This window comes from Rhyacophila brunnea, unplaced genomic scaffold (genome assembly GCF_057557595.1).
Source record: "Rhyacophila brunnea isolate RB1 unplaced genomic scaffold, BYU_Rbru_1.0 scaffold_5, whole genome shotgun sequence".
NCBI lineage: Eukaryota > Metazoa > Arthropoda > Insecta > Trichoptera > Rhyacophilidae > Rhyacophila > Rhyacophila brunnea.
Window position 1 is genome coordinate 23794388 of NW_028233170.1, and position 144179 is coordinate 23938566.

Sequence of the window (144179 nt, forward strand, 5' to 3'; positions counted from 1 at the left end):
TGAATTCAATTCTACTTAAAGATGGCTAAAAGTATTAAAAGAATGCATTGGCATCGTGTTCTGATATATTATAAAAGTTTCAAATGTCTAACTAGTCGGGAAGTTAGTTAAAAATCGATTGCAAGATTTGTACTGGATAAACAACCACCGAACACACAAGAATACGAGCTAAGAAAAACGTGGTAAAATCGTCTAACCTAGGAAGAAAAAATGCTCATTAGAAATATGAATATTAAGTTGAATATATGAAAAATACAATTTTGAAAAACCTCAAAAACATCGCTACATATCTCCTAGAAAATTTTCTAGAAAAAAAGTTCAAGAACGCCGATAATTAAATTTGTCTAGTGTCAGACGTCTGTTACGATTAAGTTAATAATGTAATTTATCATAAAGCAGATTACCTCATGATTAGTGAATTTGAAATACCGTACCTCAGGTTAAACGTAAATGTTAAAAAAAATTCACACGAATCATAGACGGATCGATGGCTTAGAGGCGAAATCACTCATCCGGAAAGTGAAAGACGTGAATTCGAGTCGCATTAAGTCCAACTATTATGTATGTTTTTAAGGTTTTTAAAAATTGTGTTTTTTTCTATAATAAAGAATATAACATTCTTAAGCCTTATGTAAGTATATTCACTATTGAATAATAAACAAAACAAGTTAAATATATATTTAGTTATGTTTAATATGTTAACTAATGAATAATGGTTTACAAATAATTTACTGCAAACGATAAGTATATTTCAATACCAGGATAGAGGAAAGATTTCTTTGTTTACTTTGTTATTGCTGCATTATTCAGGAATGGATAAATTAATAGTAAAATGCACTGATATACTTAACTCATTTTTTCAATATGACATAAATTCAAATTACTTATTCAAAATTATGAATGACACACTCCAATACATATTGTTACATACTGCAAACATTATTCGCGATAAAAAGATAGGTGTCGACACACAATTCATTTTTATTTTATAATGTCAAGGCGATTATAAATTGTCTTCAATACCGTAGAAAATTTGTTAAGTATAATTTTTTTTAATAAGTTTAGGAAACTAGAGATTTGCTCGCGCAGTCAATTTTCCGACTGCGATGATAAATTAATTGTACCTAAATACTTTAATGTCAGGGAACAGTGGTAAATTAATAGATCAGGGTTGATTGTTTGAGGAGGTAAGACATTTCTATTACATTTCAAAGTTATCAAAAAATCTCTTTGCACGCGGGGCGGGGCATGAGAGAAAAAGCTGTTAATAGTTTAATGGAAAGACGTATGAGTATATAATTCCCCAACTGACATTAAAATACGGTTGGTAAATATCAGATATACTTGAAGGGGGTATAATGTGTGTATAGAGAATAGTCGTAGTGCGTGGCAGTTTCGAGGAGAGAGTTTATTTATCGATAAGTTAATAATAAATGCAATGATACAGATGACGTTATGACCGTTACTATCGCGGGTTGCTATCGAAGGTACTGATGAGATTGATGTTATTGAGACATTAATAGGACCGTGAGACGGGCCTCGAGTGGAATAACGATTGACTGTGTCGAGTGACCGGACTCGAGATGAGTGAAGAGTTATGTCTCACCTTTGCAAGTACATACGTCATTATAATGCCGTGTCTACATTGGCAACCTCATTAAATTTCACGATAATTATCATAATCTATATAACCATAAATTATTTTAATCGAAATTGAATGAGGTTGCCAGCAACTTGTTGCCAATGTGAACACCGCTTTAGAGTTATTGTTCCAACTAAATCATAATGAGCGCTGTTGATCTAGGTCCTAGGACGTTATGATTATCTATGTTATTCGGTTACGAGGAAGTGCTGGCCAAGTGCTTCCGCAACTCCGATTTGTTTTAAAACCTGAATATCGATGTGTATCATATTTGTAATGCTGAATAATGTGCCCATCATATACTTAATACCTTAAAGGAAGCAGAATGAATAGATAGGTCATTTTTGTAGGTATAATATTCGCAGTTCGAAAGTTCTATTTGTGGGAATATCAACAAGCTTGTGTGCGTTGTAATCTCAAACGAAAATCAAGTTATTAGTTAATTGACTAATTTTCTAATTGATTGACGTTTTTATAAATGAGATTGTTTTGCTGTGATGAGGCAACCGACCGATTTAGAGGAAAACTGTAGTAATTTTTATATAAAGCTCCTAAAAAGTAAAAAATAGGTAACCTTAAAATATATTTATAAAGGTAGATACTTTAATATTTGAATAAATTATTCGGTAAGATACCTATGAGATTATGTATACCTTATAATTTTATTAAAAATCTGCAGTAAATCTTCAGGTAAATGAATAAAATAATGTGTCGAATGAAATATGACGAAGACATTGTATTCTATATATTTTAATACTATACTGTTGTACTCGTGTAAATCTTTACTCAATTTACTAATAATAAATATCTATAGATTTTTGATAGACTTGGGTACAGAAGGTATCTTCAAATAAAATATTTCTCAATTATTATTTTCTCAATATAACTTGGCACCACGGGTAACTACTTCAGATTGTTAGAATGACAATTTTTATGGAATCAATCGTTCAATAGGGCGAGGCGAGGAAGAAGAAGAAATTAGATTGAGTGCGACACTTTAACCCTCATATCGTCACAGCAATTATATTTTTCAAGGGCGATTTATTGGTTTTAAGAAATTCTAGATTCAAGTTTGAAATCAAATAGGTATATATATTTGATATTGGTTCATATAGCAGGGTAGATTTTCAGATAGGTAGTAACAAGATTTAAACTACATACTGCGATAACTGATAACCATTTACAATACGTCATATGAAATATAAATTGGGTAGATAATGGATGAAATTATAATATTATCTAAATATCGACTACCAGGAAAACAAGTTTTACTTTTATAAAAACCCTTTAGATCAACACTCCTCTCAAAGACTAAAACAGAGCTCTACAAATGCTTATTTTTAAATATATGAAAATGAGACATTAAGAATAGTCTTTGGCAACGGAAATGGCACGTAGCACACCTGGAAGTATGATGACTCTGTGGGTAGGCAATTCCTTAAGGATAGAAGACACTTTATATAATGATATGTCACAAGATATAATGAGGGTTGGGATGCATAGATTGTGGTGATTGGACTATGTAGAAAAAGACACTGCAACCATAACGGAGAACTTACGGTAGACACAGGAAAATTGAGATTTCCTATAGGTTACTAATACATACCTGTAGTTGTCCGTCATTTTTCGTCTGGATTACCATTTGTAGTTGTTCTTTATTTTAATTTGTCTGAACGTATAAACATCTAACTATTTAGTTAGGTTTTTTGATATGGATGCATAGTTGATTAAAAAACACAGAAGTGTTTTTATGGTATGAACTTGAGCACCGTATTTTACATTTGCAGGATGTATATATTTAGATAATGTTAAATTCTCGGATAAACACAGTATGCGAGGAACGATTATTCAATTGAGAGATTATTTGTGAACTGCTTGATTGAAAGATTTGATTTCGACTAATGTGTCGCTAAATTTCAAAATCAGCCAAATCCATAATAGATGAATAGGAGAAAAACAGATTTTGGTTTTCTCATATACACAGTCACAAGGGTGAAAGTTTATATTATTTCGAGTATAGAATATTTAAAATTAATAAATTCCACATTTTGATAATGCAGAAATGTTAAAAAGAAATAGTTCTTCAGCAATTCACAAAAAAGTAAAAAATACCTAAAGGTGGACTTGGCTGATTTTGAAATGTAGCGACACTAATTATTATATCTAATACACTGCAATATGATAAGTTCAAGTGAAGACTACTTAATTATCGTCTGAGATCGTCAGTTCTATTTTATCTTGATATATGTATGTTACTATATACCAATGATGGTAAATAAAACGATAGCTATTACCAAATATGCTGTAGGCCTGACTCGAGTATTATTTTGTGGTTGACTATAATCTTTCTCCGGTACTACAGCTGTAAATGTTGGTTAATTTAAATCCACATACGATACTGTTGTAGTGGATTTGGCTCGCAGCAATATTGGATTACAGAAGTTGGGCGCACCTTTGTGTGATGTAGAGGCAGGTAGGTATTGCCCGCCAGTCAATATCCCGAAACACCATGATGTCAGCAACGAGAAGCCGCTCGGAACACCGGCCACTCATTTTCCTGACTAATTTCCGAGAGGACTTGCAAGTATCGAGTTCCGACTGAAAAATACCACTAACGCTAATGGCTGGCGTGTTGTTTGATTGGGGAAATGCGATTTTTTACATTTGATCAACATTCTTGTTTTGGGGTCCTGCCGATTTTCTTTTCCCATTTCCGTAACAAATCGAGCGTAATTAACCTCTCCGTCTCCCTGCAATATGCCATTTTTTAAAGGATTATAATACGCATAACTAGATCAGAAGTGGTAAACCTTTTCATATTGTTGAGTCAAAAACTTATTTAAAATTAATAGCAGGGAAATGGAAATTAATAAACAAATATTTAACACCTACCTAGCACGTAACACACAAATTCATTCAGTTTTAAGGTTGAAAGCTTTTTTTAGATTTTCCTGTCAGAGAAACTCCCTTCACTCCAATCACCTTTTTAAAATTTCGCATAAAATCTACATTTGAACTAACTATATATAGGAACAACAAGTAAGTAGGTTCCTTTATTCTAACATATAAATTTAAAAAAAAAATGTACAAAATTAGCGCTAGCTAGCAAAAGCTGTTATGCACGATGGTTGTGGATTATAGTTCCATTAAATAAATGTTTTTCTAGGATCTAGACGGGGGCATTTTTTTGACACAGATTACGCAATCAATTCATCAGAAGATTTAAAAAGGGCCTCGAAACAGTTCAAAGCAGTCACATAATTACTTAATTACTCATATCAAAATCTCTAAAAGATACGTACCTACCTATTTATTTCTCACAAATTGAATATAAGATGTGGTCCAAATCATAACTAAAGCCCTTCAACTGATATTAAACGGGCCCATAATATAACCACTCAAACAGATAATTATGTACCTACTTGGACACAAACAATTAAACTACTAATAATATTATATCGTCACTGTTCTGGCAGAAGACACTAATTCGAAAAAATGACATTGAGTTAGTTATACCAAAATGTTCCTCATTTTTACGATTCGACATCTTTTTAGATTACGACATCTTTTTTACGATTACTTAATAAACTCACATGATAGACCATTTCAAACATTTTAACAACTTCAAAGTCAAATTACTAAAAACTAGTATTCTCCAGTTATTGTGTTCTGCCAGAACAGAGACGATATATTACTATCATCCTCAATAACAATTAATTTTGATTAAAAGATGTGATTTCTGGTGTTTATTGTATTTTTTCATCATGGGAGGTCTTCAAATCAGTCAGTGCGTTAATTCTCCACGTTTTTAAACCCACTATGGGAACTAGAACTACCTAAATAAAATAATAGGTACCAATATTATTACTCTGAGGGTTAACATGTTCGATCCTAAGCGGAGTATATGGGTCTCTATAAGGTGGAGGTTATATAAATATAAGTTTTTATGAGAAATGGATGTAGCCACTTACTTAACGTACTGGGTCTAAACATAGGTACATATTTAAAAAAAATATATAAATTTTCCAGGGCCGGGATTCAAACCAGAAAACCATGACTTTATAAGCCGACACATTACCGCTCGGATATCGTGGGTACAAAGCAAGTACTAAAGTAATCAATTTAATGCATTAAAAAATATCACAGTAACATATCTTAGATGAAATCAGGCATAAATCATTATAATAATATAAGCAAACGCGTCTAAAACCTTCATGAATTATTTCATAATTCACTGACGACAAATGCTTTACAAGAAATGTTATTACCGTATAGTGTAGTTATGTAGTAGGTACTGTGTACATCGCTCTTGGTTCGAAGGATTAGAAGTGATGCAGAGGGAATTCCCCCGACTCTGCTTGCTCGTCTCTCCGAGGTGGAAGTAAATAATCTCGCTCAGGACACTTGATACGGTAGCTCTTGCTTTTCTTACACTTTCCGTTAATTATTTTACGAGGTTCCTTTTGAAAGTTGGCAAAGATATTACAATGAAAAGGGTGTAATAGAAAAACGCTTAATTTATTGCTTTACAACTAAATATATTGAATAATTATAATCATTCTTCTGTGCAGATGGAAATTTTTAAATTAGTAACTTTGCATTTGAGGTTTTATAATATAATGATGAGAATTTCAATTTCAATTTTAATTTATTTTACATATTGTGGACATTACAAATTATAAGTTTAAGACGTTCACAACATGACATTTAGAAACAAATAAATATTATTAAAAAAGTATTATGTAATATTGTAATTATGCAATATTAAGTTATTCTATAGTATAAATGTGTAAATACAAAAAATATGAAGTATATAGGTACAAGGAAGTACACCGGATGAGTTAAGCAGACCCTATTTTAAGAATTTATAAAATAACGTCCACCTATACTCATTCTCACGTATATGGAATATATCAACATCCGAAGCAATTTGGTTGAACAGAGTAATTGCTCTCCCAATTGGCATCACCAATGGCAGGTTAGTTCTGCTCCTCGGGAGAACAAACAACTGATGCTCCCGATTTCTAAGATAGTTATCAGGGACACACAAGTCAATATTACCAAGAATGGCAGAGTTCTCATTCACACCACGTATTAGTCGAAAAAAATACGTGGCCAAATATTGATATCTTCTAGCACTTAAACTACAGTATGTTAGCATACCTAAGAGAAAGTCAGTTGGATAAAGCCACGGATAGTATCCATATAACCTCAAATAAAGGAGTCTCAAAAATTTCTTTTGAACTCGCTCCACCATAAGGTCATATTTCAACTGATGCGGGGCCCAAACAATCGACCCACTCTCAAGCCGGCTTCTCACTAAGGAATTATAAAGAATTTTTAATACAGTAACATCCGAAAAGACCCGGGAAGTACGCAAGACGAAGCCCAACATTTGTAGCGCCTTTTTACAAATGATAGCTATATGACCACTAAATGACAGCTTACTGTCAAACGTAATGCCAAGATCCCTTACAGATGGTATTCGCGAAAGAACTCTGCCATTCATCGAATACTGAAAAAATAATACTCGCGAGGCTCTGGTAAATGATAAAATATTGCATTTTTCAATATTGAAGTCCAGTTTGTTACGCCTGCCCCAATCTAATATATTGTCTATATCAAGTTGGAGTTGACGACAATCGTCCAAGGTGACAACTTCCATGAAGAGTTTCAGGTCATCAGCGAACAACAAAAACATAGCATTTTTAATGACCATTGCTATGTCATTTATAAAAATCGTAAACAGCAATGCCCCCAAGTTTGAGCCCTGAGGGACACCAGAAAATGTATTGAACATCTGTGACTGATAGACGCCATACGATACGTATTGTTGACGATTCCTAAAATAGCTCCCGAATAACTTCAGAAAACGATCGGACAATCCAATTAGTTGGAGTTTTTCCAACAGGATGTCGTGATCGACTCTGTCAAACGCTTTTGAGAAGTCATTGTAGGAACAGTCAACCTGATGGCCTCTATCTAGTGCTGACGACACATAATCTACAAATACCATCAGGTTAGTTTCCGTTGATCGGCCAACTCTAAATCCATGCTGCTCATTCATTATAAATGACTCAATTTTTGGATAAATCATGTTATGCATGATCATCTCAAGAACTTTTGCGGGTGCCGAGAGAACAGCCACCGGCCTGTAGTTCTCCACTGATGACTCAGCACCACTCTTATGGATTGGAGTAACCTTTGACATCTTCCACAATTCGGGAAAGATACCCGTCTCCATCACAAGATTAAATATATATGAAAGCGGGCCTTTGACAAAGTCAATACACCCCTTTAAAAAAAATGTTGGGAGATTATCCGGCCCTAAAGATCGTGTGTTCTTTAGCTTTTTAATGAACCTAAACACAATAGCAACATCAATCGGAAGGATATCAATAGATTGGGCACCGCGTGATGGTTTTCTTGACGTTGAGGCAACATCCAGATTCGGACTACTACTTGCGTAGACAGACCTGAAGTGACCGGCAAATGCCTCTGCCACTCCAGATCCGGTCACCTCTTCGCCTTTCCAACTCATTGAATTGGCAAACCCACCATCCCTTCTTAAAGATTTAACATAGTCCCAAAACGATTTAGAATTTTCGCGGATGCAATTTTCTACCGTTTCTATATGCGCTCGATAGGCCAGTCGAACAGCTTGCCGCACTCTTGAGCGATAAAGACTAAACATTTCATAGTCTTGCTGAATATGCTTAGTCTTCCAAGTTCTATGGTAATAATGTTTGACCCTAATGTCCCCGACAATTTCCCGAGAAAACCACCTCGGGTATCGCCTTCCACCACGACATGGCGACTTCCTTGTAAAACACTGGTCAAAAATATTATAAATAATGTTGTAAAAGTGCTGTACCGCGTCATTTACGTCACAAATTTCATACAACTCACTCCAATCTACCTCACCCATTAATGAGTAAAGTAAATCGAAGTTTCCCCCTTCAAACTTCCACCCCCTCTGCAGATTTATTCTGTGTGAGGGAATGTTAGTCCTCTGAATGAGAGTTGGACGAAAATCGTGTAAAAAAGATAAAGAATGTTTATATAATGCTACAAAGGGAAAAGAAGTTAACAAATTATGCTACAATGAAGATATCACGGCTGTGATGTTATATTGTTGTAAGTATTGTAAAAGACAGAAGTTATAGTCAACTCATGGTTGAGAATATGTAAGTATACCTAGATATTATTATGTACTTCGCTAATACGTCTGTTGCCATTGTATAATGGTGAAAATAACTGTAGCATTTGTCAATTTTATGATAAATAAAAAATCAATAATTTAGATATATGGTTTTAAGTTTTATGAGGTATTTCGTTTAATTTATTAATATATTAGTATTTGATGATTATTTATTTACCATGTTAATAAATTCACTAAAGCCCATATATATATATATATATATATATATGGGCCAAATCTGTAGAGAGGCTGGGAATCAAAAACTGTTTTATATTGTCGTGAGTAAATGAAATTTTATACAGTTATTACCACGTAAACTTTTGAAAAGATACCACTTAATTAAAATAAATTACAATAAATATAATAAGTATTTATTTTCCTTAATTTAATAAAACTCATGACCGGTTACAAAATATAATAGGATCTTACAGCTTTTAAAGAAAAATATATTTATTAAAAATAACATGGACAATAATTTATTACAAAATTTAAAGAGTTTCTTTTCTCAAATAAAAATCAAACAAATAAGAATACTTTTTTCTAAAAAATATTAGTGAAATCGTATTTAGATCCATAAAGTGGCATAACATGAATATTAATAATTTAATCAATCATTATTCATTACATGTACTATAATTATACAAATTGTGTTTCATTTTTATTAATACAATGTCTTTCGATCAAGAATTGATGGTTAACACCATTCAAGAAAAAAATGTTTTCAGATGAAATTAAATAAAACGGTTACCAATTATTAATAGTCTTGTCTCCATACTTTAGCAAATGGCTGCAGCAAAAGACAGAGTATCCGCATGTAGCATTCATTCGATATTTATTCAACCCCTGCCGAGGGGGTAGGTTTTTCCTACTCCTGTACAGCGACTCCTCTGCCTCCCGTCGCGGGACGTGTTCTCCAAATCCCCTGACGCGCTCCAAACACTTTCAGTATCTCAGATCATGAATCTTGTCTCCGTAAGGGCGAACATAATAACAATACTTCTGAGTTGATATTATTTAGTCACATGGGTTTGATTGTGACGCAGCTCGTCGGCAGATTGTGCGTTGATATATTGTCAATGTTATTAAATTTGATAAAATGCATCGATAAATTATACATTTATAGTTTATGCAAGTATCTAATTTTTCTTCTCTGTAATTTCCTCGTGGGAATGAACGGAATGAAGAAAATGCAATAATCTTCTGAATGAGGAAGATTTTTCATCTCTCACGGTTCTATGTTTCTCTAGATCAGAGTGCCCACTATAATAGTACTCATAACATAGTATGTCATATCGCGAACACGAATATCATTGTCGCTTTTCCTCCATGGATTTTTCAACATAAATTGTATGTACGTAAAAATTGGATAAGTACTACATTATTTGAAAGCACCTATAGTATTTTATCATACACAGATGCTCTCATCGTGAGCTGGAGACTATTCAATTAATTAACAACGTCATTCACAAAAAAATAGTTAATTTCAAATTATATCTAAAAATATACTTCAGTAATTATACTATGTAAATCCAGCTCGATTTGTTGTTTTATTAATTTATTCTGGTATTAAAAATGCTGTATTTTCATTTTAAAAATTTATTGTTGTGTTAATATTTTATACACGAGATGTCAATAATTTTACACAATAAATAACATTGTTAAGTTTACATATTATTATTATCGTAAATATTAATCTTCTTTATAATATCTTAATAACAGGGATTATAGCATAACGCATAAACAAGAGTAGGTACGCGATGTGATAGAGGTTGCTGAGCAGATAAAGTGGCAATGGGCTGGATATGTTGCTCGGAGAGTGGACAACCGTTGGACAAATACCATCATAAAGTGGTACCCAATGGTCACTAAATGTCCACAGGGACGCCCTAAAACCCGCTGGATAGACGAACTCATAATGTTCGGTGGATGTGTGTGGCACAAAAAGCTAGGGACTGAGAAGAGTGCAGGGAGCTAGGGGAGGCTTCATCTAGTGGATCGACCCCGGCTGATGATGATGGTAGCATAAAGATTACATTAAAAGAGTCTCATTAATTGGTAATAACAGTTGGTATAGTGATTTGTGATTGTGGAATCAAAAATAATAAGTATATTTTTAAATATATGTTATCTGTTAAATCATAATAAAAATGTCACTAATCCTGAAAAAAAATTGTTTTTTGTGGAAAATTTAATATTACTTAGGTATCTATATAATAAATATTATCAGTATCACCAATCCCAGGATCCTATAAACGCGATCGGAATAGAAAATTGTTTTCTGGATTTCAACCCTTAGTTCGGTTTCATATAACGCAATTGGAAGTAAAGGTCACATAGTCTCAAGAGACTACTGCAATATTAAAAAAAACAAATTCTTATTTATCACAGTACTATTTTTTTTATTCCTAACGGTTTTACTGTAAACCGAATACAGTAAGGAACAAAAATTAATAAATCAAATTAATATCTTAAATAAATTCAATATTTAATTTTAATAGGTTCATTGCGACTCTGGTTTACGTTCCTTTTTATTTTTTAAGATTTAAAAAAATATATACTTGTGGTATCTGATAATAATATAGAGTTACAGTAGGTAGATATAATTAATGGTTTTGATTTATTCATTTATTTTATTTGTTGTATTATTTATACTGAAGTAATATAGAAGGATTACGTATATTGAAGTTACCTCTAAAATGTCTCATCTCTCGGTATCATATTGTTCTTGTACATAACAAAAATGATTAATTGCGCATATTTAAGAATGATTTAATTAAACACCTGACACAATTAAGCAAAGAGAGCGATCGACTGACAAGTTGCTTAATAAATAGTGCCCGTATGTCTTAATTATTCCCAAGTCAAAGAAGGGCGGGAGGCAGAGGCAGAGGCGGTCCGTCCGCCATGCCACTTAATATAGAGCACCTGCGTATCAAACTTCCACTCGGCCAACTTAAACGTGATGATATTAATTTAATTTTCAAATTACTCAGGAGTTGGATACTTCAGATGGGTGGTGGTGAACCTTTTTTTTAGACGTCTTCCTATTACTCGCAATAATGATGGCAACAATTATTCATTGTTCATGTTGGTTTGGCGGAACATAGTTTGAATACTTATTACACGGAGCCTTATCGTTAGATGTGCTTCTTAACTTTTACCATGTCATGTCAGCATCCTGTAACTCTACCGTATGATACTTTGTGGGTAGTAGTGATGTTAAGTAGGTACGTAAAATACTATTTTAAACACTATACCTTTCCATCCATTCCGTCACTTGATGTTAAAATGCAGGAATAGTAGTTATGTTGCCAAGATTTTTAATTTGTTTTTTTTTAACCATACAAATACGTATAATAAAATTATTAGAATTTGGTACATTCTGACATGCTCCGACTTATTTTCTTCATGAAAAACTGTTACAGTCATTACGTCTTACCTATTTAGTGGCTTTTTAGAAACCCTGAATCCGGATAGGATGGTGACAATATAGGCAAGTTTGAAGCTTTTTTGATACATTCTTAGCACATGACCGAGCTAGTTGCGACGTCACATTTTAAAGTTATATACCAGGGATGAGCATACATGAGGTCAACGAGAGCCAAATTCTGGATTTTCATATATATAAAGAGCCACACCATAGTCACGTTCTCACATGGTATTATAGTATTAAAAATACATATATAAGAAAATAAAAAATGAGAAAGAAAACACAAAATAATTAGTTCAATATTTATTTTATAAAAATAAAATATGGGAAAACTCGCGAAAATACAAGGATAATGGGGAAAGAAAATACCTATATTTTTATCAAGAGATATTGGGAGTATTTGCCCACATCTGTTATAATAAGCTCAATTTGTTTATATCCTAATTGCGATTAAATATTACTGATTGGTTGAATATCTTTCAATATCACTTTTGCAGAAAAACGGTGACTTCTGATCAGAGAAGTTTCGAATATTTTTCAGTCACGAGATTCCCTTTCCGCTTGAGATATAAAAAATATTTATCAAAAATCAGGCGCTTAATATTAATGTAGTTACGATTGCTTGCAAGAATTACAAGTTTCTTTTATAAATGTAAATAATTTGCACATTGAAATTTTTAATTAAGACTTAGTTATATGCAATGACATATTAAATGGACGACTCACTTCATACCCGGCGCGCACGAGAAATTGTGCATGAAAGTCATTCACAGATGTATAGGTAGATGTCACGTGACCATTGACGTATCCATTTCCATTATGCGATACAAGCTTCGAGAATTTATAGTAATATAACCTTTATTGTAATGGCGTATTAGTGTCATGACTCATTGCGTTAGAAACAGATTCTCGGTTACTTACGACTTCTCGGAGATTAGACGCCAGTGAGCTCAGCGAATCACAGGCGACTGACTGTCCAATGGTTTCTGTCATTCAATTGCATTGAATAAACATTCATTAATATCTTAAAATGGCATTTTATAAATAATAAATAATACTACGAGTAACACATGCAAAGTGATATCCCATCTTTCTTGGAGTGTTTAGTAGATTTTTTTTACAATTTTTAACTAGGCACATTGGCATTTTGTAACACAATAATAACGGTGGAGTCGAAACCTGACAGTCAGAAATTTTGTATGGGCAGACCCAGCGGTGTCGCCAGACCGCTTGCAAGCAGAATGTTCATTTGAGCGTAGGATACCGATATTAAAATATGAATTTCGCCATCCGGCAGACCCGACACAAATTGAGTGTCATTTTATTTTCTAGATGCTTCGTCCATATTAATGTCATTGGTTATATGTTAAAAACATATCGTTGATTACTGCTCAAATGCCATGAGTAATCTTTAACTGCCGCAGTCACTGTGCACAGTGTAAGGAGACAGACTGTAGGGTAGGCGGAAGCGAGGGTTTGAGAAGGTTGATGGTTACAAATGAAGTAGGCGGGGGATGGGGGAGAGAAGACGCCGCCCAGGGGGTCCACCGCTGCCTGGAGGTGTCGCTTTCACTTTGCGAGTTCACCTCGCGGAACTAATGCTGTGAAATCTACGCTCCACACACCGACAGCCGGTGTAATCTTAGTCTTCTTTGTGATTGTGTTGGGTGTTTTCATATTTTCTTCCATTATTTTATTCTTTATAAGAAATAACATCTTTTCATGAAAATATGATTTCAAAAACATACCTTTTTAGCTATAGTAAAGCGAATTAAAATATGTCATATAAAAAGCATCCAGCTTTAGATGACAAATATGCTCATTGAATCAACATGTACGATTATGGTTACCGATTAAATAAAATACAGATTATGATACATTTTAAATAAAAACAAATGTTTACCTTTTCTGAAATACGTCAAAATATTTTTCTTATAAATTGTATCAATGAAATTTTAATTCAATTCTAAATATAAGAAGATAATGCTATGTATATTGCATTTTTCAAGTGTGGCATAGGTATACGACACAGGTGCGGAATTTATGATAAATTTGATGAAGCCAATAATATAATCCAAAACACCAGAATGTCCCGTTAAGAATTGATGGTCATGTCAATTGAGTTGACTTTGGTCTATCAGTTGGGAGAGTTTGTAATCTGAAGGATAAGTCGAATGGATGTTGAGAGACTTAAGTTCTGATAGTTGGTCTGATAGGATTGTGAAACCCAAGATATGCAGTACCTGATACGGTGAATAAAAACTATGATAAATTTGACAATATATTAATGGCGTTAAGATGAAATTTTAATCAACAATTAACCATGTAATATAAATAAGATGATACCATTCAACGAATGCATATTTTATTTTCTATCGTTGAATTTATAATATTATCTATTATAGTTTGGTTTAAGCATAGCTTGATGAATTAAAAAAATGAACCAACAATATGTATAATACGTATTTTTAATCTAACGAAAACAAATAAATAAGAATCAAAAAATGTGCACAATTTTGTCATATCGCTTAAAATATACCAATACTATTATGGTTTGGTTTTGACAGGGTTTAATTGATTTTTAAAACCCAACCAATACCATCTGTAAATTGTAGTCTTATTTCAATAAAAATATATACATTTGACTGAAAAAGGTTAATGTGCACTATGTATGGCGGATCTTAACAGCCTACATCCACCCTTTGCCACTGCTGTATTCTATCGTTAGCATTAAACTCCCCCTTTTCATTAAATTCTTAGTAAAGAGACGTTATTATTAACTAAAATGTAGAACTTAATCCATAAAGTATCACGTACTTAACGAATGAAACTGGTTCTGATTGTTATTCAATTACGTAGTTTAAATACCTAGGTACTACTCATTTTCACCTTTTTGAAAAATTACGATTAGTAGATAGGTATGTATTATTGATTTCATACTTGAACATTTTCATTCTTCACGCTACAGTGATCAATCTATGCTAAATCAATATGGTGAAATAAATCTAGGAAGTGCTTTCGTATCCTTTCACACTTATTTAATAAATCAATGGAGTACTTTGCATGTTGATTAAATTATTATTTTTAGATTGTTTTATAATAGGTTTCATATTCATATGTCAGCACAATTCAAATAATTAATTTAAAAAAATAGGCTCGTTAACCCATCACAATAAGGTGTAGAAGATTTTCTAATATGTTGTTTTATTTATGAAATATGTTAGTTAGAACGTTGTATTAGATACTATTGAAATTAATCTCAGAGAGAATTTTAGTTCTCGAATTTTTTAAGCCCTTAGAATGAATTTGGCCATAAAACATGGTGTTTTTTTTTTTTTTTTTTTAAATATGAATATGAATTTTAGTGAATGAATAGACACAGATTGTCATCAGTCATGAAATAATCTTGCTAGTATTCAACTAAACGTGCGTAAAGGACAATTTTCAATAGCAGTAGCGAAAGTGATTTGATTGGTTTTTCATGTATAATATAACGGAGTAACGGGGTAACGGAGATAAAAGATTTGGGTGTATTGTATGATGCAAAGTTTACTTTCAATCAGCATATTCTTGACATCAGTACTAGATCTAGCAAAATGCTTGGTTTTGTTATGAGGGTTTCAAGATCATTTGAAAACGTCCGAGTGCTACGTACATTATACGTATTATTTGTGTTGAGTATTCTTGAATAAAACGGCATTATTTGGACTCCTAATAGGTCTATCTATACAATTAAGTTGGATCTTGTCCACAAAAAATTCCAAAATTTCTCTACTTAAAGACATACCGATTCTTTCCTTATGATAAAGATAATAAAATAAAATTTCCGACTCTTTTTCTTCTGGGTATGCTATTAATGAAATCCTTGTCCACCCGAAGAATGATTTCTCATTCTTCGTGGGTTCATTTACAATCCGTTTATACTGGCAAATATTAATTTTTATGTTCCCACCAATATCACCCGTAACACTACGGTCTTCAATCTTCATGATACCTCGTCGCAGAACAGATGTGATGTTTCATGACGCTGTGTATCGTGCGGTTAACTTATTTGATGGCACCATTAAGATTGTTTTGGTTATTATTATCTATATCATGTTTGTGAACGTATTACATAGGTTAAATTTATAATTTTATTTTTCATTTGACTCTAATATCTACATAAGCATATTGTCTTTTCTACTTTCTTGTTATACTGGTTGTTATTTTGTAATTAAGTCATTTTTATAATTTTCTATTAATTATATATTATAGCGCAATAAACAATCGCTGTAATGCCGTAATACTCTCTTCTAAATAAATATGTAAATAAATAAAAAAATATATTTTTCAATAAAAGTTTTTCACCAAATATCTCTTGCTGACGATCTAACTGCCCTTAAAAATATAATCTTTAAAACATAATTACCAATATTATATCAAAAGATAATAATGTTACGATATTTAAAAGATCTTCTTCTTCTTTGGCCATGCCCGCTCCTTAGCTGGAGCATATGAACACCACACGGTGACTCCAAGAATCCCTGTCGCTAGCCAGTCACCCCATGTTGTTCCAGGTAATACCAGAACCTCGTAGCATCGCCGAATAAACTGTATAGATAGTATTTAGCGGCCTTCCAGGAGTTTAAAGATATGCGTACGTATAATTTATTAAATAATCAAAAATTATTAATAATAAGAAATGTCATTTTTGACTCTTTTTATTAAATGAATTTTATTAAAAGTAAATGTCTTTTGTACGCAAAATATATGAGCTTTCTGATGGTTATTATAGTATAAAAGCTAATCCAGATGACATTATCTCATTATGATTCCGGGATTCAGGAGTTTCAGATTGTTGACGACACTATGTATGTTTCTTATAAAATGGTTGGTAGTTGTACAATAAAAGCCATGGTTATTTTTTATCGACTCGTGTAATATATTGAGTATTCGCATCAGAGAAAATTTCAACAAAACATAAAACATATTTTAAAACATTTTTGACGATATAATTACATAACATCAATAATTACAGCGCTTTACAGAATTAATTCTCACAAAGACGATGCAGTAATTATTAAAGGAAACTTATTTTCGTGTTTTTTTGTTACATTCTTAATTTGACTTAAACGAAATTGCACATTTAGACATCAAAGAAAAACAAAATATAAACATTTGAAATATCAAAAGAGAATAGAAGATTTATTACTTTGTATAAACTGTACATATTTGACAATTATTAAATTTAAGTGAGATTTTTCACAATATACACTGATCACTTATTTGTAAATAAATATGACACTATGAAACATTATGACTGGAATGGATCTTTGGCATTAATATATTTTATATTGAATTACTTTCAGTAATAAGAAATTAAATATACTTTTTAAAATAACTAACATAATTTTACTTGATTATTATATACAATACGACGACTAGGAAAAATATATTTTTTGGAGAAATGCATTTATTTCAAGCATTGGTGAACCATTCTTTAAAATATAAATTGAAAGTTTAATATTATAATAGTACTCGTTGTAGATATAGTTGGTAACTAAATATTTAACTTAAAATAATCTACAGTCGGTCTATGTACTTAAATTAAAATAAATATGCTATTTACAGGTTTTATTTACAAGATATTCAAGATGTACATAAGTATAATGATATGTTTGCATATCCATGTAACTAAGAAGGATTTATATAAACACATACTTACGTTAGACAGCTAATTAATGTAAATGGAAAGATTTAACAAAAGCTTATTTTATAGCACAAAAGATATTACTATTCATTGAAATATATGTAGGTATTTACCAAAGAATTAAGACTATAAATAGAATGAGTTTTATACTTTATTTCTGTTATTAAATTATTTTGAAAGCGCATTAAGTATGGCAAAGTTTGTAAACTCCACAATTATTAGAATCGCTCAGTTTTCATTCCAATTTTCTTATATTCGCAACGGCGACTATTTTTATGTTCATTGTAATTAGTTACTTACGGTTTTACACAAATTTAAAATGATTTTTCAACTAAATAATAGTCCCGTCATGCGGTATTATTTGTGGCATATCTACTTAGCGTGACAGATTGTCTTTTTATACTCCATGTAAATTGGCAAATACATGTCGTAGCAGTAATGTGAAGTTATTTGCAAATGGCGTCATTTGTAGCTAATTTCATAATATGTGGATCAGTGGTCATTTTTTTGCTTCAATTTTATACATTTAAGCTCTATCTCTATAAAGTATGTTTCAACATCTTTGGTATGTACCCTTTTTATATATTTCATTTTAATATAGATAAAACATATTTATTAGGAATTATTAAATCTTTGTAGAACTTGGTATTGCATTTAATGAAAAAATATAGTGATGTCAATGTGTAGGTACTTGTTTGTTAAGAGATTAAACGTACGAGTATCATACTTATTACAATCTTGTTTATTTAATACAATTAAAAAGTATCGATTTAAAATTTCACTAAGGAAATTTTAATGTACGGATATGGCTATATATTTGGCACTATTTCCATGTAAGTAAATAGTATTCAATCAAATACATTTTATTAGGCGAAAAATTTACATAATAAACTATATTAATAGTAAATTACACCATGTAAATGATTTGATTTGGAATGATTCTATTTGGAATATTTTTGAATTTGAACATGATTATAATAATATTCTTAAGGTCATTGATCCATTTATAGTAAATATATTACGGATATCTGTAGTTTTTAATACATAATTTATGAACATTAGAAATAATGTTAAATGTCATTTCATACTGGCATACAATAATTGTCATCAACTGTATTTGACAACTAATAATATATCAGTGCTTTTAAGGTAATTTAGTTGAATATTATACGTCATTCAAATGATTTAATGAGGCTAACAAAAGAGAATAAATTACATTCACATAAGTATTTATTAGCATTCAAACTTGACACTAGTTGTAAGTAATATAAGTTTGGCCTAACTTTTTAAGACCAAACCTGAATGTTCACAATTCACTCCTAATAGTTGATCGTCTGTGGGTAGGGGCGCGGTCCTAGAGTGGATGGCGCCAGAGCTGAGTCTCAAGCAGGCTGTAAAGAGCCCAGTGGCCTCAGCTCCGTGTGCTGTGTCTCTTTGTGTCGTCGGAGGTCAACCTTCCGCTGGAAGGCCCTCCCGCAGAGATCGCAGGCGAAGGGTTTGAAGCCAGTGTGCTTGCGGGAGTGGGTGATCAGGTTCGAACTCTGACTGAATGCTTTGCCGCATACCTGGCATTTGTGAGGTTTTTCACCTGTAAATAAAAGAAAAATAGCAGTTAGTAAAAAAATAATATTAAAAAAATGTGTATTGCCTAAAGAACATTTGGATCCATTTTGACAGTAAACACGAGGCAGAAGAAAGAAAATCAGCGTTTATGGATGTGGTTGCGGCAAACAGCCACACTTTCTGGTGGCCGAAGACCAGTCGACAGTGCGTAAGAAGCATTACTTATATTTTGATAGCTATATGACAATGTTATATATTTATTGGTGATATAATTGTTAATTTTATTTATATTTTGATTTTATAATGTTTTTCTTATAATACGAGGGTAATAATTGGTCTCAAAATTCTACAAATTAATAATTTAAATTTAATCAACATTTATAATACGAGGGTGGGTCAATAATTCCTTAGAAAAAAGCATTAAAACAGTTTTTATTTTTGTATTTTTTTTTTTATTTCTCAACATAATCTCCTTGGAGCTCAATACACTTGGTTAGACGTTTCTCAATTTTTTTTAAACCGTCAGAAAAATAAGTTTTCCGAAGGTCCTCAAAATAAGCATTTGTCCGATCGATGACTTCTTCATTTGAAAAAAAAACGTTGTCCACTTAGCCATTTTTTTAAGTTTGGGAAAAGGAAAAAGTCACTGGGGGCTAAATCTGGCGAATACGGTGGGTGGTCGACCAATTCGAACTTCAATTCTTCAATTTTAGCCATTGATCGTAAACATGTGTGAACACGGGCATTGTCCTGATGAAAGAGGATTTTTTTCCTGTTTAAATGAGGCCGTTTTTCTTCAATTTCGTTTTTTAGCTGGTCCAATAAAAATGCATAATAATCCCCTGTTATTGTTTTTCCTTTTTCCAAATAGTCAACGAAAATAATTCCACGTGCATCCCAAAATACAGTAGCCATAACCTTACCAGCTGATTTTACGGTTTTCGCCTTCTTTGGACATGGTTCGCCTTTCGCAATCCACTGCTTTGACTGTTCTTTCATCTCGGGAGTATAGTGGTGTATCCATGTTTCATCTACAGTCACAAAGCGACGAAAAAATTCATCCCGATTGCGTTGCATGAGCGACAACAGGGCTTTAGAGGCCACCACCCTATTGCGTTTATTGTCGACTGTGAGCAAACGCGGCACCCATCTTGCAGAAATTTTTTTCATGCCCAATTTGTCATGTAAAATAGAAATGACGCTACCTTTTGAGATCCCTGTAACCTCAATTATCTCACTCAACTTTAATCTTCGGTCACTTAACACCATATCGTGGATTTTATTGATCATTTCTGGTGTAGTCACCTCTACAGGACGTCCTGAGCGTGGTTCATCCTTTGTTGATGTACGACCACGTTTAAATTCATTTAACCAGTTATAAATAGTTGCAAGTGAAGGAGCAGATATGCCGTGAACTAAATCCAACTCATTTTTTATTTCCTTTGCTGTTAACCCTTTTATATTAAAATGTTTAATAACAGCTCTAAACTCAATTTTCTCCATTTTTTGTAAAGAAGCAAATTTTTTTTTAAATGTACGAGAAACACACAACAACCCGACCAATCTGATTGAAACTTCGCAGCATACTGAATCGGTAGTGCCGCTGCATGAAAACAAACCGCGTACAGTACTAGTCGCGCCACCTGTCGGTTTTTCTAAGGACTTATTGACCCACCCTCGTAGTTAGGTACTTGATTTTTTAAATATATAAATGCTGAAGCATTACGTCATGATTAGACAAATGTTAATTTTTTTTCTTGATAATATAAGAAGTATATCTGGCAAGTAGCAAATTGTTAAATAACTTAAATATATTTTATTTTCATTGTACATATTATGTAAAAGAAAGACACCTCGACAAAATCACTTTAGAACAGTGTTACTGTTATTTGAAAGTACCAAGACAAACACCTAAATCAATCGTCTGCACTGCCATAGGAATCTGACACCGATTTACCTATTTAATATTAAAATTGAAACAAAAAATATTTTCAGAGTTGTTTATCGGTATAGTACTCCTATTTTAGATAATAAATTTATATTTAATATAGAGGTGATGAAAATTTTAATTTAAACTTATAAGTTATCTTATTTTCAAGCAGCCTCTTTTTTATAATTATTCATTATCAATATTGAGCAAAAAAAATCTCCTGAGAATATTTCCATATTGTGTTGAATAATAACAAATTCAAATTTTATTATTTGGTATTATATAAGTAAGTCACTTCTTTCGAACTGTCTTTTATTAGATATCAGTGCCGAATCCTCGGAGTTAGTATTCATAGCTCGTTGCTGTAATTCCCGATGGGCAAATAAAATTTATGGCTGATTTGACATTTCTTACTGCCGACCAGGCACTGATATTAAACTGTTGCATCACGATAAATGCCCAGCGGCAGACTTCGTACATAATATTACGTATAAAATAAAAATATTTATTCATAAAAATACTGCATATGATATTTTAGATTAGGTCTATTCTCATCTCGTCTCGATCGAAGTAAAAATTATTTAAGACAATATGAAAATAATACACACTCTAGTCACTAGTGCACGCTATTCATAACAAGGGCCATGGGACTTTTTTTCTTGATTATGCCACCAATATACACTCGTATGGATGGAAGTAGGGAACACAAAAACGATGGACAGTGGGTTGAATTCTGGTTGAGGCTGTAAGAAGGTTTATGTGTGGAGAAATACGGGATAAAGACTATGATATTTTCAATAGTTAACATATGTATCATAAACCGCGCATTGGAAATATTTGAAAACATTTAGGCAGTGTTTGTAGTCTTCTATTTTATTGCATGGCCGTCATTAAGTAACTAACGGAAGCTGGCTTCAACGCCATGGTCCAAGTGGTGTATTTCTAATGCGAACGATACAAAAATAACAGTAGGTAATTATTTACAGATGATAATATTACTGACCGTCATTGTGTAATAAACTGAAGCTGGCTTGCAATCCGTGGTCCATGTGGTTTATTTCCAATGCAAACGATACAAAAATAGCGGTAATTATTGAAAAGGTGCGAATATTCCCTATTAATAATAAATAGTACAAAAATAATTGGGCAACTTGAGCGAGAAACGACGTAACTTTTTCGCGAGATGGCGCGTCCATAAGGTCCCTGGTGTGCCCTACATAATATCGCGGACCTGCAATCTGGACTATCGCTGTCAAATTGAAAATCTGGAGACGTACAGAATAGATGATCATTCAGGTATAACTAGATATAATATCAGCTGATAGTGATCTTTTGGGGAGTCTGTTGTTCATAATATAATAATTATTTAATCGATATATTGTATTGATTAATACCAAATTCGTACACATTTTTATATTTATATAATTCATTAGTAAGAAGCTGGCTTAAGAGTGGGTCGATTGTTTGGGCCCCGCATCAGTTGAAATTAATATGACCTTATGATGGAGCGAGTTCAAAATAATTTTTTGAGACTCCTTTATTTATGGTTACTATCCGTGGCTTTATCTAACTGACTTTCTCTTAGGTATACTTACATAATGTAGTTTAAATTTTAGAAGATATCAATATTTGGTCACGTATTTTTTTCGACTTATACGTGGTGTAAATGAAAACTCTGCCATTCTTGGTAGTATTGAGTTGTTTGTTCTCCAGAGGTGCAAACTAACCTGCCATTGGTGATGCCAATTGGGAGGGCAATAACTCTGTTCAACGAACTTGCTTCGGATGTTGATATATTCCATCTACGTCAAGATGAGTATAGGTGGACATTGTTTTATAAATTCATAAAATAGGGTCCACTTAGCTCATTCGGTGTGCTTCCATGCTTTATAATTTATAATTTTTACATATTTTTTTTACAATTTTGTACCTTTTACTTTACTTTCTATACTGTTTTTGTGATACGGCATATATTTATTTCTTTTTTACACTGTTTCTTTGTTTTTAAATGTCATGTTGTGAACGTCTTAAATTTAATTTGTAATGTTCACGGTATGTAAAAAAAAAATGAATTTGAATATGAGTCTTCATTGGTAACATTATTCAATAATATATGGGTTTATAGGAATAATTAATAATATTACATAATATTGTGCTTTTAATATAGGTACTTAAGCCATTACCTATTTTTAATAAAATGTCTACGATCACCATGAAATTAATATAGTATTAGGTATATGTAATAATGAGGTAATAAAGAAATATAGTATTTTTATAAAAGCAAGAAGTCTGACATTGTATTGATCTTCCAGTCATTCACGGTAGGTATCTACGTAGTTGATTTTACCTATACAATTAAATGATATTTTTTTAAGTGAGAATATACCTATTTACGTATAGAGTAATATAAGAAATAAAAAAGTACATAATACATAGTGTTTTAGCTAAACGTTGTAGGTCTACAATTTATTCCGTAGAGTAGCGTTGCTTCTACGCCGTAGAAAACCTAACCGTAGATAGACACACTAGTGTATTTATTATATTATTAAAAGTTTTTTTAAATTCAGTATCAATGGTCAACCATTTAATTTCATTGTGGTTATAAAAAAAAGTGAGATGAAACATTACGTCATTATAATTATGTTAGGTGGTCATTTATAAACTTTGGCTGATAATACTATAGGACATGTATGTAGTGATAGGCAGAAAACATATTTAATTTCAATTGTATTTATATGCGTAAACATAATCTTATTCATTTTTTATACCAATTAACTTTTGAAAAGCGAATACTGATTCAAAAAAACAATTCAAGGTATGTCATTCATCAAATTATTTTCCACACCTCATAACAACGAATGTAGGTATCTGGACATTTTGGTGAGTTTGTTTACCCCAGCTTATAGAATTGTACTTATGTAGTTGGCCGTATTACACTTCAAATTTAAATGTTATATACGAAAAATATGGCCGTATAGCACTGAGATAAAATTCATTCATTAAAGATTCATAATATAAACCACCGGAAAACAAGGTAAAGACAGCAGAAAATATGTTGTTAAGTAAATTGGAAGTACAATCATATCGTATAGGTATAAGTACTATAATATATTATTTATATAAAATTTTGATGATTCAAAAGTAGATTCACAAGTAAGTGCTCGTAAATATCAAGTCGTACCTATTAAATGTATGATAATATGATAGCGTTATTATCGGATATTTGATACCAATCAATTTTAAATCAATGAACTTGAATCTTATGAAATATATATTATTGTGCATTGCTCAACGACCAACGCAAATTTTTTTTTAAATCTCAATGCTATACGATCATATTTTACCGCCATCACAGCTTACTGTAATACAAACAGTTTACATAACTAGTCACAGGTAGGTATCTCAAGCTGACCAATAATAATAATGGAGTTATTTTAGGCACCTGATTTTTATCTTCAAAAGTGATCACTCATCGCACAAACCGACTATAGTGAAGGTATAAAATGCGCTGGATCGAAGAAATAAATTGGTGAGTGTACGTGGCAGAGAAAATATAAGGACTCAGAAGAGTGGAGTAAGCTAGGGGAGGCCTTCATCCAGCTGTGGATCTACCACGGCTGATGATGATAATAATGAAATAAACAATGTATTTTAATTATTATTGGGGATGGTGATTACTGAAATTAATGCCAGATAAGAAGAAATATAATCTTGTACTAGTGAGTGCATGACAAAATAATAATATGAATCTAGATTCTAAAAGACACGTCTTATGTACAAACATTGAATGCATGTTCATGGTGTAAGTGCGTATCTCTTGTACAGTATCTCTTGCTGAATTTAATCAAGGACCTCTCAGATAGATTGAGCTGCACATATGAAATAAAAACCCAAGTCGCATATCCGAGATTCTCGTGGGGCGCGAGGCGTGCGAAAAATCTATATCGAATACCTACCTGAGTGACTAGTCCACTCCGCATCAACGGGGGGAGGTCAGGAATCTGTCTTTGCGTTTTCATAGATTTATTATTATTTACTTTATGTGACAAAGAATATAATAAGAATTATTTTATTAACTAAGTAAGTACTTATTATATTTATAAAAAAAATCAGGATTACTGAAAATCATACTTGTAAATTTTGACATCGTTATTACAGTTGATCGTCACTTTCCGTCGGGATCACCATTTATAGTTGTTTGTTATTTTAATTTGTTATGACAACGTTGATATGGCAACGTTAATAATAAATACTCTACTGTTGTATGGTTGTTTATTGTTTCATATATAATATTAATATCACATCATAGTATGGCTTTATTATTTTGATAGTTTATTGTATATTGCGGACAAACACAGTATGCGAGGAACGATTATTCAATTTATGAACTGCTTGATTGAAAGGTTTGATATCGACTACTCACTATAATCTAATACAATATAATATATGATAGGTTCGAGTGGTGATTACCTACTTCATTATCGGCTGAGATTGATAGTTCTATTTTATGTCGATAGATGTTACTATGTTATATAAACAATAAATAATTATGGTTTACTGTAGGTACTTAAATGTCTATATTTTGTAATATATCTACTGTGAATGATTTATTCCCGGTATTAAGTCGAAGATTTTTCGTATTTGAAATGGCCACTGTATGTAGTACCTAAGTAGTTAACAAAATAATATTATGAATATTGCAGGATTTATATTGACAATATAATTATGTTAATTTCATTAGGTGTTTATGAAATTACGGTTTTTCACAAATACGACCGGTCACAGTGTCAACTTTGCCACGTATTAATGAATCTACAATCAGCGCTCGAAATGGAAAAGTTCACGAACCGGAGTGCTCGACAGTTTTCTAAAGATATTTCCATAGATAGTTATCAAATTTTATGTGTATTTCATAAAAATATGTGTGTTAGATTTTTTAGTTCAGTTATTTTTTCTACGAGACGGAGTGATAATTTTACCGATTTCACGAACAGGAACGGCGCTCCGGTGCGCTCCTGTCCATTTCGAGCCCTGCTACAATACGACATGAGTTGCAGCTAATTGAATCATTCGTCTTATAACCCTACTTAAGCTCCGTCTATATAGAGAAGATCTTTTTATAACGTCATTGGTAATAATAATGTTTTAACTACCTATCTAAGTCATTGCTAGGTTAATATAGTTATTAATTACAGGTTAAATGTCTATGTAATATATTATTTATTATGCTTTAAGTTAAGCTTCTTTATGTTGACGAATAACAACTTGATATTAATTACCTATGGCGCTCTTAATAACGCAAGTATTTCCAATTGCGGAATCCATGTACCTACATATAAGATGTAGGTAACGTAAACATTGAACGTGGTCACGATCCTAGACAGAGAGAAACACGAAATATGAAAATATTAATATCTGAAACATTAAATAAATAACTTAGATTTGTAATATCATGAAAGTACCATACACAACATTACAATTATTAATCTATGATAATTTATGTTGTAAACTAGTAGGTATACATCCTCTTATGGGATCGTGGTTTTTGAAAAACGTATGCCTGTAAAAGGTTTAAAGTATAATGATTTACGGCTAAGTTTGTGTTTTGAATTCAACACGAATCTTAAAGTTGCTTTGAAGTTAAAGAAAAATCAAAATGAAGTCCATGAATCCAAAATGAAGTACCGTCCCGGTTTCGGGTACCATCAATCGGCTGCAGTCCATTAGACTGCCTCCCTCCGCCCACCCCCAGGTCCTTTCCACCCCGCTCGGAGAGAGCCAGCTCTTGGCCTGGCAGACCAAGTCACCGGGGCCGGAGCGAGACAGCCGCATACAATTGCAACAGGGAAAACTGAGAGACGACGTCCGGAACCAATTTATTTCTGTCATGCTATTGGCGCACTGATTTAGTCTTCGCCCCGCCCGCAGGGGGGTGCACGGTCGCCATGGTTACCGGCTACATAATACACGCGGATTGGTGTGTGAGGGATGAGATTCGCGGGTGTGTGAGTAGAGAGAGGCAGAGGTTAGTTATGGATAGCAATTTCGCTTTGAATTGGAAATCAAAGCGTACGCCTTGGGCGGCAGCGTCTCGAATGCTGGGGCCAAAGGCGGGAGGTGAAGGAGGGCGGCGGCTGGGCGGACACTCGATCAAAGCTTCGGCTCGAATCTAAGGCGGCGGTTGTGTTCCAAATTTATGTAAATTGTGATTCAAATTTATTATAGCAATGTTTTAATAAGCTAGATTGGTACCCAAATTATTTCGAGCAGTCGACAATCTGCTTCACAACACAGTTGCTATTATTATAAATACATAGTACAATTTTAAATTAGGTGCTGCAATATTTACAGTTTATTAGCATATTACTTAATCAAATATGCATTTTAAATCTAAATAATTACAAGATAAAAAGAATATTTTATATACAACGTTTTCATATTTTCTGTTTAATTATTATGCTCAATATGCTCAAACTTGTACTTGATATGAAGTAAATAAAAAACAAACAAACAAACAAACAAATATAGAATACTGAAACGTCATTTACACACGTATATATTAATAATTTAGTTGCTAGGACCACCCACTTAGCAACCAATAATAGTGGATTGGATTACGGATTTCTTCCGAAATGACTTTTCATACAAAACAGAATTAACTGAAAATGAATTCAATTCTACTAAAAAATGGCTAAAAGTTCTGCATCTGGCATCGTGTTCTGATACTATATTCAAAAAGTTTCAAATGTCTAGCTAGTCGGGAAGTTAGTTAAAAATCGATTGCAAGATTTGTACTGGATAAACAACTATCTGACAAATAAGGATATGAGCTAATAAAAACGTTGTAAAATGATAATAAGTAAGATTAAACATATCTAAAAAAAGTATTCGTATTTATTAATAACGAAACAATTACTAATAATTAATATAATTTGAACAATAGTATAGAATTAATAGAATCAAAAAATATACAAAGCACACTCGGTAAATTACTGTCCTAAAACTGAAACTAGTTATTTTAGAGTTATCGATTTTATGGTTCGATTAGTTTTTTTGTTGTTATTCAAATAATAGATATAAATTTTCTTATCTCGTTTTCAAATAATGTCAGCTAAAAAGTTATTAAGTACTTGATAAATTATTATAATCTATCACTCTTCGAGCACCGTTCAATCGATAATAAAGTACAGTTATCTTACCATACGTCTTCCAAACAACAAAAGCGATATTTAATCGATCCTAATACAATAGGTACTGTCGTAACTCAAAAATATTAAGTTATCTCTATTTTTTCATATTTTAATGGACAATGAGAAATATAATTGAAACGAGATCATATTTTTGCTAAAAATAAGTTAATCAAGACTTTTTCTGTATTGATAAAGAATACTTAAACTGTAGATGGCTCTCATATAAAATGACATGATTTTTTCTAATGAAAAACATCCATTTAATATAGGTATAATATCCGTGAACAATGGAGGAGAAAAGCTGTTACGATTTGAGTTAAATAGTGCACATTAAACTTCGTCAGTTAAAAGTATTTGTTTTCATTAAACTACGATTGTGATTCTTATTCTGAATTCAACGAAAATGAATAACTATGACAGAAAAGTGTGCACTATTTTTATCGGATAACCCATAGTATATCAAAACCATTATGGTTTTAATTATGCAGGGTATTAATTGAATTTTAAAAACTAACCAGCACCATCTGCAAATTGTATTCTTAATTCAATGAAAACAAATAAGTATGCCTGACACAGTTTAATGTGCACTATTTATGTCGAATCTTTATAACCTACCTCCACCTTTCACCACTGATATAACTGTAATGTACCTAAGTATATTGTTGTTGTATATCCCGTACGATTTACTATCAATGAGTCTGTTTACAGTGACAATCTAGAAAATCTACAAATCATCTTTACTTTTCTTATGGGAGATTGGAAAAATGTAAAAAGGGAGAATTCAATTTCAATTTTGTATAGTTTACTGATTTATTCAGAAACTAGTCATTATCGATAATTTATAGGTTGTATGATTCGTTTTTTGATTGCAGATACTAGTTAGAAGTAACTTCAAGGTGATAGTTACATTATTACTGTAAGTAAATAATATTATTTAATCCAGTAAGTATAAATAGTTCCACAATTAAAGAACTTTTGTACACTTTCGTCTGGGTTAAAATAAAGTTTAGCTGGAATTTAGTTTTTAATTATCTGGTCAAAGATTAAAAGCAAGAAAGGGTTGCGCCGTTAAATGCATGGGCAGAGACGCCGCAGTTGCCATTCGTATTTGATGACACACATTACACAAATAATATCAAGGCATATACTTTTGTACGCTAATGACAGAGTGTGGAAGGAAGATTCAGGCTTTACTTTGACTTTGAAGTAGGTAGCTACTGTTACCCTCATTCTGCACCCTTTTCTGACTAAGTTAAAATATTTTTTAGATGTACTCAAAGAATCTAACATGATTATGTTGTCTTTGATAAAAAGTCGGTATTGATATGAATGATTCATCTAAGTATATTTGAAAACCCCTATAAGTAGGTACCTACAATTTGTTTTGTAGTCAGATTTACTTGCATATTTTATAGAGATATATAGAGATAGATTAATGTATATACCGATGTCCTTCGATTTATATTTGTTATTTCTTTCATTATCAATCAAGGTTTTCGGAAAAATATATTATTTTAAAAATAGTTTATCAAGTTGCATAAAAAGATAATTCGTCTTTTCATAATGTTTGATTTTTCATTAAATACAAACTATATCATTTTTTTAGTATTTATTAGAATAAAGGCCTCAATAGGTTTAATCAATTATTATAAATTGAAATTTGAGACAGTGTATTGTATGTCTAAAAAGAATATTGTCAGTAATGTCAATATTGCATTCACACAATTTTGCATGAATTGCGGGTTTCAATTACGAATAGACTAAAAAAATCAATTATTGGCTTGAATGATATGATAATTTAGGTAAAAGTATTTATTTAACATATTGTTGTCACAATCGAACCGACAGACAGACTGGCATTTAAATAAAAAAAATCTTGATAGCCGAAAATTATCACTAATATTTATAAATAATTGTTGTAGTTATTTCATTTTATTTGAATGGTATTGTTTTTTAAATGAGTCATTACTATTTTTATATCACGTAAATTTAACATCAGTTCAACAAATATATTTTTTCTAATTACTTACATACCATAGCTGTTATTACTCGTATACAATTTTAAAATTATCTCCACTATGAAATCAAGGCATTTTTCATCATTTAGCAAACGCAAAGAAGGAATGTGGGGTCAAATGCAAGGATGAAAATATGTCGAGGGTGGAGAGATAACGATTGGGGGTGAGGTACGTAAACGCTTCGATGATTGCACGTCTCGACAGCAAAAAGCTGGGGATGAGGGGGGTGCATGGGGAAGGAAAACGCTTTTAACACATCTGCAAGATTTTCCTTTATACCGAGATCCCGAGCTTTTCTAAAGCACAATATTATCGAGTAGGTAGGTATACGTAATATACAAATACATTTAATTTATTTTTGAAGCTGCCATAAAATTTTTGTATACTTAGTTATTGCTGCATAAAATTACGAAAATAACATTAAATATTATTATTACACGATATAGAAATATACTTCGTAGTTTTGTTGTTTAATTTAATAAAACGCATTTTTTTTTTTGTAGTACTTATTCCACTCTTTTTTTTACTTCATATTTGTTGTAAGAATCTGAATAACATTGGTGCCTAGCCGGGTAAGAGGGGCTAAATAAATATCAGCCTAATGTTTGTATTAAATAAATAAAACTATTAGTAGTCACCTACATAATATTTTAATTTAAAAAAATAAATATTTATTACAAATCGAATAAATAATTATGCCATAATATGTAATAATAATTCTTGATGAATAATTTTAATAATATGATAATTTATATCTATTAAATCAAGTTCTTTTGAAAATAAATGAAAATTAAGACATTTGAAAATCATTATTAATTTGATTTTTGCGTATTGGGTCATCTCTAGCTACGGCACTAATCTAGATATTTTGCATGGATTTTCACAAAGTGCTATGTCGAGGATTCAATATTGTGTTTCAGGCGATTTTACCGTTAGTTTACTTTCTACATTTTATTGTATTTTAAAATTAGAACAATCTGCCTATTTTATTTTTATTAGCCAACAAATCTGGTATTGCCATAAATATAATGAAAATTGCGTATCGAAATTTATTTATACAATTTTAATTAATACATCTCTATAAGAGATTACTTTTTTAACATTTTTCGTATCATTTTCGTAGGCATAGAATTTGTACGTATATTTTGTTCGATTTTGACCATATTATGTATATTAATTATTTTGTTAATATCTTATGGCCTTGTATATAAGAAATAATGTTGCTGGCTTGATAACACATTTGTACGATTATTTCATTTTGACTACTCAGTAATAATAAGTTCATTACTCCTATTCTGGTATTCAATAACTACTGCAAAATATTATTTATTACCTACCTATATAGAAATAAATATATTTAGTATAAAAAGAATATTTTTTGTTTGTCTATTCCTTCCAATTTTGAATTTGTACCACAATTTGATGTTCTTTTGTTTGACTTTTACTACTGTCAGAATTATTATTTTCATTTGAAATATTGTAGGTATACAGTTATTTTGATGTTAAAAAAACCAATTATTAAATACCTAATATTGTTAAGTGCGTCAGATACATATATATATATTATATATATATATATATATATATATATATATATCAATCGCCGAAGCGACCTCGCGAGAAGCCGGGTACTTTTCTAGTTTTACATAAAATCATATCGGCAAGATAATGGAGACCAATCAAAAATCTATTAAAAAATAATAGTAAAACTAAAAGCTTTCAAAAGTTCTTTGTTTCAACACTTACCGGGTGTTTAGAGGAGCTTTCGATGCTTTTGTCCAACAAAGGATTGGGATTTCATAAGAAAAGAGGTAGGTAAAATATAAATAAAAATAGATTGCTTTTACGATATGTAAGGTATAGAAACTTTTATAATTACAATAAATTATGTATTTCTATGGAATCGATTAAATCATTATAGCTGGATTATAAATATTTTAAATAGTAGTAGGTGTAACTAAATTTGTATGGCATTTTTAGAGTAAGTAGCATTTATGTATGTATTTAATAAATAAAATTTATCTCGTCGCTTTCCAGGAATCAAAGCTGTTTTAAATTTAAAAAAAGATGGCCGCCAATATAAACAGACTTTGAAATAACACCTCCGGTAAATATTATCAATTGTATTAGTAGCTTAATTGGTACAGATCGCCATTCGGATTGCGATGATTGTGGGTTTAAATTCCATTCGGTAGGTACATTTTTTCCTTACGTTAATATTAATTATCTCCAAATAATATGCTTAATAAAATCCTAATTCTAATAATATCCTAAATAGAATCATAAATTGAAAAAGCCCCAGAAACATGCGTAGTAAAAACTAGAAGAAATTTTGGACCGATTGTGATTTGAACATGCATCTTTAACTTACTGGGCGAGTACTCTACTATTAAACTATTGACCCAATTATATTTTTTACCGATGATTTCCATTGTTTACGTAGGTACGTCGTACACGAGGATGGATGAATTACCCTTGATTAATTGAGAAGAGGATCTGTTAAAAAATACAAAATACGTAATGCGCATATAAAATATATATACGTATATAATTAGTAAGTACTTTTAAATTTAAATTAGTAGCTTGAAAATATTATGGTAAATTTATTTAGAATAAATTCATAAGCTCTTTAATATTACGCTTATGTAAATATGTTGAATCTTACCTAGAAAAACGAGAAGATTGGCGGCAAATTATTCCTTTTTTTTAGCTAAGGTGTTCTGTGTAAAATTGAGATTTCAAATCAGAAAAAAATCCCAAAGCGGCATAACGAAGATGAATCGAAAAAGCTAAAAGTGTGGAAGAGGAGAGGAGTTCCAATCAGTTGAGGAACCCATCCGCGGAATGAAATAATGCACCCCTTTAAAGTAGGCTTCCTTTGAACCGCTGAGACAGGTTGGCAAGGCAATTCAACTGTGGCTCGAGATATTATAGGTATTATAAGATTAAAGATATACAAATGATTAAAATTATACCTAGCTACATTATAACTTTCATTTGCAAATATGTGCTTTATTATTATTTTAGAGTGGTTATGTACCCGAAATAATTTACCAATATATACTGTACCTATTATTTTTGTGTACTGTCATAGAAATAATATATATATATATACACGTGAGCAAATTATTCTTCTTATATCATCACCGCTCCATATGTAGCGGAGGCGAAGGGTGGAAATAGGCTTTTGAGATCCGATATAAATAGTGCACACTAAACTTCGTCAGTCATACTTATATGTTTTCACTTAATTAAGAATAGGTACAAATTACAGATAGAATTAGTCAGTTTTTAAAATTCAATTAAATCCTGCCTAGACTTTCAAACCATAATAGAAGAGGTAGGCTGTGGATATCCGACAAATTCGATTGAACGGTTCACAGTTTGTTAGACACATTTATTTGTAAGTTTTTTTTTTTTAATTTAATTAAACCTGCCTCAGCCAAACTATAAAAATTAAAAATATTCTTCTATCCATTAAATATTTAAAATTATGTCTGATTTAATGGCATAATTTTAGATATTGGTTCACACCAGGTGACTCGAAGAAAATTTAGGCTAGGCTGAGACTCCTGAAGACAAATGAAGGGTAAAAAATTCTATATAAATCGAAAATTATTTTGAGATATAATAATGTCATATTACCTAAATGTAATTATATTTGTTCACATTCTTTCAATAATAGGTGATTATTGATACAATCTGGTATGTATTGAATGGTAATAAGAATTAATTTATTTTTTAAAATATGTATTATTTCTACCTATACGGAATTGAACTGTTTCATTGGTTGTATTTTCAATTAAAATTTGATTTATGAAAAGATCGGGAATCTCAACGAAAGGTGAAGTTGCGAGGAAAGCGGGTTAGGTGAAGGGGGTGGGATAATTACGAGGCAATGGGTGAATTGGTGGGCGGATGAGAAAAAGTCCCTTTCGTAAGAAGTAACCGCCATTTATATTATAGTAAGTATATTAAAAATAATTTCAGTATAATTCTGTATCATATTATTTGTCTGTGTGAAATTATAGGTATGTAGGTACATCCTGAATAATAATATTATTAGGTAAAGATCACTTTTGTTTTTATAAAAAAACTAAATAAATCACGCTAAATGGATGTATCTTCCATTGTACTATCTATTGCAATATTTATATTTGTCTCGAATCCATAAAAGATTATGACCAAGATGATCCTTACATTGATGTACGTCAGTATGTATTCAGTAATGTGAATAACGTAGTATCTTGAATATCTAAAAAACGATTTTATTTTATTTTTGGGATGTCCACGTGCAATCATCACTTTGCTTATTTTGTAGAGACAATTATGAAAAAATAAAGAATACAGTTATGTGTATGAATACAAACGCTACTCTAAGAGATTTATCAAAGAAACGAGTAAGAGGCATACATGGTCATATCCGAAAAAACAAGCTACGATAATAAATAACCGTAACAGACACATACATAAACATTAAAATAGTAACTTGTGCAGATAATCTATTTCATTATAATCAAAATCGGAATAGAAGGGTAGATATCAGAGTCTATCGAGACTACGTAAGAAAGATTGTGATATAAACTGTTCAATTACAGTATTCTAATATAAACAAAAATATACAAAAAGCATGTATGTAGCAGAATAATAATTTTACTATATGAAATCCTACTAAATACTTACGACTTAAGTATTAAGGGCAAGTATGCATAGATGGGTAGTATTATAGGAGTACCTACCTAGGTATCAACGAGTAAAAAGTTTAATGACTATGGTTGATTTATTCTTGGCTTGATTGTAATAAAATTGTTCGTGAAAATAAAAAAAGGCTTTTAGAAACCTACTTAGTTAATTATTCGAACAGAATCATTACTCTCTAGTGGTTAGGATTTAGCATTTTGTTGATATGCACGTAGTATTGTTTTTGATTTATATCATATTATTTTTTACACCATTAAAAATATTTTTAGTGGTGTAGATAAAAATTAAACAATTTATTAATTAATCAAATAATTAACGGTGAGTGGTATTTTAAGTAAAATATTTTTCTAATGTAGCTAAGAGTTGTGACAACAGTTTTTGTGAAAATACTGCAGTTTTAATTAATGTCAGGTGTCACAGTTTAATGGCAAGGATTCCAGATGCTTGTGGAGTCTTTGACATGCAAGTTTCGTGGGTGACACAAATATATTGAAAGACTGTTATAAATATGCGACGTCCGTTTGCTTGTGTTTTGTGGAGTTTTTTGTTGTTGCAAATTTTGAATATTATCCTATACTCCAAATAAGTATTTTTGAAGGTTATTTGTATTCAAAGAGGTCTAAAACGTCGTCCATATAATATAAGTAAACTACGCTACATATTTCGGTTGCCGTTTACAGGGAAGCTGATGGACCACGACATCAAGATTAAAATTGAGATTGTAATAAGAACGTTTAAAAAAAGCTTCTCATCTACAATATAGAAAATATTATAGATCCTCGATGAAGGCCTATCAATTGCTAAATTGTATATATTGTGTATTTGTCTACGGAGTCAAATCCTAGACGTTAAAAGAACAGACCACATGAAGACCGGAGGCTTTAGAGATGTGACTATATCGACGTACAATAAAGTTTTAATGGGATAATCACACCAGCGATGGGAATATATTAATTAATATGCGTCAATAAGTTAAGATAAATAATAGCAACCATCAATCGCAGAAAGGCTGTATACTTGTCTTCACAACCTCCTTAACTGGGTCAATATCCAAGGTATCCGTGGTATGATGGCCCAGGTTGGGGAGATGTATGTATTGGAATTTGGTTGCCAACGTTTGATAGAAAACGACACCAAAAGCCGAAGTATATAATATTTTTGTAATATTTATAAGATTCTACCAAAAAATTCTATCCCTCTAATTAAACCAGAAGTTCAGTAATTCTGTATAATCGGCGTAAATTCGGCGCCGCTCGTCCTTAGTATTTTTTTTTTAATTTTTAGATATTTATTCGAACCAAACAAGTTAAGCCTAAAAAAACCAATATAATTTTAAATATTTCAATAAATACATGATTTTAAAAGAAATCTTGTAATTAAACATAACATAATAAAAAAAAGTTAGCAGCAGTAACAGCTAAAGTAGCAGTTTGGTAAAGCTCTGGTGAAATAATTTAGGTACAACGAAATAAATCTGGCTTTTAATAAAAGAGCCTTTTTATCATTTTAAATCTATCTTCAATGAGTTATCACAGTTGTTATATGAATGCAAAATATAAATACTATATTAATTAATACGGTATACATAATATGTTTTAAGAGGATAGTGATTATTATATATCGATTGTTTCAATTCCAATAATTTTAAAACATGATCGATAAGACTGTAATATTTTTATTCGATTGTATCGAAAAAAGAAAATGGGTCGTTAAAATGCGATGCAATCTCATATCTCTGGTCTTCACTCACTTCTAATGGGTTGAATCGCGGAAGGGATGGGGGTGGGTCGTGCGGGCTGGCTTCGCCGGTCTGAGGTGAAGTTTGTAATCTGGAAGCAGCTGTGGCGCAAAATCACCACGTAGTCTCGGAAAGCACGAAGCTCTCTCGGCAAGAGTTCAGCCCGAGCTCGGTCGATTTGTGCGAAATTTACGATAACCACTTTGCACTGAATGGCGCGCGAGCGAATGCGGATATTCAAGATTCAGGTGGATTCAAAGCAACCTGAAATCCACGTGTGCGTGTATGTGTATTATGTGAATATGTGCAAAGCTGTGAGTATATGCAATCGTTCCATTCAACAGGCTCGCGAACAGCATTTATTAAAATATGTCCACACGTTAGAACCAGTTGTTATTATTAAAAAAAAAACCTAAACAGGGAATGTGTCATGAATAACTATAAAATTAAGCTTGGAAAATTTGAAAAAAATGTAAGAAAAGTATATTTATTCCATTATGATACTCTATTTTCCAACAGAGGAATCAAAATTAATTGATGGTTATTTAGGATATTTTTATTTTACTATTTAACATAGAAAAATGTATTTGTCATTATTATACTTTCTTTTATAAGTATACAAATCAATGTTTATTCTACGTCAATTTGACTCGGAACGTTGACAAATTCCACCAATTTCCTATTATTATTTTAGGAAGGTGTTCACTATCATTATCTGACAGTCTATTCTTTATTATTCAATAATATGTAAGCGTAAGTATGTAATTTAAATAAAGTTATCGATGTGCATGACAGTGTCATTATTTGTCAACGTTCTTCTTGATGGGCTCAATAATACTATTTACCTAGTCACTTAACAATAATTAAGTATATTATACCATAAGCAAAGCAATATCGGGTAACAATATTTGTAGCTAAAGAACGCGCCGATTTGAAGACCAATGCGTGTAAGCAAATTGCATACCTATACGTGACTAAGCGATTGAGTGCAACGCGCGTGGGATGAAACTGACGTGGTCATTTTCTTTATGCTATCGCGCAACAAAGATGCGTGGAGTGAGATAACTTATGCGTTACTGATGATTACTGAACTAAAACCATGCGTGAGAAGTCTTATTATTACCATGCGAGTAAAATTTGGTTTCTGATGATGTTTTTATATGCCTACCTAAAGCAGCACCTAATTATGTGAAATGTCTAAAAATGTCTTTATTTTCTATAATAAAAAATATCAGCAAATTAGAAACAGTATATCACCAAATTACCTCATATTACCAAGTAAGCTCGATTTAGCACCAAAATTTCGAACATCCTAAAATCGTAGTTTGTCAAGTTTTTTTAATGAGCTATCTTGATGTCTAGAAAGAAAAGTTTATTAGAATTAGGAAAAAGCTTAAAGATGAAAGAAATTAAGCTTAGTGCTTAGTATTACCATGTTAGCTCAGTTTACTCTACTATTGCCACCAGAATGTGTATAAAAATTAACTGCGACCTGGTTGTTGGAAAATTTGAATGACAGTACAGTATAGCTATATGTGCGCGTATACGTATTTCAGTATATTGCCTGTGTGTGTGTGAATGTAGTTATACACAATATGTGCCAATATTCGTATGCGAAGAGTATGTGCGTGTGTGTGTGGGTACACTCTATTAACGTGCGCGATAAAGGCAAATTGCCGGAGATAACGTAAGAGATTTTTTGGGCCCATGGATGACGGTGCCTACTAAATATTGCAAAAGTTTTCGGGTCCAAAATATACCCGAATAAATTTTTCGCAGAAGTTTTGCGGGGCCAACTTGGCACAGCTTGCAAGTAAATACTAACTTATAAAAAAATTTGGAAGTAGCTTCCAAATGTTTTAGATAATGCACTGGCGCGTAGCAAGATTGCTAAGCCAAAAGATCGTAAGTGACAATTAATCGAAATAAGAATTAGATTAGTTTTGGCATATATTATGTTCTTCACAAATTAATTACTCTTCTCACATTTTTTTATGAGGGTAAAGATGTTATTTCAAACAATACAGCCCATAAATAACTCATTATGGCAACATACGTAGGTATATTTTATTACCAAGTACAATAGCATAATATATAATAAAAAAAAACGTTTCAGAAAACCTTATAGAAGAAGCCTTAGTAGGTATATATTGTATTCGAAATTTAAAAAAATGTTACGAAGACTATAGTTTTTTTATAATATATTATTTACCGAAACAACTTCATTATGAGAGCATATTTTATAACCAATTAAAAACTATAATCGGTACTTAAATTATATAGGTACTTACCTACTATCATATTTTTATGTACATAAATGTTATGTTGAACAATTCGTGGATAGAAAGCAACAATTATATTTGTGTTTGCGAAGTGGTAAGCTATGTTGTGGGTACTATAGTGATTAGACTATTGACAGGTCATTTTGCATTACAGATTGATATGTAAAATATTTCTCTTTATTATTGCCTGCATTGCCTAAAAACGACAATCATTTTAATACAATTCTAAATTTACTCACACAGTCGTCAGACAATTATTATTACAATATTCATAATATTTTTGTTTCTACTTTAAATAATTTCCCCAGGCCTTCCTCATCTGTTGAACTGACCTCGTAAATATCACGACTAAATGTAGCAACTGTACAAGTAGCTACATATTTAAATGTTGAACAAATTAATATTTTTTGACAAGGTTAAGGTTAGGGATTGCAATACCGGTATTTCAAAACCGGCATTCCAGTATTTTTCAATACCAAAATACTGGTTTTAAAAATCGGACAAAACCAATATATTTGGTATTGAAAGTAGAGAGATGTCACTTTGAAAAAATGATTATACACTATAATAATATACTTGCGTAAGAATCTAATTTTTTTTATTTTTTCTACTGAAGAAGTAGCTTATGCTTATACAATAATGGAGTAATATATTTTTTTTAATAAAGCAGTGGGCAATATTGTGTTTTATTTTACTTCTTACGGAATAAAATAAAGAATTTTTTAAGTGTAAAAAGTGCACTAAATTAATAAAACGTTACGTGGGATTACCAGTGGGGTACATAATTTACATCTAAGAACACTTCATAATATAAGTTTATTGAAAAATCATTTAAATAATAAAGTGCCAATAGTTCAACTAATAGGTATTTGTAAACATCAGCATTTTTTACCCATTCTTAAAGGTTTATATATGTACATATTTAGATATTTTTGCTATAAAATATTAATCATTTTTAAAGAGATCTTTATATCTCGGTATATTTATTGGTAGATATATTTTTCCATATATTTCACGAATACCGGTATTCAATAGGAAATATCGAAATACCGGTATTGATATTTTCATTCGATATTGCAATCCCTAGTTAAGGTAATCGCCGAGTTTTTATCACTGCAATAGTCATTCACCAATCAAATTATTAATTACTGTGATAAATATGACGATTTAGTTATGTTACTCGTCAACAAAGTTCATCTGTAAAATCGATCCCAAAATCTCGCAAGAAGCCAACACAAATAACAGCTGGAGCATTCGCGAATCTCGTCCGAGCCCGCGAGCGAGCCTTGATTGACAATAAAAAATCAGTAAAAATTCCCCGCCGGTCGACCGCCATTACTTTCGGTTTGATTTCACAAAGCGGGTCTTCCCCGGCGGTGTGTAGGCGGGGGCGTGTCTCACCCCCGCCCACTCAAAATACACCCTCCGCCGCCCTCGCCCCCCGGCCGCCCTTCAACCGGTCGCGGCAATAATCGTAAATCGTATTAAATGGAAAGCAACGCCGCGCACAATCCGGCTTGAGAATCGAGGCGCGGATTTGGACCCAGACCTTAGCTCGAATAAAAGTTGCCCCTAACTTGCTTTCGAGTGATATTTACAGGCTCCGTGGTGCGACAACACTTTGTAATTTAGTAGAAGCACTCCTGCAAGTTATCCAAATAAATCTTTGGGAATATTATTAGTAACGTATCGCATCAATTATAAGACGTCCCTAATTATAAGATGCACTCTTACTTTTAAATAGGTTCCAATAATTTTTATAATATAACAAAGATGAAGGTCATACAACGACAATGAAAATATTATTTAATTACTTGTGCCTTATTATTGCCTTATTATCTACCTATATCACCACCAGAGTTTGAAACTTCTTCAGATTCAGTTTAAGATTTTTCTGATCACATTTTGACTCAGGGTCGTTGATCTATGCATTCTCCCATACATTATCATCAGACGCACACCGAGTCTAGAGATAATCGATGCAAAATGGTAATATCTATTTTTTGTTTCTTTTCTTGTCCCTGACTACCTTAGTGTAATGCCTCAATGGCAGCGTTTTGCAGAGAGGGGCGTGCGGCGTGCACGTTAAACAAGTTTACACAATATGTACGATGCGCGCTTCGCACTGCAAAATACTGCCACTGAGTCCTTACGCTAATAGTTCCCTTCAAACCAGCCCAAACACACTCGGTACTAATCAAGAGTATCACGAAGCCCTACGTTTGGATGTGCAGTACCAGCAGTTTTTTACAACTAGGAAATTATCAGGAGCACAATTCCAAGATTTAGGTCACCACGCACTCAAGTGTGATTTGACAAAAGGTGCCAATGAATGAGAGGAGTCTGGAGAATTAACAAAAAAAAAAAATCCAATTAATTTACATGCCCAGGTTCGTGTTTCCTTAAAAGTGTCTTAGTTATGTATCTCTGTACTTATTCCTAAATCCAAATAGCTGAAGGCAGCGTGTAGGTGAGCATTGATCCTCGATTTTTCAATGTATTATTTTCCTTTCAAATCGTATGGCCAAATAACTGCAGAACTCTTTTAGCACATATTTTATAAACCCAGTCATTCATATGTATATATTTCAAAGTGGAATGTTCGTGTTACGTGAACCTATTGGTGTAGTAGTAAAGTTGTTGAAGTTGTTGTGTATGATGTTCATAATTAACAAGTTATTTGAATATATTTAAAATTTTCAAATAAGTATATTATTATTTTTATATAAAAAAAATAATTTTATATATAATATTTTTATACATAAAAAAATGCGTCTACTTATATATTTTCATCTTTCACCATATAAATGATTTATTAAAATTTCACTACATTTCCGATCGCCTACAAAACTGACATCATACAACTATCAGTATATTAGAGATTGTAACTACAAAAGCTTTCATACACGTAAAGCAATTCATTTACCGTTTTATTATTTTACTCCATTTACATAAGGTACCTAATTACTACTTACTTTGTTACGAAATCTCGATCCTTTATTGAACGAAAGGATCAAAAGTCTAGCACATAAAATGTGTTGAAACACAAATTTGTGAAAAAAATTGTTTTACTTTATTATTTAAAAAAAATTGTTTAGTAGGTATGTACCTAATTATTAACACGAATAATGCAGCATTTATTAATATATAAATTCAGATTTAAATAAAAAAATATTTTAAACTAGAATTATATCAGTATACCTACCACGAATTAAAAAAAATACAAAAGGCCAATAAAAATGAGCAAAAGAAAATATATTTAATTTACTAGGAGAATACAACAACAAAATAAAAACCTGAAATTACTGAGTTAAAAGACATCAAAGTACAAAATTAAGTCGCAAGATTCCCCAATCCGTTCAATGGGAAATCTTGTAGCTTTTGGTAGTGTCTGTTTAATATCAAACGGGTCTGGGTGTTTTCATAATGGGAAACCCCCGCGCGGTTATTACACTTTGAGTACTTAAAAATCACACTCACAACCCTTATTGCCTTAAGTTGCGAGGGGGCGTAAGATTTTACACTTAAAAATGTTATAAGCATTATGTTAAGTGGTTGTAACCGTAATGACATTAATGGCGTCATAATTTTCCGCCGAAAAATGTTGAAAATTTAAGAATATTTTGTGCAATAAATAATATACATATAGGTATCTACCGACGTATGGATATAAATAAGTATCCATAGCCCTTCTTTATATAATTATTAATGCTTTAATTAGGCTGATATATTTCCATGATTATATTCAATTCGTGTGACATTTTTTCAAACAGTGACAAATGTGAGGTTCAGATGTGGTATTGTTGCCATCTATAGAATTAAATTCATAATGTTCAATATTTTTTCAACAACAATACTTGATTTAAATATATCAGCAGAAACTATATTGCATTTTAAGTGGATATGAAAAACTAATTAATATGCATTATAAAACAAATAATATTATCATAATTTTACCAAAATATCCAATATTAATAAAAACAGAATAGGTAGGTACATCATTCATTCAGATAATTTTAATTTATATTTTAAGTATTCTCTTATTGGATTAGGTATCAACAGTAAAAACAATGTGCATTTCTACATATCATTATGTATGTAAAACACGGGGTATTCGTACGAGAGAAGTTCATAAACATAGTATATAGCTCGGTAAGAAATGGATAGGTGTATGATAATGCTGGTCAGATACCTACTATTTGAATAGGGAAAATAACCAAGGTTTTAATAAATAATAAAAAATGGACAGGACAGATAGATTGAAGAAGAGACAAATTTTGGACAAATCAAAACGTCTCCGAAAGGTAATATTCGTCCAAAAATTAGATCTAGAAGTCACTGAAATGACGCAATAGTTAAATTATGTGGAGGTACATATAAAAAAAAAATTTCAAAATCGAGAGGAATAGAATCGGCTTTGGGAGGCTTTCGTTTAGCAGTGAGTTGATTGAAGTTGATGATGAAATATTTTTTTCTATTTTGTATCATACATTTGTATGGAGAAACATGTATTATCCTGCGAATCAAACAAGTTTGGAAGCTTAGTTAGTTAGTTCGTAATGCAGTCAGTAACATTAATAAATCTGTGATACCTGTACGTAGTCACATATCTGAGAAAAACAAGTTATTGATTTTTCATGATGAAATGGCGAATAAAAATAATGTTGATATTTATTTAAAAAAATATTACGAATGTAGAAAGTATGTACCTACTATCATATTATTTATATTCGAAAAAAGTTTCAAACATTCTACCGATAGCAGTGCTTGCAAAAGTTTTTGAAGAAATCAATCGCAGAGCGAGTTCAAAAGTGAAATCAAAAGGAGTTCAATAAATATTACGAAGTGAGTTCCACGCACCGAGTGCTCTCGTAAGATTTCGAATAAACCTACCTACGTAGCTGTGAATTGCTATCCAGGAGTGTATTAAGTAAATACATATTAAACATTAAGATACTATTATAGTATTTTCAATAATTAGAAATTATCTTATTATTCGAATGGTCACAAATTGAAATAAAAATTTTAGGAATATTTTTAACTGACAAACCTACGCAAAGTGTATAGAAAGGATTAGTGGACACTGACTTAATTGATCGACATCTTTGAAACGAAGATTCTACGGTGGATATACGGACTTACGATTGAGTATAGGGTGTGATAATTATACCACAGGAAGCAGGATTGAACACTCTCAACTAGTACAAAACTTGTGAAGCTGAATTGAAAAAATCTTATATAGACAGGTACCAATAATAGTTTTAGTAGGTACCCAAAAAGAAGAATATCTATTAGTTGGCCGAAGAGCTTTCTGAACATTAATGACTTATAAGGGGTTTGAACGAATCGCATTGGCTTAATGAAAGCGGAAAGAGAAGAAATCCATACAGATAATTAAAGTACCATTTTACTGCTACAAGATCATTATTTGTTTAATTTAGTACTACCAGATTTAATATTTTATTAAAAAAACTTCTAAATTAATGTAAAATTGTTACTTACCATAAAATTATATACAATATAGGATTAAGAAAGATAGTGTAAGTATTTGCATACTTAATGATAATTTCATTATAAGGAAGCTCGTATTAAAAAAATAGTTACCTACATAATAAGTATAATATATATTATCAATTAAAAAAAACTATATCGATTTATTATGATGTGAATATTATATGTGGTTACGTTTACCTACAAGAATGCTTTCAGTTTTTGGTAATACAAACAGGATTTCTTAAAAGTTAATTTTATTTAGTACATATTTATTACCAATTTTTGCGGCGTTTTCATTTAATGTTATGACTCATTCCACTATTTATTTTTGCTACAGATGCATAAAATATATAACTACTGTTTTCACATTTTTTGTTTTTTATATAAAAAGATAGGTTGATGTTATTATTGAAAACAAACAGTTACATATTATATTACATTGAGAATTATATAGAGAATTAAAAAAAATATGTAGAGAAACAATAATACCAATAAAAAAGATTAACAAAATAAGTGATAAAAGCTGTAAAATTAAACGATATAAGTACATATTATATATAATCCAATAAAATAATAATTATAAAACTATTGATATACCTACTAGGTTTCCCTAAGTATTTTAAATACCTCGTCCAGTCACCTAGATAACTCAATAGTACCTAAAACAGTGACTGCATTACATCTTTGGATTTCGGTGCTTATTCGCTATTTCAGGTACTCATTTGAACGGCACTCGCCTATTTTATCAGTCAAGCGACCATCTTCAAAGCAGATGGTCCCCAGGGTCCAAATATTTCGAAACCCAGAGGACGGACGATATAATTAGGTGACAGATGAACGTATTTTTTGGCTTTGTTCTACTCAGCTAAAAGAGTTGCTAAACATGGCGACTGAACTGATTTATTCATTTGAGATGAAGTGAGTGTGTCCACCACAGTAGTGTCCCGAACTATACATTTTTATTATTATATTTTAGGGCAAAAATTTAAAATATACTATGATATATGATATATGATAAATTATACTATGGGTAGGAAATACTGAAAATAAGATGAAAGTATCTACCTAGTTTTTTTAAATTTATTAAATGACCCAATTTAATGGCTGAAATTTAATATAAGGTCACTATATAAATCTTGACTAAGGATCGGGGCGGCCCTGTAAAAAATCCTCTCTTCGGTATATATCTGGCGCCATTTCCCTCCACTTTTACCGCTTTCATATTGAATTATTAAAATTTATCGCTTGGAGTTTTTTTTACACAGCAGCCGAACGCGAGTCGAAAAATTATTGTTATTGCGGATTTTTTGATTTCTGAGCAGTTACCGCCGCCCGTAAAAAGGTTCTTCCCCCCGGGACTTAGTTATTTCCTCCCAAGAAATCTATCTGCAGGCCAGCCCGCTTGGTGGAGAGAAAGCGTCTCTTATCTAAACTGGTTTTAGGAGAGTGCCGCGCTCTGAATATTCTATATCCATTATGGTATGTTGCAATAATCTTGCATTTTTAAAAGGCTTTTTAGGGAGCAGGCGCTGGGGAGAGATCAACGATTTTATAGCAATGTGGGTGATTTACATTACTTATATCAGAACACAAATGAGGAAATGCATATTGTATGAACAGTTGAAATACTAGCAGGTAAACCAACTTTAGAATAGGTATTTGAAACAAATCTATCAATGCTACGTAAATTTATATCACTTATTAGATATCCATTGATACCATTGTAATAATACATCGATAATATGTACGTGTGAACCGATGTACTATTATAATTATTGACTAAAGCATAGGCAGTTTGATTTTTTTAAATTTCGCACCGTTTTAACAAGACGTACCACGCTGCCATACGATGAAAGCAAATAATATTAAGCTTTTCGAATTCATATATCTGAAGATTTTTTGTTCAATATTCTACCAATTAAGATGGAAACATTAACGACTTGATTAATAAATGGCATTATGATACTCCTAACTAAGTTTGACGTTCATATAGGCTATATATACTATACCTACATAATTTCATGGAATAATGCTACATTCTTAAATCTGATGTATATTTGACATTGAAAACAGAATAATTAATTAGTTATAAGTAACATACGAATAATTAATCTTACCAATTAACTCAAGTAATAATTGCTATTTAATGAATATATGTATATCATTTAATAGTCTTTATTCAAATTAAAATTTATATATTTTATATGACACATTGCACATTACAAGTATTCACGCCAGGACATAAAAAATAAGTGTTAACAATACAGAATTACAAATACAAAGTAATATAAGTAAAAAAAAGTACATGGAAGGACACCGAGTGAACACAGTGAACCCTCTCATAAAAACTTTTAAAACAATCCACGCTCACGTAAGTGGAATATATCAATATTTTATTGGACAAAGTTATTGCCCTCCAATTGGCATTACCAATGAGAGGTTAATTCTTCACTTTGGGAGAACAAGCATTGGATGCTCCCAATTTCTAAGACGATTATTTGGACACGAAAGTTAATACTGTCAAGAATAGCAGAGTTTTCATTTACGACGCATATAAGTTAGAAAAGAATATGTGGCTAAATATATATATCTTCTAAACTTTAAACTACAGTATAACTAAGAGAAAGTTAGTTGGATATTATCCATATAGCCTAAAGTAAAGGAGTATCATTTTTTTCTTTTGAACCCTCTCCACGATAAGGCCGTACTTCAACTGATGCATGGTCCAGACAAGAGACTTAAAATTTATATAAAAAAAAATTTCACTAGTTTAAAAGTATATTTTATAATATACTTAAGGCTATACTTCAGCTGAGGCATGGTCTAAAAAGATCGTGACTACGCGACGCGCAGATTGTGCAAACGACGCGTGACGAACAAAACATAATTTGTCATAAAAATTCAACATGCGTCCATTTAATGCTATGTTTATTGTTATATTAGTAATACTAATAATAATAATATATTCATTGACATGTTTTATTTTTCGAGTAAATACGTAACGTTTTTTAGTCATCTTTACACGATTTAAGAATAGGTATATTCTTCCAACGCCGTCACAAAACAAATTGACGTCCTCACAGCTCAACTGTCGCTCTCCGATTTGCAACGGGTGCGTAATTATGTCCCAATTATTGTTGAAAATTATTTTCCGTTTCACTAAAGTATGCTCTTAATACTGACATAAGACATTTTTGTAAATAATATTTAGTTGACGTAGAACCAATATTAATAATAAATTATCAACCTAAAATAACAGAATGTAATTATTATTTTATAGAAATACTATTTGATTCAAAAATAAATACAGCTGTGCACATTATTGGAGAGGTCAAAATAGGTGTCGTAGCACTGCCGTAGCACCGTAGCTGCTCGTAGCTCTACGCTATTATTGGTGCCGCTTAGATAAGTGTTTTCATAAAAGGGATTGTGATTATTTTGCACTTGTTCTGCCGGCAGAGACGGGTCGCCACTTAAAGTACCGCTTGTGTGCTCTTCAATAACTAACGCCGCGCTCTATTGCCCCTACTATAAAATCTAGATACGTGGGTACATGCCTACCTCTACCAACAAATAGTTAAAAACGTGCAAATAATAACAAAACAATGCATTCATTCACTTAAAATGTTGGTACTTGAAATTGTATTAGTATTTATTTTTAAATAGTTATAATAAGGGTTTAAATTGATTTAATATTAAGTTAAGTTATTTACCAGAATTTATGAATAAAAAAATAATTATTAAAATAATTAAGGTGCTAAGGATTAAATTAAACGTGTAGGTACATATTTGATACACGTTGATAAACGAGTAAAGAGATGTTTTTACATTTCACATATATAATAATTGTATCCAAAACACGATTCAAATGTTTAACTACGTTTTATGTGCAGTTATAATTATTAGTTATTGTATTTCTAGCATTGGATTATATCCAATAGTCTTGGATAAAAATGTTGGGATTATTTTCATAAAATGTATATGTTTTTATATTTGGGTCTGATATATAAATATAAATAACATATTATAAATAAATACCGATATTTTACATTGGAATATAAATAATGGATCATTTGAAAATATTAACTCATACACTGACTATTGAATACATACAGGCACCTATGTAGAATTTTCAATCGCATGTTTAATTTTGAAGTTGATTTCCTAAACTCCATTACCAGTGCTCTTGTATTAATGTAATCCTCAATACCTCAGGTGTGGTACAGTGTATAAGTAATGGAAAATTGTTATATTTGACTAGAGCACTATAGAAGAGCAAAAAAAAAACAATGTTTTGAAAATACTCAGGTGTGGCATTAAATTTATATTAAAATTCAAGAGTGCCCTGAGCTAAAAAAGTTTTGTGACCCCTGGATTAATAAAAAAACACTATCTTATTCTATGAATAAAATCAATACTATGATTTTGATTATATTATAAGAGAAATGCAGTATATTTCAATATAAACCTAGTTTTGTGTGATTTAAAAAAATACAAATCGATTGGATTATTGTATTATATAATATATTAATTAGTATATTCAGAGAGATACAATATTATTAATATCAAATACCATGACGTTGGAAGATGATCTTATATTATTATATGAATTTCAATTAGATTTACATTTTTTACGATGTGACCAAACTGCAATTTCGCAGTGCGGAGACAAAATCTTTAAATTTAATCAGGAAAGCGTTCTGCTTTTCTCAGTGTTCTTTCATTTTGTTTACGCTCGGGAAAATCAAGATGATGCTTTTCTGCTCTCACTCAAGTTTCTACAATCTAAAACGAGATTATCTAGTTTAAATAAGATGAGTTCTACTAGAGTTATAGTGAAGTGTAATATTAATGTCTGTAATTTTAACATGATAAATGTGATTATTGTAAAATACAAATACATTGTAAATTACTTGTACGTCTATCACATACGATATAGCTAATAATAATAAAATTTAAGTCGTTTTATGTCTGTCATATTTAAGTATATCTAAAAAACTACAGGGCCGATATTCATGAAACATCCATATCTTATAGATATTATCTGTACCGTACAAGTCCAATTTTATATACTTTCGTATTGATTTTGAAAAGAAACTTTTCGAAAGTAATAATCCTGTGACAATATGAGGTGAAAAGCGCGCGTCATTTCTTCTCTTGTTTCACCCGGATAACGTCGTTGAACAAATAATTTCAAATTATCTCCTATATATTATTATCCTAAGAGATTTTGGAAAATACGTCAACTTTTTTATTTAAATACCACTTTGTTGATTATTAAAGGAATTCACTTCAATTTTTAGAGTCCCGAATCTACTTCCATTTGAATCGGACACAATCTGATAAAACTCGACACAATCACAGATAAAATCATTTTTAAATCGCGTTTTATATCCGTCACCATACATTTTCGCATCTTGCCTTTCGTCTACCGCAAATCGATTATAATGTCGCTTAATTCTTTCTATATAATCAATATTGCAAAATATCTAAATTAATATTCCATAAAACTATTCAAATCTATAAGCGGCACATTGGCGTACGAACAAGAAATAAATACATATTTCCTCACTAATTACTACGAAAATATAATCTAAAACCATGTCACTGCTATTTATCTGTCAAACTGAAATAATAGATGATTGATTTTCAATTGTTTTCTTTTGTGATATAAACAAGTTCATTTGACGTATCAGAATTCAAATTTAGAATTTGCAGAAATAATCGAAAAAATGTGACATTTCTATTAGCATATTAAATAATCAATTTCAATCAAGACATTTTTATTGTAAGATGAGTTTTCTATTAATTAATAATCATAGAGAATTTTATTGATTATATGGTATGATGATATGCAATTATTCCATAGATAACGTTATTGTATTCCAAATTTGTTTTTTTTTAATACTTCTTTGTGGCTGTTCATGCACTCTTTTTAATTGAATAATTACGTAGGCTACTAATTTCCATAGATTGTAATATAGTCATATTAAGTAGCCATTGCAAACAATGAAATAAATTAATACGAATTGTTATAGTTAACAAAATTTGTGATATTGTATAATATCTACCTATTTTTATCATCCTTAGCATCATCAATCTGGACCTATCCATGGCTGGATGAAGGCCTCCTTAGCCTTATTCTACTCCTTACTTACACATGAATTATTATATTTATCAAAACCAGTAATATTATATTATCTACCTATCTATATTATTATAATGCCATTATTATCTCGAGCCTCAATAAATCCACTGCTGGATAATGGCTTCTCTACGTTGATTGTATTCTTGACAGTCTTGAATTTCATCATCATCATCAATCCACTGCTGGATGAAAGGTTCCGTAACGTGATTCTACTACTATCGGTTTAACGAATTTGTGATATTATACCTATTTCTATCATCCTTATCATCATCGACTTGAACCAATCCACTGCTGGATAAAGGCCTCCCATAGCCTGACTATACTCCTTTCTGTCATATGAATTGCTGTATTTATCAAAATCGGTGATATTATATTTATCGACATATTCATATCGTCACCATCATCAACCACAATCAATCCACTGCTGGATGAAGGGTTCCGCTACCTGATTCTACTACTATAGGTTTAACGAATTTGTGATATTATACATATTTCTATCGTCCTTATCATCATCGACCTGAACCAATCCACTGCTGGATAAAGGCCTCCCTAGCCTGATTCTACTCCTTTATGTCATTTGAATTGCCGTATGTATCAAAATTGGTGATATTATATATATTAATATTGCAATTAGCATCATGAGCCTGAATCAATCCACTGATGGATGAAGGCCTAGAACTAATTTGTTTGTATTTCTGTCGATCATATGAATTGCTATATTTATCAAAATTGCTGATATTATATTTACCCATTCATAATATCGTCATTATCATCATCAACCAAGATCAATCCACTGCTGGATGAAGGTTATCCCAACCTAATTCTACTCTTCTTAGTCACATAAACTGCCATATTTTTTTTAAATTTGTGATTTTACGAGTATATACCTACCTATTTATATCGTCATCAACCTGTATCAATCCACTGCTGAATGAAGGCCTCTTTAAGCTGATTCCACATTTTTAGGTTTTATAAATTCCTGTTTTTATCAGAATTGGTCTATTCCTCTCAGATATAATATGTATTGCTTTATTATTTATTAACATTTGTCTCAATATGAATGTCCCGCACCGGGAAACTATATTGGCTAAGGTTAATTTTGAATTCAAAATTTGATTTGTAAATATTATTCTATTTTTTACATACATTTATTTTTTATAGACAATGAAACAAAACAAAAATTTGTTTTTTATGCTGCTAATCTTTTTCTATTATGTAAATAGGACCCGAAAGAGATTAATATTTGGATATAATGGGTCGCTTTTTATGATAATCACATAATATTGCTGTATATTGGAATGAATGAGATGTATAATTATTTATCATATTTAAATGCACATACCTACACATATATTGTATTAAAATTAATATGTCATTGGTAGAAATCGGCGATTGTTAGCTGTTCTGCTAGGCCTAGCAGCCTGAAGTGGTGTCAGGTGATATTGTGAAGGCCTGACTTCAGAATAGACTACGCATATGACTCCAACTTTGTATTGGCAGTGACGAGATGCAAATCGTAAAACTGACAAATCAGATACATTTTCAATTGTCTGACGTGAATGAAAATCCATCCAGCAAATAATTACCTAGGCTACTAATTTACATACTAAAAAAGTTGCCATTGCAAACAATGAAAGAAATTAATACGAATTGTTATAGTTATCAAAATGTGTGATATTGTATAATATCTACCTATTTTTTTCGTCCCTATCATCATCAATCTTGACCTATACACTGCTGGAGAATTGTTATATTTATCAAAATCAGTGATATAATATTATTATCTACCTATCTATATATAATGCCATTATTATCACGAGCCTCAATAAATCCACTGCTGGATGAAGGCCTCTCTACGTTGATTGTATTCTTGACAGTATTGAATTTCTAATGTTATTTATCTACATATTCATATCGTCATCATAATCATCATCATCATCATCAACTAGGATCAATCCACTACTGGATGAAGGGTTCCGCAACCTGATTCTACTACTATCGGTTTAACGAATTTGTGATATTATACCTATTTCTATCATTCTTATATCATCGACCTGAACCAATCCACTGCTGGATAATGGCCTCCCTAGCCCGGTTCTACTCCTTTCTGTCATATGAATTGCTGTATTTATCAAAATCGGTGATATTATATTTAAAAACATATTCATATCGTCATCATCATCATCAACCAGGATCCATCCACTGCTTAATAAAAACCTCCCTAGCCTGGTTCTACTCCTTTTGTCATATGAATGTATGTATTTATCAAAATCTGTGATATTATATGTATCTACACATTCATATCGTCATCATCATCATTATCATATACCTGAACCAATCCACTGCTTAATAAAGACCTCCCTAGCCAGATTCTACTCCTTTCTGTCATATGAATTTCTGTATTTATCAAAATCGGTGATATTATATTTATTTACATATTCATATCGTCATCATCATCATCAACCAGGATCCATCCACTGCTTAATAAAGACCTCCGTAGCTTGATTCTACTCCTTTTGTCTTATGAATGTATGTATTTATCAAAATCTGTGATATTATATGTATCTACACATTCATATCGTCATCATCATCATCATCATTATCATATACCTGAACCAATCCACTGCTTAATAAAGACCCCCTTAGCCTAATTCTCCTCCTTTCTGTCATATGAATTTCTGTATTTATCAAAATCGGTGATATTATATTTATCTACATATTCATATCGTCATCATCATCATCATCATCGACCTGAACCAATCCACTGCTTAATAATGACCTCCCTAGCCAGATTCTACTCCTTTCTGTCATATGAATTTCTGCATTTATCAAAATCGGTGATATTATATTTATTTACATATTCATATCGTCATCATCATCATCATTGACCTGAACCAATCCACTACTTAAAGACCTCCTTAGCCTGATTCTACTCCTTTCTGTCATATGCATTGCTGTATTTATCAAAATCGGTGATATTATATTTATCTACATATTCATATGGTCATTATCATTATCATCATCATTGACCTGAACCAATCCACTGCTTAATAAAGACCTCCCTAGCCAGATTCTACTCCTTTCTGTCATATGAATTGCTGTATTTATCAAAATCGGTGATATTATATTTATCTACATATTCATATCGTCATCATCATCATCATCGACCTAAACCAATCCACTGCTTAATAAAGACCTCCCTAGCTTTATTCTACTCCTTTCTGTCATATGAATTGCTGTATTTATCAAAATCGGTGATATTATATTTATTTACATATTCATATCGTCATTATCATCATTATCATCATCATCATCATTGACCTGAAATAATCCACTGCTTAATAAAGACCTCGCTAGCCTGATTCTACTCTTTTCTGTCATATGAATTTCTGTATTTATCAAAATCGGTGATATTGTATTTATTTACATATTCATATCGTCATCATCATCATCATCGACCTAAACCAATCCACTACTTAAAGACCTCCTTAGCCTGATTCTACTCCTTTCTGTGATATGAATTTCTGTATTTATCAAAATCGGTGATATTACATTTATCTACATATTCATATCGTCATCATCATCAACCAGGATCAATTCACTGCTGGATGAAGAGTTTCGCAACCTGATTCTACTACTATATTATACCTATTTCTATCGTCCTTATCATCATTGACCTGAACCCATCTATTGCTGGATAAAGGCCTCCCATGCCTGATTCTACTCCTTTCTGTCATTTGAATTGCTGTATTTATCAAAATCGGTGATAATATATTATATCTATTTATATTTCCATTTTCATTATGAACCTGAATCAATCCACCGGTGGATGAAGGCCTCTCTAAGTTGTTTGAATTTCTGTCGGTCATATTATGAATTACTATATTTATCAAAATTGCTGATATTATATTTTCCCATTCATAATATCGTCATTATCATCATCAACCAAGATTAATCCACTGCTGGATGAAGGTTATCCCAACCCAATTCTACTCTTCTTGGTCATATAAACTGCAATATTTTTTTAAATTTGTGATTTTATATACCTACCCATTTATATCGTCATTATCGTCATCAACCTGTATCAATCCACTGCTGGATGAAGGCCTTTTTAAGCTGATTCCACATCTTTAGGTCTTATAAATTCCTATTCTTATCAGATATAATATGTGTTACTTCATTATTTATCAATATTTGTCTCGATATGAATGTCCCGCACCGGGAAACTATATTGTTCAAGGTTAATTTTTAAAACAAAATATGATTTTTAAAATATTATTCTGTGGCTCCAAGCATTTATTTTTTATAGACAATGAAACAAAATAATGTTTAAATTTATTTTTTATGCTGCTAACCTTTTTCTATTATGTAAATGGGACCCGAAAGAGATTAATATTCGCGTTATATTGGATCGCTATTTATGATAATCACGATTGAGATGTATAACTATTTATCATATTTAAATGCACATACCTACACATATATTGTATTAAAATTAAAATGACAGTGGTAGCAATCGGCGATTGCCAGCTGTTTTGCTAGGCTTAGCAGCCTGAAATGGTGTCAGATGATATTGAGAAGGCCAGACTCCAGAATAGACTACGCACATGACTCCAAATTTGTATTTGCAGTGACGACATGCATATCGTAAAACTGACAAATCAGATACATTTTCAATTGTCTGACGTGAATGAAAATCCATCCCGAAGGGAAAACTATGGCGCCGTCTATACACACTTTACAATTATTATATTAAAATCCAACACCAAGTCACTATGATGAAAAGCTGTCTGCAAGACCTAGCGAGACAGACTGGCGAGAGCCAGCTGGCTCAGCTAGTTCTTATAATTGAAGTATAATATTATATTAACAGCATTTGTTAAAGAAGAATGGTTGTCCGATTCGGCCCTTGTATCAATAATTACAAACTGATTATATGTGTATAGATTACATGTGTATAACATAATACATATATATGTATTAAAATATCATTTAACTTGATATTGTGTCGTAGCATCGTTCACATTTCTCGGAAAGCTCTCTTCTAAACTTGTGACTGACGAAATTTAGATTGCCTGTAGGTTAAATATTTTCTTAGGTAACATTGCGGGATTGAATTTACGCTTTCCTTTGGGATGTTAAAGCAACAACAAAGATTTGACAAGTTGTTACAAGCTTTATGATTTATTAAAAAAACCTACTAGGAACATATTATAATATATATATAAAAGCAGAACACTAAAGATGACGAGAAATACTTATGTTATAAATATAATCCTCATATTATTATAAATTTTACTGCAAAAATTTTAAATTGATATTCAATCAAAACTGGTTATTAAAAAGTTGTTTTGCACTAAATACCTATTTTCTAATTTACTTTTTAAATTCACACTATTACTGCAAGAATCCACATGTAAATGATATGTAAAAATTAGTATTCTACTTGCAGGTAACTCACGTTTTACAAGCAGTCGATGCGATAATTATTAAGAGGGTAATTTAAAATAAAGTGAGTGTCATTCTTCTCTGGCCTTATCTATCTGTTGGACAGTTCCAAACAAATTTATTATTGATTTTTAGCATAATAATCATTTTGAGATGATAACATAGAAAGTTATGGTATGTTAGTATGGTAATTGTAGGTATCAAATTTAACAACGAATTTAAAAAAAAATAGTATTTAATTTAATCACTATTTAACACATATTATAATGTGTACTATTGTGATACGTGTTTCGATTGCGTTGTAGAAATTATTGAAGTATGATTTGGTAGGTACCCACAGTAGTTTTATGAAATATTACTACAGCTGAGAGGTAGAAAGATTTTATAGTAATCATCGTAAACCCAGTCAGAAATTAATTGTAGTAAGTAATACTGATTTGCTTTAAATTATAAAGGTAAAATTGTAATTAGTAAGGTGGTACATAATATATCTAATAAAATATGGTAATTAACGCCTCCTGAAAAGAAACGCAAACCATACACATGTGTGATAACTGATTGCAATTAATAAAATCAATTTTATTTTAAATTGATAGAGTGTCAACTTTGAGATATTCAGGCATTTGGCCTAGTGTGTATACCAGCAACCATTTATCTACAAATAATATGATGCCTGGGGCGCAAGTTCAATCCAGCGGCTGGCCAAAAAATGTGCGTTGTTTTTTCATTGTATATTTGATCCAAAGTAAGGACCCAGTGCTCGAAATGGAAAATTTCACGAACAGGAACGCTCTATAATTTTCCGAAAAAACGGTATGCTTAATTTTTTTCTTTACATACGTACGTACGTTGGATGTATAAATGCAACAATAAACTTTGAACTTCTTACGCGGATGTATATTGAGCAAGTGGGCAAGGATTGTCAGCGCCGCAGGCGAAAGAACCTCGTCTCAACAAAGTATACCGTCAAGAATTGTATTATTTTTTACTCTTACTTTATCTACCACCCATAATCAGCAGGCATGTTACTTCTACCACCACTCGTCACTGCTTATAACTTATATTACTGTCTCATTTGGGATAGTTCAGTTTGTTAATTAATTAAACTTAAAAAACAACATATCCACATACCTACCATAAAGATTCAAATTAAAAATTAATTTACATATAACAAATTTTACAGATTATAGATTCAAGACGAGCACAGAATATTTTTAAAAAAATTAAAGAAATAGTATTAAAATAGTGTTTAAAAATAAAGAAATAGATGCAGCAACTATTAGAAAAAATAGTAAGTACCTATACAGAGACGAGTAAATACAAAATTTATACAGTACATATCTGTATACCGATAGAGCTAACTACGCCATTTAATTATTTAAGAAGTTATCAAACTAAGAATTTATAAATCGTTCACATAAACTCGTTCTCACGCAGGAGGAATATACCAATATCCGAAGCGATTTGGTTGAACACAGTGTGTAAGCGTTCTTAAGATAAATCAATCGGATAAAGCCATGGATGGCATCCACACAGCTTCAAACAAAGGATCCTCAAAGATTTCTTTTGGACCTTCTCCACCATAAGGGCCATTAGGCCATACCTACTTCTAAGAAAAGCTTCAAGCCATCATCACCAAACTACGTAATTATAGCATTTTAAATTACCAATGGTGTATCATTAATTATCGGCTTTTGAGCTTAGAGAATCGATGTCTCCGCCGAATCTTATGGGTACATTGGTACGACCGCGTTACAAATACCCGAGTTCGTGAGCACAGCAGCCTTCGGTGATTGAAGTTATCACGAAGAGACGATTTACGTGGCTGGGACACGTATTCCGGATGCCGCCAAAGAGTGCGGCACTTCGTACCCTTGTGGCACAGCCTCAAGGGTTCCATCGCCGTGGCCGCCTCTCCCTCACCGTGCAGCGGTGCTACAAAAGCGACCTATTTGCTGCAGGTCTGACATGGCGGGAGGCGCTTGGCGATGGACCGAGGGAAGTGGCGCCAATGCTTGCCCTATGCCCCAATATTAGGACATGACAGGGTAGAAGAAGAAGTATCATTAATTATATAAGATAAAACATGACGGAAGGTGCAACTCGAATTGCTAAACACGATTCCTATAGAATAATATAAAATTGTCATTAATCAGTAGGTACCTACCTATATTCAACATTAAAAGGACTAATATTGTAGTGTATGTATATACCTATACCATAGGCCCCACATCGTGAAGCTGGCCCCCAGGCTAGGATCTTTGGTGGGGCCCCCTTCTTATCGCTAAGAATAAAGGCAGTATGTACGGGGTAACAATAATCTGTATATTTAGTGTTTTATTGTATATTTTAAAACATCCATACGAATTATGGAGATGTCGAGTATTGATAAACAATTAAGAATTGTTTCGTATAACCACATAACTATAAATAATAGTATTGTAAGAAAATTCTTTTTTTTTACTATTAAAGCAAATTTGTGATGTGTGTTTATCTCACTTATCTGGTCGATTCGCCTCGCCGGGCTCCTCCTGAGCACGGGCTCCCAGGCTAGAGCCCTTTCAGCCCCTCGTTGTGGAGACCATGACCTATATGTTACAATGATGATGCTTTGGTTACCATTATTGTAATATACGTACACTTACCACCTCAGATTAAAGAACTTACCACCGTATTTATTTAATCTATGACTACCATCTAAAATTATTTGTTGTCCGCACTGAACACGTACCTACCTAATTTGTGAGTGTATTTTAAACTAAACGATTCAATTTGTGATGTTTGTCCTTACCTAGTCTCATTATAGTCATTATTATTGCTACGGTTATGAATAATGATAATACAGAACAATAATTTATTATTATGATAGTAATAAAATTTTATTGGACGATATTCCTTTTTTTTTTAAACAAATTTACAAACAAAAATTAACTAAAAGTTCTCTACATAGTAGTTATTTATTATTTCTATTATTTTTAAATGAGCAAGTTACAACGTATGTAATTATAACACAATAGAAACGTCCCTTAAAAATAAACTAATTACGGTAGGCTATTCAATAGTTTCATACCAAAAACATTTTTGTAGGAAAATGGCATAATGGTGCATTTATTTATTACTCATTGTAAAAATAAGGGTTTACGACACGTCATAAATATTTTTAACACGTCGAGTCAATTGTCGAAATGACATTGAATCAGAAAACCCTGTTTCAACTGTATTGTCGATCTTAAATGCTTATCGGAGTGAATTCTTAATTTTTTAGCAGATTTACACGAAGTACCTACTACTTAATTAAACCTTCATAAAATTTATAAATATCCACTCATATTTATCATTTTCAAAACGAAAAAATTCTGCTTGTGGCCACGACAAAAAATATACTTATATGTAATATACAGAAAGGTATCGCCTGCTGAGATGTTTAACCAAATTTCAAGAGAACAAATTTAAATAATACAAAATGTTTTAAAAAACAAGCGATTATCACTAATAAGTAGATTTTAGCGGAATTGTACGATTTAAATTACCAAACTTTATCATATTAATTTTACCACCGAAAATTTTGCCCGCAAAAATAGACGTGGGTATAAAATTAACACGGCGATTAGATGGCGATGAAAATAAATAAGTTTTATCACTCACAATAAAATATAAGTAATAAATTAGTAGGTAAGTAAATTCGCAATGCATACCAGTCAAAGGTAAAAGCGAGACTGTACTGAGATATTTCATACTTTAGAAATTATTATACAAATATGTAGGTGCCATCTTTATTTTTTATTGAATTTAAGTTATTTAAGTACAAAAGGTTTTCAAACAATGTCAGCAAAGGCACAATTCTTTTGTAGCTTGCAGCTGTAGTTACTTTTTTTATGTAAGTATGCAATTATTTGGAGTGTTTAGACAATGCATTTAGACACGGATGTATCGACACAAAAAAGAAAATTGAAAGAAATTTAGGGATGTCATAAATTTTATTTTTAACCCTTGCACGCCCGGCATGACATAACTTCGTTAATTTTTAATTTTGAGAAAAACTTTAAAAGATACATTCACACATAAATACCTCAATCTAACGAACCGCAACGCAATTTTAAATGCATCCACGAGCCGGAACGGTATATTTTGGAATTCCACGAACCACAACGGCGCTCCGGTGCGTTCCTGTCCATTTCGAGCGCTGTAAGGACCCAATAGGTTGGGCTGATGGCTAACAATTATTATGCATCGTAAATAGTCTGCTAATAAAACGTCCACTCTGTAGCATCTAACATCTAAATAGGCGGCTCTCGTGGTGCCTTCCACCAGAGAGTTCTGGGTTCGATCTCGGTGAGGATACATATGTATGTGTTTTTCTCAAAGCCTGGGTGTTTGTGACTGTTTAAAATTACTAACAACCACCTTGTTCAAAAAAGCAAGGACAAGGTTATTAATAATATTAAAAAAAAACGTAAAAATACTGAGTGAGTGATTCTCTAGTATTATGTTGAAAACGGGGTAACAAAATATTTATTACTCTTGTTTTTAACTGCATGAAATCTTCCAAGTAAATAAATGTTTAATTTAAATTTATATAAAATATTACCACCTTCTATAAACTGTACTTTACACGAAGATTTTGTGTTCACGTTCCTATCTCGTTATATGGAAGATATTGCAGCCAGTTTTATGAGGAAGAAATGCGTAAAAATATGGGTAGGTGCGGGCAGTGGTCGCAATAGGATTGCGGGGCAGTGAGTTGTTCGAGGAATGCAGACAATTCCCCTCGTCACTGCGATTATTGCTTTGCCACCCCGTCTCCTTTCGTGCCCATGCGTACTCCACGACTTGCCTATTTACAGTAAAGGGCATACGAAATAAATATATTAACCACAAAAAACTGTAATTTCACCGAAGCGAAAATTAAAAAAAAATTAAAAACTTAAATGAATGTATTAAATTTAATGGTTACACGTTTAATTGTTTAAATAGTTACTTGGTACTATTCTCTATTGGTAGTGAATTTAATATTACAAATAAGAGGAATATATTTATTATCATATATCACTATTATTAATTAATTTTCCAACTAGGCAAGTTAATTAAATTTAGCTTGTGTTCACTTGTTTTTAAAACATTCTATCTTCGGTGTTCAGTAGAAATATTAATAAAATTAGAATTTGACGTGACATTTTTTTATATAAACAAATATACCAAAATAACACTTATAGTTTTAATAATAATTTATATTATGATGGTTTATTAATAATATACTTAATTATTATGGAACTATTATTAAGATCAAGTTAATGAAAAGTTTTCTTTAAAAAACATCGGAACAGGATTGTCTTCTAGAAAAGAGTACTCACTAAATCTGGATGAAGCCAACAGAAGAATATTCCCCGGAATATGAAGTATCTTTCGATTGGAAGGCATTAGTTTGTGTCGCAAGATAAGACAAACACGAAAATGTGGGGTACATTAACCAGTGACGGTGTCTCATGATGAGTATGGTAACGTGCAGGATTTCATATTCTGATATGCCATCATATTCGGGTCATATACAATGAAAAAAATCTGCTACATGCGCCTAACTATATTTTATCGAGAAGAGATATGATTGTGGACACGCGCAATAAGTATGCAATACAAAAACAATGTAAATACACTCCACTCCATATTTTAAAATATGTTCTCGTAGTTATGCAGTACAAAAAAAATAACAATTACACCATCACAAAAAAGACCGAAAATGTACAATACAATTGTATCTATTCGTAATGAATGTTGTATTTTAAAAATATATAGTTGAACATTTATAATTATATTTTCACGCGAACATGAATGCTGGTGAAATGGAAGTTTTTAAATGGCAATCACCATTAACAAAATACATCAGTGATTACACACAGTTGAAAAAACCTTTATAATTTACACATGTAAAAGTCAAATTTTACACCATTTATAAGGTCGTAATATTGTATAATAAAACATACCTACTAAAGATTCATATTAAATTTAAATTAAACCATATTTTTTCAACAAATAATTTAAAAGAGTTAAGAATAAAACATTCTTCATAATAATTTTATTAAGTACTTAATACATATTTATATTACCATATTTATAAGAATTTTTGATTGTGATGTGTTTTTAGGTTATCCGAATTTTGTATTTTCAGTATTTACTATTATTTATTCTCAGACAAAAATCGATGATATAAAAATATTAATATAAAGTTATCTGCATAATCAAGTTTTAGTTTTAACATAATATTTTATGTATAAGTATAACGATAAATCATTGTGCAATATTTAATCTTAAGAAGACAATTTTTGTAATTGAAAAATATGTGTAAATAAAGCCTGCGATCAAAATAGTTAAGAATCAGAAAAGGGTAGGTTTACAGAAAAAAATCATACGGTCGGAGTGTGTCTGGTGTCACTCTATGCGTGACGCAGAGATATTGGGAAATATTTGCAGTGGTAAGTGGGCGACCCGGCAAGTATATGAAGACGAGGGATTTGTAAAGAAGGAATTCGGAAAGCTTTGCCTTCGACCGCCAATCCATTCCTGCCCCCACCTCCTCACACACCAAGGCAAACTCCCAAGTTCAGTGGGAAATGGGTTAAATCGCAAGGTATATTTTTTTACATGTCACTCGTGACATAAAATTCATAGCTTATTTGGATTATTATTATTGCTAACAAGACCAAAATGATTGTCATATAAGATAAGATGGTAAGTGAAATGAATGAAGCAGTTTTTTCAATACTTTATATTACTACCTAGATTATTTATTTTTGAGTAACCAAGAGTTCAAGTCTTGAATAGAACAATGTAAGATTTACTGTATTGAAATAAATTACAACATTCGTTCCATTATGGAGCATTGTATACCCATAATATAAAGTTATAATGTTAATCTTATATTTATCAATATGAACGGTGAAACTAATGTACATCTTATATGGATTGTGTATTTGGAAAGACTTTGTATAAGTATAATATTTTTTTCAATAATAAAAATATATAACCATTCTATCATGAATAAAAAAATAATTCCATTAATAGTTACTATTAGCAAGTGCAATGTTATTGTAACTAAAATACCAGATATACATCATGTTAATTATATCATTATTTTGATTTGAATTATAAATCTGATACTTGGTTATTTTTGAATTTAAAGCACTGATATACAGTTCTTATCAATATTGAGTAAGAAAAATAGTTCGATTTGAAAAAATGGATTGTCACCCATATCATATATCTTTAGGTTATGTTTCTGGTGATTTTCAAAATGATGCATTTTAAAAATATTTTCATATATAATACCTTATTTTTAGTGTAGTTTGATTTCTTTGACATGTCAAAAACGTTTTGTATTCAAAGCTATTTGCTATAGAATTAGCGGTGTTCCCCATTTTCACCAAACAAACAGTGTTGCTATTTACATCGGACGGTGCATTATTGTCGCCTCATTACTCTACGGTGGCAAATGCACCAGTAAATCCTATAAAGTATAATGTAACCCATCTGAATAATAATAATTCCAAAAGTTGGGATCGCGTGTGTCCACAAAGCATCGCCACCCTATCGCAGAAAATCATATTTAAAAACTAATATCAATTTACATAATTGTGTTGATTGTGCAGTAGGGGATGAAGGGGAAGAGCTGAGCGCCATTTGGCAGTCGGCGGGTACTTATGTTGTAATATAGGGGTTTAATAATGTTTTTTTTTCATTGAAAAATATTTTTTGTGAATTAAAATAATAAAATACGGCGAATATAAGTAAGTATACCATAGTATGACTTTCATTGCAAATAATAATGCAAATTATAGTCATAAATAATCAAAAATTAGAATAGAATTAGTATATTTTGTATGCCATCAAGTAAATTGAATAAAATATAGCATAATATTTTCATAAATATTCGTTTTGATATAGGTAACAAAAAAATATATAAATTATATTAAACTTTACAGGTTGACTCATTAGTAGATAAGTATTTCGGTTGTTATACCATTATCAAGACTAAAAAACGAAACGATTTGTCTTTGTTTATATTTTTAACTCACATATAGGATCCCCATTCCTCACTACAACAACTATTTAGTCATACTAATTTAATAACATTATTTTAAAAGAGGTTATTTTAAACATGGTTTTAAGAGAATGACTTCTAATCTCAATAATTTCTGTGGCATTTCAGATATCAACATTATTAATTATATTTTATAACTGGCGTGGTTTTAAATATATTGAAGGATAGTGGTGAATTGCGCAAACTGAAAATACATTTTTCATATTATTGTAAACTAATTTGATACCATCGTATAAAAGTAGCTATCTATCCAGTTAGCAGTATGATTTTGGTAACTAAGTCTTCAATAAACTATATTGTTTTCATATTGACCATAAATAATACAAGTAAAATCTTATATTTAAATATATAGACTATTAAATACCTACTAAATAGTTATGTATTAATATATAATAGATGCTACTGTTTTGACAATTGTTTTTATTTATTAATGTCGCTAGTTAGGTGGGTAATTAAATATTTAATCATATAATTCTAGAAAATAATTGTTTATTTAAATGTCCTCTATTTATTCTAGAACTATACAATATACACGAGCAATTATTTTTAACTATCTCATACAATAGGTTGTTGGACGAACCTTTAACTTGCAAGGGTCCGAATACGACTGGCTGCATTGCTTATAGCAATAACAACAAAACATGAGAGATATCTAACAAAAATGATTTATTTAATCGGGTTTAAAAACAGTAAATATCTCAATAACAAGACGGGAATAATTTTATATTGTAATTTTTTGTAGTAAGTAATTATAATATTATATTTAATAACACAATCACTGCTGACCTTGTAATTACTTTTTAATTACCACATTTAAATAACACGTTAATTACATCTAATGGACAATTACTCCAAACGCGCCAGTCGCGGTGTTATCACTACATAAGTTAATGTATATTATGAGTATTTACCATATAAAGTACCTACGCTAGGTACATACCGAAATTGAAATACAATTTATTATTATACAAGAGTTAACTTGCAACTTATTGTAAATGTGATGTATATTATTTTACTGTCTGCTTAGTGTCTAAACATATTCATAACAACTCAAGAAATATATTGATTAGGTCAGTTTTTAGATTTGTTTATAATTCTTTGTGTAATACTAGCTAAAGTACCCGGATTCGCACGTAGTGGATTCGTAAATCAATATATATTTATCTTACTTAACACAATGTTACTTTACCATTAAATGCAAAATGGCAACCCTTAAATATAGATATCTATTACTTTTATAATCGATCACACTAAATGTTTAATATCATTATAAATGAACAGTGGCAGTAGTGGCACCCGTGAATAAAAACTATAACTATTTTATCATAACACTTTTTCCACTGTAGAGAACTGTAAATTTAAGTAAAATTTGATTCACACAAAAAATATAAAGAATAATTGTATTACTGAATGTCAACACTATGTAATAAAGGGTTAATTAGATTTTACAACGTTTTTATTAGCTCGTATTCTTGTTTCTCCGGTGGTTGTTTGTCCAGTACAAATCTTGCAATCGATGTTTAACTAACTTCCCGACTACCTAGACATTTGAAACTTTTAGAATATATCAGAACACGATGCCAATGCATTATTTTAATACTTTTAGCCATCTTCAATCAGAATTGAATTCATTTTCAGTTAATTCTGTTTTGTATGGAAAGATATTTCAGAAAAATCCGTAAAAAGTAAAATACTATTATTGGTTGCTATGGAGGTGGTCCTAGCAACTAAATTATTAATATATACGTGCGTTACTGTGGAAATCAAAATGAAATGTCAAAATGACATTTCAGTATTCTATATTTATTTGATTGTTTGTTTTTTATTTACTTCATATCAAGTACAAGTTTGAACATATTGAGCATAATAGTTCAACAGAAAATTTAAAAACGTTGTAAATAAAAAGTTCTTTTTATCTTGTAATTATTTCAATACAAAGTTAAAAATAATATTGAATATAACAAATATAAATAATTATTCTGACAGCAGTAAAAGCCAAACAAAAGAACATCAAATTAAAATCGAATCCAAAATATGCAAACAGTATTTGTATATGTGGTAAAAATTCAAAATTGGAAGGAACAATCAAGCAAATATTATTTTATATAATAATATTGTATAGTTATATATATATTTTTTAATTGTTTTATTTTATTCCATAAACTACACAATGTTCAATAATTGCAGTTTTTTTCATGAAAAACGACATCTGAAAGTATATTATGATGGCACAAAATACGGTCTGGACTCTGGAGAGGTTATGGTGATTAACCAGTTTTAAGCTATCTGCAATCTGTTGTGAACTTGACTACGCCAGGCGAATGATATCAGTGGAGTCGGACTCTTATTACTCCGACTATATTGTGCGGGCTACTCTGGTATTTTGACAATAAGCGCGCTAATGGCACTTGCATTCAGCTGCATGACGCTACGAATTGTTTTAGTAATGGACAAATTGTTAAGAATTTTATTTGAAATTCCGACCACTCTTTTTTAATATCAACACAAAAGCACGGCGTGGCGTAATTAACAGCCCGACGGAGAAGACGTTGCATGTAATCGCTCTTTCTTGGCATTTTAATTAAATTAATATAAAAACGACATGAATACAATGAAATATGCTCATATTTATGCTGACTCTTGAAACCATTCAATCATATTCAATCATATCATAAAATTACCTATTAAAACAATATATAAATTACCAGTTTTATTGCTATACGTACTATCAATGTAATATAAAACACTTTTAAGTAAGTAAACTGGCTGTATACGCCGATGATCACCGAGTGGCTTGCACGTCGGCTTATAATATCGTGGGTCACAGGTTAGAATCCTGGGTCTGGCAAAAATACACACTTTGTTTGTCAATTTGTGTTTGGAGTCCGAGTATTGACCTAAAGGTACTTGCTAACATCCATTTCTCATAAAAAAAACAAAATCTGTTGATACAAACCTCCACTATGTGGAGGCCCATATGATCCTACTAGAATTGAACATGGTCAAAATAACTGAGCCGCATTCTAACTAAATTTTTTGATAAGTTTTGATATGTTTTGATGATTATGTATAAATAAACCGTAAAATATGGTTTTCAAGCCACTGATTTTTTTTTAAATGTTCGTAATTCTTTACCTAAATATAGTAATTAAAATAAGTTGTTCATCTACCTATCACATATGACTATATACTAATTAATTATCTACTGCAATTACTGATGAGTCCGATTCCGCTGAACTATTCCTGTAGCAGATGATAAAACAAAGATTGCCCTGATTTTGGCCAACCTTCATAAGGGGATGACACGATTAGAAAAAGAAATGTTCATATTAATGCGTACTGATTATTAGCTTATCTGCCTTTATTAATATGTGTAGAATCTGTGTAATTTTTGAATCCACTGATAACTTAATTCATAAAACATAAGGCTTAGTTCAGTAGAGCTTTACACATATGGCTTATAACAATAAACATTTATCATAGAATTGACGTAATCTACATAGTAACATATACGTCATAATGCTTAATAAACACTCCAAATCTGACACATAATTAGATATATAGGTACTTAAAAAAACATATAATTACGATGAAAAGGGTTTGCGGGGATCATGAGAAAATAATTAATGGTTTATGTAATGTAACAATGACATGACAAGTGACGAGTTGAAGAGTTGTCGGGTTAGATACGTCAGCCATCACCATGGACATAACTTACCCAGCGTGGCGTCGAAAATGGCGAGCTTTGGGGTGAGTCGCTAATTATGAACACATTATTTAATGTAAATGACTCATTTACTGGACATGCTTTTTAATTTTATAATGTATCGAGGTAGTTTATATGAGGTGATTGCACCTAATATTATCATCGTCACCAGCTGTGACTGAGCTTACAAAAATTTATTACGAATAAGGTTATAATAATAGTAATATTTTACTTTGGCAATAATATAGTTTGGACGACCTTTCTGTATTAAATACACCATTTAATGACAATTTCAAAATGATTTTGGTATTGTTAATTTGCTAGTCATAGAAAATGTGAAAATTTATTATATTTAATTTCAATTTTTTGTGTTTGTTCAATTAAATATTCTAAATAATAATCATTGGCTAAATAAAAAAATATTTTATGCTTGTAAAAAACTAATGTAAAGCGTTTGTATTACAGTAAAGCAATGGTTAATGTACATTCATCAAAGTATAAACGCATGGAATTGATACAAATAAATACAGACAGATGCAGCTATTTTAATCATATCTGTATTATCAGATACAGCTAACTATTATATTTAGGTTTCGTCTCTATAAAACTGGGTTTTCTTCAATCTTCAACGTCTTTGAGATTTGCAGCGAAATTACATCAATACATTTGAAATTATATCTACAGTTTGTACATACTCGTGCAATTACGAACATAACTGACTTTCTTATGATACTCGTACCATTGAACTGGGTCGGTAGGATAAATTTATTATGTTATATGCATTAAAAGTAAATGTTATTTTTCACCTTAAAAAATAAAATAAAATATGTAGGTACTTACCAACATATTTATTACTTTTTTTTGGGAATTAATAAAAATAAAATAAATATTCAATTATACTGAGTATTGGCAACACTTGTGTAATCTGTCACTACGTAATATTGTATTAATCGATGCCTCATTGTTATATTGTCATCGACATAAATTGTTCACAACAAGATTTACTTATCAATGGCTGTATATTGTAAAAAGCTTTGCATTAAACGCCCACATAGATAGGACACTTACGTTGAAAGTTGCACATTGGAAATACATAGCGAAAAGCTATGAACCAGAAATAAGTAAGGAGAGGCCTTCCTTCATTGCCAGATCACTTCTAACCGGTGATGACGATATATACCATATTTGTATTTAATTATCTAATTAAAGATATAGATAGCAACGAGATAAGAGTATTTTTTAGTTTTAAAATTTCCGGTTTTCATTAACATAGGTAAGGTTGATTTATCGTTGTTAAGTTATATCGTCACCCTCTTTATTGTTAGTGAGATTTATTAGCTTTGAGTCAGGTTGAAGATTCAATCCAAATGTATGCCATTTTGGTATATACGTATAAAATTCTGGGTATCAAAGATATATTAAGCCTATTAAAATGCCCACGATGGCCGAGCGGCTTAAGCATATCGGCCTATAATGTCGTGGGTCGAATCCTGGATCTGGAAAATGCACATATTTTTTTTCAATTTATATTTGAGTCAGATAATGGACCTAATAGGTTGGGCAAATGGCTAACGTTCATTTCTCGTAAAAAGAAATCTGTTAACACAAACCTCCACTCTGTGGAAGCCCATATGATCTTATTAGGATCGGACATGGTTTAAAAAATATGGGAATGCTTACCAAAGAGAATCAAACTCTTCAGAAGTTTTTTCATACAACAACTTAGAATGGTAACGATACGTAGGTAATATAATATTAGCTGTTCGGTACTACTACTCATGGGAGTAAGTGTGACGTCGTATGTGAAATTATTTTGTAAATATGGTACTACTATTTAGCTTGTTCACTACATATGGAATTTATAGATCTTTGCTCGGCGGTAAACTCAATGAAAAATTATCATAAATCAATTAAAAAAATTCGATTAAAAATGCTGAGGGGACTCAAGTTTTTCTGCTACCATCACATGCCTGCAGAGATTTCCTAGCATCTCGATGTACTCGTACATACTGCTGTGGTGTAGTGGAGATGAATTTATATCTATCAGATTTTCTCGATGTGTTGATAGTGTATGATTAATTAAACGATCTGCTGTCTCATGGTAATATTACTATTGTTGGGCTGTCGAGATCTGATATTTACACAGATTATATTTATTTCGAATGACTGTCGTAAACTGTATGCAAGTGACAAAGATGCATTATTCTTTTTCTTAATATTGTATAAAATGAGGGCCTATCAAAATAATGCAGTATGAAATTGGAACGGTTTCATATATCGGAAATACCCCTTATGAATTTAATACATACTGTAATATTTGAAAATCGCAGATTAATATTTAGTTTATACCTAAAATGTGGATGATAATTTTTATTTAATGTTTATAAAAGATTTCTGCATATGGCGTTGTCTTAAAATAAATTTCAGTCAGACCTTTGGGGTAGGAAATAAGAGAACAGGTGGAGATATAGTGTGTAACGAAATCTCTCTACACCGCTTGTAGGCATTATTTGATGTGTTTTATTTTTGATTTGCTTGCTTTTTTCTGAGATAGGTTTCCCTGCTTTATTTATTTTAGCCTTTCTTTTACACTATTCGGTTACCACAGTTGCATAGAAAGCTATGGTAAGTGAAATAAAATCATTTTTACTTTGTGGTTATATTTTTAAAAATTGCTCGATACGTCTCCATTTATGTCTTTAATTTTCTTTATGGTCAGAATTAGATATTTTGTTTTATTTCTCTCAAAAAAATATTCGGTTAATATAATCCTAAGGAGACGATTGTGCTTCACTTGGAAGCAAATGCTGTAATAAATTTAATATAATTAAACTGTAAATCAAATTATGGTAATAACTTTAAAAAACGCAGTTACTTTTTCTACCAATAACAAATAAAATGACCCGTGGCTTATTTTTATAAGTATTTCTTTATTATTTACAGTAACACTAACACTAAACTAGTGATAGCATATACAATGTACCTACGCATACATATTGTATTATAGTTGTGATTAATAATAATTAACCAATTGTCTGTCTAGACTTGCACTAAAAAGAATTATACACGAGAATTACCTAGAATATTTTGATGTAATTTATAAACAATCTAAAAGTAATTGAATATCTATAAAAAATAACCTGCTGAGATTTTGCATTGTACTACAATGGCCGATGGTAGGCAATATAAACTGTGGAAAGGCGAATCCTAGTTCGGAAAGAGGTTCGGGGGTTTTTCGGGATCGTGTGAAACGAATTCCCTGGGGTCGTTAGCAGCTAGAATTCTGCGTGAATCATAATAAAGCCGTTTTGGACGGAACGTGGCTGAGACTAGAGCTGATTCTATATGCCTTAAATACATATAGAATCGTAGAGATACTAACAAACTACGATTCAGTGATTGATTTTATCAGTGACCATTTAAAAATAATAAGACATTATTAGCAGTACAACTTTTTTTACAATGTTTGATTGCAATTCGTTTAAACGGTTAGGTAAACCTACAACTTTGAGTGAATTGACCATCGGGAAAAAAATCGGTAGACTACCGTGTCCTAAACACATTATTTTTTATATATTTTTTTTATTGGAAGTATTGTATCTTTATCAGGAAACTCGTTTACCCTACCAGGTGTGGTAATAGTTTTAAAGCAAGGTTCGCGTTATTACTTTAAGGCATGTGGACCATAAAACCAAGGGACATAAAGCACGCCGACTGTCCTCAAATATTGATTGCACGTTATGTTTACGTGACAAACTTTAACGCATATTATGACACATACGTAACTATCGAAAATAATATAAAAAAATTTAGCACGTGTTTAAGTTTATCCCATATTTTTTCACACTCGAGATCCGTACCCCATTATATCATATCCGGTAGAGGAAGCTAAGGAGGATATAAATTCTACATACATTCCAAATATGATATCGCATACATATTTTGATACTGATGAAGTACTGTTATCGAGATAATATTCAATAATTCCAAGCGTCTTGTCGTGTTGTGTTTAGGTATTATTAATCACGTTTCATGTCAAAACTTTCTTTTAAAAATACTACTAGTTTTCAATTCCCATTGAGTAATACATCCAATAATATTGTGTACCTACATTTATAGTTACGTATAATTATTTTTATGGCCCAATGATTAAAAAATATCATGCTAGTCTCAAGCCACTAAGTCCATCCCTCCCAATTAAAAAGTCAATTATGTGAGAAATACCAAATTTAATTAAATGAGATACCTATATTTTTTTTTAACATTTTTTCATATTGTTGTTGTCCTGCCCTACAGTGATGTTCTTAAGAAATATTTGATTTTTAGTGCCACAAGAAAAATTAAAAAATATAATATTTATTTCCGACTAACAAGGATAATAGGTATGTTAAAATTTATCCAAAAAAAATATCTGCATAATACAGAATATACATTTATCTACTACAGAACATTTACGAAATATCCAAAAAAATCGATCAATGTATCCAGTTATGTATACTAATAAAAAAAATATACTCCACCAAGTAGAAATCACGAGGTGACATGTGCCCAAGTTGACGCCTTATTTTCACAGCGCACATGCTCCTAGCACTTAGCTTTCGGCTTTGTTATCTTTCTACATACAAGTATCAAAGATCACCCCTTGTACTACCAACAAAGAGACTGTTTCACGTAAGGAGTTATGTCACTCAAACATCAATCTCTATTTACAACCAAACTAAATTGATTAATAGATATTTTAATTTAACAAAATTATTTAAAAAATATAAACCATTCTTATTATTGTATTAAATCAGATAATAATATATAAATAGATCATTATTTTATAGAGTTTTTTAAGATTATAACAGAATTATTGTGTGAAACGAGTGATCCCTGTGCCAACATAACGCGAATTACGTCCGTGGAAAATTGGATTCGATTTGTAAATGTGTTAAACTAGCAGGCGGGTTAGATTACTAATCTGGCTACTTTTTAATATCCATGTAGGGAATATTGCTACAGTCCATTGGTGAGCAATTCTCAGTGGGGTGTTCATCGAATTGGCTCTGTAAAATTTACTCGTTAATAAATACATTAAAATATAACATTTGCGAATTATTAGCGATGCATTATGAATTATCTTAGACCTGAATAATGTTTGAATGACACCGTACTTTTTAACCATTTAGCATAAAATGGCTGAACATAAACACTAAAACTTGAAAACGTTAATCTGTTGATTAACAGTACCCGTCATAAGAAATAAATAATATACACCACAATATAAATAAAGTTTTATGAATAACGTTAGGAAAGTTAACAGAAACAAATTTGAATCCGCCTAACACAACGATAAATATTTCAAAGTATTACGCAACCCGAATGCAATATAAATTATAAAAAATATGTGTTACATCGCGGCCGGTCACATGTGAAAAATACACTCTGATCTGTTTTCCTAAACGCGCCAAAAGGAGTATAACTTCAATAACAACAAGAATTTAGATAGCAAGGAAGCATTTTTGAAAATCTGACCCCTTTTTATCAATTTTTAACATTTTTTGATTCTATGGAGATATAGACTTAAGTTTAAACCTTTCAGATGTGACTCTATTAATGTAGATGGCCTTACAACTTATCGGACTGGCAGGGTAACAAATGGTAACATCCTTCAGACTAGTATGATAACCAGAAAACTGCAGTACCTTGGCAACATTATGACAGGGAAAAATTTTAGCACTCTCCGATTCATCATCCAATGAAACATAAATGATCAACGTAGCAGAATATGACGCCGCGTTCATTGGCTTAAGAACCTAGGTGATTGGTAGGAGTGCAGCGCCACCGAACATTATTTAATTTACATTCTTAACTTTATGTATATATAACATATATTATATTAAGGCGACGGTTTTGTGCACTGTATGCGAATGGCGCGAGATTTGAAATTTATAAAAATCCAAAGAGCGTTATTAGGTTCAATTAATAAATACATTTATGATAATGCTCCAGGCCACAAAGCTCACCGGTGAATTGTCATGATGATAACAATGGGAACACATATATATATATATATATATATATATATAATAGAAACTGTAGAAATAATATACTCGCGACTGTGAATGCTAGGCATATATTATGTGGCATATTGAAAAATAAATATGTTTTTGCTTACTTACATATTATTTTATTAAATAAAAATATCCCTCATAATATTGGGGTAGTTATTATACGAAATGCACGCCATTGGTGTCACTGCTGTTACGAACCTGTTTGATTATTTTTGTGCAGCTGATTTTTAGTGGATTATGTGCGAAATGCGATTTGGTTGGTCATACTGGTGGATGTGCAATACCTATACAATAAATAAATAATGAGGATTTGTGGAGAGGTACATAATTTTAACTGTCATTTATTGATTGAACGTTACTGTATTAATTAAAATAAAATAAAATAATAAAAACTTATTCCATTTTTTTTGCTTACGCCATACGGCATTGAAATTTTTGTTTTTCTGTCCTAAAAATCACAGTAATGAGTAAGCATGTACTTATGGTGGAAGATTGCAGATATTTATTATTGTTCTTGATTTTAAATATGTAGGTGAGAGGAAATGATAAAATGTTTTAGTAGGTAGGTAATGTTAAACTATTTTAAACACAATTTTAGACTAAAAATGGAATGAAGATTGTTTTAATTCTGCATATTGAATGTGAATATTCTCTCAAGGACGTAACTGCATTCACTCGTCGAACTAATTGCTATTTTTGGGGCGCAGTGAATAAATCGAAAATGAAAACGTTTGAAAACCACTGGGTTAGATTCTTGATGAATTAGTTGGCCTGTAAGATTCATCATACAGTGCTAAAGTACATATTGTTTACCTACATAATTATACATAGATGTATCAAATTGTAAAGATCGAAGATTCAATGTAAACACAGTCAGCGATAAAGACCATAGACGATGGTAATGGAAATTGCCGTTAATTTTTGTGCACGATAATAATTAATGGTATTTGCGTACCCCCACTTTGCAAATGTGGTGGGATTCAGACCACGGAGCACATCGTGGAGTCATGTAACATGTATGCTTCCCGGAATAGTTTTAGTCATGGGACTGGGACAACTGGACGCCAGGACAACTGGGCACCGCACTGTCGAATGAAATAAATAGATGTTCGTTACGATTTTATACAGAACGTAGACGAGGAATTCATCTACTACTTAGTAGTTTTAATTCATTTTGCTCTTAACATACTGTTTTTTATTGCGGATTGAGAATAATTATTATGTCTGACGCTTTATATAAAAAATAAAAGAACTCTCTTCTCGTTGTGACTTAAACATATGCACAGTTAAATCGTTATTAACGTGTGCATATATGTAAATTCTCACCAAATATTAAATAATAAGAATATAATAAGTTTAATAAAATTATAATATTAAATATATATTTTAAAACTATATACCTACAATAACTAACGAACGTCTATTTATTTTAGAATTTCATTCGATTGCGTGGCGCCCAGTTGTCCCGGTGCCGAATAGTCCTAGAGGGTCTAGTCCAGTGGTTCTCCCGTGATATTTAACTGTGGCCACACAATTAACATTAACAGTTCTATGGAAACGTCTGGTGGCCACACAAAATTTCACTTTTGTTGTGATTGCAAAATTAAAGCTAAATTTTATTTAGCTACTAAAAAAATCGATCAATTTATTTATAGACAAGTCCATTTAATAAAAGACATTTGAACATTTTAGTACATATCTATTTATTTAAAAATGATGCAAATGGAAATTCCTCAATACTCCTTTTTTCCAATGCGAGCCGCATGGCTGCTTCTAAGTTTACATCTGTCAACTGGCTTCGATATTTGTTTTTTATGAAGTGCATTACACTGAATGATCTCTCAAAGTACTATACGGTAGTAAATCGACAATATTAATAAAGAAATTGTTGCCAATTCTTGGAATTGACTTGATTCTTGATCAACGTATAACTTCGACCAAAATTTTTCAACCGTGGTATTATTAAAATGGTTTTTAAGTACTTGGACATGACTCATTTCCAATAATGCATATTTAACGTTGAGCCCAGTTAATTAAATTAAATACTGAAAATGATGTTGGTGGCATGGGGCATTCTTTTGAAAGACGATTTTTTTATTATTGCCATATAAATAAATAAATATATATTATAAATTGTGGTCAAGTACTTGTGTTTTAATGATTGATGTGTATTTAATTATTTGATTTAAACAGGGTTTAAATGCTTCAATACAGTAAGAAAATTAAATATTAAATACTAATAAAAACAAAATAATGTCATAAATACCAGAAAAGGAATTCATACAGAGTGCGAAAATCCCATGAATTCACATTATGACAAATGATAAATTACTGTAATAATCTAAGTAAGTCGTCTGTTCATACATAGTTGTAGTGACATAAACAACCGAATTAAATCTTCGGCATATTAAATTATGAGCCTTATTGCTTCATAGAGGAATTTTCATTACGTCGGTGTATATCACGCTTTTTGTTTAGTTGTGCGCTCGCATATTTAGAAAGATCACAATGTATAGGGGGGCTCGGGCGCGTGCCCACTGATGTCACCCGGGCCCCCCTTTTTTGGCAAATAATATAACATATTTCATATTAGGGGCTCGGAGCCACTAAACTGAGGCTTCGTCCTCTATTGTGTTTAAATATTTGCCCGTCAAATGAAAGGGTGCGCGGTGAATAAATTGTTCTTTAATGGATATAAATAATTATGTGTATTCGGAACTGTTTGTATTTTGTGAGAATAGTCAACAATTGACATGAATTGAGGAAGCACTGTTTAATTTACCAATGCTTTTATAATTATGAAAATAACTTTTTATTTTGTCTGTACATCCGTTACAAAAAGCGATTAAATGAATTAACAAAAATCATAATTAAAAGATTATTGGTATTCAATACCGAATCCTACACAAGATTTAAGAATGTTATATTCTTGTTATAAAAATACATCATTAAACTTAAACTTAGGTTTATATTATGAGAATGAAACGTTTTTTCCCTATCCGAGTCAGTATTCTTATCCTTTCAACTACCAATCCGTCTATAATTCAGTAAAATAAATTTTAACAACCACATTATATCAGTAAAGTTGTTCCATATGCCGCCAATGGAGCTTTGTAATTAAATAGCTTGATAGCTTAAAAGTTAACAGTAAAAAATATAAGCTCGGATCTTTCTTAGTCAAATTTTTCTCAGTAGACTTTTTTCCTATGTTTCAAAATTTTGTATTTTGTGCAGAGTTCTATCACCTGCTTGCAATGCCAAGAGGAGCAGAATTTTGGGTACTGTTCGGTTATCAGGAATACAGCGGAAAACACATTTTGAAAGTACCCGATATACTGGATTATTTGTTAGTTTGGGTTGGTTTAGGTTAGGTTTGGTTAGGTTAACCTAACAAATAATACAGTTTATCGGCTATTTTAAAAATGTGTTTTCCGCTGTATTCCTGATAACCGAACAGTACCGAATTTTGTTAAGAACAGATACTTGTGATGGGAGAGTCACGTAGCAAAAATGAATAAAACGAAGATGCTAAAAACATTAATGATAACAAACCCGGTGGAGAGAGGAAAAACTGGACCCTAATTGACATGGATCAATTGCGTTAATAGAGATGTTGGATCTTCAAAACTGGAGAACTGCATTGAAGACAGGCAGACGTAGACAGGTATATACTGGAAACAGCTAAAATAACCTTGGATTGTACAGCCAATGACAGCGTTGATTTAATTTGCATTGTTATTTATTCAGTTATATAACCAATAACAATTTTTATCCGATACTACATAATATGTAATACGAGTAACTATATATAATTTTAAATAAAATATTATTTTTAAGAGAAACTTTACTTTACATTTGGTGTATATAAATCAAATTAATTCAGCGTGTTATTTAATTATTTATAGTTGGACTTATTATAGCCGAATTAGAATATATTTTAATATATGTATGTATCACTTAAAAATACTATAGTAAGGAACTTTTTATATTTATCATATTATTATCATTATTCAATTTAATCAAAAGAATGAATCAAATATTGTTTGGGTATATACATAGTATTATTTCAATAAATATATGTTTATAATAATCAAAGTATTATTTGTAATAAAATTCACTTAAATAAGGTGAACGAAATGTGACCAGTAACATAATATCAACGCAAACATAGTTATACCTATACCCTATAATAATATCAATAATATAATATACTATTTTTTACTCTCACTTTTAAATTCCCATCTTATTATTATTATAATATATTAGCAGGGTGTAGTGAAATTTGATATCGTGTTACTGAGCAGTGTGTACTGTTCAGGAATACGCGTGAGATAGAATCAAGTGAAATCATTTTAATATGATGAGCAAAGTGATCTATTGTGCTCGAGGACGCATAATGGCTCCAATAAAATAGGGTAGTTTTGGCCGTGATTTATTGCCGAATCCTTTATGCAGTTAATTTCACATTTAAATTATACGTATCTATCGTCAGATAGGCCATTCTTACGGATAAGTACATAATAAATAATACGTTTTTTAAAACTATATTTCTGTCAATTCTATAATTTTTGAGACCAATTTATACATAATTTATATAGTTCAACAGTTATTTTTGAACATAGCTAACCAAATATTGAAGATAATAATAAAAGTTATATTTCAAAGCAATTATAACATAAATGTATCTAATAACTAGTGCCTACTGTAAGTCAAGTAAGGTACAATTTAATATAACCGCTAAATGTTTAAAAATTTCAGGTTTTTAAAATGAATATACTCAAAGGATGAATAAATTAATTCTAAAAGATATGATACTTCAGGTTCAAAATCTGTACTTAACTCATTTTATACAAAAACGGAGTAATGTCACACTGGCCCTGAGATACATATATAGTTTCATAATATAAACCAGTTCAATTTACGATTAATAAGCACTAAATTAAAATATCCTCAATCTTCGTGATAACTTCAATGAGGTTATCACGAAGAGACGCTTTACGTGGCTGGGACACGTATTCCGGATGACGCCAAAGAGTGCGACACTTCGTACCCTTGTGGCACAGCCTCAAGGGTTCCGTCGCCGTAGCCGGCCCTTCCTTAGCGGTGCTACAGGAGCGACATACATGCTGCAGGTCTGACATGGCGGGGGGCGCAAGAGTTGGCGGTGAACCGAGGGAAGTGGCGCGAACTTGTGCTTGCCCTATGCCCCAATATATATAAGTCGTGATAGGGTGGAAGAAGAAGAATAAATTAAACTAGGCAATTACCATTTTACATTATTCTGTACATATATTCATATTTATAAATAAAATGAATAAATTCTATCGAATCAAAAATATTGGTCCACATTCTATTAAATTCTAATGTAGTAATTTATACTTCAAAATAAATTCCACCAAACGCCCTACTATTATGCTTTAGGACTATTAATAGGTACCTACTTATATTATATAATATATATATAATATAGATGTGTTACATTAGATTTTTTGGATAAGTAATTACCTAGTGTATTACAGTTAAGGGTAGGTGTGTTTTATTTTTACTTTTTGTCTCAACAATGAAACTGAAGCAAATATACAACCATTGGTTGATAATACGTACCTATACTTTGTATGAAGTTACTACATTTTCTATTCCATAGAAAGTCGAATAATTAATTATTATAGTTCATAAAACCGTATGATAATATTATTCGCCCACTACTTTTGCAGATGAAACTTCTTTTTTGACTCGTGATTTATCAATTTAATTGGATAATTTAATTTTACGAGTGGCGCCGCGCGGCTGTAATCCGATACGCTGGGAAATTCGATTATTGAATAGTCCCCCCATGACCCCCCCTCAGTGTGTAGTTCCACTTTTCCTCACTCGTTGTGTGATCTGAACGCACCCTCTTGATAATAATATGAAAGCTCTGTTTGATTTCCGGTGAGGTGTTCCCGTTTTATGGAATCATTATAATGAGAGTGTAATATTCATATTGTGATATTTTTAGAACATTGAAAATAAATACTTAAAAATGTCAACTGATGAAAATGTTAACTATTATTTTTTATTAAACGAATAATTCACAAAAGTTAAGAACGTAACATTTTTTTTGATTCCTGCTGGGTGTCGTATTTTTTTCCTTTGCATTCTCCAAGAAGAAGAATATTAATATTGGGATATATTTTCTGTTTCCTGAAAAAGTATCATATGTGTGAGAATTATTAATTATTCACTATTATTCTTAACATTCATCTTTGAGAGATCTCACCCGGGGTGAAATAGAATATGTAGGATCAAACCCATTTGGCTTAAAAAATATTTAAGGAAATTTCTAATATGCGTATTTTTGATAATTAATGTTTCAAATAAATAATGCTGCATTTTTAAATATTGTATATTTTTCAGTCTTGAATCATAAATATTTTTTTATATACTATATAATATTCTGATATTAACATTCAATAATATCCAAAATTTTGACTTTGATAAACATGAATTTTAGAAACCAAAAAATTAGCTAAAATAGTATAAGCATCTGACTACATATTTCAATCAATTGTAAAAAAATGCTTGCAATTGAAACAAAAAAATCAAAAAATAACAGAATACATTGGACAGCAAGGGTCGTGTATTCAAACGCACCCCTTATTGGACCACCTCCGTAGGACAATAAAAATAAAGGGGGGGGGCATTAATTTAATTACCCTGCCGCTCACTTGGGAAAAGCTAATATTTTGTACTAGCAAAATCCACTCTCTCTCGACGGCCAAAGAGGCTTGAGTATTAACTCGTTCGAAACCTAAGAAAAATCTCGATATTTGCCGGTCAAAATATATTTTTACCTTTCACATAAACAAACTAAAAATAAAAACAAACAATTATGGTAAAAGGTAAACACACACTGACAATGAACACTCTTTACTCTAGCTTATATAGTAAATCAATACAATAAAGTAAGTAAAAACTCCATTACCTACCTATCAAGTAAAAGGTCACAAAAAATACAATACATAAATTATGAATAGCTGAAGTGTCAGTAAAAAACCTAATTAGTAAAAACCCTATCTTATTAATAACAATACACACAATAGCATAAATTATAATAAATCGTCAAAACCTAATAATAGATCATTATTCTTTATAAACAATAAAAATACTACACTCAAGAGGTGTAAATCGTCAATTCTAAGAAAAAAAAAATTATGGGGTTAACTAATGAGATATTAGTCTTTAATAATACTCTTACATGGTACCTACTTTTTTATAACATTATTAAAAAAATACATACAAATGGAAATTCAATATATGGAAAACAAATGAATAAGATAGTGTTGAAATATCTTCGTATATTTATAAAAATATTTTTTCATTTTAGTTGTATTATATAGGTACTTAAGAAATTACTAAAATTAATTTATTTATAATCTCAAAATAATGTGTGAAACGGGTCTTAATACGTTAAAAGCTCAACCAGAAATATGAGAGCGCGCCTACATGCTTTGTTAGCTTTTGCTAGTGTTGCTAATCATTGAGGGCTTTTTGGTCGTATAACAATATTGAGTTATGAGATGCGTTAAGATTTACGGACCAATATGGGTATGTTTTTACTCAATTTAATATACTTAAATAAATCAGCATGTTTCTTTTTTTGAATAAAAATATAATTACTCCAATCAACTTTTAAAATAGACCCAATATAAACGGTTAGGAAGTAAATAATGAAATATTTTATTAGTTGTTACTTAACTACAGAAGAATACAAATCCAGGAAGAGGGTTGACATTAATTTTCTATTGTTTGGTGTTGGCATAATAATATAATTTTATATTAGCACAGAAAACATAAGAAAATCTTTAGTAGCTACTGTCTTGAAAAACTGTGTTATTTATATGACGTTTTATAATAGTATGAATATTGTTACTTTCGACCCCGTAATCCTGTCAAAGTTAATATTTTTAGTTTATAAATCAACCGCAATCTTTAAATTATACTTATTTTATATACAAACAAATTTTTACCACATTCAAGCAGGATCTCGAGATTGGAAGTACATTTTTAAGTAATTATTGTGTTAAATATTGACCTCGTTTCAATAATATTTAAAAAACCTACAGAAACATAAATTATGCTAAGCAACATTGTCATTTTGATCTAACGAAAGTGCTACATTCCAAGTACAGAACAGATTAATAAATATAATTCCGATAGGCTATATCTCAATATACTACATTTTGATACAGGGTTTTTAATGAGTGAGTGTTCTATAAAATAAACCACGTCTTATACTGCCCTTCTAAGGAAGAAGGCAGTAACTGACTCCCACACACTTTCGAGTTCAATGACATAGTGTGTTTTTTTCTCAAACGTTAGTACTGTGAATTAATAAAAAACGGTGGTAATTTTTATAAGTAGGATGTTAAATATAATATAGTTAATAATAAACAAGCAGTAACTGCAATGAATAGGTGCAATTACTGCCTTTTTGGTAAAAAAAATGTATTATTTTAGAAGATGTCTATTTTTTCACTAAGGATTTTAACGGTATTTTAGTGATAATACTGATTTTAAAGTAAACAGAATATATAGCTTTCAAAATGACCTAACGGATTGCATTCATAACCCAATTTCACAAATTTTGCGAGTTACTGCCTTCTTCCTTAGAAGAGCAGTATAGACGTGCAATAGTGTGTGTTGTAATCTTCAATACACCAATATTAAATGAGCGTCATTGCATAAACCGAGATCAGTTGTTCTTGACAGGTGCTTAGGTTTATCCCGTATTCTTCCGCACTCGAGATCGGTTGCCTACTTTTCCACACCCGTTGGGTAATTCAGTTCCCATTATTTCTGAGTTCTCTGGTTCCAAGACATTAAACCGACACGAAATGCATCTTGAACAAAACGATAATAAGACCAGTGAGTTGTTTTTTTTTTTGTAAATATAAGCGACTATAAGTAATTAATAATAATAATAATACAATAATTATTATACATTATCCAATTAGCGCTAAAACCACATTAAGGCTATACTTCAGCTGAGGCATGGTCTAAAAAGATCGTGACTAGGCGATGCGCGGATTGTGCAAATGACGCGAGCCGAACGAAATATACTTTGTCATGAAAATTCAACATGCGTCCTTTTAATGTTATGTTTATTATTATATTCGTAATAATAATAGTATATTCATTGACATTTTTCTTTTTCAAGTACATACGAAACGTTTTTTAGTCATCTTTACACGATTTAAGAATATGTTCCTCCGACGCCATCACAAAACAAATTGACGTGCTCACACCTCAACTGTCAGTCTCCGATTGGCAACGACTGCGAAATTTCGTTCCACATACTGTTGAAAATTATTTGCCGTTTCACTTATGTACGCTCTTAAGAATTAATATGTCAAAACATGATTGAAATAAGAAATACATACTCGTCTAATAAAATAAGAAATTTATATGATCCTGCAATACATTTCTAGTGTTATACAATTATTAGAATATCAGTATTTATTAGAAGTAAAGGATTACTTTTGTCACATAGAATTGAAAATTTCAGTCCGCTAATATTGAGAGACCGACAGAAAGAAACAAAGAATTTTAAGTACTTGTTTAATTAAAAATATAGTAAATATATTCGAATAGCGATGCAATCTTTTTTAACGCCTCCAAGCGGCTCGAGTTAGCACACTAGCATTTACAAGCGGCCGAGAAAAGCACTAAGAAATCTTCTGATTTGATTAAAAAAGCGTCTCCCGCTACGTGCCGCCGTCTAATTTGCCTTGGAAAAACTGAAATCAAGAGTTAAGTACGCGACATTCTTTCGCGCCCGAAACAGAGCAACGCATTAGCGGAAAACGTGCTGCAGAAAGTAATTAACCGAGTATAAAAAAGAGGGGTCAAGAGAATCATCTACCCCCCGTGATGTCCCCTCGTGGGGGCGATCTTTTGCCAAGTGTCGCCCGCGCAGTGATAAGGAAGGACTGGGGTGATGGGAATTCCTTGCAAATGAAGCGATGGAAAGATTGGAGTACGATGATTAATAACTCGGGCATTAGCATTTTATTGAATACCGATGTCGGATCTGTGGAAATCTTCGCATTTATAAGTACGCTGATCGCAGAAAAATGTCGGGGCTTTATCATAAATCTTCATATTTCATGAATATTATTTGATAATTCTCGACGACACTGCGGAAGCATTTTCATTGAATTGAGATATGAGATATAGTAATATCTATGTACCCATACAAAATCATCTCGTGAATACAGAAGTGATTGCAATTTAAACATAGTTAATCCATCAGTTTTTGTCAACTATGTATATTGACAATAACAATAACACGAAACAGGGAGAACTGAACACATAGAATGAATCATTTTAATATTTTAATTTATTGTGTTTTTTTTTTTTAATTGTTGCGAATTTGTAATATTTTTTTTTATCTATTTAGAAGTTATAAAAATAAATAGTATATGCATACTGGATTTAATAACGCAATAATTACAAGATAAAAAGCACTTTTTATATACCACATTTTTAATTTTTCTATTGAATCATATAAACTTGAAAATTCTATGTATTAATAATTTAGGACAAATAAGGCAATTGTAAACAATTCATTTTTTTGCTTTTTTGCAACAAACAAACAAATATAGAATACTGAAATGTCATTTTGATTTCCATAGTAACGCACGTATATATTAATAATTTAGTTGCTATGACTACCCCCTTACCAACCAATAATAGTGGATTGGATTACGGATTTCTTCCGAAATAACTTTACATACAAAACAGAATTAACTGAAAATGAACTCAATTCTACTTAAAGATATTGAAAGTATTAAAAGAATGCATTAGCATAGTTTTCTGATATATTCTAAAAGTTTCAAATGTCTAGCTAGTCGGGAAGTTAGTTAAAAATCGATTGCAAGATTTGTACTGGACCACCGGAAAAACAACATTACGAGCTAAGAAAAATTTGGTAAAATGATTTTTAAGTTTGTTTAAAAAAAATTTAATACTCATCGCATAATTTTCTGAAATTTAATGAAATGCACAGATGACGCAGTAGATATTATTATCCGGAGGTACAAAAGGTATTGTGACTCATTTGCAGTTGTTCAGGTCTGGAAATACAACTACATAAAACTTTTTTTTAATAACACTTAGAAAGACTAGAAAAATAACAGATAATAAAAAGGAAAAATGGTTAAGCCACCTAAGCTTAAGATGCGATTTTCTCGATGATATATATTTTGCAATACGCAATTTCTATTAATACCTAAAAATTTACTTATATTGAGTCCAATAGCTTGACTGACATAAATACCTTTTCTTTTTCAGTCTATTTTCAGTACATTGATAGAGGATATGGTTAGTAGGTACTCAGTGATTCGCATTCATAAATACACGTGGGTATATCTACTCTAGCGAAGCCTCCATGGCAAGTCAATAATCAACTAATATGGCTATCTCCGTTCTTCACTTTATTTCAATTAATGATAATCTAAAAATAGAAAACTAATTTATTATTTTAAATTTTAACATCACTTAACGCAATGCAATTTTCCTACTGGCTGTCAAACGTTAGCAAATGAAACCGTTGTTTTTATAAAAATAGCGGGAAAAATCAGAAAAAATGAAAAAGCAAACAGACACTCATAATGATTATGAGTTGGAGGTAAGAGCGTCGCGGTGGACGCTAATTGGCTGAGAGACACGAACCAGACGTGGTGCTCGCAAGGAGAAAAAAATTAAACACGGTATTAAATTAGCCGCATCCCCCCCAACATCGGCAGTATGATTCGTACGCCAGTGGTCGTCGCCAATACCAACAGTGTTAATGTTCGCCATTGTATGCCTAAACCTTTATACGTTTTAAAATAATAATTTTAATTTTCTTAATACACAATAAACTACACACATCTGATAAAAATAATATACATATACTTAGATATAGTTTTAAAATTTATCTTCTTAATCTGTCTTAAATCACTATTAAGTACAAGGACGTCACAACTTAAAAAAAATGGAGCAATTCTGATGCCATGGATGAATTAGATATAATATTATTATGATTTCAATAAAAAATATGGTAGCCACCTATTGAGGGTATATGAAATGAGATCGTATGTAGGTATTGGAAAAAAATAGTCAAATGAGGTGCTTGCATTAAAAGCTCTGTGATTAGAGTAGTCGCTTGGAAAGTGAGCACTAGACCCAAGATTTTTTAATATCTGTTTCTATGGGTTCTCCAAGTTATTACAGTTTAACATTATTAACGTTACATTAGTTCAAAAAGTACTTATCAATATATTATTTAGGTATTTGACGTTTCTAAAAATGTAGTGTTTATTAATTATGTCGAAAATATAAATTACTTTCAACTATTTATTTTGTTGGATTTTAAACATTTGGGTGAACTTGGGTGGATATACAAGAACGTTTATAATATTTTATTTATAAATAATAACAAATAATTATACATATAAATGAATTACTACTATACTATTTAACACAATCCGATGTTTAAGGATAATAAATAGTTATATCTACTTATTTTGCATGATGAGTTTCGAGCTAAATTTTGAGGATTTTAAACGGTTTTATTAATATTTCAGAATATCAAATAATATTATTGAAGCATTTTTATTGCATGTGTATTTACCTAAATATAATGACTATATACTTACTTCAATATTAAACATTTTTTGAAGCAGTAGGTTATAACGTATTGAGTAATTTCTAAGTAGATTATTGCATGGGCACTTATTTTTTTAACCCTGTTAAGTAGTTTGGCGATCCCTGCGCAAGTTCTTATACATAATCGAGAGCATTTTTTTGTATCAGCTAAGTAATTAGAAAAAATAATTCCTGTACCGACCACAAAAATATTTTTTATTCAAATGAGTATATTCGTATGTCTGCAAAGTTTGCCTTCAATTACCAATTATTTTTTTCAGTTAAAACGGTAGAAGTTTTAACTAAAAAACATAACGGACATAGCAAAAATTGCGTTCGAGAAAATTTGATTGTTTACCAACTTATTGATGGAATTATAAACTCTGGGATTACGAGATAGCAGTGGCGAAGGGTGACTTTAGGAAAGAGGTAAGCTGTAGAGATCTGAGAAAAAGAGCACACTTGTCAGGTATACTTACGATAAATAATAAGATAATACGATATTACTACTAATGAATAGATACAGACTAAAATTGACAATGACACACTAATTCAATGAAACTTCAAAAACTCACTGACGTCATAAAATCGAATGATGAGTTTAAATTACGTATTTTTCAAAACATTTATACGCATCAAAAATCATTGTCATTGTCATTGTCAACAATCATCAAAAATTGATAAAATTTCTTTTTATTTTAAAATGTGAAAAGTGCAGTCATGACAACAATATTATGCGTGAAGGTTTAAGGCTCTGAGATAGGAGCCTATCATATTTCAAACAATTCGATAGACCGACAGAGGTTACGTGACGTAAAGTTCATACGAAAAAATATCAGCATTCCTTGAAAAATAATCCGATATTTATTTACTACAAAACAGATGGTGCGCTGTGGTAGGTATATTTTCTAAAACCTTTTCAGATTATTTTGTAATCTGTATAATACATTTCTGCATAATATACGATATCTGTCGTTGGCAAATTAAATTGTTTTATAGAACAAAATAATCAAGTGATTATATTGTAAATATATCAATATGCAATTAAAAAATATTTTTCTTAAGTAGGTAGGCTTTAAATAATCGCCTAATATGCAGTCTTCGCCGATGGGAGATAGTGTATTTGAGGCAATATGTATTTAAATTACACAATAACCATCACATGGACCTCTACAGTTTGGAAGTATATTTTTTTTTTACGATTATTTAGTCATTTGTTTAATCCGGAGCTTGGAATGCAACCAGAGCCAAACCCACTAACCTTGAGGGCTTCTGAATTGTTTTTAAACCAGAATCCTTTCGAATCTTGTGAACCCGCATCGGAACTATTTTTATTCATAAGCCTATAAGGAAATCTTAAAAAACAATATTATAAAAAATAGTAATTAATACTTCCTTTTAAAATATTGAAATTAAAGTAACTAAATCCACAATTTACCTGCAGCGGTAAGTATCTACATACTACCTAGGTATAACTGGGTAAAACCTAACCTAACCTAACCTAAATAGGTATCGACCATGGGTTAACTGATTCAGTAATCCACTGCTAAAGTGACGATTAAAGTTTATAATTTATTATTCTTATTTTAATTTATATTGTGACGTTTACGTACTTTTACCATTCTTGAAAATTAAAAATATTTTATTTTAAAAAAATGGCCATAATGATCATGACGGAACGAGAGGTGATCACTAATTAAGAGTTTAGCGTCCGTCATATTTTGGTCTAAGCATGTCATATTGATGTTATTTCGATTTAATGTAACATGACGTTATATGCATCTAGAGTTATATCTACAAACACGCCCCTCCACGCTACCCCTTTCACGGTCTTTTGTTCCCCCTGCACCCCTCCACCGGTTTCATCTACCACCTTCATCAGATCCATTAATCACTGAACCGAAAGTTAAGACACTGATTAAAATGCCATTCGCCAAGTATTTATGTACGCTCCACCCGGACTGAATTATTTACATCTAACCTGCCCGCATTTAAATTTGTATAGACGTCTCCGCGCTGTACGTAGGTATATAACGCCTTTGTATGCTTGAAACAAAACTAAGGCTGGCGTATAACTTATTAAAATATATTACTTTATTCTTTGAGATTCAAATTTAGTTCACTTAGTAGTATTATAGTGTTAGTTCACAATACCTATTTGAATGTAGATATTCAACAATAATTATTAATGTATAATAAAAATGAACGTAATATAGTACAAAACGCATTGATTTAATGATGTGATCACGGAATAAGTTGAATTAATATTGACAATCATTTGAAATGTAATGGTGTTATCGTCCAGTGGTGGTTGGGGCAGTGATTTCGTCAGAAACAGAATAGCTTGAAAAATGCATAATTTTTAAAACCTGAGTGTGGAAAAATCATTTTTTTTAATTTTGACATTCATATATTTATGCAACATCCCATTTTTTTATAAGGGGACCTCCAAATCTGTAAGCGTCCTACCCAAAACCGCTACTGTCTTTCTTCATCACAAAAAAGTTTTACCTAAGCTTTTCTATCAGTGTCGAGGTCTCGACAAATTATTATCTAGAATTGACACATAAATTTAGTTCTTGAAAACATAAATAGAATGGAATATTATAATAACAACGTAATATTTCAAAACAAAATACGTATAGATAAGTATGAAAGAGGAATAATTACATTGAATAACATAGGTAATACCTATAAATACATTATCAATATTTTATGTATAAGCACATAATATATTAGTTGCATGAACCATACTTATAAGCCGAGCTTTAGTTAAATAGGTATCAAAAGCAACCCTTTCAGGGCGGCAAATCGGTCCGCCATTGTAGCGAGGCGATCCGAGCTTTCGCGGCGGTGGAATCCACCCAACCTTTCCTCTCTCCTCTCTTCCCACCCCTTCTATATCAAATAACGCACCACTCTCTACTTCTTACTGGCTGTAGGTACTTCCGCCAGCCGTCTGAGAGTTTGCCCTTTCTTAACTAAGGCACTTGCGCCTGTCACGAGCCTACGGAGTAAAAGCTCTGCTTTCAGGTAAGTGATATTTATAACGTTAGACCCGATTTACTTGGAATTTGAGCTTAGAAAAGAATGTTTTAAACAGTTTTAATAAATACATGATATATCATAATATATTTTTGTTAAAAATATGAACGCAACAAATAATATAAATGTATTTCTCTATTAGAATACGTATAATTGGACGTATTAAATTTTATTCACGTTAAGTAACAAAAAATAAATCATACATCGAGTATTAAACAATAATTAGTAATAAATTAGTGACATTAGTGAAATTAGTTAAAGTTTGAGTACGACATATAACCTTTATTAATTTTTGTCGTAAAGTATATATACTTAAATGAAAATAATAAATTAAATTTGAATGAACGTAACTACCTACTATATATTTAGTATTAATTGCAATACATATTAATTAGAACAATTATGATGTTACATATAAATCAAATTCAGTAATGCAATTGTAATCTTGATTTAAATAACAAAGATGGTATCCATTTACGAAATTTATAAAGGTGGGTATTAGAAAATATCTATCTGCAAACAAAAAATCCACCCAATTTAAGATATGTTCTATGATTTTTATAATAGTATATTTGAAAGTTATTAAAGTAGTTAGATATTATAGAAGATAATATATACAAATAAATACAAGAGTCTTATCTGACAATAAATTGCATGCGAACCGGCGCAGTGTTCGCTTATAAAGGTTGGATAGGATCAGAGTAGCAAAGATACGCTGGAAGTAAGAAGCGGATTCTAGAATATATATCAAACCCCTTCTCGGTCTATTTTCGCGCCATTATTAATTACACAGCGTCATGACTGGTGCGAAGCAGGGGGAACGGGGATGAAAAGGTGGCTATGAATAGAGGCGAATTAGTTAAACTTAACTGTTAAAGAATTATGATTTAAATATTTTGTATAGGCTCTTCTTAATTTTGATCATTATTAATCTCATTTTTTAATATTCAATCTTCAAGTTACAGTGAATTAACGTGATAATAAGATACTTCTGAAAGTAATAAAATAATGTTTTGTTTTATAATCATTAATGCCATGTTCTATTTGCAAAATGTTTCGAAAACCATCGGACAACAAAACGTATGCTCGTTAAATGTACCATATAATATCGTTTCTTAAATCTATAGTGTACTAAATCTCATTCGCTGCTGACTAGATAATACTTTTTTAATTACCACCTTTAAAAGGCACGTTAATTGCATCGATCGGCCGCCTGTTCATTACGCGCCAGGTGCGTCTTCAGCGTCCAAAGTATTAAAGTTATCGCTGTTTTTTTATTTAATTTTCGTGGTTAGACAAAATAAATGGAATAATTTTTTTGAGTGCAAGCAAAGACTCTTCAATTTAATGTTGAAATTTTAACATTTTAATTACAATCAAATGCGTGAAAAAAATGCAGATAGACGTCACTACCGAAAGTAGGAGCATTGCGACTTAATATCAATTATAATTTTGCAATAATTTATTTATATATTATCGATATAATTTCAAAGTGTATATTTTATACAGATGATACTATGTGTAAAAAAATAATAATCACTTTATTTTTTTAATATTTCGACGCTGCTTTGTGATATTTTGATATAAAATACCTTTAAAGATTGGAAACATAATCTAGAATAATTCTTAATATATATCTACAGATATATTTTTAAAATAATTACATTTAAGTCGTAAAATATTTGTTATAAAAAATACTGTCTCGAAACTCTGAATTTTTTGTGTTTCATTCATGTTTCATCTCAACAATAAAACCATTGTAATATTTTTATTAGTTATATAATTATTACCTATACTATTTTTAAACAGCAAAGATTATTTATTTTAAATACATAGAAGAAGACAAAACCCTATTACTTAACCAAATGTAACACAGTTTTAATTAATCTACTAATAAATTTTTAATTTCAATATACTTTTTATATTGTTTAAGCGATATTAACCCCTAGGGTGACACGCGGAGCCAATCCATCCCTGGCAGTGATACACCCTTTTCCTTAGTCCCGTGATGAATTATTTACTAATTACCAGCTTTGTTTGAGGGTTGGTGCCTAAGACGGCAGGCATTGTGAGAGAGATTAAGCCTCCGGTAGCCCAACCACCATTGGATAGTGGTTCAAACACAAGACGTTTAACGATAAGGTAGATGCGATGACATGAGAGATTATGCGTGGGTTAGCCTACAATATGTGGTCGCTTATTATATCAAAGACGTCGGAAGGGGTTTAGGTACAAGATAACTATTTTATTAACAGGAGATTATTAATATATGTAATAAGAATGATCTTACTTATTTTAATCTAAGCTGTCGTAGGTACCTAATAAAAAAGAGATAATGATTTTATGATTTGGTATTAGTGATAAACGTGGAATGAAATAATATAATCCATTCTACTTAGTAAATTTATACGAACTTGCATTATAGCACAAGATATAATATCAATTACAATGAAACATAATATATTATAGGCAGCGCTCGAAATGGAAAAGTTTACGAACCGGAACGCTCGAAAATTTTCTGTGGATATTAACATGTTTATCAAATTTTATGTGTATTTTATAAACATAAGTGTGATAGATTTTTTGTAATATGGCAATATCTAGCTCAGACGGTCAAATTATTTTGTCCACGAGACTGAGCGATAACTTTACAGATTTCACGAACCGGACCGGCGCTTCGGCGCGCTCCGGTCCATTTTGAGCACTGATTATAGGTACTTAGCATTCTCAATATGCGTTATTTTGAGAATATAAGTATTAAATTTTTCATTTAAATTAATAATATAATTCTTACTCAAACTCTTAATCAAAAGAAATAAATAAAGTACACCATTGTGAACTATATATCTAGGTACATGGTTGTAAATGTTACATTTACATTGTTTGCCTTATCATAGTAATTACCTAATACAATGACTGTACACCAAAAATTGTTTGTTGGTGCAATTAAAGTGATTGTACTTATGAAAAAAAATGCTTACATTTATACATTCTCTGCACTGTATTACCCATTTTCAAATAAAGAATAATTAGTATCTATATATATTATTCTTTATTTAAATTTAAATTTTGTATTATGAGGTTTTGGCTGCAGAATATAAACGAAATATTTTGAGCGTTGGCCATTGTAAACAGGTAAACTATAAAACTTTATCAGTTTAATGTGGTTAATTATTGGTGGAAATAAATACTATATTATTTAAAAGAAAACACAATTCAATATTCACAATAAAAGTGTGTTATGTTATATAATAATATTATGCTTGTCTACTGAAAACTTAGACAGTACAAAGATTATGTATTTGGTACCAATTTATACTTTTATTTCAATTCTTGGTTTCTCAAACGCTATTTATATGTCTAAGTCTATTTCACGCAGACGAAGTCATGGGCGATCTTTAGTGATAATATAATTCCAACTTCAAAATCAATAAAAAAAATACGCATATTGCTGTGAAAAGATCATTAAAATTATTGGTAGGTATAATGAGTAGGTACTGAAATAATTTAATTATTATTGATACAACGGAAGTTGATGATTTGAATTACACCCAATTACTTAGATTCTTATATCTATGAAAAACTAACACACCCTTCTCAAGAGCTTTAGTGAAAATACTCCGATGAAAGCTTAACAAATAGTTTATATCCGCTACCTTTTAAAGCGTGCCGGAACTTTTACGCTACAGTTTCCGCCGTGCGCTACCCTTACCTCCCACCCTATTCCACCCCATCTCACCTCATCCGGACATTAATATTCACGGAAATACGGTGGCATTATAATTCTCCGGTCTGTTTCGCGGTCGGCTCGGCCAGGCAGGTATCATATTTGTGTACAATTAAACGGTGAGGCTGAACGAGGCCCCCAGGGCATTAATTTGCTCTAGCCAACATTAGCGCGTACTCCTATCTAATCCTGGGAACAAAGTTAATGCGGTTTGGTGACACAGAGTCCTGCCTACCTTTGGATGCGCGTGTTTATTCTATTCCATTTTACACCCACAAGTGGACCACCGGCAGACTAACTCTTAATTTATTCGATTAATTAATAGCCGTGGTGCTAGTTTAGGACTACGTAAACTGGGCATTGGGACATATTGAGGTAACGAGTTAAAGATGAAATATGTTTTTATTTTGTGAGAACTAAGTGGTGAAAACAAAACATTCTTTATTATACTTAAGTGGTGACTATTTTACTGGACGCCGAGAACTATCTGAGCTAAGAGGTAGCTGTAGGTATATGCGATGGTATTTAGCAGTGAAACTAATAACATGAGCGATGAAATAAAACGCCGGATCACCCTTGCCAACAGCTGTTATTTTGGTCTCCAAAAGCTTTTAAAAAACAAACCACTCCAAAGGAAAACCAAAATATCTTTATATAAAACTCTTCTGTGCCCGGTATTACTATATGGTTTAGAATGTTGGGTACTCAGCAAACAGGGTGACAGATATATTGATATCTTTGAGAAGGATCTTTAGGGCTGTTTAAGAAAATGGCATTTGGAGGTCAACGTATAATGAGGAGCTGTATCTACACACTTTATGTGGCATATGGCAATGTAGAGACTACGCTAGATTGGCTACGTGCATTTAATACCGGAGGATATACTGACGAGGTGGGCTGTGTACGCAACCCCCGATGGCAAGAGAAGGCCTGGACGGCTGGACTGCGCCACGGGAGATTTATAAATGCTCCTCCAAAGCAACTGGATAATGTAGGCGCTGGATCATCACAAACTCCCAGGTTTTGAGAAAATTACATAAATACATTATGTCCTCGCCAGGAATCAAACCCGGAGCTCCCGGATGAAAGGCCAGCGCCTTACGCAGTGCACCACGAGATCTCATGACGTTCTAAGCCAAAAGTATCTATGCACTTATTTATGATGTACCGTTTCAATTTCAAGTAACATATCATTTATTACTTATGAGTTAATAACGTATTAATTTAAAAATTAAAACAGCTAAATATTTTAAATATTTTAGCATCTTAGCTTATTCTTAAAAATCGTTTTGACTATATTATTGTATCTCGAAAAAATGTGTCGATGAGGCGAACGGAAAATATTTAATATATAAATGCACTTCTGAATCAGCATTAAAATTAACCAGATCAGGGAGGGTACAGGTGAATCTATCCATGGATTAATTGCGTAGAAACAGATAAATTCCGAATAGCCTGCGTCGTGCGTATGATCACATGGATCACCCTGTCACTGCCTACGAAGTTATCAGTTTTCATACGAAATATATTATATTACTCTCGTACTTTCACTATATTATTTTATCTGTCTTTAACAATGACATTAATATGGACGAATCATTTGGAAAAGAAAATGACACTCACTTTATTGTCGGGTCTGCCGAATGGCATAATCTGTTCTAACGCCATTACAATAAAGGTGATATTGCTATAAATTCCTGATGCTTTTTGTTGGGTCTGCCAAATGATTCGGTTCGAACGGGTTCGCTCTAATGAACATTGACATTAGAAACACTGCTCTAACGCCATTACAATAAAAGTCATATTGCTATAAATTCCCGATGCGTGATATCGCATAATTGAATTGCGTGACGTCTACCTATACATGCGAATGCGCGAATTTACTTGCTAGCTACTGTATTGGGTGCGTTGTCCATTAATAATGTCATTGGTCTTTAACATAAGAATTAGCTCAGTGTCAGTAATAGATAATGATCAAATAATAATGTATCATAGATTCATAATATTAACTTACCGGTGTGAATATACGTATGTTTCTTCATGTCGGATTTCTGGTGGAACCGCTTCCCGCAGTACTGGCAGGGGTAAGGACGCGTGTCGGAGTGGATGAGGAGGTGTGTCGAGAGAGTGCTGGACCTCTTGAAGGTCTTCCCACACTGCTTGCATTCGAACACCTTCTCCACGCTGTGTACCGCCCTGCGTAATGGCCAATATGAATGAAATCGATCAAAGAAATTTATTTCAAATACAGTCAAGGACTTAGACTATAGATACATCACGGACCATATGACCTACTGTTTTTTATGCTAATTTGAAAACTGATATTAAAACAATGTACTGATAACTTTTTAGTACGCATCTAAAAATACTAAAATATTTTTTAAATTAAATACTTATAAATTTCAAAAAAACTATATAAAATGTGCTATCAATGTGTTTATTGTTTGTTAATTTTAATTACGTGTTGATTGTTTAAACTAAAAATTATCGATAAAATGTATTACTTTCAGTTTTAAAATTTGTTCCCATACCCACTGTTAAAAATATAAACTGTGTGTATTAAAATTCTGAGAATTGACAAGATATTAGGTTTTTGTTGAAATTATAAATAAACTGGGTGAATCAATTTTGTAATATTAATACCGTGTAAACCTTCTAATACCAAAAAAATTAGGGGGTACATTTGTAGATAATTAATTACTCGCAACTGGTCATCAAAAACGGAATTGTCAAGTCGAAAAGTTATATAGTACAGTGCGACTTATATATCAAATCTCATACGTCACAGCGCTGACACTGTTTCGTCACGTGATTTTTGCACGCTGGTACTATTCACGTGCTCTTTGAATGTTGACTTGTCATAGCAGATACATATAGATCTATGCTACTATTGAGAGGAGTTTAAAGATTTCCTTTTTTTCTCCTCCTCACAATTCTACATTCATCTGCTTCCGCAAAAGTTTAGGGATTTTTAATTTAATAAAATGGTACGCAATATCCAAATGCGAAGATCGGGTTTAAGTTACAGAAATGACCGCGGTGACGTAGAAGACTTGATATAAAATTTGCACCCACGAGTATCCGTTGAAAAACACACTGATAAAGTTTCTATATTTATTTAATAATCTATTATTACATTAATGTTATTATATGCTCATATATTTAGCAGTCTATAAATAATTGTTGTCAAAATCTAACTATGTAAACAATACGATTATAATAAGCTTAAATTAAAAACTGATGGTTGGACAAAATAAAATCATACGATATACATACGATACGAAAAAGATAATAATCATTTGATTAACAAAGATTTTAATATGATTGGATTATGATATGATCCTTAGAGCTTATTAAAATGGATAATCAGCTCATTTATTATACTCAATATCAATCTACTATTTGACGGAACAAATAAACCTATTTTATGTAATACAATGTACTTAGATGACTCGCATTAACTATATTTTTATAAGATATTTAAAAAGGTTTAATTACTAAACAACATAGATAAAGCATATTATACATCAAATAATATAAAGAAAACATTAGGTACGGAAATAAATATTCTAATATAATATATAAATGGATAAATATGTATATATCGTTACGTTTTATTTGTTTTGAGAAAATTGAATTCGAATTGATTGATAATCAAATATGAAATAAATATTATATTTTAATGTATTTGAATGAGATTGTTATATCTTTATAAATAGCGTTTTTCAGCGAACAATATTTCTACGGTATTAAGGTATAATAGGTAAATAATATGGATGTTTCAGTAAACTTCAGTAAAAACTAATAATAAAAATATGTACATATCTCCAATAACCATCGATAAATAAAATAAATTGGTGAACTAATCGTCATATTTATATTTAAGTATTCGTATTTAAAGAAAAATTCCCACCTGTGTTGACTAAGGCTGATTTCATGTCCGAATGTCTTATTGCAAAGCTCACACGCGAACGGTCTCTTCCCATTATGCGATCTTCGCGCATGAACTTCCAGACCATGGGGAGTTGAAAACATCTTCTCGCATTTAACACAAGAGAAGACATCAGCCAAAGGATGAGAGTGCGCGTGACCATGAGAATGACTTCCAGGCCTCATTAACATCTGGTGATGCGCGTGAAGTTGTCTTAGGCGAAATAATTCTTCAGCTGGTAATGGGCAATATCCTTGAGGTCCTTGGTTGTTACTTCCAGCTTGCAGCGCCGCAGCTGCAGCAGCCTGAACTGCACTCAAGTATAACGACGCAGGAGTCGTAAAAAATCCTCTATCATCATTTTCTTTCGCTCCCATCATTGGGTTAGAATTTGGGTACATATTAGGATGAAAAAATCCGGTCGGCACAAACTGTCTTGGGAAAAAGGGATGCCCACTAGTACCAGGTGAGTATTCTTGTCCTGTTTTTTGAAGTGTTGAATCTCTAAGAAAGTCAACGAAAGGATTACTATTTGGATATAAGAATGATCGCGTTACTGATATTGTTTCGCTGAAAGAAGGTCCATCTGATGCAGGCGGCGATCTTTGAGATCTTGGAATGTCTGGTTTAAGGAGTGCACTAACTGAAAAAGTCTCTGATCTTTTTAATGGAGTGTTTTTGAGGATATCTGTAGGCGGCGGCGGTGATGGTGTGTCATTTAGTCTCATCGGGGGAGGCGGTGAATCTACTTCAAGTTCAGGAGACGAGGATCTGGAGCGGCAGGGAGAATGAGAATGAGCAGGACCTTCGCTTCCTGCTCTACTTCTACTCCTTGTAGGAGATGGTGTTGGTCTATCAGCTTGCATATCTCGTAATGATTTCGGATACATATTGTTATTGTGGTGTGGGATCGCGTCTTCTTCCTCATCGTCGGTCTTATCTGCCATTAGTCTGCTTATGCCGAATTTTATTTGTTCTATAAGAAAATCAAATTAAAATATATTAGTAAATAGGTACTTTACATATATTTTTCTCGGGTATACACAACAACAACATATAATGTTAGGTATGTACTCGTACCTAACGTAAGTCTAATATGTAATTATATTATTATTTTGATAATTACTATTCATCAAATTTAATATTGTCTTTTTATTTACATGAGACTTTGAATTTGGAATACATAAACTAATATGGTAATCCTATAATTTACTAAAATTTGATGGTGGCCGGTGCTTCATTCACGGAATTCCAATATATCAATATTAAAAAAAACTATCTTTCTTGGGATTGATCTGAAATCTTTACCAACTAATTTCTAGTGTTCGGTTTTTGATGCATTCATAATTTAATGACAATGATATATTTACAATGTATTTATTATTATTTTAAATTTACAAATCTAAATCATGTCTTAATTTATTCTGATGACGTCATTGCTTAGCTTATTTCATAGCCTGGAAACTTTTTATATTCTGATTTAATTGTTTGTCGCTAGTTGGTTTTTTAAAAGCTTGTTTTCATTCATTAAATATAATTCTTCGTTTCAAATTTTATATAATATTTTAAGCAATACTTCATGAACTATTTATGAAAACCCTAAGAAAAGTAGGACAGAATCTCACGACTGTTATATTTGCTGCGGATACTTGATAAGCCACAAGAATGGGTTGGTTCGAAATTCCTAAAGCCAAAATCCTGACGGTCGATATCCCGAAAAATAAATACTACAATAATAATTCTCAACAACACCTACCCAATTGTAAAAAAATCTACTTTTTAAAAAGAAAAAAAACATATTTTAATAATTATTCATGTTTTCTGTAAAGTTATTAAATAGGATACAAGAAAATGTGTAATTGTAAAAATATTGGTGAGAGATTGTCTTATCCCGCTGTTGGCGGATATTTAATGAATTGAACGCGAATCTTTTTAAAAAACACACCAACCAGTTTTGGACAAAAAATCACTTTGATACTTAATATACGAGTGTATGGTTTTATTATTGTAAAGTATTTTAACTGTCGGATTCCATCTTCACAGATAAAATACCGACTAACGTAATACATTTATATTATTTTAAGAAAAGAAAATCAACAGTTTTACTTGGACGGAAATAATGTTAATGTTGCACATAACTATGGCAATAATAGTCGTATTATTTAAATTTGGTCCAGAATAGATTAAACCCTATGCAGTATAATAAATAGTATAGCGGATGAATTTTGTGAATGGAAATTCGCTGTGATGCAGGTGTTGTTTGCACTTGTCATGCCGATTTGTGAATTAAAGCGTCGCTTCACTAAATTTAGTGTCACACTTTTTCTACACTGTCTAATATTATGGTGCCTCGGGGTATAGACAAGCAGCATTTCAACCAATTTAACTACAATTAAGAATTTTAATTTTCGATATAGTATTATTCTTAATATTTAACTTTATATGGACTGGTGCGTATTTTATTTCACAATACTTCGTAACGGACCGTTTTCATATAAATTAAATTAGAAACATACGAAATAATATAGTACGTAGTTTATCCAAATAAGTATATAATGATGCCCAGAGCCGGTTATCTACACGTAAACTATGGTTTCCCGACGTGGCTACTGGAAAGACCTTGGGGGGGGGGGATCGTAGCTTGTCTATGGGACAGTAGGAAAGTGCTGAAAAATTAGCCCGATTTCAGTCTGGCCATACAATACTTGAAATATTGAAATACAGTCACCAGGATGGCCTTTAATATTACCAATATTGAATGTGCGTTTTTAAATAATCTAAGGTTAAAAAAATATTCTATATATTTGAAATAGAGTATTATATATTTCTTTTGTAATTTATAATTTGAATAATCTAAATGATGGTGTGCCATTATATTTTTACGCTTATAACACAAATTATGCAAGGCGTTTTTATTTTAGTAGTGAATGTAAAATAAATCTCAGATGACAACAATGTATTGTTAATTGATATAAATGATTCTGAAATTAGAATGACTTGCCACCCATTTGCTTATTAGCCTTAGTAACATTTTTTCATCATAACTTTCATAATATTATTACTCTATAGAATAAGGTATTGGCTATGTTATTAATAAATTAATTAAATACTACATAAAAGCACATTTTATATATGGGATTTAGTTAAATACAGGAAAGTAAGATAAAAAGTATTGTGTGTTTCGTTATGTTTCCAATCATGAACATAGGGGCGCCAAAACGGCGATGCGTCGCCCCCTCAAAACGCTATCGCGAGTCGCACAGTGAAATGAGCCGTATCATGTTGTGTAAAGTGTAAATTGACTTTGATCCCAGGGCGCAGGGCTGCCCCCTTAATTAACACGTTACAGGGGGGATCGGCGACCCCTGTATTCGATCCCGCCCTTATATTCAATCATTCCATACGCGAACGGTTTTTCTGTGAGACTTTTCCCTTTCAAATCCACCATGGAAAAAAACTAAGTATTTAGCTATGCCACCAGAATAAATATATAATATTAGCTTATAAATTACTTACATAAACTGTAAAAAAGGTTTCTAAGAAATTTGACAATACTGCTAATGAAACGAAATGTTTTAAATTAAACAAACGGTACTTGAATTATCGAGTTATCAAATATTCTTATAACTATTATGCTACAATGTAGAGTTTTGTTCAAAACCTCATCTTATTAATAGATATGGCATAATATACTAATTATTAGTAATTAAACATAATTTAATAATATGGTATTTTTCTTCTATTTCAATTTTTACTAGTTTTTACTAATTTACTATATCAAAATAGGAATCACACACTCTAGTGCACGTCAACCAAGTTCTTGAGAAAGCACTCCTTAGACACTCTCAGCACAACTTAGAACGGCATACGCCTGTATAACGGGTTTGAAGACGTGCTGGGTGATCGACAAAAAAGTAAGTCTCTACCGGTTTTAAATAATATTTTTTACCACAATTGAAGGGGTTATCGCAAGACAATGATATGCCACATAATTATGAATTTGTTGATTTTGAATAAAACTAATTTCCAGGGCATACACTCACGTTTTACTTAAGACAAAAAAATACACAATGACTCAATAATTATGATCAATGTTTAGTTCTTACAAATTCAAATTTTGCTATAAAAATGGTTATAACAATAATATGATATGCCATGCCAGTCAAAATTGAATATCGGTCAGTTATCCACGCCTTCTGCTCCAAACAGAATAATTAGATGTTAGATATAGAGAACATTTTTAATGAGGATAGTAATTTTTCCTGTTACAATAGTGAACGGACAAGAACATTAAATTGCTCATATCTTCAAACAATGTTTCTGTGGCATATCATTATCTTGCAATAACCCCTTTAATTATTCACACACAGAAAATACGAATTGAGTAGATATGAAATATATTTTTCACGTTAAAAAAACCATCAAATAATGATATATCCCATTTTAATAAACTAAGTATTTTATTTTTAATAGACATAGGTAGGTACACAATCTTAATTAGTTATGCAAATGCATATTATTTCTGATAATTAACAATCTATTGTGTTTAGTTTTATGAATATGCATTGATCCAAACTACCCCCTCAATAAAATGAATAAACTTAACACACTTTTGGTTGAAATGGAGTTAAGGCGGGGGAGCTGGTTATTTTCTATAATACTGCTTATAATAAAAAAAATACTGAAGATAATATTAATATTTGGCACGTTTTTCATAATATCCACCAAATAGAAAATCCGCACTTGTCTGCCTATTTTAACCCGAACAGTTTGCATTGTGAGCAGCGCAATTTTTTTCTCACCGCAATATGATTTACGCCGTGGTGCCTCTATTCGCTAATATTGATGCTTAAATCGTATTAGAGATGAATGAATAAATCATTTGTTGTCTATTAAAAATATATATTTGTTTTTAATTACACATTGGCTAATGAATAAGTAAGTGAATGGGTAAATAGTAGTTACTAAATTGTAGATCACCTTGATGGTATCTTTTAGAGAATGATATAATAAGAAGAACGATATTATATCCAAAACTATATATTTTTTGGAATACATTATATACATGAAATATAAATCTATATTATCTGCTACCTAGAACATTTAGTGGAATCCACTCGTACCAATCACGGAGGTTCTTAAGCCATGAAATGCGATATATTCCCTTGCTACGTTTTCCGTTAATCTATTCTTGGATAACAAGTTACAGCACGTTGTACTAATGTCCTCTCATAATGTAGTTTTCTGCTTCTGAACTTTTCGTTCCTTTCCCATTCGTTTGACAATGTCAATACTTCTATCAGTTCTATTCATTCTAGTCAGTCCAAGAAATTTTGAGATTGCGTCTTTACATTTAAATAAATTCTACCTAACATCTTGTGGTTTTGAGTCGATACTTCCAGGCCATAGAAAACGATTGAGATATCATAATAATAATATCATAACCATATGCAATCTCAGATCTAGGTTAAGGTCTTGATGGCTAAAGAAGAAAGAAGATTGATCCCCTTTCTCATTGACCCATGTTTTAAAATGTTACAAATAACAAACGTTGTATTTCGTGTTGCTGTTTTTGATGAAATTTCAATGCATCAAGTATTTATTATCTAAATTTTCAATCATTGGATCTTTGGTACGACCCTGTATTAAGGGTGCTCCAATGTGGAACAAGTGTCGCACTATCTACCTACCCTACTAATAATAACAATAATAGTAATCATGAATACGCTCATGCGAAAAATAGAGCCATAAGAACACAATGTGTGCACATTTGTCATTGTGAATGGCGAATTGAAATGATCGTCGTATAGTTGGCAGGGCGTTACACCGTGAAGTGTTACTAATCCTACCCTCACTGGAGACAGGGGTTATATTTAGAAAAGAATTGTAAGAAAATTGATGATCATTTCACATTAAAAAATGATTGTGATTTTATGATATTAGAAAATACATTACAAATAAATGAGAATAAAAACATATTTGTTCGTTATTGTCACGCCATGATAAACAGCACCTAAATTGAATATTAGTGGGTACAGGTTTGATATACTTGTAGTTATTATAATATCACAAAAGATTTTTTTTTAAAGTCAGTGAAGAAATGTTACTTTGGTGTAAAATATTTTCAGTGCTGCCTACTGTATTCAACTTCAAGTACGCTGTGATCTTCTATACAGTGTCAAAAGTGGCAAAGATCATTACACTATAACATTGCAATTATTATTCTTTAACTTTTAAACAAACGTGTTACAAATTAATTAGCGTTGTCTTTCACTAACACAAAGAAATATTCAATTTCCCATTTGTCCTCGAAATTATAAGTTTTGGTCTTCTTTTCGTCACTCTCGTCAAACTATTATTTTATGGGGCAAAAAGCATACTGAAATAGAGGAAACTGCGTGTCAGTTTAAAGCTCGGGAATTCATGTATTCTCTTTCTCTCACTCTTGCAGCTGGCCGTGAGTGAACGAATGTTATATGACAAAGTTATGTGGTCTTCCTCATGGTTAATTTTAATACGACTTTCACGTTAGTTGGTTAAAAACATAAACATAGAAATGATTAATGATTCCCATTCACAATTTGAATAAAATCATTTTATATTACGAGTGAACGTGTCGATTTTTTCATTTTTACGACTCAATTCCAACGGGCCTACGGTGCAATCGATCAGTAGATCGCGATGGACGTGTTGGACATGCCTGCTTTACATGACACATATATTATAAAACCTATGTTTATCAATATTTCAGAAACGTGATTATTCTCTCTGTACCAAATATTCAATAATAGCCAATCAGGGATGGTATCAATTGGAGGTGAATATAATATAATGCTGAGCTCGACGCTCTGTTTGAAGATTGCAGACTATTTCTATCCATTTCTCTTTAAAAAAATCTGTTACACACCTACAAACTTATCTGTAGAATGGCCAAAAATAGAACTACGAACTACTGTAGTGCGCCATTTCGAAAATTTGAATCGAATGTCAGATTTTGTCCAGTAACGAGTATTGATTGGGTAGTTTTCGACAGTGGCTCCCCCATCGCATTCTTCAGATAAGTGTGTAGGTCTGTAATACAAACAGAACCCATATGATCATATTTTTTTTTGGAATTATTAATAACCATGTTCTTGCTTTTTCGTTTACCCAGGCTTTGAGAAAAACACATAAATATTGTGTCCTCACCGGGATCGAACCCTGAACTGTCGGGTGGAAAGCAAGCGCCTTATGCACTGCACCACGAGAGCCGCCTAATATGATCATATTATTTGGATCGGACATGGTAAAAAAAACATAATCTTCCCTCAAATCGATTGAGTTTTTACCGAATATATGTATTAATTGCCTTCTAACATCTAAAACTATTCTAAACCATTTTTTGAGTTGTGGATAAATAATAATAGAAAACAGCCAACATAAATCTACCTGATTGATTGAGATTTTCGTATGCGAGGGAAAGTATTTCTTTGATTGGATTAAATGCTAAAACCAATATTTGATTACATTTCCAATTCAAAACCCTCATTGGTTTTTGATAAAGATAACGGCATTTGATTACATTTTGATTGATTGTTTCAGTCGAAATCAGTATAAGATTTTGTGTTTTCTTTGGTATTTTAGTGCTACAAATTGATTATTCAAATACCAGCGCGTAATAATTATTAGTGTGTACTAAAAATACAACGAAAAGAAGGTATGTAAAAACAGTCTTATAATTTTTATCGGAAAGATTTCATTTTATAATAGGTATTTAATGATTCCTTTTGTTATCACAAGTGAAATTATTGTAAAGTTATTATATTATTAAAATTTGAATAATGATTGAGGGTGGTTTAATTATATTAGAAAAACATTGAGAGCTGATGATTATTAACCCTAAATAGAATAATATTTATTAGAAAAAAATGAAAATATTCGCATCGAATGGCAGTTCCGGACGACGCGCCTTACCAGTAAGCGATTGAGTCAATCGTTAATCACACCGAAATTTCAAACAATATGCAACTTAGGTTTTATTTAAAATTATATCACAATCTTTTGTATTATTTAATCAAGGTAATCATAATCGGTACTGTTCTTGATTCATAGATGGGGTCACGATCTCTCAATATTCATATTTGCGACGTTGTGATGAGACTGTATTAAGCAAATATTGTATTTAATAAAGAATTTTACATTCTTATATTTTATTAATTATTTAGTATTGAATAAAAATAATTTAATTACTTAAAAAATATCTTTTGATAATAAGTAGGCGGCAGGTTGGTACAAATTATTTCATTTGAATTATATTATTTGTTTGCAAATGCACCAGATGATAACATTTTCAATTTGCATAAAACTATCATGCGAAAAAATGTAAACATGGTGTGGAAAATTGCAGTGGCGTAACAACGTTCTTTTTGCACGCAAAAAAAACCATTTATCGAGATTGTTATTTCAGTGCGCTTTTAACAAATTAAAAACGTTTTGCCTGCGGCCGAGAGTGATTAATTCGCAATTTGCATATAAATTGATAAATCCTTCAAATTGAAGCGCGATGCACCGTAAAAATAGGGAGACCCTAAAAATCAGGTGTTTTATGTGGCATTGTAAAATAATTTTTAGACCGTTTACTGATATATGGGCTAATTTTCATAAATATAAGTAATTATATAATAATAGTAATTTAGTAATCAGAGGACATTTTACTGAATTAGAATGCTATCTGAGGTATTATTTGAATTTTTATTTCGTTTTAGGGATGGTATTGTAGTAAAAAATATATTACGATAGGAATATATTCGTCCCAAAATGTCATCGATATAATTTTCATATTGATATTATTATTAAGTTTTGTGTACACGAGACTGATCTACACTGAATTGAGGAATTATTATTTCTCTCTACTCTGATGCTGGAACATTACAGTAAGTGTGTATCCGTATAAACCATTTCCGGTCGAATACCGGACTTATAGATTCATTTCAATATAGTAGAAACGAAACACATTTTTATATGATTGGTTCTTTGACATTCAGTATTCACTCAATATATATGTGCTAGAGTATTTGACATATAAACCATAATATCTCAATTTAACTCAGGTTCAAATCCGCAGTCTAAGATTAAGGTTGAGTATTCTAACCTCTGCTCAATGTTTTAAAAATATGGACGATATTAATATTCCATCTATCTATTTAATAGGAAGATACTACATATGTACGTATTACAAAAATTAAAATAATGTTAATACTATCGACCGAAGGTACTAATGGAATTTAAATTAAAATTCAATCAAGTACCTTCGGTCGATAGTATTAATATTATAAATATTGCTAGTACGGCAAGATTGACTGAATTATATTGTAAGTTACTTTTAAAATAGACTCAAATGGAATAGTACAAAACTTAAATCCATTAGAATTTAATAATAATGTGTTATAATAAAGTAATAAATTATACTAAAATCATAAAAAGATAGGCATTTCTAACAAATTAGGTAAATATACAATATTATCAAAAGCGTGACAAAAGAAATCTCTGCAACTAATATAAAAATACCAATATCTACAGCACAAGCAAATACGTACTTGTATACAATATTTTTACTATGTACGATGGTAGTTGGAATTTACGGTTTTTATTTTATTTTTATGAGCGTCTTCAGAATCAGTCAGTGCATCGGGAATCCATGCCACTAAAACCGCCAATACGTAGATTTCATTTGTCAACCATATTTCATCTGTAGTGTTATCTATTTTAGCGAGTAAAATAATACTTATTGACATAACGTACTCACTATGAAAATTATTTAAATTATATTTTCATAAAATTCATAGAAAAACATATTTACTATTTACCCACTTACATAACATTATATGAATGATCAGCTTAAAAGCTGCCGTCATTTAATAAACTTGGCTAAGTAAACAATGAGGTAGGTACGCAGCATGAAAAAAGCTGGTAAAAAAAATTTCACGTGTATTAGGATGTATTGAGGGTCACACTCTCATACGAGACACGACACAATAATAAATAACAGTGTTTACCCACTGCGTGTACTTTTTATCCCTAGAGGGAATTCCCGTGAAACTACGAAATGGAAAACTGTATTTCAGCACCTATCAAAGGCCTTGATGGTTAAAAAAAATCCATGTGTGGTTAACATATTATTTTTTTAACAAATTCCTTTACCGTTCGTAAAATTGAAATTTTTATTTAATTATCTATATAAAAATATAGTATTTATTTTTGTCATGGTGAAAATTTTCATTTATGTGCATATTACAGTTAAATCAATCGACTTAATTTATTTATAAATATTAGGAAGAATTATTATATTATGACGTGATTGATACATGATCACTTTCTTTAAAGCCTTCACCGTAACCTATAGATTGGGTGACATTAGTGAAATTCCGGAAATATATTTTGTATATGGTTTCAGAATGCACGAGATAATGATTATAAATCAATTCCCATAACAATCTGTTTAACAAATTATCAATACATTCATACAGTATATTATTATTAATTTTGATAAGGATTGAGTACTTATTCCACAAGGCTTGAGATGAGGAAAGAAGATCCAGAATTCAACCACGATCATTCGTCACGAGAGAGGGGAGTAACATTTAATAAAATAAACGGGTGACATAAAAATGTACAAAAAATAGTTTCTAGTAACATTGCAATACTTTTAAAATATTAAAATAAATGTGTGTACTTATTGGAAAATTCTGAATAAAGTAATTATTGAAAAGCTGGCAAAATTGTAATTTGCTAAAAGTGTGTTTATAGCCGTTTAAAAGATACGTATTAAGAGTCTCGTATTGAATTTAATTTTAAATTTTGGATAATTAATTATCCGGAAAAGTCTATGCGCTCCCCAAAATCTTGATAGTAACATTTTGGATATTTTTGTTATTTATTATTATTCTTCTCCTTTGTAGGGGGTAATATTTGCAGTATATTAGATAAGTAAGTATTTTTTATTAAACTTGTTGGAATATAATCAGTTTTTATTTTTAACTTAAAGCTCACATATGAAAAGTCAGCAGTTATAAACTTTTATCAATAATACATCCATTTGAAAAAGTACCTTTCCGTCGTCGGATCAAATTCAAATATGTTTTAAGCACAAATATTCACATGAATACGCATAATTATTGACCATTACCTCAAAATACCTCAAATATCGACTTACAAACTTTTGGTAGCAACTATCTATATAGGCTTTCTTTTCGGCTTCACTTACTTGTACTGTAAGGTTTACTTCAACGTTTTTGAGTTATATGCATGTATTTATTGAAGGTTTTTCATGTGAATTGAATAATTGTACATCTATTAATTCAACGCTTGAGAATCAGTGAAGTGTTCTGTATCGAAATACTTCCTTTACACGTGACTCCATCGAAATCTTTGTTCTATCCAAGGCTATTTGCTGTAGGTTTCCTTTGAATCTCTAGGGCTTTCCATTGTGTAAATCCTCTATATCACACGGCACGGCATTCTTTCTGCCATGATTGATCGTCCCACGGAATAATTTAAATTGTTTTACAAACAATACGCGGCTGAGTATTTTTATTGTTTGTTCAGTGGTTCAAAACTCCTTAATTCATATATCTACATACATTATAGTGACAATTATACTGTATAAAGCTTCGTTGTGTGTTATGTTTGAGGTTTGCAATGAAAGGATATTATTTCAACAAATTTAATAGCCTGATATGTATGTGACCTGTCTTTTGTGATAGCAAATATTTACATTTTTATCAAATATTAATGACTTTGCTTCAAAATCATTTCCCTTAATAATTAATCGTATCGATAAAAAATAACTTTAACATTTTTAATAAATAACTTTGATAGAGAAACGAATTAACTTTTAGAGTTTTAATCATATATTTGTTAACATTTTAATTTATAGTTCATAAAAATATTACAAATCAAAGCTCTTGATAAATCTGTCGTGTGTGAAAATAAAAAAAAATATTACTAAAGCTGATTATTAAAATTTCTCAATGCAGATTTTTTTTATAAAGTTTAATATTTGTGATATGACATTTATAAATTCTTGTTACAATCCCGAAAGATGTTTTTATAGAGCAACATTGTGTAAAATTGGAAATAACAGTATTAACTTACGTAATAAAGTGAGAAAAAATACACCAACAATAGGTACCTAGTCATTTTGTTTTAAGAGACTGTTCTCAACAAATATTTTTTCTTTCTTTTATACTTAACAATTATTCAAGCAAACAGATAGTTTGCATATTCCTAATTATCTATTTGGATCGCTGTTGAATGTAGTAATAGAAAACGGTCGTACACTCACAATGTTATTATAGTACTGTGAGCCTTCCATATATTGACATCTACGTCATGGCGCTTCATGCAATTACAGTATTATGCGACGCACTTTTTGCATGCTGGCGGTATTGCAACGGTTTTAGTTCCAGAAAAGTCCGTGGTGACGTGCATGTCTCGTTATTATGGAAGCCACAGATTAGTTCAATTTCCTTGTTGCATATATATTTTAAACTGACAAATTTAAAATTTTTTGCATGATAATAATGGTATTGTTATATATATATATATATATATATACAAATACTATAAAAAACACATGTTCAAGTAAAAACAAAAAAAGATAGGTGGCGTAATCCAGGTTGACCATAGTATATTATAATATGTACTTATGAACTATTTTTTGTTAAATGATTCGTATCTTTAACTTGAAAACTAAATTACCTATTACCGTAGAAGTACCTACAAACCGTAACTTCAAAATTAGCAATTAAGTTTTATGTTCATATAAAAACGTGCTACGCTTTCGTCTAACTATGGGAAGGTAAACAAAGCTCATGTGACCGTAACGACAAAATGTCAAGAGGGAAAATATGAAAAACGATTGTATGTAGAACGTGAGGTAGGGGATAAAATTGCGGTCCGGCAGGTTGTGTTTACTCACGCGGCCTGCCTGCCTTGCAACTGCCGTGAGTTTACTTCTAACGGTAAAATATATAAAACATGACAGATAACTTAGTCCTTCATTATTATATTATAATTAAAAATAATTCAAAGCAAACTAAAAGTGATAATTGCTCCTTAAATATTCAAGGTGCGGTAAGTACGGGGTATTCTGTATAAAACGTTTTGAAACCGTAGTGAAACCGGGGATTGTCAGGATTCTTTGAGATTTGAAAAAATAACCGTAATTTTATAAATATAATATTTTCATATGCTAATGTGCACGATGTAATAATATATAAGTTACTTTACGACTATTAATAAATATTCGAATATACGGAAAAATAACAAAATAAGCTTTTGCATTAAATATAACATTATTGTGGGTGTTGAAAATTACAATAAACAGGATTTTTTTATTTACTTTTTAAAAATGACCTTGTATTAGGTATTAAAATATTTCAAGTTCTTATATTCATCAATTGTGGCAACATCCATTATAATGGTCTTGAAATTTTTAATTATAGATGATGTAGAACGATCTAACTGTACATAATTAAAGGTTCCAGAAAACATACTAATTTTTAAAAATAATATTCAGACTGAGACTATACTCCCCATTCGCCATTTATAATATTATGTAGCTTAACTGTCCGACAATAACAAATCGTCGATGACAGGATGTCGCTGTAGTCACTGTAGTCGCATATAGTAGACTTCTCAGTGACGTACTTGTCATGGCGGCAACGCGTGCAGATAATGTATCAGCACTCTTTTCAGATGGGACTATTTTTTTTCTTCGCAATAAACCAAAAAAATACTAATAATAATTCTAACATCACTCCTGATCATTTTAGACATATTTTTACTATAAAAGGCTTCAAATTACGTAAATTTATAGAACCGTACATCACGGGAGCGTAAAATGAAATGATAAATTTGGGGGCGTTCTTCATTTGAAAACGGAAGTGCGATTAGCTTTACTGGAAGGGATTGTTAGTTCACAGTTTTAACACGTGGACAATAAGTTCTTGTTTGACAGTAGTTATAGTTGGATCGTTTTGATGATGGTTTTATAGTCTGGAATAGATGTTACTGTCAATTACTTAAAAATTGTAGAAATAACTTATTGTGTTAATAGCTTTTTAATATTTAGCTAATTGTTATTTTATTATTTTATAATTTGTATAATCATCCAATTGGAAATTATGTCATTGTATGTTAAAATTCTGGGGAAATGTTACAATACAAAACAAAATTGGTGTTCCATTTAAAATAAGTACAAAACTTTACTCTATCGGATTGTACAATCTTTCATTGTAAACACTATTATAGTGACTTGATATATTTATTATAATATAATATATGTATTTAAATAATTTGTAAATAAATTTGTTTAAAATATAATATTTTCGTAGAAAACTTATCACTCGATTATCGTAGATTATTCTACACAAGAATGCGGCTTAGCTACATAAAATATGCATTTTTATCTGTGTTTGGACAACATGTATCACCGCATACCGTCGACCGGCTTGGTTTGCATAAGAAAAGTCACGGAAAACTCCAAATCCATGGAGAATTATTGTTCTTTTGATACAAAATTCAATAAGTACATTAAACCCCAGGACAATCCTGATTTTGACAGTAAAATATTTTTGTGCATTTTGATATTGTTTATGATATTTTGATTATTTTCAAAATTATGTACTCATTCCACTAGCTGTGTAGTTAAATTTTATTATTCTAAAGCCATTTTAAAGATTTTTTATCGATATGATCTTTTATTGCATGGTAATAAATAATAACGCTGTTTTTATGAATGCACGTAATCTATTGAACTGATATTTTTATGACATGTATACTTATATACTAATATAAAGATGTGAGTTAATTGATTTCAAATTAAGCCAACATGCATGCTAAAAATTAATCGATTTTAATAATGCTTTACTTTGGGTTTCTATCATAATATATTATATTTTAAAATATACTAGGTATATTTTGTTTAAATTTAATAATCGTAGTAAGGTTTTTGACTTACATGTGTGCAGATTAAAAACGTATCATTATAATAGTGTTATGACACATAATTATTATATAATTAAATATTTCCCCACTTCTAACTAAATGTGAGGTGAAATTTAATACTTAAGATTAAATATTGAATTCTAATATTATATGGAAAAGTGATTCGAGATAGCAAGGACTTATGTCACTGAATAAAAATTTAGCAATTCTTACTAAAAAGAGACGTAAACTACAGAATAAGCTGATGGTTATTCTACAATAATTAATCATTTTGACGTTATGGTAAGTTAGAAATGGGGAAATGAATTAATAAAGTTCATCTGATTCAAGTACATACAGCTTAAGTTAAATACATACTGAATTAAAAAATAGGTATCCATATGTTTATTTAACTTTTAATAATATATTATATTAATTGGTTAAGTTTACAAAACATTTCAATTTAAATATATAACCGTTTAAAACGATAAAGTTGATGAAATTCTCATTGTATACAGATAGAGCCTTAAAGTATAAAAGTGACCCCAAAAAATTGATCTCTGGGACCTATATCATGTTTTTTTTATTTCTTTCATACTTCACTTACGTCAAGTTTTATAGGGAACCACAGAAGGCTTTATATGAAAGAAAAAATATTTGGTTTTAACAAATGCAGTCATGTAATAGAACTAAAACGACACAAAACTTCAGTAGAACTTCGTAGTAAGTATTTAAGGAAAAGCTAAGCACTAAGCTAATTGTGACGTTAAGGAGTAACAGTAACTTCATAATGGTGACATTCCAAAAATAAGTAAACATAACATTATTTTCTTTTGATGAGTAAAATGATATTTATATCAGAGGCACGTTTTCTGACATCCAAATGATGAAATATCATTCTAAGTACATATTATTATGACTGATTACAATTGCTATCGGAGAAGGCGGCATTGTTTGAGGGTTATTATACTAAATCCAGTTGGAAAATTCAATCAATCATAAAATCAAAAATTATCACGACAAACATACTAGGAATAATATGTACACATTCATCAATATTACTCAATGATATACACCAAATTATTACAATGGAGCGGTGACTATCATTATAATATATCTATCACGGCTTTATCTAACTGACTTTCTCTTAAGTATGCTTACATACTGCAATCTGCAATTTATAAGAGATTTTTATTTAGCTACGTATTTTTTTCGACTTATACGAGGTATAAATGAGAACTCTGCCATTCTGGACAGTGTTGAACTGTGTGTCCCTGATAACTGTCTTAGAAATAGGGAGCATCAGTTGTTTATTCTCCCAAGGTGCAGAACCAACCTGCCACTGGTAATGCCAATTGGGAGGGCGATAACTATGATCAACAAAATTGCTTCGGGTCTTGATATATTCCACTTGCGTGAGGGTGAGTTTAGGTGGATTTTATTTTATAAATTATTAAAATAGGGTTTACTTAGCAAACTCGGTGTACTTCTTTGAACTACTATAGATGTATCATTGTATTTTCATTACGTTTGTATGTTTATATCATGTTCTCTTTTTATATTTTCATTGTTATCCTTTTTATTACTGTTCGTTTTCATTCTTCTTTATAATACCGTTTCATGTCATGTTGTGGACATCTTAAACTTATAATTTGTAATGTCCACAATATGTAAAATAAATAAATTGAATTGAATTGACTAATTTAAATTAATTATGTAGGTAATTCAATTACATACTTTTTTATGTTTAAACAGTAATGTCGATCAGAATACATGACTACATGGTACAAAGCTTGATGAATAGAATCTATAGCAATATGATTATGCCGTAAGGCTGTTTTTCAGTGAACTTTTAATAACAAATTACCTGGTGCTTGAGATCACTAAGTACCTACGGTTAATAAAAATAAGAAAGGGCCTACGTAATTATTAGAAATGTAGTATTGTCAGTTAATCTATATTTCCATATTTAATTTCATTAAATTGCATATTTTTTTGGTTTTAAGAAGTCAACGAGGCAAATACTAATACTGCCATGATAAGTAAAAATACAGTATTTTGTTTTTAGTGAATATATATTTACGTCTGTTTAGAGATTATGTCAAAACAATTCCATAATATTTTACATAATAAGAAAAAGGGTAGTTTAAAACTTGGGTTATCTGGCTTTACTAAAACCAAAATACTGTCTTTTTACTTAGCACGGCAGAATAAGTTTTCGTATAGTAGAAGTAAGTACATATTATTATATTTGTAATTTCCCAAAATCCACAAAAGGCACACGAAAAATGCTTAAAAACATTACAAATAAATGCCGATATATCCAATAAACATATACTTTTAATTATAAAGTACAATACGATGGATAAACTAACAACCAACCCAACTATTTGCGCTTGAAACACAAAAACCTTATTACAAATATTTGAGTACGCATTTGTTGATATTTAGAAATAGACGCCTCAAATTATTTGTTATATAGTACGAAATAAAAAATATATAGTATGAAAATATTAATTTTTGGCGCACTATATATTTTGAAAGTCATACCTCGAAGTCGAACGAGAAGAAAGATTCGTCCGGTTGGCAGCACTGAAGCAACGTTCCGGGGCGCGACATGGTAGTTTAAAATATCAAACAATTTGTATACACAATGTAATATCAGATTTTGATACTTTATTTGAAAAAAATCTGTAGTCAGCAATAAAATTGAAATTTGAATAAGTATTTAGTTTTTAATGTTGAGATTGTCTCAATCAATTTATTGATAGCATTTGTAAGCTTCCCATAGTATTCTTCAATATGTACTTTATATCTTACATAAATATAAGACAGTGTTATACATCACTGTTTGTGAATTGAAATTAAAAACCTACGTAGTAAACACTAATACAACTGTAGAGTTATGATACTCAGAAATAATCAAAGGAAAAATATTGGATTATAATATTTTCCATCGATTACGGTGTACTAAAACGGTTTATAACCAAAAAGCCGATAACAATGATAATTTTGATTTATTGCAGTGATTAATGAGTTATACCAAATGAAATTCATTTTTTATTAATTGCAATAAAATAAATATGAATAATTACATAATATATGTACTTGGATAAATAAATTATTATTGTCCTACTAAACTAAACACTACTAAACGCCCACGGTGTCCGCGCGACTTAAGCGTTGGACTATCACGCCGTGGGTCCCAGGTTCAAATCCTGGGTCTGGCAAGTACACATATTTTTTTTCAATTCGTGTGTGAGTCAGGGTATGGACCTAATAGGTTGAGCAAGTGGCTGATATCCATTTCTCATAAAAACAAAATCTGTTAATACAAACCTCTACTATGATCCTATTAGGATCGGACATGGTCGGATATAAACTAAACAAAGCATCACCAATTATTTTGATTGAACTAGTGTTTGCATGACATTAGAATTCTTTACATTTCTTTTTAATTATTGTTTTTCTGTCAGTTGGTAATTTAAATAAAAATAATTAAATGCGATGTATGTAGCTATGAGTTATTTTAAACGCAGTGATCTTAGTGGGTTTCCCTGCAATGTCTGTAATCAATTTATTTCGTCTAATCGCGCATAATCCGTAGCACAGTGAATCATTGTAATCACGTAATGTGAAAAAGCTCTGATACGTTGAAACGTCCAAACGTGCATCTCATCAGGTAATCGTGAACTTCCTCATCATAACGACTCTGGAAGCGAAGAAACCGCTCGTCTCGCCATCCCACGTTCGACTCTCGGTTCGACCCGAATAATCACAATCACATCCGAAAAGAGTACAGTCATAACTTTTTATATTTAACTTAATGTAGGTATACGTAATATTAATTGACTCTTCATTTTTTTTGTAGAATCGTGGAACGTTTTTTTTTTAAAGATAATATCTACTGAATTCTTGCAGCGCAAGTCCCTTTCCTCTCGACAGGGAGCCACCGACGCGGTGGTAATTTCAATGAAGTTTGGTGTATTTGATTAGTATAATAGAAAAAAAATATATTAAGTACCTATGTGGACGGTTTACAAATTTAAGATTTTGACAAAATTAGTGAAATATCAAAGTGAGCGAATTTAAGGTTGGATTAATAAATAAAAAAAAGTATCGGAAGTGAGATGGAATAAGGAACAGGCAGGGTAGGTTGGTTTGACTCCAATAATAAGAAGATTGATGCGTGTATTAAATGAACCCTGGTTTTATTATCTCCTTCCAAATAAATATTAATTTAATTATTACAGGTACGTTTACAGATTATAACTTAGATGTGTGAAATCACGGTTATGCGTTCTGACGAATTGCGAAGTCGATCGGGCGGAGCTGAACGATAACCTTACGGTTAAATCTTTGATATCTGACTGACAAAATTGTTTTCATGTACTGGGTGTTTTTATAGTGATTCGATACAATAGAAAATGCTGTTATCACTACTTGAATATTTTGATAATCATGCTTTGTTGTGTAATGCATGATTGTTTTGTAAATTATAAATAATTGATTTTAATGTTGACAATTATGCACTTTTTAATTAATTAAGCAAGATAGATTTTCATATAAACAATTTTTGTGCATATCATGATAAATCGTTTTGTAAATTATAAATAATTGATTAATATAATAGGCAGAACACACTAATTCAAAAAAATGACATATTGAGTTAGTTATACCAAAATGTTCCTTATTTCAAACCTTCTTAATAAATAAACAGTCTTTATTTTAAAGTCATCCTTTTTACGATTACTTAATAAACTCACATGATAGACCATTTCAAACATTTTAACAACTTCATAGTCAAATTACTCAAAACTAGTATTCTCCAGTAAATGTGTTCTGCCAGAACAGAGACGATATTTAAATTAATATATTTCAATTTGAATAGTCTGGATCAAACACGCCACCAACTACGCTACCGTGGGATCAAGATTAAAGGACATAATATCTAATAGGTAATATAGATGGTAAGTAAAATTTCATCGCCCTCAAAAAAAATGGCGAGATAAAATTACACGTACATATTATCTGCAGTTAAATTTGACGCTGTTATGATAGATTGATAGAACGTATTGCTTGAGCGGGCTCAATCAGAAAAAAGTCTGTTGAAATTCTATTCAATTTTACTATCGATACCCCCAGGGAAAGATGAAATTAAAAAAAATAGCCGTAATACTATATAAGTATAATTCCCTTTCATTTTGATGTACAATTATCACGGTGAACTAATAAAATGTATGTATATTTCTGGTCAAGACAAGATATATTTAATTATGTACGAGAACAATATCAACTATGGCAGGAATCTTTTCCGCAAGAAATTTTTATATTCTTCAATCTCAGAGTAAACAGGTCAAATTGGAGATCCTGCTGGTATGATGAATAAACACAAGTTTATGGTAGTTTTAGTTATTTTGTGGAAGCCATAAATCAGGAGCAACGAGAAAATTTGGTAATGAAGTATACTTGCGGTTTTTACAGCATGGACGTTGCTTTGTTTCGTGTACACAACTTAAAATAAATAATTAAGTACAAGATAAAAAGAACTTTTTATATACCACGTTCTTAAATTTTCTATTAAATCATATAAACTTGACAATTATATGTATTAATAAAAACTTTTTGTTGTACTTGATAGAAATAATGAATAAATATAGAATTCTGAAATGTCATTTTGACATTTCATATTGATTTCCATAGTAACGCACGTATATATTAATAATATAGTTGCTAGGATCCTCTTAGCAACCAACAATAATAAGATTCCATACAAAACAGAATAAACTGAAAATGATTTCAATTCTATTTAAAATGGCTAAAAGTATTAAAAGAATGCATTGTCGTCGTGTTCTGATATATTCTAAAAGTTTCAAATGTCCAGCTAGTCGGGAAGTTATTTAAAAATCTTCAATCGTCCAATACAAATCTTAGAAAAACAAGAAAAAATTTATACTGGACACACAAGAAAAAATCTGTACCGGAAAAACAAGAATGCGAGCTAATAAAAACGTGGTAATAAAGATAATGGAGGACATTTTTTAAGACGATGATACATGACTGAAACACATAAAATTGCAATGTTTCGAGACACTTATTTTTATAACAATTAACAATCGAGATTTTTTTTATTTATATTTGTTTATTATCTGACCTGGTCGACCACGTATAAAAATGTAGTGTCGAGGCTGTCCAAAGCAATTAGAGGAAAGTGGCTTTGGACAGACCAATATGGATGCATATTATGTTAGAGGAGACTAATACTAAACAGGGATGGTTATTTTTTCATTTTAAGGTTGTGAGTCTAAAAAATATCAATAAACAATTCTTCTTTTATTTTTTAACGAATATTATGTATTTACATTAAATTTCATTACATAATAATCGTATTTTTGAACATATATAATTTTTAAAAACACTTTCTGAGAGAATATATTATTACCGATAAAAAAATCTTTTTGAAAAAAAGTAAGCCAACCCGACGGGGAATCGAACCCCATATCTCCCAGGTTTACGCCCTGATCCGTGCATTACCAATATGCTACGAAGTGACATACTAATTGCGACAAATTTTAACTATTGGTCAATTTTAATACATACTCATCAGTGTTCTTGAGTAGGATATTCTCTCAGAAAGTGTTTTTCAAAATTATATATGTTCAATAATCAGAATGATATATTCTTAAATCTTGTGAATTATTCGTTGAATAAAAAAAATAGTTAATTATAAATCGTATTTTTGTATTGTTGTGTGTAGTTTTACTTAGGTTTACTCTACTATCGCATTTTTTAAAACTTACACTATTCTGTAATACAAAAAAATACGATTGAAATTCTGAATAATGCTTGGTATCCATTGTGTACTCAAGCTTACGTTAGGCGACTGCATTTTATGTCTATATTAACAACAATCTATTTTTACCATACCCAAGTGAGTTGAGCTAGGTTTTTTGATAAGGTAATCCCCTTTATCGCGGTTTCTTAATTCCGCGTTCGATTTTCAAATATATATTTTATTATACCTACGCGTTGAAGATTCATCGATAGAGTAAATAGAGCCGGTTATCATTTTCAAAGGGCGTTCGCCGCGATATAAAATCAAAACCATAAACAACTAGTGGAGTAAGGACACAGCTGTGATAAGGATAGCGTACAGTCATTCAAAGCGATTATCTCGGCTTCTAATTTTCCTAAATAACAATTTTGATACATTCTTTAATGTAACTATTTGCGGCTGGAAATGATACAGAAAATATAAGATATTACAAGCATCTCAACCTTGATTTAAATCAATTTCATAAAGAGCTTTGTTTTTTTCCGTACGAAAAATTGACCAGAGAATGCAGAGAATAAAATAATATCGACGCGTTTGTAATGTGGTGGTGTGGCATATTATATAATATATATATGTATAATATGCTTCGAATCCTTTGACTCCTATGTATTTATTTCAAATTTACTTTAGAAATTAAATAATCTGCCAAAAAGATAGATAAACCATTTTTACGTGAAATGTAAAAGTCTGTTGCCATGAACCAAGACTTTCAAGATTTACGACTTAATGACGGTGAGGTCATACACCCCAATAAAAACAAAACCCGCCTAAATGTTCTCAAATATCACCAATATTGAATGCGTGTTTTTACTTAATTCATTGCATACAATGATACACACATAAATATTGAAAATAATATGAATACTATCAACCGAGTGTACTTGATGGCATTTGAATTTAAATTATTATGACTGTATTTACCACTGGTGAGGGCGCATACTGCCTAAAGATGCCAAAAGGCGAAACCCGGGTCGCAAAAAACGACTCAAATATAATAAATAGTACAAAACTTAAATCCATTACCTAGTATTGAAAATAACATATTCTTTATGACGTGCTTTATCCCATATTTGCCCACACTCGAGAATTAAAAGGCAGCACACTTCCCGTTATTTTTGTCTTCCCTGAGTTTTTACCATGATTTATATTTCATGACATCTAAATTAATAATAACACAAAAATGGTTAAATTATTTATATTCAATCAAAAACAGTAACGTTTTGATTTTGACAGTTACAAAATAGATCTACGGAGTTTTGACGAGCCACTTTGTGTATGACCTTTTATTATCAACTCAACGGAAGATAATCATCATTAAAGTAGAAACTGCTCACAGCACAACTACATACCACGATCTTTAGTAATGATTAAATGGAAGGGAATACTTTTTGTAATATCAAAATAGAGAGATACGTCGACATTCTCTCTCCAAGATCAAAACAGCAAATGTCGAAATCACAGAGATTTAAAGATTTTAAGAAAAATACTTTTGCAACAAAGATTAGTTGTTAGCATTGATATACTACTGGATGAATCATATGCTTCTTAAAATGCCGCCCGATTTTCAGCGACTCGGCCAGTGTTAAAACTTACTGTTTTAATATCAGCGGACTTAACTCGAAATAAGCTCACTTAATATTTGTCTCGAAAACGACCTGGCAATAATTATGAGTAAGCCCGATCTAGCTTGCATCTTACTCTAACTAATAGTCAGCGCATGACGACTTGCTCTGTCCGCTCAGACATGCATTTTTGGTAGCTTGCAAGCTTTGGGTTGCAGACACCCTTAGAGTCACTATTCCAAGAACGTAAATCTAGTTTTACAGCCAGGTCAATACGGGTGAAATTAGGGAAAAAATGTTAACGGTCATAACGCATTATACCTACAAGTAAATATTATAAGACGATATTCGTAATATCTTCTTTTGTGGTACATTTTTAAAATTACACTTGTATGGGAACCCTCATCTAATAGTATATCAATGGTTGTTAGTCATAATATGACTATTATAATATATTATATTATAATGAATCTCTTGTTAGTATATACTTATTGTATCTAAGCATGGCTGGTATTAATATAAAAATCAATACGAGATTAGGGTCCACCGATTAAAGGCGTGATGCACCAAACCATTGCCGACTCAAGAGAAACCCGAAACATTCACGACTGGTCCTACCTTTTCCACCCCTTGCATTGTTTATGGATGACCTGTCATTGTTCTATAGAGTACTCATACTGACGCGTTTGTGGTGTTTATTTGTCAGAGTATTCGGTACTGTTCGGTTATCAGGAATACAGCGGAAAACACATTTTGAAAATACCCGATAAACTGGATTATTTTTTAGGTTAACCTAACCAAACCTAACCTAACCTAACCTCACCTAACCTAACCCAACCTAATCTAACTTAAACTAACCCAAACTAACAAGTAATCCAGTATATCGGGTATTTTCAAAATGTGTTTTCCGCTATATTTCTGATAACCGAACAGTACCGGAATGGTTTGATTTGGATAGATGAGTTACATGATAAATAATACACTAGCATAAACACACCTTCTACAAATGTAATGCATAGATCAATGCTACATATGTTTTGGAAATCGATATTACCACCGTTTTTTGTGTGAATGACTAGTCTGACTTTGACAGCTGATGAATAACAGGAATGTATACTATTTATAAATAACAATGATAGTTAATAATATATTTGCTTTGAGATTTTTTTATAATTCAATTTGAAACGAGAAAGGGCGAATCAATATGTCAAGAAATCTGAGATCTGATCTGAGTGGACCACTCGTTGCTTGTGCAAAAAGATATACTCAGGCTTTATTGATCTAAAGATGGCGCTGACCAAGCTCTACTCCGTGATAGGTGTAATTATTTAATGTAATCCACTGTGATACTTTAATTATCTTGTCACAAATAGTATATTATCGATGATGGTAAGTAAATATGAAGTAGCAAATTATTTACTGTATTATATAATTTCTGATACTAATAAACGTATCGGCTACACGTTATGAACAAGTAGAAGAATGTCTACGTCTGGCAAGTTCATAATAATATGTTGGATTTAACGTGTTTTTGGATACAAAACACGAGTCCAATAAATGTTGTAAATGTTTAATTGTTGTTTTTATGTTTAATGTTAAGTTGTTTGAAATATCGTATTAGTCTACATTATTAATTATGTATGTCCAAATCAAATATAAATCGACATGCAATATGCGACAGCCATAATAAACGCATTGAAGTAGGTATGTACCTAGTAGGTGATAATAATATTATTAAAGTATTATCATAGCCAATAATTGATAGTATGAAATTTACATAATATATAATATGGTTAGATAAGCATAGCTGAAGTCGTATGAATCAAGTAATTTAATTAACCCAATATATTATATTAATGGCGTGCGGTGACTTTTGAGATCGGGCATGCTCTTCAAAATCATTTACGCATATCGATTTAACCAGAGATATTTTGAAATATCGATAAGATTGTTTATCACGCTGGATATTCCAATTTTGAAGTACATTATTTCTACTGAATACTGGAAACGGATTTTCAAAAAAAAATATGTAATAAGTGTAATACTAAGCAATAATAATTACTGCTGTCTTTAGTGCCTAATAAAATTAAACGTCGATAATACTGTCTTAAAATAATGGGAAACTATTTGCAAAACGTGAAAAAATACTATGAAATTGCAAGCTTTTCATTACAATACACATTTTATGGGGGCAAAAAGATCGCGTGGCATATGAAAATGCAGAGACTGTACTGGATCAGCCACGTGCATAGAATGCTGGAGGATGTACCGGGCTAGTTGAAGATTGAAAAAGTTGAACAGAAGAGCGTCGGCGCTGAATCGTCCAGGATAGAGTTTGAAGTATCTGAAGGCGGTCAACACCCGCCAATGGTTGTAGTGCCATACATAATGACGCTATAATTTGGTTAATGTAATGTAATGTATATAAAAGTATGTTAAATGTAATAGTAATATTTAATAAAAACTATAAAAAATATGAAAATCATAATAAAATTATATTAACCTATACTACCTCTGTCTGGTCTTTGGTCTATGTGATGGGGTAGGCGAGGAGCTGTTGGCAATGGACCACCCCATAGTCCACGGCAATATCCTCCCAATTGGAATCCAGATACTCCATTATTTCCTGCAATCAAACGACATTAATTATATTAGTCACATGGCAAATTAATAACATATAAATTCGAAGACAATCGCCATCAAACACAAATCAATCACAAGTCAAAACTTTTACACAAGATTAGGTTTATGGCTTAATGACGGCCAGGCCATTAAATGCACGAAATACACAGCATAGGAAATTTTCTCAAATAATATCAATATTAAATGCGCGTTTCGTTTACGTGACGAAATTCAATGTATTTTATGATATACCGAGACGTAACTATTGAACATAATATATTATTTAATATGTGTTTAAGTTTATCCCATATTTGTCCACAATTGAGAATTGTTCCTTCATACAGCCACACCCAGAAGGTAGACCACTTCCTTTATGTTTGTGCCCCTTGATATTAATACTGATATATTTTATTATTATGATGAATATACAATGAATGCATGAAAATTAACCTTATATTTGATAGGATGATTGTGATGTTGAATCAAATTATAGAATGGCTCTTCCTTCAAACAATATTAGCTTCCTACTCTATTATCGTGCGCTGTCTTTTTGCGTAAAATATCGGTTTCCAAACTGGGGACGCATACTAGTTCAAAGGGGCATGCAAAAAGTTTAACCTTTAACCTGATCACTGTCAGAGCCGAGTCAACTCGGCAAAGCGCATGTATGTCGCGTCAGGCCATGGACGAGTTAACTCGTGCGTTATTGTAAGCAACATAACTTCTGAATAAACTGTTAGTGTGAAAATATTCACGATAAACTCGAGAAATATGTTAATTCGGTATCATCACCATTCTGCTCCTATTTCATATTTTTAAGGGATATATTTTATTCCAAAAATAGCTGCCATATAAGTGTCGATCTAGTAAAAATTGACTGGCATAAATATTTACCTGAATACATATAATTGATCATAAATTCAAAATACCTAAAATGTCGAATTGCCAATTTTTTGCAGTAACGCAGGCGTTCTACTTTTATCACCCAAAATATGACCTGCGTTCGAATCAAAACTGAAAAAAACAACAAAGCGATCATCCACTTATGAAGAATCAAATAAATTAAGTGGACCAGTCTTCAGCGGATGTAGCGCCGGCGCATCCAATCGTACGCATTTATAGAATGATTGAGGATGCAATAAATTTCGATCAAGGCGGCGACGAATCTTTGCGCCATTATTTTATCATCGGATCATCATTTGCCAATTTATTATGCAAAACAAAATCAATGCTAGTCTTAAAACATGTAATGACTTCTTTCCAGCGTGTTACGAGGGTGGGTCAATAAGTCCTTAGAAAAGCCGACAAGTGGCGCGACTAGTACTGTAAGCGGTTTGTTTTCATGCAGCGGCACTACCGATTCAGTATGCTGCGAAGTTTCAATCAGATTGGTCGGATTGTTGTGTGTTTCTCGTACATTTAAAAAAAAAAATTGCTTGTGGAAAATGGAAAAATGGAAAATGGAGAAAATTGAGTTTAGAGCTGTTATTAAACATTTTAATATAAAAGGGTTAACAGCAAAGGAAATAAAAAATGAGTTGGATTTAGTTCACGGCATATCTGCTCCTTCACTTGCAACTATTTATAACTGGTTAAATGAATTTAAACGTGGTCGTACATCAACAAAGGATGAACCACGCTCAGGACGTCCTGTAGAGGTGACTACACCAGAAATGATCAATAAAATCCACGATATGGTATTAAGTGACCGAAGATTAAAGTTGAGTGAGATAATTGAGGTTACAGGGATCTCAAAAGGTAGCGTCATTTCTATTTTACATGACAAATTGGGCATGAAAAATATTTCTGCAAGATGGGTGCCGCGTTTGCTCACAGTCGACAATAAACGCAATAGGGTGGTGGCCTCTAAAGCCCTGTTGTCGCTCATGCAACGCAATCCGGATGAATTTTTTTGTCGCTTTGTGACTGTAGATGAAACATGGATACACCACTATACTCCCGAGATGAAAGAACAGTCAAAGCAGTGGATTGCAAAGACAAACCATGTCCAAAGAAGGCGAAAACCGTAAAATCAGCTGGTAAGGTTATGGCTACTGTATTTTGGGATGCACGTGAAATTATTTTCGTTGACTATTTGGAAAAAGGAAAAACAATAACAGGGGATTATTATGCATCTTTATTGGACCAGCTAAAAAACGAAATTGAAGAAAAACGGCCTCATTTAAACAGGAAAAAAATCCTCTTTCATCAGGACAATGCCCGTGTTCACACATGTTTACGATCAATGGCTAAAATTGAAGAATTGAAGTTCGAATTGGTCGACCACCCACCGTATTCGCCAGATTTAGCCCCCCAGTGACTTTTTCCTTTTCCCAAACTTAAAAAAATGGCTAAGTGGACAACGTTTTTTTTCAAATGAAGAAGTCATCGATCGGACAAATGCTTATTTTGAGGACCTTCCGAAAACTTATTTTTTTGACGGTTTAAAAAAAATTGAGAAACGTCTAACCAAGTGTATTGAGCTCCAAGGAGATTATGTTGAGAAATAAAAAAAAAATTTCTTTCGACCATGTCCGATCCTAATAGGATCATATGGGCCTCCACAGAGTGGAGGTTTGTATTGACAGATTTTTGTTTTACGAGAAATGGATGTCAGCCACTTGCTCAACCTATTAGGTCCATACTCTGACTCATACACAAATTGAAAAACAATATGTGTACTTGCCAGACCCAGGATTCGAACCTGGGACCCTCGACTCTATAGGCCGGAAAAAAATAAAAACTGTTTTAATGCTTTTTTCTAAGGAATTATTGACCCACCCTCGTATCTTCCTACGCTTAAATATTATATTTAGGTACTAAAACGTTTCTTTTATTCAACGAATAGTTCATAAGATTTGAGAATGTAATATTCTATGTATTGAATATATATAATTTTAAGACACCTCAGATATATATCTACTATTTTTTTTTTAATACGACGCCCGTCAGGACTTGAACCTGTAACTACTGGATTCGCGCCAATCTGCTTTACCAATTAAGCTACGTTCATCCTACATAATTACAACAAATTTAACTAGTTGTTCTTACATAAAATGCTTATCAAACTGTGTTAGTGTTGGGTATCGGTATTTGTGTTTTAAATTAAGGTATCAATCATGTATACCTAATCAATATATAGAATGTTGCACTCTGAAATCTTGTGAACCATTATTTGAATAAAAGAAATCGTTTATTAAATTATCAGTAAGTGCAAGTACGTTATGACTAAAATTTGGAGTGACGTTGGCGGACGTCGGTTAGTAATTAGGAGACTTAATTATTGATACCTTAAGGCCATGCATTAGTTGAGGCACGGTCTAAAAAGATCGTTGCTAGGCGATGTGCGGATTGCGGGTCGCGGGTGCAAAAGACGCCTGTCAAACGAAATATTATTTCTCATATAAATCTAACATACGTCCATTTTATGTTCTGTTTATTATTCTTTTAGTAACAATTATAATATATTCATTGACATGTTTTCTTTTTAAAGTAAATGGGTAACGTTTTTAGTCATCTTTACACGATTTTAGAATTAATTGGCCCGTCGCCATCACGCAGCAAAGTGACGTATGTCTGACTCGACGTTCTCTCAATGAATGCGAAGCGAGTACAAAATATCGTCGCGCGTACAGTTGAAAATTATTTGGCGTTTCACTGATGCGTCACCTTAATTTAAAATAGCCAACATTAACGCAATTTGATAAGCATTTCATGAATCTACCAGAACATTCATTTTAAAACAGTAGGATGCCCGTATTTTAATTGGTAAAGCACATTGGGGCGGATCAAGCGGTTACAGGTTCAAGTCCCGTCGGTCGTCGTATTTTTTTCTATTTGGTTATGTAATATATCTGAGGTATTTTCAAATTTTTAAACTGACTTTTACAAACAGTTGCATCTATTCAGAATTCACTTGTGATGAATTTATGATTTAATTGATTTTTTGATTATTTTAAACATTTTCACAATATCCGGCAAAACAACCGCCGCATTTGTCTTCATAGAAAACTGCCACTATTCTGCATTGACTGCACCGTAATCATTCTGTAAGTATTCATGCAGAGGTATAAAATAAATAATGAACCATTGATATTTTTATATATAATTATAATTATCCAAAATATTTAAATGAATGCTAATGTATAAAAAGGCGCTAAATGCAAGCACTGTGTCTTTGTATTGTCAGCGGAGCTCCGAAGGACGCCGGCGCCGTCCAATTACCCACCGACGTCCCTCTCCCGACGCCTCCCTCCTCTCCCCGCCGCACTTCCGCGACATACAACTTGACCTGACCCCATGATATTACTTAGCACTCAATCCTTTCCTCTCTGGGAGTCCGTAAAACTGGTGACTATTTAGTGACTACCGCAGGGGAACAGACTGTACAATACGTTTTATTAGATACAAGGCAAGGTTTACTTTAAATATTAGAAAAAGTATTATTATCAACGGATCCCATATTTATTAATATAATTAATAACATTATTAGTATGTAATATTAAATATAAATCCATGAGCAAATAGATGAAACGTTCAGTTGTATTAAACAGGTTCATTGTTACATACATCAAAATTGGATTAGTTCACTCCTAGGTGAAGGAATTCTCTCGGTCTTATACATTTTATTGCTCTACAGTTGTATATAGCTTAACTATCTCATCAATCTAGCTACGTTTAAGTCTACTTATAGATTATTTTGTATGTCACACAATGAACAGTTTTGTCCAGTAATTATCTTTTCGTTGAATTATATTACCGTCCATTTCCATTTAAGGATTTTCGCAAACTTCATTATATCATATTTAGATAGGTGCTGGTTTGTTTCTTAATTCAATTCTTTAACTTTTTTACTTTACGCATTATACCTAACATGCACATTTCTGTATCACAGTACCTATCTATAAATTATGTTATGTATTCAAAAGTAACCTCCTATTGTGCCTTAAACGAAAGTGTTCACCTGTATACTTCCAGTAATCAAATACATTTGCAAAACACTAACTCCCAGTAAATGATAAGTATAAATACTAACAATAATTTATTAATTTAAATTGTCATAAAATAATTATGTAATAATGACCCAACGAAATTAATCGTACAAAAAAGAATCCTGACTGTTAATAAATTTCTGACTAACAAATTCTTACCATTGGGAATAGGTATACATATTTTTTAATATTAAATCATGATAACTGTTATTATTCCCATACATAATTGTCTAACAGTCCCGGGATTCGACCTCGGGACCTACGACATTATTGTCCGACACGTTACAACTCAGAGTTCGTGGCGAATTCACGTGATGTTTTTCAATGTACGTTTGGACCCAGAGTATGGACCTTATAGGTTGTACAAGAGTCTAACGTCTAGACCGACAAGAAAAATCTGTTAATACCACCTTAACTCCGTGGGGGGCCATAATATGATCTTTTTACTTTTATTGAATATGCTAAAAAATGTTTATAAAGCATTTGTTATTTTTAAATTATTTCTGGAATTATGTGGCATTTCAATAATAATCAATAAGAGATGAAAAGTATCTTCTGAAAATTTCTAGGATAAAAAAATTGATCTAATTTATTTCTTAAAAACAAATTAATATTATTATTTGATACCAGAAAAATCAATTTATTCGTAAATTGGTGGGTGCACCAAATAGTCATTTGATTAAATCCTGATTAATGAGTCAGTAAGAAACGAAGAAAAAACAAGTCATTCAATAAAAGCCAATAACAAAACGTCACTTGTGATGAGTTGTGTGAACCGAAGGTGCTGACTGCTTCCGTTTGGGGTTAATCAGTGACATGACGCCTTCTCAGTTTGCGGTAGTCTCAATCAAATCTCTACCCACTGAAGATACAATATACCGGTTTTCGATATGCTGGAAAACCGGTATTATTACTCATCGGTTTATAATACCGGTTTCCTGGATTTGATTTTCTTTCAGATCATTTTGAATTAATCATAATCTATAGTTGGTATAGTAGGTAGTGTTTTAAAATATATTTATTATGAGGGTTTTTGGAGACGTATGCGACAAAGCTATACGCGTTGAATAATGATCCTCTTGCGTTGGACAGGCCATTTATTAAGGATGAAAAACATCTAACCAATAAACCAAGATGCTCTTTTTTAATATACCAGAAGAGACCATAAGTGTCGGATGACCTATACTGCGGTAGTTGTACAGTATAGAAAGAGGGACATAATCCTTCAGGTTAAGGTAGCAATCAAAAAAGAGTGGAGACGTTTATTGGAAGCAGCTAAAACTCACATTGGATTGTAGTGACGATGATGATGATGTAACGAGCAACTATATGTCCTCATCTATAACTATGCTCTGTTTATCATTGTTTTATATCATACAAAAATAAATACAATACTGTAGTATGTCTGTAATGGAGGAATCGTTCAACTTCAAATATGTCTCCTGCAAAATGGAGTTTCTGATTGTTTACCGTATCTTAATGGGGGTGCGATGTTTTAAATACATATATTTAATACTATACTTCAGCTGAGACATGGTCTAAAAAGATCGTGACTAGGCGATGCGTGGATTGTGCAAATGACGCGAGCCGAACGAAATATAATTTGTCATAAAATATCAACATGTGTCCCCTTTTAATGTTATGTTTATTATTATATTCGTAATAATAATAGAATATTCAATGACATGTTTTCTTTTTCAAGTACATGCTGAACGTTTTTTAGTCATATTTACACGATTTAAGAATATATTCATCCGAGGCCATCACAAAACAAATTGACGTGCTCACACCTCGACTATCAGTCTCCGATTGGCGACGACTGCGAAATTTTGTTCCATCTACTGTTGAAAATTTTTTGCCGTTTCACTTATGTATGCTCTTAATGTATTTTGAAATCGTAAATGCACATATTCCAATAAGTGTGTAACGATTTTCATGGTATAGTTTTACGCAATCAGCATTAGAACCGGTATGCCGAAACCCGGTTTTGTTATTATCATTATGTTATTATAGTCCTTATTGCCCACGCTTTATTGGATGGAAATCGAGCGAGGGAGTTTGACGATTTGTCGAAGGCAAAGGTCAACTAATTGTTGCTTATTGTGATAAATTAAATCGATTGGGTGAAAGTGAATTGACTGTACGTTGTATCATTATTCGTTAATATATCCGGTGAAGTTTTTTGTCCTCTGTTTTCCTTTGTTGAAATAGTACTCTAAATGGATATTAATGATTTTATTGCGGCTCTCACTATGTGTGAAGGAAAAAGAATATAGCGGCGATAGGGAAAATGTTAATCTTCCTGAGAAATTTAAGTAGATTTTTATTTATTTATAATATAAAATTGTTACTATTTCTAAAGCTTAAGTTTACATAAAGTTTTAACAAAATGCATCCAGTTCTTTGCACGTATCATATAAAATATTGTAATCATTAATAGGGTTTGCAGTTCCGGGATACCGTTCGAATTCTTGATTCTAAATTTCCGGGATTAAAAATACTGGAATTCTTTGACTACTTTATATATTACGTTTCAAATAATAGATTACCTATTTAGAGAATTAAAGATATTATATGGCTTCAACAAAGTGACCGTCTCTGACAGAAAATTAAATATATAAGTGTTTATTACATTATAGTGACTGCGATGTAAGTATTTGCAATTACCTAATATTCATGGCAAAATATCGTCAACTTTATTATAGTTTAAAATTGTAGAGTATTGATTAGCATTGTTTTTTTTGTTTATTTAAAATTTAACAGTCATTAAGTCTTTTTATCGTGATATTATTTCCTCGGTATCACTAGAGCATCATGCATAATTATAAAATGTATTCACTACCTACTCAATCATAATAAAATAATTGTATCTGTATATGAAATAAAATATATAATTATTTCATACGTACAAAATATCATAATATGTATTATGTTTTCGCTATCCACCATTGAGACTCCAGAATCTGGATCGGAATTGAGAATAACAATACCAAAAATCCCGGTATTCAAATCTCTGTTAGAGCTAACAATCCTTAATCACATATATTCTAATAAGTACCTAAACATACTTATAAGAAATAAATTCAAATTAATATTTTATTATTTTACATTCTAAGTAAAGTAGTTGGTAGAATAATAGTTTTTTTAATATTAAGAATTTAGCATATAAATAAATATTCTATATATATTATAGAAAACTAATGTAATTATTATGACAATTATATTTTCAACGAAAACGACAAATTAAAATGTAGAATAATACAAAATACTATTAGACGTTACTTTTACTAAAATTAATTTGAGTCAGTAGGTCAATGAGTTAACCCTTTAATAGTATAAATTGATTTTGAATAATATATCCGTTGTTGGGTCCTTAATGATACGGATAAGATGTGTGGTCCGAATAATAAGACTTTTCTGACATAGACATTGACATAAGAGGAAAGGTCAAATCATCATCATTACATAAATTATTATGAACCCGTGGCACTGTAAGTAGTAAGTAGTAAGTAAGTATAATAAACAGGGATCTTATTTTATACTAGGTACCACGGATGAATATTTGGTACTAATAGTACAAAATTACCAATAATTGATGTTTAATTTGAATTGATTAAACACAATTATTATTTGCATGCAAAAACTACCGACACATAATAATATGACATGCTAACAAGTTTATGAGATTATAAAAAAATGTACGAATTACACTAACGCCACACCGCGGTAAAATATTGAACAATAGCAAAAATTTATTATTTAAAAATATTATTGCAAACAGCACTTTCTACGCTTACGGGTATCCGAATAATTTCGAACAAATGAATACCTGGTAATTTTACTGATCTACTATTGGACGCATAAGAATAAAAGAACCAGCGTAAATAAACCTGCTCATTGGTAATATTATATGAGATTCTTTATAAGTACAAAATTCTTTCGTAAACAAAATAAGGGTTGAAATATAAAATATATATATTATATACATTGAGATAAGGGTGATTATTGTAAATTTTCCCATATCTCTGACCAATTTATTATGGTAACGTGTTCAGATTAATATTGAGATTTTCTATGAGAGAGTGTCCTGGTTGGTCCTTATCTATTTTATTATTTATTATTATACTTTATTATTTTTTTATTTTTTTTATACTAACTTGATTTCGCATATTTGTCGGTATAGTTATTATAGGGATTGGTAGGTAGTGCTTAGAGCAATATTTAATTTATCAATAGGTATAGGACGTGGAAGATACTCGACTCAAATCCCAGGTGAACAAAATTAAAATTGTTTTGTTAGGAAAACTTCTGTCTGGTATTGCTTACTATGTGAACAAATGTGGTGTGGGACTAGCCATTTGGTAGTAAATTTAAAATTTCAATTATTAGTATAATATCATTATATCTCTATTAATAATTAATTTATAAATATTAAAAAAAAAAAAAATAGTGTTGCTACGTTCATTTGTTTTAAAAAATCTAATTTCATCTGTTTGAAAATTGAAATTTGGCGTCACAAAAAAAGTTTTATTTCTTAAAATACCCTTCACGATTTTAATATAATAATAATATTATGTATGCAGTCTTTTATAAAGACGTAGTCGAGTAACAAAATGTCCGTTTTTGAAATCGTAGGTCACAGCTCACAGGTAACCTACAGCGTTTTGCAAATTGACATGTTTTTTTAAAACTGTTAAGACATGTACCTCTTCTAGAGAAGACCAAAATCTACACCGGATTGAGGAGTCAATTAATAAAATACTTTATCCTTAATCATCTACGCAAGATTCTAGTAAGTAGATACGCTACTCACATCAACTACACAAGGCAGTGAATGAGCGGCACGTGGACGTATTAAAGCAAATCCAGCGCCGGATGAACGCTCATATCCACTTAATCCAAGTTAATTTCGTTAATCGATGGACCGTATTCTCTCCCTACCCCTCACATGCCGGCCCCCTGAGTTTCCATTGAATTGCCTGCGGGTGGTCCTTGTTCACAAAACAATTACTGCCAATCGACTCACATATTATTTACTGGGTTTGCTGGATATGATGACATTTTGAAAAATAACTTAATATTGAATCTTTACTTAGTAGGTACAGATTTTTAATTTGAATCTGGAGATGTATTTATTGGTATTCTATTATATATTGTCTATTGATTAATATATATTATATTGATGTGATTTTGAATATAGAATATTTTCGTCCAATTCAACGCTATGCGTGGTTCGACACAGCGTATGCGATGTAATAGGGTTTGCTAACAAGCTTAAATGAGCAAGGGTAGGACACAAGGCTGGATGAAAAGACTAATTAACTGAATCACTGAATAAATCTATTTATCTAGTAGTAGGTACATCACCTTATTTGTATATTTACTAGTAATGGGAAATTAGTCAGTTAAATTTGAACATAAACCTTCGCGTCAATTTCATATCACAACTCGTTCTTATTTATTAGCTCATTCGAGTCATAAATAACAAAAACTATCGTCGAACGCATTCGTGGAGAATACTCTGACTTACTTGTCTTCAGAGCATTCACTAAGCACTATTTTACTAGCTCCTTACTTTCCCAGCGTTCACGAAGTATTATAAGACTCGCTCCTATATTAGCCACGACATCTGAATCAGTCATGATGTACGCGCATAGAAGGTGGTGAACGACTGTTACACGGACAGTCTCTGACACACATGTTTCAAGTCAGTCATACATGAACGATGCATGTCGAATACCTACTAACCACAGGCATAGACGACACTGTTTAAAATGAAACCTACTTATAACTTACATTAATCGATATTTAAAATAATGAAAAAAATCGGTGTGCGTACTTATATACGCGCGTTAGAAGTTATACTTCTTTGGCGTAACAAAACAAAAACAAAACTTGTGATAACATAGATTCTTCGACTAGCTCTTAATTATCTTGTTAAATTACACACGTAAGAAAACGGGCCGCTTATTGAAGCGCCGTTGCACTCTAACTTATATTATTAAATTGTATAATGGTTTCTCGTAAAGTAACAACTGCCACTATGACGTGTAATCGTTTGTTTACGTAAGGAATTGCAAATGGCCGACAATAATAAATACGCTGCCTAGGCAACGGAACAATTCTAAACTATAATATTATACTGTATAATCGTCACTAATGCAGTATCATACTGTGGCATAAAGGTATTGCGTTCGGCTGAAAGACGCGCCAAAAGAAGTATAACTTCAAAAAACAAATGAAACTGCATTGAATTGAAAAAAAACTACAACATTAATATAGTTTGGTCATTTTATTTTAGATGTTATTTTGCACTGACGAAAATATAAGTAGTCAATATTGATTGAGGAACATACGTATGAATATACATACAAATTTTACGTCTGGCGACATTTTTTATTGGCGGCATCAAACAATCAAATCGAGCCTGGTCCTTTTCAAAAGTGTTTAATTCGTGAGTCATCGTGAGTCAAATAATGTGCTTTGAGGTCTGTAGATTCTCTTTAAAAGCTTTTCTTTAAACTTTACAATGACATCATCGTTGTCTCATCGCTCAACAGGACAGGTCAACGTTGTTAGGTCAATCAAATAGACTACGAGGGACTCTTCTATTATATAGAATATACATTTGCTCATTACTGTAATCAGTAGATACTCAAAGTATAAAAATAATAATTATCTACACATAAATTAATAGTTTTATTAACTGCGCCTGCGGTGGTCTACTGGCTGAATAGGTTCAGATGCCGTGGGTCGTGAATTCGAATACAGCGTTTGATAAATGCACGTGTTGTTTTTCCAATGTATGTTGAACCGAATACAAGGACCTAGTTCAGTTAATTGCTAATAGCTGTGTATCTATCAAAAAAAACCTCTTTAGGTGGTGGCCTCAAGATCCATGTCGGATTCGACGGAAAAAAATAATTAAAAGATTTAGTATTAATTTAAGGTTATTTAATAAGTGGATTAACAAAACTTTTAACAATTTATTATTTATAAGTTTGTAGATAATCAATTAGTGAGAGTGCGTATTTTTTTCAGAATGACTGAAAAAATCAATAGAACAAAAAAAATATGTCAACATATGTATTTTTTTTAATATTATTTTTTTGCAAGGTGGTCTTCAAGCCTGCCAGATCCCCAGGCATCCACGTACTTAAAGCCGTCACTGTTGATTGGTATTGCTTAGAAAATCAAATGATCATATTTTCCACATTATTATCCAATTATTTATCAGAATACTATTTTTCTAATTGATAACTGATGATAACAACAGAAAGCACTAAAATATGGTCGTTTTAATTCTAGTGTCAATTATTAATAAACTATAAATACGGAAATGATACTTCGTAGGAATATCCAGAAATCCATGAAGGAATAAAGGACAATGATACTTATACGTTATACTCTTAAGGCATATACTAGTATTAATTGTTAATACCTGATTTGTTAATGTCTAAGCTAAAGCAAAAATAAATGGAGTATATTATTAACAAAACTATTAACGTACCTGCATATTGCATAGAAATAGTTTTCGTCATTTTCTAAAATTAACACCGCGACATGTGATACCAATAAAATAGTCGCCAATAATAATTAAAGAAAGAATGCGAATTTCTTTCTCACCGTAATATTGATATATCAATTTGACAATCGAGGACATCAGCTGGTTAGTCAGCGCCATCTTAGAAATCGGCAAACGGCAGACGAGGGTCTCGACCTTAGATAACGTTCAATTTGTTTATATGTATCGACCAGCTCCGACCGCGAATCAGTTGCCGTAATGGCAACTTAAAGTCATTTTCAGACATAGGTGCCTCTATTATTTTTTACGAAAAGGGTCGCATTGATCATAAAAATCATCTTTCCAATAAATCGATATCTTATTTTGAAACTGTATGTAACGGATTCGATTCTAATGCCTGGCTAATTTATGTAATATATATTTTACAATACATATGTATATTATCTTCAATAATATGTAGCATGGATCTAATAATGTAGTTTGAAAAAATGTAGCAGATTGACAGTTAATATTAATAAATTTACTAATAATTATTAATTGAGTCAGTATTTAGTTGGTAGACTTCCATTTTATAAAATGATGATATAAATTATAATAAATTTCATATGTTGTTTTTTTAAGTCAATAATTATTTCGGTTGTAACACCATTATTAAAACTACATACGTGATAGATTTACATTTGAATTATTATACCTCTAGTCATTTGTGTATGTTCATGTAAATATTAAAATTATAGTAGGTATTCCAAAATAATTATTTTGTGCTCGTCTGTGATACATAAACACATCCTGAAAATTCTAAAAAATAAGCAGGTTTACTAATAGAAAACTACTAATTATGTATAATAATATATACTAATAGATTGATGTTTTTACTAAATTACAATAAATATTGCGATGAAATCAACTTTAAATACATTATCATGTAATGTTTATCAACTAGAAGACAATTGGATACATACAATTTAGTCAATTCGTTTTTATCTCACTGTAAGTGTATAAGATTACCATGAATACATTGTGTAGTTTTGGTCTTTCTCAAATTAGATGTAGGTTTCTGTTGTGAACATTTCATAATACCTATTTACGTATTGTCCGCAATTACCTATCAGTAGTTGTGTCCCCACAAATGAAATCTTTTGCACGCCACCGCGAAAAGAAATTGATTGTCGTGGGACCGGCTCGCCCGGGAACTGAACCCTGCGCAACGCAGGTTAAGAAGTGTTAATTGCCACAGATTGATATTGTGACGCGACGATGGCGCTGTCTTCCCATTCGCTGCAACACTACTTCTCGGACAATTCATAACACGACAGATAAAAAAAATCAAGTAATTTAGATCAATATGATAATTCTATTAAATTAAAAAAAAAATGTATGTTCGACGATAACTATTTCTGTTTTATTGATTGATACTCACGATTGTAGAATTAAAAGAATTATTTAAGCACCTTCATAAGTATTGTAACGTAGAATTTTAACAAATGACTCGATTACGTCCAATGTTGTTATAATATGTCTGAAAATGCATTTCAATCATTACCTAGTGGACTGCCATAATATCTTGTCACGTTTATACAAGCATGTTTTATATTATTTTTTAAGTTCTCAAAAATTCATTTTTTTAAATATCTATCTGCTAGGATCCAATAAGCTGGATGAACACCTCACAAACATTTCTCGTAAAAGGTCCATAGCCTCTCCTGAAGAACGTAATTTACTTTTTTTGCTCGATTTTCATCGTGCGGAGCGCTCGATAATTTGACAAATATATGTATTACAAATAAATTATTATGTATTTATCTTTATTATATACCTACAATAAGTGTATTAGATTTAGGTATTACTATATATATACCTACCTAGCTCATGGGGTCAAATGGAATAACAGTATTTAACTTTAAACAGGTGGCATACAAATAAAATTATGACAGCGCTACAGGCGAAAACCGAATTTATGATACTCGTACTTACGTCATAATTATTTTTTTTACCATGAGCATCGACAATTTTAAATTAAACTTTTAATATATACTTATACATAAAAAGTAAATGAATTTAAATAGTTTTTAATTATTCACAAGCCGGAATGCAATTTTTATTTTTTTTCACGAGACAGAGCGATAATTTCGGGCATTTTACAAACCGCGCTTCGGTCATGTCGAGGTCTAATAGAGATGTAGTACTATTAGAACTAAAAAGCTTTAAGAATTACAAATTTTGGTTTCTTTATTAATAGGTATTAAAATTGGGCTATTTGTGCATTTAGAAAATATAACAATGTATTAAAAATAAAAGAGCGTAATGGGCCGAAATTTTGAACGCATCGACATGACAAAATCTTAACAATATAAAAAATCCGCTAAGTATCAAGTGATTCTTGGAACAATATTAGTCATATATTTTTATGTTAAAAAAAGAGCTTCGAAGATTTACTGTGACTCAATCGACAATATAAATTATTGTCGGATGTGAATTGTCTGTGTAGGCACGTGAAAATGTGCGCTGTGCATGACCATTAACAATTATTGATTCGCAAACAAAAATCTAGTCACCCGTCAAAGATTTATGCTCCATCTTCGCTTATTGATGTTACGAACCGTTGTTAATGCTGAGACTATTTGCTTTTACTAGATCGATGACACGATATTAACCCTTTTACGAAGTGATAACTATTAACTTATATGTGGCAGTAGACTCATTGGGTAAATCTTGCGGAAGGTCGTCCCACGTTAAATCTACAGCTGTCATGGAAATATGATATATTGTCACCGTCTGAAATACTAGTATACTGCTTCTGAAAAAGTTGCAGTTTTTCAAAAAATCACAAGATATATATTAATGATGTATCTATAGAATTTTCCAAGTATTTGGCTTGTATTATATTATGATATAGGGCAGGCACATTTATAGTGTTTATACCATCATGCTACCGCTTTTTCCGGGGCAATGTAGTAAGGTGTTGTTTATGTTATTCTTGTCACTCGAGTTCCTTCTTTCAATGTGGTGGAGGCATTTCATCCCTGCTACAAAGTTAAACGTAACCACATACATAATATTGATATAATCCGTAATAACATTTATTGCCCGTAAATAATTTTGAAAAACACTTCTGAGAAAATATATTATAACCAATAGAAAAAATCTTTTTGTAAAAAATAAGACGCCCGGCAGGCATCGAGCCTGCATCTCCTGGGTATACGCCCCAATCTATTGGTTATAATATATTTTCTCTGAAGTGTTTTTCAAAATTATTTCTGTTCAATAATTAGAATGCTACATTCTTAAATCTTGTGAATTATTCGTTGAATAAAAGAAATAGTTAATTAAACATTTATTGCTAAATAAAAGTAAAACATGCATGGTTTATTTTTGTAACTTTTGTTTTTTTATTTTTTTTTATCGAATGTGTCTATGTTATTCCTCGTCACTCGGATTCTTTCTTTCGACGTGGTGGATACATTATAGCCCCGCTATGAAGTTAAAAATAACTACATACATATTATGGAAATAATCTTATATTTTTGTTTAAAACTTTTGTTTTTTTAATTTTCTTAATCGAACGTGTCCGAGCTGACAAAACTTTTCCCTGATTTTCCGATTTCCGGTGATGTTTTTCACTACCAGGGAATACAAACATAATTGGAACTGTCTTATCTTACCAAATATGGTATAACTAGTTACGGATCTCGAGTGTAGGAAAATATGCATTAAACAATATTTATGCATTAAAGTTTGTCGCGTAAACGAAATACCCATTTAATATTTGAGGACAGTCGGCACGTTTTGTGTCCCTTGGGTTTTATATCCTAAATTTAAAATAAAGCGAACCCTGCTCCAAAACCTTGGTCTTGGTCAAAAGCTTTTACATTTATATCTTATTAATCTGTTCTGTATTCACTACTGCAATAAAATTAAGCCTCGTAGCTTATTGTAATATAAAATAATTATAAGCAAAATGTGCAATAATTATATAATAATCAATAAATGTGAAATATTAGGAAAATAATAAAATAATTTTAATCACTCAATCTGCCGCTTGGTAAACATGATCTCAGTAAATCGAGAATCCACTATATGGTTATATATCTACCTACGATTGAATTAATTTCGAAATAAGTTCAATATTGTGAATTTGGTACTTACAGTGTTTTTAACCAACCCGTATGTTGGCATATGCTTTATACGGTCACGGTCAGCAAATGGAAATCAATTTGATGGTAAATAAATTACGTGTTAAGTGATTGCTTTCTAATGTATTGAGTAGGTCGTATTTATTGGTCGGCAATACTCATAATTATTATCCAATTAACGTGTAATTGACCGCATTTACTGATCATTTTATCAGCCCTCCACTGAGAGAAGTTTTAATGTGACGGAAACCTTAATCTTATTCGTTAATAATGAAATGTCAGACATAAAAAATATATCAATAATTATTGATAATCATTATTTAAAATATATATATAATTTTGCCTCAACAAGTAGAGAAAAGAAACTATAGGGTATTTAAACGTGTGAAGTAATTATTCAAGTTGAATTAAATAAACAAAAATGTTTATAAAATTATTAACATATGCAAGTATGTTATAAGTGTTATATCTAAAATATGGAGAGATCTTGACATCGTTTGGTAATTAATGTAATTAACACTTGCGTTTCGAAATGTAAAAACTAATAGTTAATTTAGTCATAATTAGATACGAAACATATTCCTCAATTGGTAAAGCATATTGGCAAAAATCTGGTAGATGCAGGTTCGAGTTCCACTGGGCGTAAAGTAAAGTTGCGTTACTAGTATGTAATAGTGTCAGACTAAACTTAAACCAATCGGGTACATCACTAGATATATTCTACGTTTTTTAAAAATATGCATTAGAATTAAACAATACTTACCTATTTTTTTAATAATTATGTAGGTCTTACACATTAAAAATAAATACTATTCATTAATAATGTTTTTTTGAAACATGAACATGCACATGAAATAAAAATGTATGTAGATAATATGTGTTTCAACATCCTTCGTATGTTTAGGTCTCGTACAATTTCATGTTAAAAAGTTATTAATCTATTTCTAAGTTTATAAACTACCAAACTAAACTCTAAGTTTAAAAACGTCACAATATCCACCATATTGGTTGCAATACTTCCCACCAAATAGCTGATTAACATATTGAATTTAGTAACATTTAAGTATATTAGAAGATACAATTTTTTCGTCACCCCATACTCGCTTAGTTAGAGTGAGTTTGTTTGTTTTAAATTTAATTTAGTGACCATTACTTTTGAGGCACGCATCGGCGGCGAATTTTTAATATTACTAGTAGACCAACTATTTCGGACCACATATAAAAATATCATATTTTCAATTCTCAAGGGCATTTATGTAGAGCGTTCCCTTAAGGAGGCCAATTTCAGCGACCTAAGTTCAGTGAGAAAAACATAATTTAATATTATTCTTATTAGAAAGCATGTGGAAGTGGAAGAAAGAAAGGATGTGTGATATCTCTGCATTACGCTCTACGACTATGGCGTATACTCTATACAGAGACTTGTGATAGTAATGATCGACTGGAGAAAAAAGTGGATTACTGGACTAAGTAGTGAACGCTCCGTGAACACTGAAGAAGGTTGTCTAAAAACAGGGGATAGCTAAGGATAGGTAAACTCCCGCCTTGAGATGTAGAACCGATAATGTAAGTAATAATTTTCCGACCATGTCCGATCCTAATAAGATCATATGGGCCTCCACAAAGTAGAGGGTTGTATTAACAGATTTTGTTTTTTACGAGAAATGGATGTCAGCCACTTGCTCAACCTATTAGGTCCATACCCTGACTCACACACAAATTGAAGTAATAATATTCCAATATTAAAAAATATATATTTTATTGATTCGTATAAAACTTTGTACTAAACAAATAAATTATTTTTGATCATCGATTTAAAAATATACGAGTATCTTATAAATCTTTATTCCAAGGCGTCTGATTTCGACAATCAAATCTTCTCTAGAAAATAATTCTCTCTAAAAAGCTCTGAACTTTTCGAAAGCTCGCATCGAAGAAATGGTGATTTTTATTAGTTTAACTCCGGAGTGTGGGAGACTATTTTGGTGTACGAGTAGGTTCGACACAGTATCGTAGCGAGGCAAAACTAAATTGGCGGTCAATTAGAAAGACTTTGAGAATGTTTTCTACAACTGAATTACGTGTATATATCTGATTCAGTGATAGATAATCGTTTACTATATTGTTAAGTTAAACGATATAATTGTTTATTTACAAAGAAGACAATGACCTGAGTAGGTTATTTACTTAAAATATCTAAGTAAGCCATATATGCATATTTTTTAAAAGTTACTACTTGTTTTATACACTTAATGTGATCAATCAATGAGGTTCTGATCGTACACTGATACAATCATGTCGCAAAAGCGTTGATATTATTCATTACGTACATGGATGTAGAATATACCAACTATTTTTTTGACTGACAGAGTGACATGAACGAATGGAAAATAACTGAGAAAACCGTCAGAAGATCTAAAATAGGCCTCTAAAAAGTTCAAATCAATTATCCGTTTATTAAATTAAACCAAAATCTTAAAATTATGTGCATTTATCATAAATTGAGTATTAAATATTACCCAAAGCATAATAAAATAACTTTTACAACTAATATTATCACGACGTGTCATCACTGTCGTCTCCCATAATAATTATTTTTATTTACAGTATGCGATTCTGTGAAATAAGTAAATACGTTCGGGTGTTGGAATTTATAGTTTTTATTTTTTTACCATGGGGCGGGGCAAAATTAATCAGTGCCTATGGTATCTTTAAACCCACCACTGAAGACAACTATAAAATAACAGTATCTGTACTACGTTATGATAAAATACAGATTCTTTCGTTTATAATTAAATACAAAAATAAAGGTATTATGTACACGGCAGAGGAAGACGTCAAGTGCGTCTTTGTCAAACTATCTGAAGTAACATACGATAAATTAGAGGTAATTTTAATGGTGGTTAACCTCTTATGGGGGATACCACAAGAAAAAGAAGGATTCGATTATTGTATATGCGGTGACTGAATATATTTTTGTAGAAATTTATTATACGGAAGAAAAGAAAAGACGCCACTGTAAATACAAAGGTGCAAAGACCTGAAAACGAATCAAGTGATTTTGCTAAGGGCTAAAATCACACGTAGCTTTTCCGAGCTGACAAGAATCATAGACCATCCAGACATTACATACGTCTCGATCGACGTATTTTTTGGTTTTGTTTTAAGATGGGGAGGTATGTTTCAATATGAGTAAATAAAAAGATATTTTAACGTCTTAAACATTATTTAGGACACACCCAATTGATTACATGATGCATGTCTAATTTAGTATTACGCTCAGTGCTCACATTTTCAAGTGAAACATGGACTCCTAATCTTAGAGAAATCAAAAATTACGAGTACTCAAGGGGCACTAAACGACCACAGGAACGCCCTAAAACCTGTTGGATAGATAAACTCGCATAGTTCGGTGAATGAATGTAGCATCAAAGAACTAGGAACCGATAAGAATGGATGGAACTAGGAGAGGCCTTCATCCAACAGTGGATCAACCCCGAGTGATGAAGATGACATGAAATATAAATTAGTAATTACTCAGTTGATAATGTGGGTTTTCTTATTAATTTACTCTTCTTTTTTACAGCGTTTCAGATGGTATTTTTACAACGCGTGTTTGATCTAGAACAAAGGTCCAATGTGTTGGGTAAATAGCTCATATTATGCCATATGCCCTCAAAAGTGAAAAAGTATTGTATTATCACTATAAATACCTTTCATCGATTATAAGGCGCATATTTTTAAGTATCAAACATTGATTGTGATATTATACTTAAATATAAAAACTACATACAAAAAATATTATTTTTTATTGTCATTATATGATTATTTATCATTGTAAC

At 31.3% G+C, this 144179-nt stretch overlaps 1 protein-coding gene across 1 annotated transcript; it reads right to left on the minus strand.

The window, feature by feature from the left end:
* Nucleotides 1-19344: 19344 nt before the first annotated feature.
* sens-2 (zinc finger transcription factor senseless-2) lies at nt 19345-97990 on the minus strand. The gene is made up of 3 exons (XM_085955737.1): nt 97685-97990; nt 95786-95967; nt 19345-19550 (listed from the first exon to the last, which is right to left on the minus strand). The coding sequence occupies exons 1-3, from the start codon at nt 97891-97893 to the stop codon at nt 19345-19347; spliced, it is 597 nt and encodes a 198-aa protein (XP_085811863.1). The 5' UTR covers nt 97894-97990.
* Between the last annotated feature and the right edge of the window lie 46189 nt (nt 97991-144179).

What these genes read in the sequence shown, in the direction of transcription:
- sens-2 (XM_085955737.1), bottom strand. Translation starts at nt 97,893, where the DNA reads ATGTTAATGAGGCCTGGAAGTCATTCTCATGGTCACGCGCACTCTCAT. An exon ending in ATCAGCCTTAGTCAACACAG is followed by an intron (nt 95,968 to 97,684) that starts GTGGGAATTTTT and finishes GCCATTACGCAG; the next exon opens with GGCGGTACACAGCGTGGAGA. An exon ending in ACATACGTATATTCACACCG is followed by an intron (nt 19,551 to 95,785) that starts GTAAGTTAATAT and finishes TTTTATTTACAG; the next exon opens with GTGAAAAACCTCACAAATGC.